This window comes from Acinonyx jubatus, chromosome D2 (genome assembly GCF_027475565.1).
Source record: "Acinonyx jubatus isolate Ajub_Pintada_27869175 chromosome D2, VMU_Ajub_asm_v1.0, whole genome shotgun sequence".
NCBI lineage: Eukaryota > Metazoa > Chordata > Mammalia > Carnivora > Felidae > Acinonyx > Acinonyx jubatus.
Genome location: NC_069393.1, coordinates 10510478 through 10654656, shown reverse-complemented (window position 1 = coordinate 10654656; position 144179 = coordinate 10510478). Strand labels below are relative to the sequence as shown.

General features: G+C 44.6%; 2 protein-coding genes and 1 long non-coding RNA gene across 3 annotated transcripts; all 3 read right to left on the bottom strand.

Moving 5' to 3' along the window:
• Nucleotides 1–71169: 71169 nt before the first annotated feature.
• CH25H (cholesterol 25-hydroxylase) lies at nucleotides 71170–72672 on the bottom strand. Its single transcript, XM_027049871.2, has one exon. It carries the CDS (start codon nucleotides 72524–72526, stop codon nucleotides 71711–71713), a length of 816 nt encoding a protein of 271 aa, XP_026905672.1. The 5' UTR covers nucleotides 72527–72672; the 3' UTR covers nucleotides 71170–71710.
• Nucleotides 72673–80989: 8317 nt separating this feature from the next.
• LIPA (lipase A, lysosomal acid type) lies at nucleotides 80990–116608 on the bottom strand. Its single transcript, XM_027049949.2, has 10 exons — nucleotides 116451–116608; nucleotides 113235–113346; nucleotides 111383–111500; nucleotides 97441–97639; nucleotides 96216–96325; nucleotides 94397–94533; nucleotides 88950–89096; nucleotides 88058–88129; nucleotides 84040–84111; nucleotides 80990–83320 (listed from the first exon to the last, which is right to left on the bottom strand). The coding sequence occupies exons 2-10, from the start codon at nucleotides 113343–113345 to the stop codon at nucleotides 83087–83089; spliced, it is 1200 nt and encodes a 399-aa protein (XP_026905750.1). The 5' UTR covers nucleotide 113346; nucleotides 116451–116608; the 3' UTR covers nucleotides 80990–83086.
• A 4731-nt stretch (nucleotides 116609–121339) lies between these two features.
• Nucleotides 121340–143542, bottom strand: LOC128312728 (uncharacterized). Its single transcript, XR_008292412.1, has 3 exons — nucleotides 142180–143542; nucleotides 141361–141483; nucleotides 121340–122984 (listed from the first exon to the last, which is right to left on the bottom strand). It is a non-coding gene; the product is annotated as an uncharacterized LOC128312728 (long non-coding RNA).
• Between the last annotated feature and the right edge of the window lie 637 nt (nucleotides 143543–144179).

Here is a 144179-nt window from a genome sequence, read left to right as displayed (position 1 = left end):
CAACTTTGCTCACTGTCACATCCCCATCACTTACAAAATACTGACACATAGCAGGAATCCAATGAGGATACATGAATGAATAGATAAATGCACTTTTTGACAGTATGCCTGTGTGGGTAAAAAGATTTGGGCCAGCACCCCGAATATATGCATATTCACGTATCTAGTTATTATATCTGTATACTATTTTATTAATGTATATTATGTACACCAGAAAACATATGCCCAAACAGAAACTAAAAAGCATGAGATTAAAAAGTAAGTGAGACTAAAAGTTCTAGTTGCTGTCTCATGTTCCAACAGTTCTTTCCTGGGACTTTGGAGGGAGAAGAGGCCGGGTTAGGAGAAGTAGAGTCAGTGACCCCAAACCGCCATTCAGCTCCTCATCTGGAAGCTCAGGCTTCCAGTCCTTTCCCTCTCTTCCCACCTGCCCCCAGTAAGGACCCCAGAAGCCTTTGCAGAAGGAGCGGACCCTGAACTCCACGGAAGCATGCAGTATTTCTTCTTTGGGAAATCAGGAAGGAGGAAAATCATGTACACGTAGAATTCTATGTTATTGTTTGTTTCCTCCACAGTGCCAAGAAAATGGTCAAAAGTATATTGCGCACGCGTTATCGTCAAGTAGTAAAAGCTGAGAAATCACTAGAGCTTCACACACCTCAGGTCCGTCTCCTGCCAACACAGTGGCTTCCGGGGGAAAGAGGATCCACCCTTCTCTCTGCTCCCTACAGGTAGGGACAGGCCGATCTTCCCGTCTTCCTGAGAATCTTCCAAATCGGGGTTTCTTGCCTTACAAGTCTGAGATCATCATGTAACAGGAGATGGAGGGCACCGTTTAGGGGGAAAAAATACATGAAATAGAGAGATGATGGACAAGAGAGTCAAGAACCAGGCAGAGCGGGGTTCAGAGGAAGTTTGTACTGAGGCGAAATTGAGACGTGAAGAAAGAATCATCGCGGCAGCGATGGGTTGAGAGAGATCTGGGGAACAAGAGAAGTGAGAAACAAGAAATTTGTAAAGGGATGGGAAATGAGAGCTTGACCATGGACTACAGGTTGGGTCCTCACAGACATTTCACAGGCGATTCTAATAAACATTTGAAATGCTTCAAGTTGCTTTCATTTAACAGACCGTTTCTTAGGATGAGACTGTGTTAGACTATGGGAAGCCCTGGCTTTTATTGACTATAATGAGTAGTACAGAGGCCCAAAGCTCTCTTCAATGTCTCAAAGAGCCTGATGAAATGACACACGAGCCTTCAAAAACGGCCTAAGGTGGACTCAAATGTTACATTTCCTCACTCTGAGCTGGACTCGTAGTAACTCAGTGAACCACAAGCTCGTGAGAATGATTGACATACTTCTCTGTCTGTGATAAATACTTGTCAAGTCAAATGTATTGATTAATGAGTGCCATTTGGTAGCCAAAAAAGAAATCCTTCAAATTCTGAGGTGTTTACAGTAAGGACAAATAAGGGGAGGGAAGGGGAGGCGATCCTGGTGATAGGAAAGTTTGGAGTCGTGCCGTTCAGTCATTTATACTCCGTGGCACAATGGGACAGATTAGGAAATGACGACACACAGAATCCGGCTGTTGGGGTTTTGTCTCTGTGTCTACTATAAAAAGGACAGCCACCCACAACCTCAAGGAGAACTTTCTAAAGACCAGATAGCAAAGGAGACACACAGAAGGGGAAGACCCTCAAAGCCAGCCCCCCAAAAATGTCGAACTCAGGTAAGACACCTTTAGGCAAAGAGAATTAGAAAGTGTCACTCGCTTTACCACTACCTCAAGCTTCCATTTCACATCCAGTTGGAAAAACAAAGGAGTGGACCCCAAATTAACCACTCTCAGCCCATGCTATGGGTCAGTTCTGTGGGTAATAAGAACCAATGTATTTCTAATGTGTCTCTTTACAGAAGCCTTTGCTTTAGAACATAAATGTTTAATATTCTCATGGAAACAAAGAGACATGTACATATACTGTAGAATTTGTAATAACAGTGAGAGAGAGAGAGGAGAGAGAGAGAGAGAGAGAGAGGGAGAGGGAGAATCCCAAGCAGGCTCCACACTGTCAGCATGAGCCCGCTGAGGGGCTCGAACTTACATACCGTGAGATCATGACCTCATGAGCCAAAATCAAGAGTCAGATGCTTAACCGATTGAGCCACCCAGGCACCCATTTGTGTTTTTTTAAATCCACAAAATGGCACTCTACACTTCTATGTATGTGTGTTTGTGTATATATATATATATATATATCTGTATATCTACATATATCTCTGTGTGTGTATAGAGATAGTAGGTTAAGTCAGGTGACATTGCTGATTTTGATCATTTGTGACCTACAAAACCACCAATTTTTTTAGTGTTTATTTCTTTATTTTGAGAGAGAGGGAAAGAGAGAGAATCCAAAGCAGGCTCTGCACTGTCGGTGCAGAGCCCGACGTGGGGCTCCAACTCATTAACTGTGAGATCATGACCTAAGCCAACATCAAGAGTCGAAGGCTTAACCAACTGAGCCACCCAGGTGCCCCCCAAAAGCAACAATTTTATATGTTCCAATCTACTAATTGTAGAGGAAAAGATGTGGAAAGATATATATTAATTAATAACAGTGGTTGTCTCTTGGAATGCAAATGGGACCAGGGGTCAGTTTTCCGGGGGCCATTTTGATTATCTGAATCATTTGAATTTTTAATCGTGTGAACTATGTATGCATTAATCACATAATAAAAAGGAAAGTGAAACTGATGTTTTGTAGTGAAGGAGGGAAAGAAGACAGGCCAGGAGACAGACTGACATGTGCACTGAAGATCTGGAAAGATTAGGGAGCAACGGGAAAAAGGAAATAGGGAGTTGTGAAGACAGATACCCAGGGTGGGAGAGGTGGTTCAAGAAAACATTAAGGAAACATCACTGGGATCACATGTGTGTTCCAAACACACCTCAGATATTTTCTTGCAAGTCTAAGCAAGGATTTCAATTGGGTGCGTTCAACTGGTTGGTGGGGGGGGGGGGGTGGTGGCAGAAAAAAAGAAACAAAGAAAACAGATGCATCTGATTGCATTAGGCAAGAGGGAGCTAGAAATGAATGAAGCTGCTGTAAGATGAGTCCTTTGGGTGAGTTTCAAACACTTTGCCACATGAGTCACCAAAAAAAATGCTAATAACCCCCCCGGGGAGAATTAATTCTCATGGCAAGACTGAGAGAAGAACCAAGCACACACTTTATTAAAAAGTGATTCGAAAGTATGAGGGAAACTCTATGAGGCAAGACTGTTAACCCCAAACGTCCTCGTCGGCAGCTGGTCGCCAAGTGGACACCACAGCCATCCTCTCCCGGCCACGCTCTGGAGCCCACTACGTGTAGGATACATGCAAGGTGTTCCATAAGCAATGGTTAATTTGATTTTGTTTATGAGCACTTAGCTTTAGAGTTTAATGGCTTCTTTTGGGGTAAAATGACTTTGAAGTTCTGAAAGGTGACAGAGCTAATAATTGTATCTCTTTTATTAAGTGTGCCCTGTGGGCCCCAAACCCTGGAATTGGCACATTACATGTATCCTCTCATCCAAGTCGCCCAGGGATGCTGCCAGAAAGAGCTTAGGTGGTTCTAGATGGTGAGAATGAGACTTAGCAATATCAAGTAATCTGCCAATGCCACGCAGCCAATAAGCAGGGTGAGTGGGAATTGAACACAGATCTGTCTAATCCAAAGCCTGGGTTCTACGTCAGAAGGAATTCAAGTTCACAACTGCTGTTTTTCTCCCTCCAGTCCATGGACCACCAAGGGAATTTCTGTGCCCTGCGCAAGGCTCTGCCCCTGACTCACACACACCTCTGACGCTCTGTATCTGTGGTGGAGAATTCAGGGAGCCTTCCGACCTGTGTGTGATTTAGAGAAGGAAACACTAGTGTGAGGATAGATACTTACAATGTAATGAATATATACATTTATACATATGCGCTTGTGTGTTCAGATATCCATAAAAACTATTATGTGGGATACCTTTATAAGTTTATAAAAGGAACTAAAGAGAATTATGTACATAAACAAATTTATCCATTCAGAAGTGTCTACGCTACACATACTAACCTTCCAGACTCTGATTCCATAGCCCCATGTACCTCATCTAGGAATGGTACAACTCAGACCAATGACCTTGCTTTGCATATCTGTGTGTTTCAGGAAATCCTGAAATAGAGAAGGTTGTGGGTTGATGATGCATTAATCTGTTAACACTTTTAAATCTAATCCTGTTGGGTTCTCAGACTGGGTTAGCTGAGTGATATCTATCTGTAAAGCCCAAGAGAGGGAAAGGACTGGATAAGTCATTCTTCCCAGGTAGGTCAGTGTTAGGCCTATTCTCTGGGGCTCACTGATTTAACTTAGGTTTGGTGTTGTAGCACAGAGGGTCCTGGGCTAAGTGTCCATTCTCCCCGCCTCATCTCTATTTAGCCAAGTGAATTGAATCAACTCGCTTTCTTTTTTGGATCTCATTTTCCTCAAATATAAAATGAGGACGGATCTCGGCTGGATCCATGGCTTTCAAATTATTTTCATTTCAACCCCACCTAGCAAATAAAATAAATGCTAGTCTTTTCTTGTTTCTTTTGAACTTGATTTATTCATTTTGAGAGAAACAGAGACAGCACGAGTGGGGCAGAGGTAGAGAGAGAGAGGGAGATGGAGAGAGAATCCTAAGCAGGCGACACGCTGCCAGATGCAGAGCCAGATGCGGAGCTCAAACTCACGAACGGTGAGCTCACGACCTGAGCCGAAACCAAGAATGGGACGCTCAACCGACTGAGTCACCCAGGTTCCCTTTTCTTGTTTCTTTGTACCATGTAGCCCAATTGATTATCTTTTCTCTTCCTTTTTGCAAACCTTAGGATAAAATTCCTCCCACTATCTTAGTCAATATATTTGTACTTCTTGTAAATGTCATTGTTAGGAAAGTAGCTTTATGGTGTTTCAAGAGTTCAGGCTGATGCCTATCTGTTCATGTAAAATTACTAGCCGAGAATAATAGTACGTGATCTCTCCCAGCACTTACCTATTTGCCAAATGGCTCTGGTTCATCTGCTTGTCTCATCGTATCACACAGGATTATGTAATTTTAAAAAGGGAGGTCCAGATACATTAACCCATAATAATATATTCTCCATAGGGCTTATCACACGTTTTAGTTGATCACCTGACATTTATAATAAATGATACAATCACTTGTGAGTTGTTGGTGATTCATTCGATTGCATCCCCTAGATTTCCTGTCACTCCTGGCTCAAAGTGCTGACATGTTAGGAGGGAGGTGCTATTTTTATCACCGTTTCACGGGCAAGGAAATTGAAACACAAAGAGTTTAAATTATCGCCAAGACTCCACCTGATAGGTGGTTCAGTGAAGCCCCCACCATTATATCTTCCCCATTCTAGGGGAAAAGACCATCTGGTCCCTGGGCGCCCTAAGAGGGACAAGAGTTGCCAAAGAAGGAGGAATGAGGGACTGAAGAGACTCTTTCACCTCCTTTTCCACTTCGTCTATGATGACATAAGGGAAAGAATTGGGAGGGAGAAGAGGAAGGCGGAGATGGGTGAGGTGTGGACCTGGTTGTCCCTGGCACAGAGACTAGAATAAGAGTAAACTGGAACTTCCCGGGACGGTGTGAGAAGACCTGGGAACCTGGGGGTAGACAGCCCTTAAAAATACAAAGAAAGAAGAGGAAGGGAAAGTCATAAACCAACTCTCTTTTGCCTGGTCATTTTTCAGGGGGCTAACACTGTGTACAATAATCTCTTAATATTGAACACATTATCACCCATCAATGGATTCCAGAAACTTTGTAATAGAGGGCTGGGGCTGTAAACAACAAGAACAAAAAATTAAGAAGTTATATTTAACAAGCATTTACTAACACAAGGCTCTAAGAAGACATAAGTAGATATTTTTCCAAAGAAGACCTACAGATGGCCGACAGACACATGAAAAAATGCTCAACATCTCTCATCATCAGGAAAATACAAATCAAAACCACAGTGAGATACCACCTCACACCTGTCAGAATGGCTAAGATTAACAACTCAGGAAACAACAGATGTTGGTGAGGATGTGGAGAAAGGGAAACCTTTCTTGCATTGTTCGTGGGAATGCAAACTGGTGAGGCCAATCTGGAAATCTGTATGAAGGTCCCTCAAAAATTTTTAAATGGAACTACCCTATGATCCAGCAATTGCACTACTAGGTACTTACCCAAAGGATAAAAAAAATACAGATTCAAAGGGGTTTATGCACCCAGATATTTACAGCAACAGTATCGGCAATAGCCAAAGTATGGAAATAAAATAGCCCAAGTGTCCATCGACTGGTGAATGGATAAAGAAGTGGTATAGATAGACAGACAGACAGATAGATAGATAGATACATACATACATACATACATGCAATGGAATATTATTCAGCCATAAAAAAGAACTAAATCTTGCCATTTGCAATGACGTAGATGGAGCCAGAAAGCATTATGCCAAGTGAAATAATTCGGTCAGAGAAAGACAAATACCATATGATTTCACTCAAGTGGAATTTAAGAGACAAAAAAAAAATCATAGGGGAAAAAAGAGAGAGAGAAACCAAGAAACAGACTTTTAAATATAGAGAACATACTGATGATCACCAGAAGGGAGGTGGGTGGGGGCATGGGTGAAACAGGTAATGGGGATTAAGGAGGGCACTTGTGATGAGCACTGGGTGATGTATGGAAGTGTGGAGTCACTGTATTGTACACCTGAGACTAATATTTCACTGTATGTTAACTAATTAGAATTTAAATAAAAATGTAAAAAAAACCCCACAAAGCTCTAGACAAGGCTTAGGGAATAAATACACAGTCCATACCTCCTAGATTCTTTGTCAGTTTTTTTTTAAAATAAAATTGCATTCTTATCAATAAAAGTAATTGGTTTCATGTAAACAATTTTTAAATTGTTGCAGCTATTCCGTAAAACAAATTCCTGAATTTGTACTCTGTTTTACTGGGATGCAATCATTAAAATCCCAACCTTGATATGTATCAGTTCTGAGACTCTAGGTAAATATCTTAGCCTTCTGAGCCACAATTTTCTCACTGTTGAGACAAGGATAGTAATATATTTCCTGCCTCTTGCATGGAGTTCACCTAAGGATGCAAGTAAAAATAAGGTGATGTGTGTGAAAATGTGTTCTAATGGATGGTCGATACAAAGAAGTCCAGGTAAAGCACAGGCTTTACAGCCTAACAGATCCCATTCACGACCTGGGTACCTTTCCTAATCTTCCTAAACCTCAGTTTCTTCAACTATAATTTGGGAATGACAACAGGAATTTGTCAGAAGGATTAAATGAGATAACATATAGTATAGCATCTGTAATATAGCATGCACTCAAGAACTGGTAGCTGTGATTCACTTACTCAGTACAGTATTGATTTACTGAGTATCTATTATAGGACTAAGGATATAGCATTCCACACAATATAATCTCTAAACTCATGGAATTTATATCATAATGGGAGAAGACAGGCAATAAACAGAGAAACAAATATATACTCTGTCGAGACATAATAAGTATAGTGAAGATGGTGGTCTGGCTGGCTCAGTTGACGGAGCATGCAACTCTTGATCTCAGGTTGTGAGTTCGAGTCCCATGTTGGGTGGAGAGATTACTTAAAAATAAAATCTTAAAAAAAATAAGTATAATGAAGAATATCAAAGAAGGAAAGAGGGTGATAGGGAGTACAGAGGTGCCAGGATGTAGCAGGTAATCAGGGAAGATACCAACTGATGAGGCACCATCTGAGCAGAGACATGAAGGAAATTAGAGAAAGACCCATGAGAACATCCAGAGGATGAAAGGCTTTGAGGCAGGAGTGTGACTTTCGGCCTTTTCTCGGAACAGCAACAACGCAGGCATGGCTGTAGGACAGTGTAAAGAGGACCCGTAGAAAATGGTTCCGAGAGGAACACGTGGCAGGGGAATGTAGAGCCTGTGTGGTGTGGAAAGGACTAGAATCTACCTGTGAATGAAATGAGAGGGTTTTGAGGTATTTTCATTTCAGGCAGAGTGGGGAAAAAAGGGGACGAGTTAGGAGACACTTGCTAAGAGCCCACATGGAAGATAATATCAAGCTAGACTAAGGTAGTGTCAGGGGAGGAGCCAGATTCTGGATAGGTGTGGAAGGAAGAGCTGATAGAATTTCCTGATGGATTAGATCTGGTATGAAGGAAAGAGAAGAGTCAATGATTTGTTTTCTAAACCGAGTGAGTGGAAAAATAGACGTGCCATTCACTGAAATGAGAGTGTCCATGGAGAGCAATGGACTTGAGTGGGAAAAGGTAGGGAGGAGTCCAGTCTGGGATGCGTCATGGTGGGAAATAACTATTGGACATCAATGCAAAGATGCCGACTGGGCACGTAAGCACACAAGCGTAAGTCAGATGGGAAGTCCACGTTGGAGATACAAATTTGGGACTTATCTGCCATGGGATTAGATGCATTTACCTCAAGAGTCAAGAGTTGAGGGAGAAGTGAAGAGATTTGAGCCTGGGACTCTGAGGCGCTTCAGCATTTAGAGTCCAGGGGGATGAGGAGCACAAAGGAGGGGAAAGAGAGACCTATAAGAGAGCATGTTGTAGAAGCCAAAGGATGGATGTGTTTCTGGAAAAAGGAAATGACTTGGTACTTCCAAGTACGTAGGGTAAGATGGAGCCTGAGAACTGATGGTTGAATGTGGTCATGTAGAGATTTTCAGTGGCCTTGAAAAGCACTGTTTTGGCAAAGGTGTAGGGATAAAAGCTCTGTTGAGTGGACTCGAGGGAGAAGGGAGGAAAAGAATTGGAGACAGTGAGTTGAGACAACACAGTCAAGGAATTGTGCTGCCAGATACAGAAATGAGGGAACTGAACTCTGGGCAGGAGGTGGAGGGAGGGAATCAAGGAACCATTTTGTTTTTATGAAGATGGGTTCTATCAAAGCATGTTTGGAAGCTGCTTGGAATGATCCAGTAAGAAGAGGGTAAAAAAGAGTGATACTGAACAAAGGGGACACAACGGCAAGAGCCATATCTTCAAGCGGGAGAAAAAAGATGGGACCCAGGAGAGAAGCGAGGTCAGCCTTAAATGGAGATGTGCACAGGTCACCTTCACAAGGAGGGAAAGCGAAATCTAAGGCAGGCGGGTGGAGCCACGGGGCGGTGGAGGTGCAGGAAAACTCCGTTCCTGTTGCTTCTTTCCCCTGGGTGAAACCAGTGAAAAGGTCATCAGATGAGAAGCAGAGAAGGTGTCACAGAAGGAAGATAGAGGAGGGTGAGGACTGGGCTGGCAGGAGAAGAGGTTACTGGTCAGTCATGACTATCCTTTTGGAGTTAGAGGGCCATCCCTGGTCAAAGGAAAAACGTTGGCCAGTGACACTAACATTTTGGTGCAAAGCGAGTGACGTCATTTCATGGAATTAATTTAAAGCTCACTCTTAAGGAACTTTTCTCAAACAGTATTTAGTTCTGTATTTGTTACCAGGCGTAGAAGTTGATAATTCTTGAGACTGTGACAGTAATATGTTGAAACATATGTCTTTGTTTCGTGGATCTTTGGCAAACTTTAGGGGTGGGTGACGTCAATACAAACATTGTACATGTACAGTGTAAGCTCAGATCCTCTCAGATTATCTCTCTGTGAATCTCTGTCTCTCTGTCTCTGTCTCTGTTTTTCTGTCTCTCTCTCTCTGATAACTAGTCCTATAAGATAAACAGACTTCAAAGATTATTTCTATGTCCTGTGAAAGTAACACCTCTCAAGAGTCTTGATTGGTCGCCCTATTTAGTGATACTATGTCCTGATAATAATATTTAAATTAGTATCTCCGTTCCTTGAAAAGAACAAGTACTTTGAGTTTCCTTTGTTAAGTGAGACCCTTATTTAGAAATCCCCTTCCTTCTCACACTGCTAGAAGTTAAAAATCAAATCAAATCTAGGACTATTGTATTTCTTCTTTAAACAAAGGGTTTAAAAGTGTTATTTAGTTAAAGTAACAATGATCACCTCAATGATAATAAAGGAATATTTGGATAGCAAAAGACCTATGTTTAAAAATTGTTTTTTCCTAAGGTGTCCAGCTGGCTGTCAGTAGAGCGTGTGACTCTTGATCTAGGGTCATGAGTTCAAGCCCCACATTGGGTGTGGAGCCTACTTTTAAAAAAAATTGTTTTTTCCTCACACAGATTAGGATTAAGCAATGCCAGAATCCAAATCATTTTATTGTCTTATTTTTTAAGATTTGAGTCTAAGAATTAGTCTAATAGCTAGTAAGGCTCCATGTTTCTAATCTTAGGGAAAATCCTGTTGATAATAGTTTAATGAAGACATTAATAAGGAAAGGAAAGTTGAAGATACATTTACTCACTCTAGGAAAAAGGATTTTTACTTTTATATATTTTAATATTTTACTCATTTTTGCTTCAAAATTAAAATAGATACTAACCTGACTACATTCATTTCCCCCTTTAATATTTCCCACATCTTACTGGCTGCATCAACATTGAACCTTTTTGCCATACTCTTAGGGACATGGGTCTATTTACTGGAAACAGGTTGATCTTATGTGGGATGAAAAACAGAAGAAAGTGGAAAGGCTGATTCTTGAGCCTGCAAAGCAAGGAAACCAAACACGTAAAGCACGTGGTTTTCATTGCTTTTCCCCAAACCACACATGTTTAATAGGGAAATGAACCAGACGGAGAGCATCCTACTCTGGCATCTCGGCAAGTCGGACTTTTCTAATTTGAGCAGGAATGGGACCAATGGCACACAGATTTTGGAGTCACGTGGCTTCAGGGAAAACCAATCATTAGGACTGTGGGCACCCCTGCGATGAGAAAGACCCAGTTCTACTGATCAGTCAGAAGATATTAACCCTGCTAAGAACATTTTTAGAAGATCTGAACAAGGGGATTTCAGGTAAGTGTGGAGAGGATTTTAAAATGACATGGCCCCACCTGAACAGGTCTGAATACGTTATTATATAGTTACGGCCATTTTCCACATATGCACTAAGATGCCAATGTTCACGCGAGTTGTTTCGTGGAGGACAAAAGGAAGGCAGGGAGGGATAAAAGAAAGGAAAAAAGGAAGGCCAGCTAGAAATGAGACAGATGAAAGATGGTTTAGGAATAGGTAGGAATGAACTCTATGGTGATCTCAACTTGTCGTGGCCTATAACCCACTGATCATGCCATCAAAGTGATTCAATCCAGAGATAATCAGAAGTATTAATAAAAATTAAAATTTTCAGTGTACCGCGTACTTTCTACACATTACACATTTTTTATTTTTTGATGTTCATTTTATTTTTGAGAGAGAGCAAGCACAGACAGGGGAGGAGCAGAGAGAGGGGGGGACAGAGGATCCGAAATGGACTCTATACTCTCTCGAACAGCGAGATCATGACCTGAGCCGAAGTCAGGCACCCGGGCGCTCCTATACATTATATTATTTAATCATCGCTATTCCGTGAGTAGATTTTAGAACTAGATTCATCTTTTTTTTTTTTTAATTTGTAAGTGTTTATTTTTGAGAGAGAAAGAGACAGAGCATGAGTGGGGGAGGAGCAGAAAGAGGGAGACACAGAATCTGAAGCAGGCTCCAGGCTCTGAGCTGTTAGCACAGAGCCCCACACGGGCTCGAACTCACAAACTGTGAGATCATGACCTGAGCCAAAGTTGGAGCCTTAACTGACTGAGCCACCCAGGTGCCCCAGAATTAAATTAATCATAAAGTTGAAGATAAAGCCCAAGAGAGGATAAACAAGTCCCAGAGTCACACGGCCAATAAGTTGCAAAATTGAGATTTGAACTAAGCTGCATGATGCCAGTGTCTCTCTTTCCTACTTCTTACTGGAATGGAACAACAGGCTACTTCTGGGAATCTGGGAGTCTGCCTCCCTCGGCTTGTGGGTCTCCTCAGCACGATGTAAGTGCTTTAATAATTACTAAACGATCCCCGCATTCTTCCTGGATGACCTGTTTTCACTAAATTGTAGATAACAGTAGTTAAGACCCAAAGTACCAAAGGCTGCTACAGTTCCACCAACTTTGTTTTTGAGAAGAAAAGGAACAACCTGCAAATATCAATATGTTTTTCCTTCTAATAAAGACAATTGAATTACTTTGTAAAATTACAGAACTCCTAAGAAGTCCCACGCCCAGGCTCTACCCAGACCAATTTAATCAGACTTTGGTGAAAGCTTCTAAGTGGTTCAAATGTGTGTCTAAGTTGAAAACATACACATCTATATTTGTCTCCATGCAGCCCACAACAGCATCAACTATCTTGGTAGCCACATCGTACTTTTGAAGACTATCAATCATAATGCTTTGTCCCAGATACTGTTTTTAAATCACACATGCCTGCACTCTGAATTCACACATACGCCTTTTTGGATTCCAGAGCACATTCTATTTGGAGCTTAGTTGCCTTTTCCATCGTGTCAGACAATTAAGAGGTTTTTCAGTATTGTTTCCACCAAGGGGCTTGACATTCTTCTGAGTTTCATGTCATGCATGAGCTTGATCGTCATAATTCATACGGGCTTTTCTAAATTGTTGACTAAAAGAGGGTTGAACCACAAATAGAACCTGGTGGCTTAGCATGTATTAGAGACCTCACTCCAATTTGGCACTGATCTCTGTATCAATCGTCTCCCTTCTCCATTCATGCCATCTTCTTCCTGTTTCTATTTTTAACACCTTGACCAGAATGATGAGATATTTTTAAGTGACTTCCGTTTAGGAATTTTCCTGCACGCTCCTACGGCCAGTGTGGATGACAGCGCCTCTAGGATCAGAATCTCATGTCCCAGCTGACAAACATCCAGGGCAAAGTTGATCAAATTCCGTCGCCTTCGAATGCGCAACATCATCTACTTCATTTTTTTTCAAAAGGTGATTTTATTAAAGCACAGGGACAGGACCCGTGGGCAGAAAGAGCTGCCAACACTATCCACTTCAAAAAGCACAACTCTTCTGTCGCAGGCTTGGCAATTAAAGGTTGAGAGCTGCTAACAAGAACTAGAATATTCTTTGGGAGGTAATGAAGATGAAGACGAATTAGAGACGCCGTCATTTGTGCAAACAGCAGCCTCAGCACTGAGGGTGGCTAGTTGTGTTTGCAGTGTGAGCAAGGCTCTTAGTTACAGACACAACTCTCTGGGCCAATAGATGGGTCCACATCGCCAGATGGAATGTGGTCTTCCCTTTTTTTTTTTTTTTTTTTTTAGGGAAAAAAATCCAGATAGAACTTTTGAAACCTTCAGAAAGAATAAGAGAGCCATCTGGAGAGATTCCCAGAGTAGTTACAGCAGAATGAACAGGAACATCCAATCATCCATAGCATCAAAGCAGATTTTGGTCAATTGGATCTTAAATAAATAACCTTGTTTAATCTTATGAAATAATGCAATGTTTTATTGCTGACTTGCCTCTAAAACTTAGGGAGAAATACATCCGTGTGTGTGTGTGTGTGTGTGTGTCTGTGTATGTGTTGAAAATTTAAACAATACGAAAGTAAATATTGAAGTCCCCTCTAGTCTTTCCGTTCCCTAGAAGTAAACTATTACTAACGTTGATTTTTCTTTTTACTATTACTAATATTGAAGTACTTATGTTTCAAGACTTTTTGTCTGTGTATACAGAAGTATGGTTTTAGGGGCACCTGGGTGGCTCAATCTGTTAGGTGTCCAACTTCGGCTCAGGTCATGATCTCACAGTCCATGAGTTCGAACCCCATATTGGGCTCTGTGCTGACAGCTCAGAGCCTGCAGCCTGCTTCTGATTCTGTGTCTCCCTCTCTCTCTGGCCCTCCCAACTTGTGCTCTGTCTCTCTCAAAAATAAATAAACATTAAAAAAAATTTTTTTAAAGAAGTATGGTTTTAGACTCCAAATAAAATAGTTCTGTTCAACAATGTGCTTTTTTACTTTAAAACAAACCGTACCCTTATTATCAGAACATAGAAGTCAACCCCCTTTTTTTAATAACTGCAATGTCTATCAGATGATAATACCTGCCTTCTTCCTGGAGAACCTCTTTCTGCTAAATTATATGAAAAGTAGTGAGTTTTTTCTATTTTTCACTATTTCACAAAATATAATATTGAATCCTTCATACATGAATTTTTGCACAGGTGTGAAAATACTTGTTAGGAGACATTCCAGAAATAGAAGGGACCAACAAATGAGACATTTAAAATTATAATTGCTGCTTTAACATTTGATAATTTATGAGTATTCATGTGTGTTTGACATTTGACATTAAGGTTTTCTAAATTGGAAAATCTACTTCAGAAATAAGGATTATGGTTTTGATTTGTCATTTAATTGTCAATAAGATGAATCTTACCATGACAGTTATATTCATATTATTCATCTATTTCTCCATTTGTTTATTTGTTTTCCTTATTGCTTCATTGGTTTCTTTACATATTATAGATCTTGGCTCTTTGTTTCCTCGATTTCAAATTTTTTCTGTTTCCATTTCCCTTTTATTTCATCTGTGGTTTCCTTTGCCCTAAGGACTTTCTAGATTATTCCTATCAGTCATCACTTTCTTTTATAATTTATGGGCTGTGTGTCACATGTAGGAAGGGCTTCTCCACCCTTAATGATATAAAAATATTTCTCTGGCATTGTATCTTTTCATGTAGTTTCACATTTGCTATTTCGAGATTTGACGCACCTGGAATCTATTCATGGATGGTCTGGGAATGTAATTCTTTCTAAAATTGGTTCATAAATAATCTAATTTTGAGATAAATGCTTTACGGTATGGTGGTTGACAGCACAGGGGCATTCAGTCCCAGAGATCTTTCCCCGAAGCCCAACTCTGTCCTTTTGTGTCTAGTGACTCTTGGCAGGTTATCACATCTGTAAAATGTAGATATTATGCTGCATGTGCAGAAGACCTGTGGAGAACAAATGGAGACCTCCAGGGAAGCACTTAGCAGAGGACTGGGACCTGAAGAGAACATAATACACATTGGCTAATCTCGTTATTTGATTTTGAAATAAGTGTCACTGCCATCATGTCTCTTTCTGCTTAATCATTTTATGTTTGGATGGTGGCTGATTTGCTCTGGAATTAGTGGGCTTGCTTTGTTTGGCTTGCATAAGACTGATTTCCATTTTCTTTTTTGAGAAGATTAAGGCAAAACAAATTGTTCCCCGCTAGACAACTCTTTCCACTTTTCTATGGAGATCGTAAAACCCATTATGTAAGGGCTCCGATTTTCTGCCAAGAAATGAACGCCAAAAGGTTTTGTTACTTGCTTCCCATTACAGTACTTGGAATTTCCAATATGATGCCATCATGCCTGGAGTTAAGTGGTGGCAGGAACTCACATAGCGCCCTGTTTACTTTCTTAAGTTTCATTCTAAGTTTAAGATTACCTGTAAAATCTTTGTATCCTCCCCAGATAAACCATAAGTAGGAGCAGAGACTCTGTCCCTAGCACAGTGTCGGGCTCACTATAGATGCTCAATAAATATTCCATGAATAATGAGCAGAACGGCTGTTGTACATCTCATGTGTGCCTTGAAATGATTTCGTTTGCAGAACACTCTTGCAAAATGGACAGTATCATCCCCATTTTACAGATGAACAAATTGAGCCCAAATGTAACGGACTGAAGATCGAAGATGCATGACCCAAATCAGAGGCTTGGTATCCTTATTGCTGGCGGTGGAGGCATGACCGGCCCTGGGTGGGGTGTAGTACGTGAGTCTCAGCCTGGCATTTCTCAAGAACAACTGCTCCCATGCTTTCTAACGAGTATGATCTCAGTGAAAGTAGAACAGGGTCGTGTACCAGGGTACTAAGCAAGACAAACTTTGTACACGTCCCTGGGAAGCTAAAATAGAGACTCATCATCCCTGGAGCAAGTGATCAAGACCTACTCTTTGCAAATGGGTCAAATTCCAACCGGGCTGGTGGTCAACTTTCCAGTGACAAATAGATTATAACGCAGATTCGGCAGGGAAACGGTGAGTGGGTGTCCCAAAGAACATCACCTGCGAGATGAGTTCCTTTTTCCTGTATTTGCAGGCTTTCTGCCTCTGCCCTGGCTCCCCGATGTACCTTTTTACCAGATGAGCTACACAACAAGACCCATCAGGAAACTGAAACTTGCAACCCAACAGAAGAGGCTACTTGCCAGATACCATGTCTCAGTATGGCTCTGTGAAGAGTCACCGCTTACGCAATTGCCCTTTCACGAGACAGGCTCGAATTGGAATTGGTAGCAACGTTAAGTTTTGACCTCAGGTCATCTAGCAGCGCGTTCTTGATTGCAATTTCTATACGTGGTTCTTCCAGTAACTGTGGTATCAGGAGCCTTCTAACTTCTCTGGGAATGATACAGTCTGCAGAGCCTGCCTTATAGAGAGTTTTAAGGAAAAGGAAAAAAGTCAATCTTGTCTAGGCTGGAGAGGAGGCAGCATGGTTACTCATGGAGACCAGACGGGACAAGCAGCTGCCGGTGGCTCTCGGGGAGGCATCTCAGGTGGTGCGGGAGGCCAAGGGCAGGGCGCCTACGCCAGCCAGGTGGCATGTGTGGAGATTGACGCGGTGGCCGGTGGTTAGATGGCCATTGGGCCAGAGTCTCTGAAATGACTTTACATGAACGGCATCAGGAGATGCCGGGAGGACCAAGAGCAGACCGTCACCGCGTGACCAGCGCACGTGTTCCATCGAGGAATGGGTTTGGCCACAAATACAAAAAATGAACAAACAGAGGTTCTAACGACAGAGGATTTTGTAGGTCTGCCAGATTCTTCCTCTTCTTCCGTTTCTCTGTACTTGACAAAATGACCATTGCAACTGGAGCCCTCGTGCGCATTTCAGATAGGAAGACACAGAGTGGTGATGGGCAGAGAGCCAAGTTTGCTTTCTGTTTGATTCAAAAAGGGCCTCCCTGCCCCAAGGACATCTGCTGCCTCCAGGGAACAGAGCATCGTCACAGACCACCCCCTCACCGCCAGAGAAATCGAACCGTTCAGCTGCTCTCCCCTCTGCTCTGAAACAACATTAGTTTGTTCGGAAAGGAGAAGAAGGGTACTGGGCAGACAAACTTAGTGTCACCACAGGAATTAATTTTTGTTTTAATTCTGTAATTACCGAAATTTCAATTTGATTACTAGGTAATTTTCTGTATATGAAAAACCATATTTCAAAAATCATAATCAGTTAAAATATATCATGGTTTTTAGTGCCATATTTTGGATTTTTACCCTATTTGTTTTTTTAAGTTTGTTTATTTTGAGAGAAAGCCCACGTGCCTGGGCGGGGGAGAGGCAGAGAGCAAGGGAGAGAGAGAATCCCAAGCAGGCTCCCCACTGACAGCGTGGGGCTCAGTCCCACAAACTGTGGGACAAAGACCTGAGCTGAAATCAAGAGTCAGATGCTCAACTGACTGAACCACCCAGGTGCCCCAGAGTTTTACCCTTTTTAAACAATCCTCGGACCTCCAAATTTTTGAGATGGCTGGGGCCTCTCTCAACCTCTGAAAGATGGTGACACTGATATTAAGATAGATTATAAATGTTTGTATACATAAAGAAAATTCATAGATCTAAGGGTGGGGGATTTAACAAAAATGGGAAAAGTATAAAAATAGTGATAAGGGAGTAAATTCTACAATTCTCACTCTGACAAAGATTGATAGACTGGAACAGAGTGAAATATAGTGGCCATAGCAAAACCCTCTTTCTGTACTTCTGGTTAAATTAGCTAGAAGTAGAGGACTGAAGACATTTGTGACCTTAGTTTTGAGAAAGGTGGCTGTAAAGAAAGTGTAAGCAAAAAGAAGGGAAACTCTCCCCAGGTCAAATCATCATCCGCAAAGAACAAAACAGGCCCACATCAATAACGTCAACGAATCTTCGACAAAGTAGCAAAGGCAATACGATGAAGAAAAGGTCATGTTTTCAACAGTTGGTGCTGGAGCAGTTGGACATCCACATAGCAAAAAGTAATGAATCTAGATGCAGACTTTATACCCTTCACGAACATTCATCCAAAATTGTTCATAGATCTAAAGACGTAAATGTGAAAGGCAACACTATAAAACTCCTAGATTTCAGGGTGGAAAATCTATATACCTTTGGGCGTGGAATGCCATTTTAGTAGGACACCAAAGGCACAATCCGTGCAAGAAATCTTGGTTAGCTGGACTTCATTAAAATTTAAGGACTTGTTCGGGGCGCCTGGGTGGCTCCGTCGGTTGAGCGTCCGACTTCGGCTCAGGTCGTGATCTCGCGGTCCGTGAGTTCGGGCCCCGCGTCGGGCCCTGGGCTGACCGCTCGGAGCCTGGAGCCTGTTTCGGATTCTGTGTCTCCCTCTCCCTCTGCCCCTCCCCCGCTCATGCTCTGTCTCTCTCTGTCTCAAAAATAAACATAAAAAAAAAAAAGAATAAGCAAAAGATCTGAATGGACACCTTGCAAAGAATTTATACAGATGGCAAGGAAACATACGAAAAGATGTTGAATGTCAGATGTCACTAGGGAAGTGCAAATGGAACAACACTGAGGTACCACTGTACACTGACTGCAGGGGTCAAAATCCAAGACCCTGACGCTATCCATTGCTGACAAGGATGTGGGGCAACAGAAGCTAGTTGCTGGTGGGAACACAAAAGGGTGCAGCCGCCTCGGAAGATCCTAAACTAAAGATACTGTCACCATACAGTTCAGCAACCACGCTCCTTTGTGCTTCCCCAAGTAGTTGAAAACTGTCCACACAGATATCTGCACACGGATGTCTACAGCAGCTTTGTTCATAATTGCCCAAACTCGGAAGCGCTAAGATCTCCTTGAGGAGGCGAACGGATAAGTGAACTATGGTCTATCCAGACAATAGAATGTTATTCAGCGCTAAAAAGAAATAAGCCACGAAAAGACTGGGAGGACACTTAATTTCATATTCCTCATATTAATTTCATATTTCAGCAGGAGAAGCCAATCTGAAGGGCTCCATACCGTATGAGTCAAACTCTATTACATTGTGAAAGAGCCAAAACTATGGAGGCCACAAAAGGATCAGTGATTAGTGGGGATTATGGGGGAAGGAGGAATAAATAGGCAGATCAGAGAGGATTTTCAGAGCAGTGGAACTATTTCATATGATGTTATGATGGTGGATACATGTCATACATGGGCCAAAACCCATAGGATGTACAACACCAACAGTGAACCGTAAACTATGGAATTTGGGTGACATTCACGTCATGTCATGTCATGTGTCAGTGTAGATTCGTTGATTATAACAAATGTACCCTCCAATAAGAATGTTGACAGAGGGGGAACCTAGGAGAGGGACCAGGAGATGTGTGCATTGTCTATACTTTTCTCTCAACTTCATTGTGAACCAAATAAACCTATGCTAAAAAAAATAAAGACTGTAAAAAAAAAATTAAAAAGTGGTAAGAAAAGATAGGGAGATTTCGTGATCTGAGAACCTAAAATGTAAAACAGTCTAGGAAGATAAAACATTCCTAAAGGAATTTAGACAACAAAGTCACGTGAGAAAGAGAGAAAAGATAGCTAAAGAAACATCTGGGATCATATAAGGAGCTCTTTACTGTGTTGTGATTTTTAGAGGGCAGGTAGAAAATAGGAAAGGACGGGTGCCGGCGTGGCTCAGTCAGTTCAGTGTCCGACTCTTGATTTTCGTTCAGGTCATGATCTCTGGTTCATGAGATCTAGCCCCACAGTGGACTCTGTGGTTCCTTGAGAAACAAGAGCTACCTCAAAATATTTCAAATGCTGTCAAATAGAAGGATTAAATCAGTTTCGATCTCCCTAACTTCTGTCTCCCCTTTATCTGCTTCGTTTTTTTTTTCTTAGCCCTTAATACTATTTAATATATTATGCATTTTACTCATTCTTCTTATGTATTATCTGGATCCTCCACTCAAAAATAAACACGAGGACAGGGATTTTTTTTTTCTTTTTAATGTACGGCTTTCATCCCAGGGCCTAAAATACTGTCTGGGAACATAGTAGATACTCAGGAAATATCTGTTGACAGACTGACCAAACGAATGAACGTTTCTATGTAGTTTCAAGAGGCTAAAATCGGTACCACACTGAGTGACCAACCGTCGAGGAGTGGCCTCATGAAATGCCAAGTCCTTGTCATCAGAAGAGGCTAGATGGCTAGAACACTGGATAAAGGTTGGATTCAAAGTCTCCTAAAAGATTTTTCAGCTCAAGGATTTTATGCTTTTTGACAATGACTTCCATGGTAAGCAGAGGATGATAAGAGTTCCTACGTTTTGAGCGATGTAGTACATGTGAGTAGATTTATGCTGAATGATGGATGCATTATCATCATCAACCCTTTCCTGTTCAATATCTTCAGCCCTTGTCTTGAATGTCAACACAGAGACTTGCTACCCACATCTGAGGCTCGCGTTGGGCTAGGAAAGATGGCAAAAATGTAAAAGAGAGAATAATTCTAAAATTTGACCACTTGAAACAAAGCAGGTGGTAAGAGGCCAGGGGAGAAGTCGGAACTAGCTGTTGGCAACCCTGCAAGCTGGGTGTTGTGTTCAAGGAAATGGTGAAGTGGACAGAGGAATGCTTCTCTGAACTTTGCCTCATTGGAGAGGATGAAGTCCTGGCTGCATTAGAGGAAATCCAGTAAGACATCAAGAGTCTGAGAAGGTTGAAGCTATCAAACCTGAGACAAGAGCGTGAGAGAGAAGAGGAAAAGCCACATGCTCAGAGCTGACGGTGAGCATGAGGTTCTCCACGCGTGGAGGATATGCCTACACTACTTCCAGGTCTCAGCACAAGCACCAGCTGATCTGGGAAGACTTTGTGTGCTGGTGTGCCTCCCTCTCACCCCCGTCACCCTTGCCACATGATACGGAAGCATCGGCCTTCTTGTCCCTCTTCCCACAACCGTGAAAAATTGATCAGGGTGGGGCTGAGCCCTCCTCACTGCCACACTCCTGGCACCGAGCTCGAGGCCTGGTGCACACTGAGCACCTCAGAAATACGAGCTGGATAAACCAAGAAGCAATGATGACACCGCTGGAAACATCAAAGCCAAGGATACAAGGGCAAGTAAAAAAAAATGTGAAGAAGAGCCAGAAGGAAGAATGGGAGAGGTTGGCAGGGGAAGGGGCGACGAGGAGAAGGGTAGAGAGAGAAGAAAGAGGAGGCAACCCTGCCTCACAGAGCACCATGACAGACACGAGGCTTGTCCCTCAAAAAAAGAAGTACCGAGCGGTGAGGAGGCTCTCAAGCACTTCCGGGTTCTGCTCAGCAGAACCCGCATCAGGAGCGGTGGCAACCACATGGAGGCCTGATGGGGCCACTTGGGAAGTCTTCCCGGAGTCTGTCCATGTGAGCTACCTGATCCTTAGGCCTCCGCTCTCCCCTGCCGAGTCCAGGCAGCGCTCCACACCCTGAGAAGAATCTGAGAACGAGAGCTTGAGAATTGGAAGGGAAGAAACTAAAGGATCTAGAGAGAGAATAAAGAGGACCAGCGTGGCACCTGGTCGCCTGAGTTTGAATCCTAGGTCCCTCGCTTACCCGCCAAGTGCCTTTTGGAAAATTATTTGCATTTCCTGGAGCCTCAGTTTCCCTACGTGGCAAGGAGCCATAATAACACCTTTCTCGTTGGGGTGTAATGAAGATTAAACAAGATAACATACAATTAACATAAAGCATCCGGGCCAGTTGGCTTCTAGAATGTAGCAGGCACTCAATAAATATTCGTTCCTTCTCTCCCTCTCGGTTGCACGGAGGGTTTATTTTCCTTATTTCTCCCTACAGGTATTTGGGATTTAAGAACAAGCCGGGAAAGGAACAGCTGTTCTGCCAATGGTAAGAGAACTGGGAGGTGGGTCCTCAATGCTGTCCTGTTCTCTACTTTTTCCTCCAATGACTCAAATGCAGCCAGAAAGAACCTGCATTTCAAAATGTGCAGGAGACAAAAGGTAAATGGAATAGAATCCAAAGAGACCCTTGTGAGTTGGAGGAAAAGGTCACGTCTAAGGGATGCGATACAAGAGTCAGTGAAAGCTCCCACACCCGATTCAGGCAACCCACGTGTGTAGAGATAAACATCACACCTAGACTGACACGCTTCCTGGTCCTCCATTTACATGCATACTTTGGAACATACAGAAGAAGCTTTACATTTCTATTTGCTTAATTTGAATCGAAAATTGTATTTCTGTGGGAATGCAAGCTGGTGCAGCCACTGTGGAAACCAGTGTGGAGGCTCCTCAAAAAACGGAAAATAGAACTACCCTATGACCCCGAAACTGCACTACTAGGTATTTATCCAAGGGATACAGGTGTGCTGTTTTGAAGGGACACGTGCACCCCCATGTTTATAGCAGCACTATCGACAATAGCCAAAGTATGGAAAGAGCCCAAATGTCCATCGATGGATGACCGGATAAAGATGTGGTGTGCACATATACAATGGAGCATTACTCGGCAATCAAAAAGAATGAAATCTTGCCATTTGCAACTACGTGGATGGAACTGGAGGGTATTATGCAAAGTGAAATTAGTCAGTCAGAGAAAGACAAAAATCATATGACTCCACTCATATGAGGACTTTAGAGACAAAACAGATGAACATAAGGGAAGGGAAATAAAAATAATATAAAAACAGGGAGGGGGACCAAACATAAGAGACTCACAGATATGGAGAACAAACAGAGGGTTACTGGAGGGGGTGTGGGAGGGGGGATGGGCTAAATGGGTAAGGGGCACCAAGGAATCTCCTCCTGAAATCATTGTTGCACTCTATGCTAACTAATTTAGATGTAAATTTAAAAAAAATAAAAAATATAACAAGTTTAAAATAAATAAATAAATAAAACACTAAAAATAAAAGTAGTGAAAATTGTGTTTTTGATGTTTTACACTAATTTGTATGTATCATGAACCCTTAGCCAAGCATAACTCAATGGTGTTGGGTAACTGAGCTCGAGTTCGAATTAATAGGACAACTAAGATGAAGTCAGTGCCTGAATGCCTCAAATAGATTAAATGGCCTCTTTCATTTTCCCCAAGTATCTTCAGGCTGTTCCAACACAACATGGTCAAGATGACTCAGAAGAAAAAGCAACAGGCCCCATCCTCATTCGTGAGTCTCATAGACTGAGGAATGCTTTCTGATAAGCATGAAGGACACTCAGAATCTAGACCTCAAATCCTGGGGGGGGGGGGGGGGGAACATTCTGAGAACAATTACAGTAATGAATAACCAAAGGTCACCACCATTATGAACCCAAGAAACAAACTGTGTAAGAAAAGACTCTTACTTCGCCAAAAATGAGGAATCTCGGTAGTTTCTTCAGGGTGATTTTGGAGATACGTGGACGCAACAGTCCAGTTTTCTCCGGGGGCGTAGAAAAGAAAGGAATGAAAGTGCCCTTTGGGGATGAACTTCATTTCCAGGATGAGGAGGAAGAAAATGTGCTAAGCCCACAGAATAAGTGCATCAGAAGGAATGGCTGTCTAGGTGGACGAGGGGTGACAATTCCAGTAGAGCCCGGATGCAGCCGCTGATGTGGGGACTCAGAGAAGTGCAGGTGGGAGAACAGGTGAGGCCAGGATGACTCATTAGGAGCAGGTGGCTAAGGTGGCTCAGTATTCATCGAGCAGCCAGCTGGCGCCTAGCTCAGCTTCCTAGGTACTAAATACTAGAAATCACGCATCCTGGACGAGGGATGTCCCTCTTTGGTAAGTAGGGGGCTCCAGGTATCCAGCATCCTGCCAGATTCTGAGAGCCGAGGGATGAGCTAGACAAAGACCGTGTGGTCAAGCGAGCTTGTGATCCAGTTCTGTGCTGTAGGATTTCCTCACGAGCAGTCCGTCTTCCCTCCCCTTACAATACCAGCCCCTTTTTCCAGACCCCGAACGATGGTCCACGTGGCTGAACTTTCCAGGGCACTGATGATCCATCAGAAGGCAGTCATGAGAAGCCAGACTGCTGTGTCCTACCTCAGAGAGCCCTTTTACAGGTCAGGTAATAAATGTGGAGCCCCAAACTGTGGCACAGGAGAAAAAGTAAGTTGGTTCAAGAAGAGATTGGAGGAAATATGTTAGACAAGGCCCTGCGTGATGAGGCAATGAGAGGCTCGTGCGGTGGGTGAGATGGGGGGTGGAGGGGGAAGAGTGTTCATTTAAAGAACCTCAGTGTCCCCTGTCTTCAAACATCTCTTCATTCAGGTGTCAGGGATGGAATAGAGCAGTGGATTCACCAGGGATTCCCGGAAGGCACTTGCTCTCCCTGGAACAAACATGAGAGCGTGAAAGCATGGCTTCAGCCTTTATTTTGCATAACGAAGGTAGTCAAATGAAAATAAAAAGTCGCTGCTGGGTACGTGTCAGACACAGCAAAACCGTGGAGGCATGCAAAAGAGTTTGCGGAGTAAAAACAGACCGTGAGTCTGACTGGTGAAGGGATGCTTAAGTTTCAGGAAACTAGCAGAGCGTAGCATAAAGGAAAATAAACTTTGGCATTGAAAGTCCTGGCTCAAGGCCCAGCTCTGCCGTTACTAACTATGGCATTATAGCTCTGGTTGAGGATTTCTTCATCTGGAAGTACCTCATACCTCACTTGAAGTAGCCATCTGACTTACACAGGAACACCAGTAAGGCTTCTTCTCCGTTAGGACAATTCGCTGTGAGAATGAGCCCAGACAGTTGCATGGGGTTGAGGGAGGGAGCCGGACTACCACGGCCGGAGACCCACGAAAACGCGTCTCAGCCCAGGGGCCTCCCTCACCCAGCCCTCAAATTAAGCACAGGTGTCCAAATGTGTACGGCTATCTAGACAATCTTGGAAGGAAAGACCTGGCAGGTTGCCGTCACTGAAAGAAAGGACGCGTTATCATTGACCTTGAGGGATGAGCCTCTGACGACTTCGGACTGGACCAGAACCAGAGCCTCAGAACTCAGCTAGGGGAACTGAGGCTAGCGCCTGCACATGGAGAAAGGCGGACAATCTGTTCGATGCCTGGCGTGGCATGACTCCCCTCCAGTGTGGAACCATAGCCGGATCAAGGGCAGGGAGGTCTGGGAGCAGAAATAAATCAAAAACCGGTGTCGGAATATTATTTGCCAAGGGATGTTAATGGATCCCTTATGCAAGGAGCGTTCTCTGGTCCAGCAGACTTGGGAAACACTGCAAACACATTTCACAAGCGTACATTAATCAAGGGCTGGACTTGACCCAGGACAAAACTCTTTCAGCCCTGCAGCCATACCAACATGTCTTGGGATTTTGAATGAGCCACTCCCTCTGCCTGGAATCCCGTTCCTCCTAATCATCACGTGACCGCCACCTTCTTGTTACGAGGTTCTGAGCTCAAATGCACCTTTTCAGAGAAACTTTTCCAATCACAGGAGTTAAACCAGCCATCAGCCCTCTCTGTCATCTTTTAGTGGCCAATTTTCATTTTCTGCACACTCCGTGAGCTCCATGCAAGCATGAATTTTTCTTCCTGTTCATCACTGAATTCCAGATACATTTATGTCTGGCACAAACTGAACACTCAGTAAGTGTTTGTAAATAAATCGTTGGAGAGACATCTGCTGTTTGCTATGATACAGTTTGGAATATCATATCCAGCTTCAACCTTGTTTTGTATAGGTGGGAAAACATTTGCCCCAGGAGGCAAACCAGCTTGCCCAGGTGGTAGCATTCACTGTAAGCACAAGGAAAAGTCAGACAGACCGGAGTCCCAGAAGGAGGAAGAAGGAGTCAACATGTGTAGAGAGGCCCCTGGGTGCTTTTCAGGATCAAAGTTTACATCATCCCTTTGTACTTAGGTGCATTTCTTCAGATGAGGAAACCGTGACGATAAAAGGCGTGATTTAAATGTGAACACAGGTCTAAGGGAAGCCACAGCCTGTGACCATCATACTGCACCATACTGCCTTCTTGGAGTGGAAGAATCTTCCATTGCCTTAATCATCAGTGGCAAGAAGTAACCAGGTGAAAGGTGAGTGCCCGCTCACAGACCACAAAGTCCAAGGGCAGAGCATGCCTGAGAACAAGTGTGGAGTTAAAGCTTTTTAAATTCCACCCTTCAAGAACAGCGCTGGTCCCAAACCTGGAGTCAGGATTGGTTTGCAGATAGGACGTGAGTGCCTTGCATTTGCAGGTTTCTCATGTGGGAGCAAGGAACGAGGCAAAGCATCATAACTACCTACACCAGAAGGTAACGTTGGAGTAAGCCAAGGAGATGAAAACTCTCTGCAGATATTCTAGCTTACTCTTTTATTCAACTGATGCATAAAGAGGCAATTGAAGACGTATATCTTTGGGGCAGCCTGGGTGGTTCGGTCAGTTAAGCATCCGACTTCGGCTCAGGTCATGATCTCGCGGTTCGTGAGTTCGAGCCCCGCGTCAGGCTCTGTCCAGACAGCTCGGAGCCTGGAGCCTGCTTCGGATCCTGTGCCTCCCTCTCTCTCTTGCACTCCATCTCTTTCTTTCTCAATAAATAAATATTTAAAAAATAAATAATATTTTTAAAAAGACCTATATCCTTCATTCAACAAATACTCAGTGAGCATTTGCACTGCGTTATACGCTGGTGGTCGTGGTGACCAGGACAGAGAGAGTCCTTGTCCTCTTTGATAAATGTTGGCTGAATGAATGCATGAATGTAGGAATTAGCGAATACAGCTACGGAGGGGCGGGGCATCAAGAGCTGCCGGCTACGCTTCAAGAGGTGTGCACTTAGCTTTGACAAGAACTATACTTATCATTCTAGGGGAAAAGCACCTGATTACCTCTTAGCTCACTATTTCTCACCCAAGTGTCAGTTTACCTTGGGGAAACTTGGTTTTGAGTTCTCTGGAAGAAGCTAGTCTGTTGTGCCTCTGTTTGATGAAGCAGGTCTGATCAAGCACCAGCCACACCTGCTTCTTCTCTGTCCTGGTAAACTGACCCCGAGAGTCTCCTCTAAACAACTTTGATTTAAAAAGTCTTTTTCACTTTCAAGAGAAGATGTGGTACAAAATAGCCTCTCTATCCATCAGGGCTCTCCAAAGAAACAGACCCGATATAGGATACGTATATATTTAGAGAGAGAGAGATTTATTGTAGGAAACTGGGTCATGTGACTGTGGATGTGTCCCATCTTTAATCTATAAGGCAGGCTGGCTATGGAAACTCAGGAAGGAGTTCTATGTTACAGTCTTGAGACAGAATTCTTTCTCTGAAAGACTCCATTTTTGCTCTTGAAGCCTTCAACTGCTTGGATGAGGCCCGCTCCCATTATCAACGGACATCTCCTTTACTCCAAGTCAACTCATCATAATAATCACACCTACAAAACACCTTGACAGCAATGTCTATTCCAGTTGTGTTTGACCAAACGATGGGGCACCACAGCCTAACCAAGTTGACATATAAAATTAATCATCACTGCCTCTTTTTTTATTTTTTTGTTTATTTTTGAGAGAGAGAGAGAGAGAGTGAGCAGTGGAGGGCAGAGAGAGAGGGAGACACGGAATCCGAAGCAGGCTCCAGGCTTGAGCTGTCAGCACAGAGCCCGACGCGGGGCTCGAACTCACGAGCCGTGAGATCATGACCTGAGCCGAAGTTGGTCGCTCAACCGACTGAGCCATCCAGGCACCCCAATTATTACTGCCTCTTAAAGAAACCCAAGTGTTTTGTGTGACTTAACTAAAGCATGTGGTTAAGTTATTGTTTTATATTTCTCAGCAACAGTTCCAAACGAAGCCAATGATACTTCAGAAACTCAGTCAGAAAAATGAAAGTAAACCAGAAACACAGAACAAAAGTTGTGTTTTCACTGTTTAAGGGGATACTGACTGAAACTCTACTGATCTTTGAGAAACTGATTGTTAAAATAAACAACACTGCAAAATAGCCAGACTAATCGCTGGGGTCACCACAATAGCCAGGATGCCGGCCAAGATGGTGGATCATCACAGGATGTTGGCTCCCTCCGTGGAATCAGACCCAAGGAGACTATAAAAGGATAGATAGACTTCAGGGATTACAGAGGATGAAGAGGAGAAGGAGAAGAAGGCAAGGAAGAGAGAGGAGAGTGGAGGAGAAAGAAAAGGAACCAGCAGAGGAGAAGGAGTTGGAGGGGAAGGAGGAGGAGTGGGTAGGGAAGGGGAAGAGGAAGAAGATGAAGGGGAGGAGGAGGAGGGGGAGGAAGGGGGAAGGAAGGGAAAGAGGGGGGAGGGAGAAGGGGGGAGGAGGGAGAAGGGGGGAGGAGGGAGAAGGGGGGAAGGAGGGAGGGGGGAGAAGGAAGAGAGGGGGAGGAGGGAGGAGGGAGAAGGGGGGAAGGAGGGAGGGGGGAGAAGGAAGAGAGGGAGAGGAGGAAGAGGGGGGAGGAGGGAGAAGGGGGAAGGAGGGAGGGGGGAGAGGAGGGAGAAGGGGCAGAGGAGGGAGAAGGGGGGGATGCCTCCTCTAGACACGGCCACATGTCCCCCAGGGTGTGACACCATCCCTGGATGAGAAGCATGGGACTCAGGCCCCGCCCCAGCCAGCTACCCACATAGTTGACCTGGGCTCAGGTGCACAGGAGAGAGCGCCAGGCAGGGGGTCCCTCAAAAGGAAGCACGCAACTGGCCAAGCTATGTTAGTGAAAACAAAAGTACTCGCACTGGAAAAAAAAACCACCCAGTAATTTAAAATGAGAATTAGAGGGTCGCCTGGATGGCACAGACAGTTAAGCTTCCAACTTGGGCTCAGGTCATGATCTCACAGTTCTTGAGTTCGAGCCCCGTGTGGGGCTCTGTGCTGACAGCTCAGAGCCTGGAGCCTGCTTCGGATTCTGGGTCTCCCTCTCTCTCTGCCCCTACCCCACTCACGCTCTGCTTCTGTCTCAAAAATAAATAAACATTTCAAAAAATGAGAATTAGAAATACCTAAGGCGGGCAGGTGTACTGCAAAATAAGGCTAAGGATTGTGTCTGGGGAGGGCACAGAGGGGCAGGAGGCCGGGGTAAGAGGGAGGGAAATGTTTTCATTTTACATGTATTTTACACACTCAGCATGTAGGTGGGAAAGAATGTAAAAAAACGAATAAACAACTGCTTTAAAGCTAAAAGTGAACCCACATAGAACCATCAATCAGGCCCTAGAAATTGAAAACGTTAAGTTTCGAAAACCTTACTTTAGGCCAGACGAGCTTCCTTTTCCCTAGAAGGAGACATTACCCTGATTTTTATTCTCCTTTCTTTGTTTTTAATGTCTTTGCCAGTATGCATGCCTCCCTATATAATATAGTTGTTTCGCCTGTTTTTGAAATTTATATAAATGGAGTTTATATTTACTCTTCTGCTCACCGTTGTGAGACCCACACGTGTTTTCGCATGAAGCTATTGCCTGTTCGTTTTTTTTGCTGTACAATAATACATTGCGTGAATATGCCACAACTTACATACTAGTTTTATTCTTTTTTTGAGGGGGGGGGCGCAAGTGGGGGAGGGGCAGAGAGAGGAGGTCAGAGGATCTGAAGCGGGCTCTGGGCTGACAAGCTGACGGTAGTGAACCCAATGTGGAGCTCGAACTCACAAACTCCAAGATCATGACCTGAGCCGAAGTCGGACGCTCAACCGACTGAGCCACCCAGGTGCCCCCATACTCATTTTATTCTGCATGGACATTTGGTTATCGCTGCTGTGTTTTTTGTTTTTTTTTTTTACTTTATTTTTATAAAGAGAGAGAGAGAGTAGGCAGAAGGGGAGAGAGAGAGAGATTAAGCAGGCTCCACACTCACTGGGATGTCGATCCCACAACCCTGGGATCATGATCTGGGCCAAAATCAAGAGTCGGATTCTCAACCAGCTGAGCCACCCACGTGCCCCTGTGTCCGTTTTAATAAGGCTGTAATGAAAAATACCGCTGCAAACATCCCTCTATTCTGTCCTGGATGCCTCAGTGTGACTTTCTCCAGGGCATGTACCTAGAAGTGCGGGTGCTGAGTCATAAGATTGTCATAATTTCAAGTCTCCTAATTAATCCAAAATTTTCCCTACGTAATTTTGCCAGTGCATACTCCTAGAAATGGTAGATGGACGTATCTTTGCTCCACATCGCAGTCCATACCTTTGTCAGAGCATTTTTGCTAACGTGATGCAGACGTGGTGGTATCTCATTGCTGCTGAGCAGACGTTTCCATGATTCTTACTTAGGCTGAGTACTTTGCACGTTAATTGGCTATTTGTATAGCCTCATTAGTGAACTTCATGTTGGATTACTTGTCTTTTGGGGGCCAGGCTACATATTTACCATTTTCTTTTTTTTCTTTCTTTCTTACATATCAAAACTTCTGTATGACATAAATGCCTTTTGCATGAAATACATCCTTCATTTCAAGTACATCCTTGAATGTGTCTTAGTTAGGATCTGCTGGTTACTAAATTTCTCACATTTACTTTTCCCTGAATATTCCTTCATTTTGCCTTCTCTCTTAAATGATATTCTAATTGGGCTAAAAATGTCAGGGTGGTAGTTGTTCGTCAGATCACTAAAGATATCATTCCACTGGGTTCTGCCTGCCTCTGATGTTTTTTATTATTAGGTCGGCAGTCATTCCCACTGTCATTTCTTTGAAAACAAAATGTCTGCACTGAAGAGGGCATTTGTTGGGACGAGCACTGGGTGTTGTACGTAAGTGATGAATCACGGGAATCTACTCCCAAAGCCAAGAATATACTGTATACACTGTATGCTAGGTAATTTGACAAAAAATTATATAGAAGTTTTAAAAAGGAAGGGAAGGGAAGGGAAGGGAAGGGAAGGGAAGGGAAGGGAAGGGAAGGGGGGAAGGAAGGGAACGAAAGGGAAGGGAACAAAAGGGAAGGGAAGGGAAGGGAAGGGAAGGGAAGGGAAGGGAAGAAAAGGAAAGGAAAAGAAAAGAAAAGGTTTCTTTTAGGATTTTTCCTCCTGACTTTTGGATGCCCACGGCATCATTATGCAATCCAAATTGTAGATTTTTAAAAAATTTTCCCTTGCTAGCATAGGTCTTTGTACCTATGAATGGCTGTACATCACCTGCCTTGGAAAATTCTCAACCATGATCTTCTAAAAATTTGCCTTTGCTTTATTTTCTCTCTAATCAGAGATGTATTGGCCCTCCTCAAAGTATTCTTCCTATCTCTTACCTCTTACATTTTTCAACATTGTGTCTCTTTGCACCATACTCCAGATCATCTCTTCTCTATCTTCTGCTTCTCCGATTCTATACCATTCTATGTCCAATCTGTCCCCTACCCTGAGTTTTAATTTTAGATATTTTATTTGCCATATCTGTGACTTCTAAGTTTTCCCACATCTGCTCTGTGGTTTTTATAGTGGCCTGTTCCCTGCTGCAGATATTTTCTTTCTTTTTTCAAACCACTGCAGATATTTTCAAGCCCAGTACGTTATTTCAGCCTGGTAAGCAGAGTTGTTTTATCTGTCTCTAGACTTAATATTCCAATCTCAAGTTGTCTATTTCTTTTTTTTTTTTGATGTTTATTCATTTTTGAGAGAGAGACAGAGAGGCAGAATGTGAGTGGGGGAGGGACAGAGAGAGAGAGAGGGAGACACAGAATCCGAAGCAGGCTTCAGGCTCTGAGATGTTGGCACAGAGCCCAATGCTCCAGGTTGTGGGTTTCATTCAGGTCAGTATCATGTGCGTTTACTCTGTGGCGCCAACCAAGGGGCTGCAGTGACCTGGGGCATGTTCTTCACAGAAGGATCATGAAATCACAAGAACTATACACCCATCATGTGTCCAAATCTATATGACAGAGCACAGGATAACCTGTTCCTCTGTGAGCTATCTTTCTACCACCCCATCCCCATCTTCGTATTGAAAAAGCACTGAGTGTTCTGGAACCCTGATCCAGAATTTGTTTGGATGTGAAGACATAGCCTAATCAAGTTAAGTCAGAAAAATGGAAAGCAAATATATGGACAAAGTTATGCCAAGAAAATGTAAACAAAAAGAAATAAGGGTCACAATCTTAATATCAGACCAGATGAAATTCAGGTGGAAAAAAAATTAAATGAAGAATTTAAAAAAAAAGACAATTTATAGTGCTGAAAAGTGTGATTGGGTGTTAGCATACAGTAATTATAAATATTTGGAAAAAAGAATATTGTAAGAACATTTATGTCAAAAATACAGGAAATATGAGAAATAGGAATATGATAAATGTGAAATCTATGAAAAAGTTAGTGGATAAAAACGTAAGAGAGACTATCTGAGATCTAAGTAACAATCAACAATGTTGATTTTACATATATTCTAAAATTAGAGAAACAGTCCTTGGAATAGTTATAAAATTGACCACATATATTAGGCAAAAATCCTAAAATTTTCCAAACATAAAAATAGTAAAGAATAAAATAAAAATAAGCTTCTGTCTCAAAAGTTTAGAAAAATGGCAACATAATAAATCAAAGGAAAGCAGAGGAAGAAAAAAAATTAAGATAAAACAAGAAATTTATGAATTAGGAAACCAGAAAAAGAGTAGACATAATAAATACATAACTTATTGACTTTAAGAAGATTAAAAAAATAAAAAGAGTAAAATAAATAAACCAAAAGCTAATCTAACCATTTTTAAGTTTTATTTTTTATATTTGAGAGAGAGACAGAGAGCGAGCAGAGGAGGGGAAGAGAGAGACGGAGACAGAATCTGAAGCGGGCTCCAGCCTCTGAGCTGTCAGCACTGAGCCGGACACGGGGCTCAAACTCATAAGCAGTGAGATCATGACCTGAGCCGAAGTCAGACACCCAACCAACTGAGCCACCCAGGCACCCCCTGTAAACCGGAAGCTAATCTAATCAACAAAAGTGAGGGTGGCCAGGGGTGTTCAATACACAAAATAAGAAAGAATAAGAGGAAAATAAACACAGAAACAATAAAACAATCAGAAGAGACTATCTTGCTGAACCGAATTCAAATAAATTTGCAAACATGGCTGAAATGAGTAATCTTCTAAGAAAACATAAAATGCGTAAATTTTGTACCTGGGTGGCTCAGTCGGTTAACCATCTGATTCTTAATTTCAGGGCAGGTCATGATCTCACGGTTGTGGGATTGAACCCTGCATTGGACTCTGAGTTGGGCATGGGGCCTGCCTGGGATTCTCTCTCTCTCCCCCTCTGCCCCTCCCCCACTCGCATTTGTTTGCTCGCTCTCTCTCAAATATATATAGAGATTAAAAAATGAATTTAAAAAATGGGTAATTTTCTGGGAAAAGTATAATTTAAATACAAATTAAAATATAATTTAGGAAGCTAATAGGTATGCATAAAACAAGCAGAGAATTAAAAATGCTCCACATCACTCATCATCAGGGAACTACAAATCAAAACCACAATGAGATACCACCTGGCACCTGTCAGAATGGCTCACATGAACAACTCAGGCAACAACGGATGTTGGCGAGGATGCGGAGAAAGAGGATCTCTTTTGCACTGCTGGTGGAAATGCAAGCTGGTGCAGCCACTCTGGAAAACAGTATGGAGGGTCCTCAAAAAACTAAAAATAGAACTACCCTACGACCCAGCAATTGTGCTACTAGGCATTTATCCAAGGGATACAGGTGTGCTGTTTCGAAGGGACACGTGCAACCCCATGTTTATAGAAGCACTATCAACAATAGCCAAAGTATGGAAAGAGCCCAAACGTCCATTGATGGATGAATGGATAAAGAAGAAGTGGTATATATATATATATATATATATATATATATATATATATATATATATATATATATATATATATAATGGAGTATTACTCGGCAATCAAAAAGAACGAAACCTTGCCATTTGCAACTACGTGGATGGAACTGGAGGCTATCATGCTAAGTGAAATTAGTCAGAGAAAGACAAGTATCATATGACTTCACTCATATGAGGAATTTAAGATACTAAACAGATGAATACAAGGGAAGGGAAACAAAAATAATATAAAAACAGGGAGGGGGACAAAACAGAAGAGACTCATAAATATAGACAACAAACAGAGGGTTACCGGAGGGGTTGTTGGAAGGGGGATGGGCTAAATGGGTAAGGGGCATTAAGGAATCTCCTCCTGAAATCATTGGTGCACTATATGCTAACTAATTTGGATGTGATTTAAAAAAAAATAAAAAACAAGCAGAGAATTGGCACACCTTCTGTCACAAGATACGCCAGGGTCAACGATTGTAAGGGACAGACGCTCCCACTGTAATGTGTTTCAGAGCAAAGAGAAAGAAGGAAATCTCTCATCTTCTTTTAATGACATGAACCTAAATAACATCAATAGCAAAACTTAACCTCTCTCTCTCTCTCTTATACTTTCTCCCCACCACCACCCCCCCCCCATTCTTACACACACACACCAAACTCGGTGATAACTATTGAGGGAAAATCCTAAACACAATACTGGCAAACCAAATTCCATCAGCCTGTGGAAAGAATAATACTTTATACCAAACACTCTTAATTCCAGCCACATAAGAATAGTTCAATATCATGAAATCTAGTAATTTAATCTATTAGCTCAAGAGATCACAGTAATGAAAGGTTTTAAATAGATTACATTAACAGGTTGTATCATCTCTGTAGACACCAAAAGACTTTTGGTAAACTCAATAACCATTCTTTTTTTTTTTTTTAAGTTTATTTGTTTTGAGAGAGAGGGAAAGAGCACACACAAACAGAGGAGGGGAAGAGAGAGAAGGGGAGAGAGAATCCCAAGCAGGCTCCACAGGGTCAGCACAGAGCCCAACTCAGGCCCTGAACCCATGACCTGAGCTGAAATCAAGAGTTGGATGCTCAACTGACTGAGCCACCCAGGTGCCCAATAATCATTCTTTATTAAAAATAATAATAGTAAGGGCACCTGGGTGGCTCAGTTAAGTTTTCCCTTTGGCTCAAGTCATGATCTCACAGTTGGTGGGTTCAAGCCCCACATCAGGCTCTCTGCTGTCTGCACAGAGCCTGCTATGGATCCTGTCTCCCTCTCTCTCTGCCCCTCCCCTGCTTGCACTCTCTATCAAAAAAAATATATAAACATGAAAAAAGGTAAAAAAAATAATAATAATAATAGTAAAATGGAAAAAGATGAATCATTCTTCAATATGATAAAAAAAAACAAAACAAAACCTCAGCCCCCAAACAAGTATCATAAGGGAAACACTGGAGAGGGTGCTACCAAAGCCAGGGAGTGGACAAGAATGGCTCCTCTCATCTCTATTATTTAACATGGTCTCAGAGGTCCTAGCAAATCTATTATACAAGGAATAAATTACAAGCAAAATTGGAACAAAGGAGGTAAAACTATTATTATTTGCAAATAATACTATTGTAAATATAAAAACTGAAGAGAATAAATTGAAAAAGCATGTATGCAATAAGAGAATTTGGCACAATAGTGTGTCTGTATTTATTTACAAATAAGTATCTTCCATCAGTCCAAATAAGACCACATAAAAAGATATACAAAGAGTGGGGAAAATACTAACAAAAGCAACAGAAAAGGTGAAATAGTTAGGAATAAGATTACCAAAAATTGTGTATGTTTTTATAGAAAGAAAGATGTAAAACGCAGGCAAGACACAATGACGTGAGGAACTGGAAAAATAGGCCATGTTCTTGGACAGAAAGATTCAACATAGTAAAGATATCTCTTCTAATTAGGTTAAATTGTAAATTTATTGTGGTAGCAATAAATGTCAACAGGGTTTTGGGGAGGTTACAGGGACCCAGAACAGATGATTTGAAGGTTCTGAGAGAGAAATAAACAAGAATGGTTAAATGATTTTTTGAGGAAAAAGTAGCAATGAGAGGTGACCAGCTCTCCCAGATATTAAAACACTACAGAGTTACAAAAACCAGCAGGTACTAAACAGGCTGACAGGCAAATAAAAGAAATAGTGAAAAATGACTTCAACAAATAAGAACAATGACTTCAACAAATATGAACAATGACCTCAAACGGACTCAGGACAACTGCATTGCTATCTGGAAAAACATAAAGTTGTCTTCATACTTCATACTATTATATAAATATATATATGTGTGTATATATATATATATATATATACACACACACACACACACACACACACACACACATATATATATATATGATATTATACCAGTTTCTATAATAGTATACCAGAAACAAACTCAAGAAACAAGAATTCTTTCCAATCCTACAATAGTGGGGGAAAGCCTTTATTGCTCGACTCAAAATGAAGAAACCATTAAAAAAAATTGAGACGTTTATTTTTGAGAGGGAGGGGGAAGGGCAGAGAGAAGGAGACACAGAATCCGAAGCAGGCTCCAGGCTCTGAGCTGTCAGCACGGAGCCCGCCAGGGGGCTCGGACCCACGAACTGTGAGATCATCATGACCTGAGCTGAAGCCCGATGCTCAAATGACTGAGCCACCCAGGTGCCCCTCCATAAAAAATATTTTAAAAATAACTCGGCTCAGGTAAAATTCACTATGAACAAAGCTGGGACAAACTGGGAAAACCATTGGCAATCCATCACAGCAAAAGACTAAACTCTCTAACGTTTATAGAACTCACAGAAATTGTTAAGGAATAGAACAACACATGAGAAACGTGGATAAAGAATACCAACAGATTATGAAAAAAGAAATATAAATGGAAGAATGCATCAGCTTCTTCATGGCAAGACAATACGTGAAAACCATACCGAAATGCCAGCTTTTACCCCTCGGGCTGGAAAAATATAATAGGGTTATAAAGGCCATAGGGGACACTAATATTTCCATATATCACTCGTGGAAGTTCCAGTTGGTCCAGCCACTGTGAGAAGCAGTTGGGCACAATTTATCAAAAGTGCAAATGCAGAGATAGACACTTAGCACCGGGAGGACGCTGGACCTTGACTTCTGATCAAAGCCCATAGAACAAACATGATGCTAATAACACTGAGAAAGTGGTTGTTTAGGCACGTAGGGAAAAAATGAATTTGTATCTTTATCTAACTTTTGCTGAGATAAATTTAAGGGGCTACATGAAAATCCTAAGTGGAAAGTGCTTGATCCTTAAGGAAGACTTACAAGGGAAAGGAGTAGGTATTGGGTGACATGTACCCCAACAGTGTCTTCCAGGCCTGAGATTCCATAAAAACAAAAATATTCCTAGGTCCAAGTGTTGACCTAAGAAAAATCTCTCCTGGCCTACTCACTACCCTCCAGTCACAGTTTATCTTAAGGGAGTTTGTGTTAAAAATCCCATTCCTAGTAAGAAAGAGAAAGAAAATACACTGAAGAATTAAAATCGGTTATTATTAGAATGGTGAGTTTAAGAAATGTTTTTTCTTTTTTCCCATATCCTAAGATTACTTTCAGTGTGTTTCTATTAAATGTATTGCATTTTGTTTTTTAATTCAATTTCTGAATCAATATTACATTTGTATGGTTCAAAACTATTTAACACTGACTACAATAAGGTCCCCCTCCTGCTTCCTTTATACACACACACACACACACACACACACACACGAATAAAGATGTACACACAGATAGATAGATATCTATCTTTATACACACGGAGATAGATAGATAGATAGATAGATAGATAGATAGATAGATATAAAGGAAGAGAATAAAGATGCATATATGTTTTGAACAAGGAAAGCTGGTCCAGATGGTGAGAGTACCATCCAGGAAACGAGAAGGGATCTAATGTTTATTGGGCAGCTGCTGAGTTTCTGCATAGAGGTATCTGCAGATGAGCGTATGTGCTGATTCCTCTGCCAGTCACTTCGAGGATCAGGAATCCCTGAAAGACAGGATCCCGACTGGCTGAACCTGTTGGGAAATCAACGCAGCATGAAGCTTCATGCCCGCCTTACAGACTTACCCATGTGGATGGGCGGATGAGACGTAACCAAACTAATATATGATGAGCCACCACATCTCCAAAGATTGCCAAAGCTGGGGTCGACCCAAACTGATGCCAACCAAAAAGCCTGTGATGCTCTAGATGCTCTTGTGTCAGAGCACAAACTTCCCACGTCAGAAAACAGGAGATACTTAAGACAAAAGGGAAAAATGAGGCGGTCATTGTCCACCTGCCAGGATACATAGTGAAGAACAAGCAAATCTGAAAGTCCAGAGGCTGACACAGAAGGCAGAGGAGCCAAGGATGCAGAAATTGGCAGGCAGCTCCCAACTTGGCAGGAAGGAATTGTGTGATGGATTATTCGCGTCTGGGGTGGGGTGCGGGGCGAAGGTCCATTTCCCATGCACGGTCTGTCATCCAGCCCTATGCACAATCGAGCTTACCACCCTCACAATTCAGGATCACCTACCACCGAATACCCGCCAAATGAGTCAAATGGGGCCACAGAGGTCACTTCACGGGCGCTTTACCAGCAGAAGTGACATCAGACTTCTCTCTGATCAGGCACACAAGCGAAAGATAATTTTCACCCCAGAACATTCCTTCTAAGCTAAGATTTCCTTGGAATCTATGTGACTCTTTGCTTTCTCTGAAAAGCTGGTTAAGTTTTAGTCACATGTGTTTCCTTAAATTTTTTTGTGATGACAGTTTCCTTGAAGACACTTCCAGCTTTCTCTGTTCCTGATGACACATGTCCTGTTAAAAATGGAAGTCTAGTCTGCAGGCGGAGAAGAAGGTAAGGGCCAAGGTTATTCAGTAGGATAGCTGCACACCGCTACCCGCAGCATGGTCTCCAATGTGCAAGGTCACATGAGTGTGCCCATATGCCCGAGCACACACTTGCACACCCACACAACATGCACGCACTACACACGGGCACGGAAACATGCGTACATGTGCCAAACACACTCAAACACAACCTCATAACCACCTCCTGACACACCACACACAGACCCCGCACCACACCTACCTCTCACACACACACACACACACACACACACACACACACCACATCATACACATACGAAAGGGAAACAATGACCTTTTATGGTTTACCTGTCCTCCACTCACACATGATCATAAACACAAAACCCGGCTACAGAGTAGTTTTTCCTCAGTAAAGGAAATCAGGCAGATGTCACTTTTAAAGCCAGAGGTGAGGGGCGCCTGGGTGGCTCAGTCGGTTAAGCGTCCAACTTCGGCCCAGGTCATGATCGCACGGCTCGTGAGTTCAAGCCCCATGCCAGGCACTGTGTTGACAGCTCAGAGCCTGGATCCTGCTTCGGATTCTGTGCCTCCTTCTCTCTCTACTCCTCCCCTGCTCATGCTCTGTCTCTCTGTCTGTCTCTCTCTCTTTCAAAAATAAATAAACATTAAGAAAAAAAGAAAGTTAAAGGTGAGATTTCTTTTTCTACGTATGACCTGATAGGAAGGAATATTTCCTCTGGCGTATGGCTGTTTTGTCTCCCAAATCCACCCATCTCGGGCTATGTTAAAGGTAACCGCAGACAAAAACAGCAAACTACACAGCAGCAATAGGGACTACAGGTGAGCGGGCTGGAATGTGGTATATGTGGATTTCAACCACAGTCCTTGCCCCTTAAAGCCACGTGGCCCTGAGGGAGCAAAGTAACATTCACAAGGTTAGTTTTCTCCACTTGCAAATCGAGGATGATATTAGCAGTAACTTCCCTAACACTTGAGAGGATTAAATAGTATAACACACTCCACAAAGTGCTTGGCATCTTGCCTTGTGTTCAGTGGGTGCTGAATTAACGTTAGCTATTTTTATTAGTTCTCAAAAGATATCAGGAGCTTTTGGAAGCCAGATAATCCAACCCCTGACCTTCATGCAGAATCCAGCTGGAACGATTTCCGGAAGAATAAAAACCACAGTAACTTCATTAACGAAACGTAATGCAGACTTTGCCTTTGTGCATTCTCCCGAAGAATGCGTGCCAAGTGTGTTAGCATTGTACATCTGGGGTCTGTGCCTTGTTTGTGATAACTGCGTTCTGGGGGTGTACCTGGCAGAACAGTAATCAACCAGAAAAGCAGATTCATGAAAGGGGCAGCGGAATGAAAGTTTCATGCAGGATCCATGAAAACACCCAGTCAAATTTTTCAACAAGAGTCAAAGAAGACTTGGAGGCAAGAAATTCTCTCTTATATTTCTATGTATTGGGAACTATTTTCTGTACATGCTTTCCTTTAAAATGGGGCTAAAGGAAAGCAAATCGGTTTTGGTGATTCTGCCACATTCATTGTCATGCTTCCTGTATTCTGCAAGAGAAGCGTGGCTTCTGATTCTATTCATGGGGAAGTACTGGGAAGAGAAGAATCTTGGTCTCCAACTCAGGATGGGCTATCTTGAGTAAACCTACGATGCCTTTCACTATTTCTTCCACTAACACCTGGAGTTGCCAGGATAAATTTCCTGCCTTGAAGAACAATCACCCCTGAGAAGTCACACAAAATGAGTGAGCTACTGCCCCCATCGTGACACTCCAAGCTCATTTTTTTCACGTCCCTAAGAAGACTTGCTCCCCTGGGGCAAAGGATGCAGAGGAAGAGTAGCTAGCCTCTGGACCACAGCCTCAGCTCTACTCCAAGGACAAACATTATCATTCCAGAAAACTTCAGATCAAATGCTGCCTGCTGAGGTCTGAATGTTTGCGCACCCCCAAAATTTATAAGTTGAAACCCTAACTCACTGCAGATGATGGTACTAGGAGGTAGAGTCTTTGAGAGGTTCTTGGGTCATAAGCCCTCATGAATGGGATTCGTGTTCTCTCTTTTTTTCATTTTCTTCAACTACTTTATTTATTTTCTTATTTTTTATTTTTCTTATTTTTTTTATTTTTTCACATTAAAAAATTTTTAAATCCAAGTTAGTTAACATATAATATAATAATGGTTTCAGGAATAGAATTTAGTCGTTCATCACTTACATAGAACACCAGTGCTCATCCCAACAAGTGTCCTCCTTAATGCCCATCATGCATTTAGCCCATCCCCTGACCCAACTCCCCGGCCAGCAACCCTCAGCTTGTTCTCTGTATTTATGAGTCTCTTGTGGTTTGTCTCTCTCTCTGTTTCTGTCTTATTTTTGCTTCCCTTCCCCTATGTTCTTCTGTTGCCTAAATTCCATGTATGAGTGAAATCATATGCACCCCAATGTTTATAGCAGCACAAACGACAAAGCATGAAAAGAGTCCAAATGTCCATCACCTGCTGCATGGATAAAGGTGTGGTGTATATACACAATGGAGTATTACTCACCAATGAAAAAGAATGAAATCGCCATTTGCGACAATGTGGGGGGCACTAGTGTATTATGCTAAGGGAAATAAATCAGTCAAGGATTTGTGTTCTCTTAAAAGAGACCTTACAGAGACTTCTAGCCCCTTCCACCACGACCAGACACAGTGAAAAGGCACAGACTACAAATTGGTCTCCCATCCAACCATGTTGGTGCCCTGCTCTTGGCCTTGTCAGCCTCCAGAACTGTGAGAATAAGTTTCTGCTGTCTGTAAGCCACCCAGTCTGTGGGATTTAGTTACCGTAGCGTGAAGGGACCGAGATACTGCCATTCGAAGGGAGGAATTGTGGGTCCTGGTTTGGGCTCATTTATGGATTTGGTCCATTTGTTTCTTCCATTGGGGAAGAACATGAAGAGGCCATGGGGTAAATTTCAGCACTTTGCCCCCAACCTTCGGGCTAGATAGAGCACATACACACGCACACACGCACACACCCCAAGATCGGCTGGAGGGGAAGGGAGCAGAGGAGCCATGGAAGCAAGAGGGTGAATCTGAACAGTCAGAAGAAGTAACCTCAAATCTCAGAGAGGAGACCTCAGATGAGAGCACAAGCAAGTGTGCTGAGGGCATTTGGAAGCAGACCTAATGTGAGAGCTGCATGACACCTTCTCCAAGTTGCCCTGGCCGAGGACATATTTAAATTCCTCAACAGAGGGCGCTCTTGGTGGGGGCGGAGAGCCCCGCTCATGTAACCAGGTCCAACTAAGTTGTTCTGGGAGCGAGGCTCACCGAACGAGACACCCACGGAGTGGGCACCTACAGGGTGATGGAAAGACCCAAACCTAAACGCTACTCGCGCCTTCTCAAGGCCCTTGGCCACACAGGGAGAAGGGAAGGAGCTGTCTGCAATCCATTGTCACAATCTAGCCTATGCTCTTGGGGAAACCTTTTAAAAGCATTTCACAACAAAGAGCAGAAGGTTTAGAGACAGGCCAGTCTTATCTGGCATTTCTATGACTCTGACACCACTTGGTTAGAAAACCATTTTTCTTTAGCTGCTTTGTAACCCATGATTCACTTTGTGGACGAGCGACATTTTCCAGAAATTTTCGGAGTCTCATCATTATCTTATATGTAATTTTTACAAGAAAATTGTGACAAGTGAGGTTTGCATTTGGCACACATATGCAACGCCTACCAATTCCTTTCTTCTCCTGCTCATTAGAGAACCCCTGGTTCTTGAATCCCTCATGCTGTTTCTGATGGCTACATTATTCATGCGGAGAATGAGGTTCTAGTTTTGTGTACTAAATGGGGAGCAGGAGTCTTTGAATCAAACAGGACCAAATGGCTCTGTTGCAAGAAGGAGAATTTAAGGGATGATCCAAAAAGAGGCAAGATATTCAGCTTCAGGGTGCTGTGCTCTAAATTTTACCACCTTGGGGTACCTGGGTGGCTCAGTTGGTTGAGCGTCCAACGTCGGCTCAGGTCGCGATCTCACAGTTCATGAGTTTGAGCTCTGCGTCGGGCTCTGTGCCAACAGCTCGGAGCCTTGAGCCTGCTTCAGAATCTGTCTCTCTCTCTTTCTCTCTCTCTCTCTGCCCCTTCCCCGCTCACGCTCTTTCTCTCTCAAAAATAAATAAACATTGGGGCGCGTGGGTGGCTCGGTCGGTTAAGCGTCCGACTTCGGCTCAGGTCATGATCTCACAGTCCGTGAGTTCGAGCCCGGCGTCGGGCTCTGTGCTGACATCTCAGAGCCTGGAGCCTGTTTCGGATTCCGTGTCCCCCTCTCTCTCTGCCCCTCCCCTGTTCATGTTCTGTCTCTCTCTGTCTCAAAAATAAACGTTAAAAGAAAAATTTAAAAAAAATAATAAACAAATAAAGAAACATTAAAAAAAATTTAAATTTTACCACCAATTTTTGCCCCGTCTCCTACCCTTCCCCATTCCCTACAAACTGAAATAAAATCAGCCCTTGGACTTATTATTCATTGTCAGCAAAGTCTCCTTTATCCACATCCTTTCTTTGTGAGGATTCCATTCACCTCCATGTCCTAACTGAAACCTGGCTGTCTCCTGAGACTACTGCTTCTCCCACAGCCCTCTTAAAGGCCACCCTCCCAACCCCATAGGCTGGATCTGAAGATGGGTGACCAGATGCCTTTCTTGCCCTTTAATACAAATTGCAGCCATTCTCCCTCGCTCCCCTCAAAATCCCCTAGCTTTGAGTCCTACGTCACCAGATTACACCGTACCATCCTCTATCCACTCTGTCTCACTCCACCTGGAGTCTTCTCAAGATCCCAGGGACACTCCTTCTCATTCCTTAAAGATTTAACTCCTGGATCACTGTCATTCTTTCCAAATCTCTACCAAAAAACTCACCTTTCCAATTCCCTGCTTTCTGGATTTCATGACCTCCCGTTCTATAGTGATCTTGCCCACAACACTACCTTAGTCACTCATTTCCAGAGTCATGACCTAGATGTTGTTATTACCAATAGCTGCTTTCCCACCGGAATCTAATGTCAACCATTCCTTTCAAGCACCCCACCGCCTATCTTTGCACCTGACTCTCCCTAAAAGCCCACATCTATGAGTCCTTTGACGCCCACCAAGACCCATAATCCATAAGCTCTTCTCGCTTTTCAGGAGCCCCACTCGGTCATGTCTTCACTCTCCTTCCCCAGGCTAAATGCCATGGTCAATTATTATAACCTTTCCCTTGCTTTCTCCTCATCTTCTTTACCTTCTACTGTTTGACATAGTTGCTTGGCAAAACCCCAAGCTTTCTTCTATCGGAATCTCCAGCTACTTTATAACTGCTCCCACGCAGCTATTTGGACTTGAGGAAAATCATGTGGATGGCCACATTAAATTCATAGCCACTAACTCCAAACAGGAACTTAATGTTTCTCGGCAATCGCGGTATTTTCCCCTAATCACTTTTCCACTCTCTTGGATAGTTGTTTTATTCCCCCTCCTCTTCCCTCAAACCTCCAGCCTGTCTTCCCACATCTTCTCTCTCCGATGACACTCTTGACTTGTACTTCACTGAGAAAATAGAAGCAGTCATAAGGAAAGCTCCACAAGCTGCCACCAGTGTCTACCTACATGTCAGCATGAATGCCCGCATGACCGCCTTCTCCCCATTGGTGTGGAAAAGAACTTCTTGTGCTTCCAACGAAGGCCAGAACCTCCCTGAAGGCTCTGGATCCCATCCCCTCTGACATCCTCAGGGATACCACTCCAGATCTTCTCTGCTTTCTTCCATCGCTAATCCCGACGGCCATTTAATCTGCTGTCACTTCACTTAACTTTTAAAAATTCTTGACCCTACTTTCCTCATTCTCTCTTTTCTTTAAGTTCTATGAGAGATGTCCCTAAACTCACTGCCCCTCATTTCTCTCTTCCTTTTTTCTGTTGGACGCACTCCCATCAGACTTCCTCTCTGACCACTCAACCAAAATGTCTCTTGCCAAGATCCCCAATCTTTGTACATTGCAAAATCTAGTGGCCAGTGCTCCCCTGTCTCCTGGCTTGAACCATCAGCTGTATTTGATGCAGTACCTCCTTCCTCTTTCTAGCTAGTATCCCTTCCCTTGGCTGTGGAGACACTACATTTGCCTGCTCTTATTTCTCTATCGTCTCCTGTTCACTCTACCTTGTTCGTGCCTCATGCTAAATATGGGAGATATGTCTTCTCTTTTCTGTCTACACCCTTCTCTTTGTGAATATCATTGAGTTTCAAAGATTTTAGTGCTTTCTAGATGCTGATCACTTTCAAATTTTTATTTCTAGCCCACATTTCTTCCTTGAGCCCTAGATTCATGTACAGTCTGTTGAAATGGCGTCTCCATCTAGATTTCTATGGACATTTATTTAACTTTTGAAGTGTTTCATTTTAATTCCAGTATATTTAACATACAGTGTTACATTAGTTTCGGGTGTACAATCTAGTGATTCAGCAATTTCATACATTACTCAGTGCTCATCGAGATGAGCGTCCTCTTAATCCCCTTCACCTACTTCACCCATCCCCCCACCCACCTCCCCTCTGGTAGCCATCAGCTTGTTCTCTATCGTTAAGAGTCTTTCTTGGTTTGCCTCTCTCTCTTCTTTTTCCTGTTTGTTTGTTTTATTTCTTAAATTCCACATATGAGTGAAATCATATTTGTCTTTCTCTGACTTACTTTGTTTAGGGTTATACTGTCTAGATCCATTCATGTTGTGGCAAATGGCAATATTTCATTCTTTTTTATGGCTGAGTAATATTCCATTGCACGTATATACCCACATTTTCTTTATCCATTCATCTATTGAGGACAGCTGGGCTGCCTTCAAAATTTGGCTATTGTAGATAATGCTGCAGTAAACTTAAGGGTGCACGTATCTTTCCAAGTTAGTGTTTTTGTTTCCTTTGGGTAAATACCCAGTAGTGGAATTACTGGATCATACGGCAATTCTATTTTTAATTTTTTAAGAAACCTCTACACTCTTTTCTGTGGAGGCCACACCAGTTTGCATTCCCACCATCAGTGCACAAGGGTTCCTTTTTCCCCATATCATCACCAATGCGTGTTGTTCTATGGACATTTTAAACTTAATACGTCCAACAATGAGTGTCTACCTCTCCCTTATCCCAAATCCTGCTGCTTCCATAAATGTACCCATCTTAGCAAAATCCTGCCTCCTCCACCCTCAAAACTCCACCAGAATCCAGTGCTCTTTGCCATCTCACTGCTCCACTCTGGTCAAAGCCACCGCCTTCTCCCAACTCTCCACTCAATTTCAGATTTGCTTCTGTCACCTGTTCTTCACGTGGCAGCCAGAGCGAGCACGTTGAACAGTCAGAACACAACACTCCTTTGTGCAAACCTCTCCCGTGGCTTCCCGTGGAGCCCAGGGTCCTCATGGTAGCCTACCAGGATCTCCATGATCTCTCTGACTCCCTCCTGTACATCCTCCTAGTCACTCACTCCACTGGAGCCTTTCTGTTCCTCACAAACTCTAGGCACGTGTCCTCCTCAAGCCATTACCCCTGGGAGTCCCTCGAACTGGGATTCCCCTCAGCTAGGTCCACGGCTCCCTCACTTCCCTCGGCTGTTACGCAAATGTCACCTTCTTAGCGAAGCCTCCCCTGGCTACTCTACATAAAATTGTGACAACTCCTGCCACCTTCCCAGCCAGCGTGTCCTCTGGTCTTTCCCGGCTTGAATCTTCCCCCCAGCACTCAGAAATCTCCAACACACCGTGCGCTTTCCCTGTTCACCCTGGTTATTGTCTGTCTCCCCACTGTGATGTAAGGTCCGTGCGGGCTGGGATGTTTGCTTCCTCACAGCTCGATCCCGTGCTTCCAACAGTCTCTGACACAAGGTAGGTGTTCATTTGGTGAATGAATTAATAAACCGATGAACGTATACTCACATATTTGCTAGGTACTGAGGGCTAGAGTGGGAAGCAAAAGTCCCCTGAAACACAATCCCTGCCTTTGAGGTGTTCATGGTTCTGAAGAGGTGATAAATGCACTCTAATCACTGTGACACAAGACAACGTGTGACAGGTACCATGACAGAGGGCAGAGAAGGGGAAGGGGACAGTCCAAAGCAGGTTGAGAAGGCTAAGAATATGTGGTGAACGGCCACTTTGTGCCAAGGAAAGCAGGCTTGGATTTGATTAATGAGGGTTGAGCTGATCTGAGATACAAGAACTCCCGCGTCCACCACAACATTATTCACAATGGCCAAGGCGTGAGAACCATCCAAGTCCCCATCACTGGATGAGTGGATTAAAAGTGTGGTACATGTATACAATGGAATACTATTGGGCCATGAGAAAGGAGGACGGCTTTCCATTTGTGACAACACGGATGGAGCTTGACACGTTATGCTAAGCAAGGTAAGCCAGACAGAGGAAAACAAGCACTGTATGATGTCATTTATATGTGGACTCTAATAAGTCAAAGCTGTAAAAAACAGAGTAAAACGGTGGTTACCAGGTGACGTTGGGAGGCAGGGGTGAGAGTGATGGTGTTTAATGGTACAAACTCACAATGAGTAATAAATAAGCCACAGAGAACTATGCTCAATATAATGAATGGAGACAATAATATTGCACAATAATTGTGTAACGTGATAAAGATCGCTGCATTGACAATCGTATTATGCTCTATAAACATATCAAAATTACATGCTATGTACCTAAAGTTATGCAATGTTACATGTTAGATTTATTCTATAAAAAAGCAAAGAAGAAAATGAGTAAATAAAACTGCAGCACCGAACAGCTTCAAAATTCCAATCTTGAGGTAGCTGCGCAGTCTATAGTGACGCTGAATTGAGGATCTGTTAGGAACAGGACTTAAGGGTCAAAAGCTTAAGCTAGGTCAAGTAAATGACATTTTAATCCACGTGTATAACTTTTCATCCAGTGGTTCTCTAAGAGCTTTTGCGTTCCATGACTGGACGAAAATCAAGTTCATTAAACTCTGTGAAAGCAAGTCTAAGAGGAGGATGGGAAGGAGAGACCTGCAGGGGACAGACCACAGTCCCCAAGGGGCCACTCCGTTGAGTAACCCTGAGGCGGCCGTAGAAGAAAGAGCCCCAGAGGCCCCTGGGTGGCTCAGCCGGTTAAGCGTCCGACTTCAGCTCAGGTCATGATCTCACGGCTCGTGAGCTCGAGCCCCACATCGGGCTCTGGGCGGACGGCTCGGAGCCTGGCGCCCGCTTCGGATTCTGTGTCTCCCCTCTCTCTGCCCCTCCCCCGCTTGCCCTCTGTCTCTCTCCCTCTCAAAAGTAACTAAACATTAAAAAACTTGTAGAAGAAAGAGCCCTAGTGTTAAGAAGCAAGCGATCATCAATAACTGATATTTATCGACAGGGGGTGGAATGGAGACGCTAATACTGCCCAAGTTATCAGGGTGATCTTATGGAAGAGGTTGAATATTTGACAGGCTTATAGGAATGGAAAAGTCCTGCAGAAAATGGTAAAATTGGGAAAAGGAAGTGGTAATTTGCCAAAACCGAAGAAGTAGCCAGGGCAGAGGCACGGAAGCGAAGTATGGAGGTCAGCCTCAGAGGTCAAGGTCACGTTGCCCCAGGCCATGGGATCATGCACCACTGCCACGGTTCAGCTCCATGCACGAGTATGGCCTCACCAGACATAAAAATATTGCAATACAATCGGTCCCCATTATTCACAGATTCTGTATTTGCAAATTTGCCTCCTTGCCAAAATTTACTTTTAACCCCCAAATCGATTCTCCTGGCCTTTTAAGAGTTATTTGTGGGCACGTGCAGAGCAGAAAATATTTTTCAGTTAACTGACACGCACGTCCCCGGCTGAGGTTGACCAAGGTGACGTGTGGCCTTCCTGTCTCGGCGCGCACGCTGCACACAAGTGTCCCTTTCGAGGTCTATGCAGTGCTACACTGTTTCCATTTTTGTGGGTTTTGTGGGTGGTTTCAGCCAGTCATAGGGCTCGAGTGCTGGCGATCCTGAGCTCAGAAAGGCTGTGATGTGCCTCATGGAGCAAGCAAGCTTCGTTCAGGGCTGAGCCACCGTGCAGCTGGCCACGAGCGGTGTGAATGAATCAATAACGCATATTAAATAAGGTATCTTCGAGCAGGAACACGCATAAACCAAGGTTATCTACGGATCGGCTGACAAAAATGTTTTGACCAGAGGCTCCTGGGACCTAACTTTGTATTTCCCCGAGGCGCCATGGTTCAGTATCGGCTAATTCAGAGTTCACGGCAACCTTACGGCCCACGACTGCCCCAAATAAGGACAATCAACAGTGTTTCCATGTCCTCTAGTAAACAGCTAGTAGCCCTGCAGGCTGAGTGTCCTCCAGAACCTTGGCTGCTCTGTTCTCCCCTCACTCATCCTTCTAGACTTATCTTCTAGACTTATTTATTAGCTGAGAGCCAAGCAGGAGCCTCCAGAGCACGGAAGTCTACCAAAATGACTGGTTGGTGTCTGGGCTTCCCTCCAGGAAAAAAATAAGTCCTCCCTTAACCACAACTCACCCAACAAACTTCGATGCAATCAAAATTGTGAGCAGTCTCCTTTAAAAAAAAAGGCAGGGGTGGGGGGGAGGGAGGGAGAGAGAGACAGAGACAGAGACAGAGACAACTCACAACAAAAATTAAGATTTTATTAAAGTAACTAATATCCTGACATCTGTGAATTTTCAGCCAATGTCCCAGGTCATCTAGAATCCTAACAAACAAGACTGAGTTTCAGAATTATGTCTCTTGTGATTTGCTCAAAATGCTAAGTCCCTCCTGGGGTTCCAGGTTAAAAATGACAGAGAGAGAGAGAGAGAGAGAGAGAAGGTAAAGTGGTAAAAACTGAAGAAAAAATCTGATTGTTGAGCTGAAACTCCAGGATTTGCCGTGTTAGGATTGTTTTAGTGATTAGATACCATTGAGAGCTTTAGGGTTTGGTAGCAATGGAAAAACAAAGAAGTGTCCTGATTTTATTAATGAGTTTAGTCCTAAGATCCCAGTCTCAAAACACCTGGGTACAAATCCTGGCTTTGCATGTACTTACCACGAGCGACCTTGGATAAGCACCTTGATAAGGCTGCTTCTACGTGGGTTAAATGTGAATAATGCAAGTTCCACTCTCAAAGGTAATTAAAACAGACGATGCACGCAAAGTTTAGAGCCCAGAACCCTGCACAGAAAAAGGTCTCCAAAATTGTTAAGAAGTATCATTATATTGTTTTTGAGTAACATTTACATTTCTCTTAATCTGGAAATAATATATGCTTATGTTTTGAAAAATTGGAAGTAAAAGAGTATTTTGGAACTCCCTCCTGACCCTTCTGGGTCTCCAGCTGGCCCACTTGTCATAGTCACATGAGGCAATTCCTTAAAATAAATCTCTCTCTCTCTCTCTCTCTCTCTCTCTCTCTCTCTGTATATATATGAAGGGTGCCGGGGGTGGCTCAGTTGGTTGAGCATCCGACCCTTGATTTTGGCTCAGGTCATAATTCCAGAGTCATAGGATCAAGCCTGTTTGGCTCCAGGCTCAGCCTGGATTCTCTTTCTCCCGATAGATGATAGATAGATGATAGATATCCCTCTGCCCCTCTCCCCAACTCGCACTCTCTCTCTCTCTCTCAAATTAAAAAAAAAAAATTGTAAAGCATAGGAAAAAAAAGCAATTGTAATCTTGTCCTCCAGATTTCCTCTTTAAAAACTTAGGTGTATATTTTTTCTACTTGACATACTACAAACTACATTTTTTTAAGTATCTACAAATGTCACAGACGCTTGTATATAATTTTAGTGGTAAACACATGTGTTGTGATTCTTTGGTGAGGAAAATAATTGGTTTCCCAGTGATGTCCTAGTGTAAAGATTTTAAGTGTTGTTTTACCTGTAGGGCATTTAAGAATCGGAAGGCAGGTATCCGTCAAGGCCAAATTTCATACAAATGCCAACACTTGTCTAGAAGGAACTTCCAGCCCTGTGACTCTTGTCGCCATTTTGCAGCCTCCACGGAGCCCTCAGTTTATACTCTCCTCGCTTGATTCTAGTTTAGCACATCAGCCAGCTACAGGAGAGCAGGCCAGCCGGCAATCTAGAGGGCAAGAGGTACTCGATGCTTGTCAGAACGCAGCGCGTGTGTTTTCTGCCCAGGGTACGGCCACAAACTGCCTCAACCTACGTGCCAAGGAGAGAAAATGCTTCCAGACCCTTCCCTTTACAGTAGATCTTCTGTCATGGATGAAGTTATTCACGGCAGTAATCTGAGCAGAGCTCAGGCTTCTGGGGAGGGGAATAGTGGTTTCCCCCTTGGACTAATGTGGCTCTATCTCTATCTAGATATAGACGCTGGCATCCACGTTTCTGGGCTAGACCTTTTCTGCATAATAGACTAGCACTGATCTGACTCTTGATACATTTTCCCCCTCGTTCCCATACAGTGTTCTTGCTCTCCAGAGTCCCACCAGAGAAAATGATCCGACTGGGAAAGAAGCCAGCTACTTTACATTTCCCATCAGTCGTGATAACAATTTATAACTGTTGTATTTCTCATGGTGAAACATAATATGTCAGAGCCGGAAGGAAATAAGAGATTGTGGTTCTTAAATGAAAAATGTCAGCACACACACCAGAGATTAAAGAGGGAGGGAGGTTGTACAAGGCTGTATATGATGGGGTAAGGGTCATGGGGTGAATAAAACTCAACATTTTTTGTAAACTTCTACTCTAGAGGCCTTCATCACCCAGCTTTATTCTATTCCCCACTTGCAGAAGATTATTTCTAAGAACCCCTGTTCAAAGAAGATTTCAACCATGAAATTTAGTGATTCTCAAAGGAAGAAACCAGGGAGGCATCAAAGATAGAATTTGAGATTTTTAGTGTTATTAAAAGGGAGATAAATGTTCCCAAAAGATGGAAAAACAGTGTTTCAGTAAAAGAACTCTAAGTGTCAGGGCACCTGGGTGGCCAGTCAGTTAAGCGTCCAACTTCGGCTCAGGTCACGATCTCACGGTTTGTGAGTTCGAGAGCCCCTCATCAGGCTCTGTGCTGTCAGCTCAGATTCTGGAGCCTGCTTCGGATTCTGTGTCTCCCTCGCTCTCTGCCCCTCCCCCACTCACTCTCTGACTCTTTCAAAATACATAGATACATTTTCTAAAAATTCCTTTTAAAAAAAGACTGGTTGTTCAGTATCTTGTGGAAACAAGAGATACCACAAGTGATCCATTCCAACGAGACATGGTGTGACTGATTCACACCTCCCGTAAAGATGCCACCATTGCTCAGAACATTCTGGAGGTGGTGGGGGGAGGGGAATTCCCTTTCTAACCTGCCTTCAGAGACTTTTGCCTGCTACGTATTATTTCAACCATCCTCTAAGGTATTAGAAAGAAATTTTGACATTGGGACCAATGTCATTTAAGATGATGTTTCTTTGTTTCGAAAATTAGCTAATATTCTAGAGTTCACTCATATGTGGAATTTAAGAAACAAAATTAAAAAAAAAAAAACCAAAGGAAGAAGGAAACAAACCAAGAAACAGACTCTTAACTATAGAGAACAAACTGATGGTTACCAGAGGGGAGGGGGTTGGGGGGATGGGTAAAACAGGTGACGGGGATTGCCTACACATATCATCATGAGCACTAAGAAATGTATAGAATGTTGGATCACTCTATTGTACACCTGCAACTAATATAACGCAGCATATTAGCTACACTGGAATTAAAATAAAAGAAAATGACCTGATATCCAAAGAATCAAATCTGCTATACCTGCCTCTCAAGGTTTCTTTGTGGACTAATCGATTAGAAGAGCCCTTTGTAAATGCTTATTATACAAATCTCAGTTTTCATGACCATCTAAAGGTCATGCCTATATAGTCATAATATTTAGCTAGTAGGAAAATATCATAATCACAAAGGAATTTGCTTTTTCCATTCCGTCCCGCTGGTAGATTTCAACGGACTGCTAATAAAATGGCTTTCTTTGAAAGAGTGTGGTTACAGAGATTTGCACTGCAGCCTCTGTCACTGTCTCTTTTGAACACATTCCAACTACTACTTTTGGGGCTACCCAGGGTCAATCAAGATGTGTCAAGAAAGCAAATCCAGGCGACGGTCGCAATTGGGGTCAACTTCCCAAGGCCTCTGCCCAGCAAGCCCCACAGCAGGGCATGAGTCGGAAGCCTGAAGGCCGGATCCCATTCTGAGATCCTCTGGAGGAACAGGGGTGCTTTGGGGTCTGCCTTCAAAGTTGGTGCAAAGATTCTTGGTTTGCCCAGAATTCACAGAATCTAGAAGTATAGTTGTCACCCTCAAGAACACACGGTTACCGCTGATCTCCTGTACCTTTCGCCCATGGCAATCAGGCTTTGTCAATTTATGGCCTGTGAATCATTTGAACAAGGACTCCCAGTTCCTACCTTAGACCAGCTGAATCAGAACCTTCAGGGTACAACCCAAAATGTATGCTGTTTACCACTTCCTGGAGTGATTCTTAATGCACTCTACAATTTGAAAACTGGAGTTTTACAGGTTCTTACAGCCAACCTCAAGGGTATATATGAACGAAACCTGACAATATATCAAGGTAGAGCTTCATTAACTGGAAAATTCAGTAATGTTAACCTATTTCATTCCTCATATGGATCAAATTCACAGGGAAATGACCTCATTTTCTTCAGGTAGGCAATTATGAGGACATCAAGTCACATAAGGCCCACTAGTCATTCTCCTTAATATACTTACTTGCCTGTGGTCCCCTGGTTTTAAGTATTTTTGTCCTTCAGATGCAGGTTTTAAATTTTTTTTTTCAACGTTTTTTTATTTATTTTTGGGACAGAGAGAGACAGAGCATGAACGGGGGAGGGGCAGAGAGAGAGGGAGACACAGAATCGGAAACAGGCTCCAGGCTCCGAGCCATCAGCCCAGAGCCTGACGCGGGGCTCGAACTCACGGACCGTGAGATCGTGACCTGGCTGAAGTCGGAAGCTTAACCGACTGTGCCACCCAGGCGCCCCAGATGCAGGTTTTAAAAACACAGGCATTTATTTAACAAATTGCTGAATTAGTTAGCACCTGCCAAGAACCAGGTCTTGTGCTCGTCACCAACTACACAGAAATAAATAAGTTAGAACCCTTCCCGTCAAGAGTTCACACTCCAATCCTCTCTTCCTCTGACAATTGTTAAAGAATAAACACCTCATTCTCTAGAACGAAATTCTAGAAATTCCCTAGTCCACTGGGTTTTCACTGCGTCCCTTCCAGCTCTTCAAGTGCCTCAAGTGTTCCCCAGAGGATGTATGGGTGACAAATCAAGGCTCTGTGTCGGCACCTCCTGGTCAACCAACAACAGCTCCAGCTGTCGATTTATTTTTTTTACACCATGTCTGCAGGAAATTTCAATTAAGACAAGAAAGAAAGGCTGTAAAACATCGCCCTAGAACAGATATATTTTCAAGTATTTTTCTCCAACAAAGAGTTTCCAATGTTATCTCCCACTGTCCCCTTCATGTCTTTTGATGTTTCTGGTTAACCCAAGGGAGGGAACACATCAAATTGGCACCTACATGTTGTAAACTCTTTTCCCACTAGCTAAGATTTTATTAAAGGCGTGTATCCTCAAGGGAGCTGGAGGCAGCTAGAAACACTGATTTCAGTGGAATTACTGCATTTGTATTTCACTTGGAAGAAGTTTTGGGAACCATGTCAAGCCATATGAGGAACTTGGAAACCTCAAACCTTAACTCTACATTTCCTGAATTCTCTCTTTTATCCCAACCTGCCCTCGTCTGCTCTGTGCTCAACTACTCCTTGAGCTGTGGGTCAACACCAGCCTCCACTGAATTAAAAGACATATCTATTTTCCCGGACAGAAGGGAAATAAAATCAACAATGAACTATTGGGACCTCACCAAGATAAAAACTTCCGCACAGCAAAGGAAACAATCAACAAAACTAAAAGGCAACCGACAGAATGGGAGAAGATATTTGCAAATGACATATCAGATAAAGGGCTAGTATCCAAAATCTATAAAGAACTTATCGAACTCAACATTCAAAAAACAAATAATCCAGTGAAGAAATGGGCAAAAGGCATGAACAGAAATTTTTCTAAAGAAGACATCCAGATGGCTAACAGACACATGAAAAGATGCTCAACATCGCTCATCACCAGGGAAATACAAGTCAAAACCACAATGAGATACCACCTCACACCTGTCAGAACGGCTAAAATTAACAACTCAGAAAACAACAGATGTTGGCGAGGATGTGGAGAAAGGGGAATCCTTTTGCACTGCTGGGGCAGCAAACTCTGGAAAACAGTAGGGAGGTTCCTCAAAATATTAAAACTAGAGCTACCCTATTTGCTAATAGGTATTTAGCCAAAGGATACAACAATACAGATTCAAATGGGCACATGCACCCCCAATGCAGCACTATCAACAATAACCGAACCATGGAAAGAGCCCAAATGTCCATTGATTGACCACACACACACACACACACACACACACACAATGGAATGGTACTTGGCGATCAAAAAGAACAAAATCTTGCCTTTTGCAACAATATGGATGGAACTAGAATGTATTATGCTAAGCAAAATAAGTCAGAGAGAGACAAATATCATATGATTTCACCCACATGTGGAATTTAAGAAACACAACAGATGAAGCGGGGGGAGGGAAGAAAAACATAAGATAAAAACAGAGAGGGAGGCATACAATAAGAGACTCTTAGATACAGTGAAGAAACTGAGGGTTGCTGGAGGGGTGTTGGGTGGGGGATGGGCTAAGTGGGGGACGGGCATGAAGGAGGGCACTTGTTGGGAGGAGCACTGGGTGTCATACGTAAGTGATGAATCACCGGGTTCGACTCCTGAAACCATTATTACACTATATGTTAACTAACTTGGGTTTAAGTAAAATTTTAAAAACAACATACCTATTTTCGAAAATAATATTTGCTTTTCACATCAAGAGCCTACCCTTAAGTTTGTTCAGCTGCTCACAAGAACTCAGATGTCGAAAGAGAACAAGAAGGGTCCCTTTGTCATCAGTTAACAATGTGCGTCAATGCATATGGTTCTCTCAACATACACATCTGGATACAAAGGACTGGTGCCCCGCCCCCCCGGAGACCACATTTTAAGACAGAATTACAAGAGGGGACACTCGGCAGGGGGTAAGCACAGGTTTCTGAAAGGATAAAGTTATTGCCAAGTCTCTGAGAATGAACAGACCAGCACAATCTGGCTGAGTGACAATCGACGGGCTGGGCTGGTTTTGCTCTACCTCCCTGTGGGTCACAGGAGCCACAAACTCACATCAGGTTACAAACACCTGCCTGGTCTTGGGGTAGTTCTTGTTAAAGCAGTTCTTAAGAGACGACAGCTGGAGTTCTGCCCCTTAGTGTTGATGTTGACTCATGTAGATGAGATAGGGAATCACAGCAAGGGCTGGTTCTGGATGAGGTGGCTTACAAAGACATGTGTTTATCCTTCTGGGATACGCACTGGACTTAGCTTAACATCACTGTAATCATTTGGGGAGGTTTTGAATGTTCTGCACATTGTCGTGGTGAATCTTTTCACTTAGGAATGGAAACAAAGCAAAGGATTGGGGCGCCTGGGTGGCTCAGTTGGTTGAGCTTCCGACTTTGGCTCAGTCATGATCTCGAGGTTCATGAGTTCAAGCTTCTGAGTCGGGCTCTGTGCTGACAGCTCAGAGCCTGGAGCCTGCTTCAGATTCTCTGCTTCGGATTCTGTGTCTCCCTCTCTCTCTGCCCCTCCCCTACTTGTGCTCGCACACTCTCTCTCTCAAAAATTTTTTTAAAATTAAAAAAAGAAAAGAAACAAAGGATTTAAATCTCCATGACTTCCAAATAGATGCAGTGATTGCCATGGGAATCCTGGGAAGGAAAGCTGAAGCATGGTCCAAATTCTTATTTGCTTTGTGAATTTGGACATCATGCTGGACATCTCTAGCCTCATATTCCAGATTTCTCTTTTGCAAGACATAGAATTATCTATCCGTCCAACTTCACAAGGTCATAATACAGATCGAAGCTCTTGACCATGAAAGCGTTCCATAAAACCCTATATACCTGTAAGGGAAGTGGAGTAATCTTTTTGTAGCGATTACTGAGGTAATTAAATAAAATTGTGAAATATTCCCAGCCCAGACCACAGGCCTTGCTCAGATCCGCTGAAAATTAGTGTTTCTACTACCTCCTCTGCAGGCAAATGGCATTATCAAAGCTTGGTTGCCAGAGCATCTAGGAAGTTGGGTTAGAGAAAAAGGAAACACACCCAAATGAAAGCTATTCATGTCCTCTAACTTACCCCTAAACTCACATTTCCTCTCAAGTATGAATAAAGGCACTTCTCACAGCCAAGGGCTTAGCAGCACTAAGCCACATTTTCTAGAATGAGACATGAGGGAGTTTATTCCACAGAAGTCTGCCTCTAAGACTTTTAGTGGTTTGAGTAAAACAAGTGCCTGAAGGAATCTTCCAAGATGATCTCAAAGAAAAGAGGGTCACTTTTGCCCATGTTCTGGCATCACACGCCAAATCCAGGGAGGCAATTCTTTCCCAGCAACTTTTTGGATGGTGGCAGGCGTGTAGAGACAGGTGGAAGGTATGTACCCAAAGAATACTATGAACACAGGCGTGTCAATCACGATCACCTTGAGAAAGTCACACCACATGGTAAGATGTAGTGTGGTCAGGCCCCTTCAGGTCATTTCTCTGAATTTAAAAAGCATAGAAAGTTCCCTCCAAGAACAATTGCAAGGAGCACGGGGTTGAAGATGGTGTGGCAAAGTCTTCTCTGCTCTCTGAACAAGACCCATTAACTGCTCCAGACCTTCCTCATGCGTGTCTGCGACTGTGCACTGCACACCTCCAGGGGGCGCCGTTTGAGGGATACCTCTGAAAATGACACTCCCTGGAGTTGTTCGATGTGCAACCTGCATGGCTGGGCACGGCATGCCCAGGAGAGCCTCTCCATCATGCAGGGATGGAGTAGAGGGGAAGTGTGTAGAAGAAAGAGACTTGGCTCACAATTGACTTTGTATCCTGGTTTCCATACACACTTTGGGCATGCTTATGGGCAAGTCATGTAACCTCTCAGAGTCTCAATCTCCCCCTCTGTAAAAAGGTGGCAATGAAAAAGATCCTACAAGGTTGATGGGTTAAATGAGGGCCATGTGAGAACTTGTAGATAAAAGTGCCTGATCCACGGAAGGACCTAGAAATGACAATTACCACTATTGACTCCCACTGCCAAGCAGACACTGAAGGAAGCAGTTTTCTTTTATTTATAGAGATAATTAGAATAATACCTCATATTGAAGTAGTATTTTACATATTACTATCAAATAATCCAGTAAAGAAATGGGCAAAAGACATGAACAGACACTTTTCCAAAGCAGACATCCAGATGGCTAACAGACACATGAAAAGATGCTCAACACCACTCATCATCAGGGAAATGCAAATCAAAACTGCAATGAGATACCACCTCACACCTGTCAGAATGGCTAAAAATAGCAACTCAGGAAACAACAGATGTTGGCAAAAATGTGGAGAAAGGGGAACCTTTTGCAATGCTGGTGGGAATGCAAACTGGTGCAGCCACTCTGGAAAACAGTATGGAGGTTCCTCAAAAAATTCAAAATGGAACTACCCTAGAACCCAGCAATTGCACTACTAGGTATTTATCCAAAGGATACAAGAGTGCTGATTCCAAGGGGCACATGCACCCCAAAGTTTATAGCGGCATTATCAACAATAGCCAAATCATAGAAAGAGCCCAAATGTCCATCGACTGACAAATGGATAAAGAAGATGTGATACACACACACACACACACACACACAATGGATTATTACTCAGCAATCAAAAAGAATGAAATCTTGTCATTTGCAACAATGTGGATGGAAGTAAAGTGTATTATGCTAAGCGAAATAAGTCAGAGAAAGACAAATATCATATGATTTAATTCATATGTGGAATTTAAGAAATACAACAGGTGAACTTAAGGGAAGGGAAGAAAAAAATAAGATAAAAACAGAAAGAGAGGCACACAATAAGAGACTCTTAAATACAGAGAACAAACTGAAGGTTGCTAGAAGGGTGTTGGGTGGGGGGTATGGGCATTAAGAAAGGCACTTGTTGGTATGAGCACTGGGTGTTCCATGTAAGTGTGGAATCACTGAATTCTACTCCTGAAGCAATTACTACACTATATGTTAACCAACTTAGACTTAAATAAAATTTTTTTAAAAAATTTTAAAAGAATAGAAAAAAAAAGAAAAACAACAAAATAAATACTCAAAAAAATATAAAAGGAGATAATAAACAATGGTAACAATAATAAATAATATACTTAGAACCAATAATGAATTAGAACTCAAATATTTAAAAAGTAGCCTTTTTTGTTAGGCACTATTAGTAGACCCATTTTATAGATGATTTAAGTCACTTTCCCAATGAAACAAAGTCAAGAAGTGAAAAGCCAAAACTCAAATCCCTGCTTTTGATTAAAAGGTCGACGCCCTACCTCTGAGTGATTCCTCAAGAGACAAACAGGCTTAGGCGAAGCACTTGAAGGAAGGTGAACTGGCAAAGTACGGTTAGCCGCTGAGCTGCTTTGGCAGAGGGTTTTATGAACTCACTAACATCTATTTAAGATGCTTCCTTTTCTTCTCATCAGCCACCTTGGGATTGCTTTCGTGCAACCCAGGGGCAAGAAGAGAGAGACCAGTTCTCAGGCCACACACATTACTAGAAGAGAAAAACAGAAATGTGGAATTTAAAAATTGGCTCCAACCTTAAGTACTTCTATTTTGCCGGGAAGTGTGTGTTGTCTTTGCATCTGATAATAGGCGTGTGTGATGTGCCAAAATTGGAACCAGTTCAACCACAACAAAAGGCCGAATTTTCAAGGGACCTTCCAATTCCTTCCCCTGGCCTTGCCCAAAGCTGGACTCCCTCCTCCACACCTAAATTAACACACCAGTGGAAACTGAGGACTTTGGCCTCCAAGTGCTTGGGGCTTTTTTTCTCCTGCTGGCTACAACTTTGGGCAAGGTTCCTCATCACTTTGTGCATGAGCTTTCTTTCTCTCTCTAAAACTGAGATCGCGGCTCAGTGGGTGCCCAGTAAATTAGGAGTGCGTAACAATCCTAGACGTTTCTATGCCTCATGTAACAGAGTTCAAGATACACAAGGCAAAAACTGGTAGAGCTAAAAGAAGAAACAGATGTACCTGCAATTATAAAGTAGAGACCTCAAAACCAATTTTTAATGATTAATAGAGCAAGCAGAAGGAAAATAAAGATATAGGGGTCTTGGATAGCACTTTAATCAACTTGCTGTCGTTGATCATTACAGACACTCCACCCAATAGAACATAGACTGAATGTTGGCGCCGCCCCCCCAAACACAGCCCCCAATTTTTATGTTGAAGCCCTAACCCCCAAAGTGTTGGTCTTTGGAGGTAGGACCTTTGCAAGTTAATTGGGTTTAAATGAGGTCATGAGGGTGGGTTCCCGTGATGAGATTAATGCCCCTAAGAAGAGGAAGAGAGACCAGAGCTTCTTCTCTCTCTACCATGTGAAGACATAAGAAGAAGGTGGCCATCTGCAAGCCAGAAAGGGGGCCCTCATCAGGAGCTGAATCCACCAGGCCCTTGATCTTGGACTGCTTGGCCTCCAGAAACAAATGTCTGTCATTGAAGCCACAAAGTCTATGGTATTTTGTTAGAGTAGCCCAAGCTACCTAATATGAGCACACACGAAACATTTGCCAAGATGGACCCCATCCTGGGCCAGAGAGGAATTCAAAACATACAAAGTGGATGTCATTGATGAAAATGTATCCATCCATCCGTAAGGCATGGGAAAAACCATCAGAAACTATTTTTTTGAAACTTTGGGAACTAACCAAAAGCTTGCAAGAAGCAGAAAAATGCTTAACCAAGAAAAAAAAATGACTGAATCTTGATAAGAACAGAGAGTTTATATCATTTTAACTTACTTTAGTCTCAACTCCTCCTCCGGAGCTCAGCAGTGGCCTTGAAGAAACAGCCCACGTCCCCAGAACAGATCAAGGTCCAAGCCAGAAGAAGAATGGACTTGACTCACAGAGAACCACGGTTGTTTGTTTTGACCAGTCTTGTGTATCCCTTGAGGAGAGGCCCCAAATACTTGCATTTATCAAGTCAAATTTGGAGCTCCCCCAGTGCTGAGCCAACTTCCCAGTGGGTGGAATTTGTCCATAACATTTACAGGGAAACGTATCAGTCACAGCCGCTCAGGACAATGGCCGGCAGTTCAACAGGTGATCAACTAAGCAAAAGCTTGGTAGGAAAAGAAAGATGCTTTGGGGAATCAAGACTCTGAAAAGTTCCAAAATATTCCTGGGACTCTAAAGGTCATACATCAGCCCACGCCTTGCGAATGCTCAAGAATGACTTGAGCATTAATTTAATAAATTAATTTAATAAAGGTGAAGACTTAGAGCTGTAAACTGCCAGGCTGAAAGTCGGAAGTGCTCCAAACACACATAGAGAGTCCACTTGGCAATGACTGGGGTATTTTTTTGGTTCCAGGCATGCAGGCTCTAGAAAAGTCACTTACCACCCAAACTCAACAAGCACAATCGGCAGAAACAATGAAACCTGCGGAGAGCAAAAGCACCGTTTATACAGTTGCCACGGCATACTATGTGAAATGTCTGCTTTTCACAAAAACTACAAGCCATGAAAGAAACAGCCAAGTATGGCTTGTTCACAGGAGGGAAAAGCAACTAAGAGACACTGTCCCAAAGGAAGCACACGTTGTGGACTTAGTGGACAAAGACTTTAAAAAAACCATTTTTTTAATGTTTATTTATTTTTGCAAGGCAGAGCATAAGCAGGAAAGGGATAGAGAAAGAGGGAGACACAGGATCCGAAGCAGGCTCCGGGCTCCGAGCTGCCAGCACAGAGCTCGATGCGGGCCTCGAACCCACGAACTGTGGAATCATAACCCAAGCTGAAATCGGACGCTCAACCAACTGAGCCACTCAGGCTCCCAGTAGACAAAGACTTTAAATCAACTGTCTCAAATATGCTCTGAAAGCTAAAAACAAACAAACAAAAACAAAACAAAACAAAAAAAAATAAAAAACACAGACCAAGAATCAAAGGAGATCATGAGAACACTACCATTATATTTCTAAGAGAAAGAAATTGTAAACAGAACCAAATAGAAATTCTGGCTTTAATTTTTTTTTTTCAACGTTTACTTATTTTTGGGACAGGGAGAGACAGAGCATGAACGGGGGAGGGGCAGACAGAGAGGGAGACACAGAATCGGAAACAGGCTCCAGGCTCTGAGCCATCAGCCCAGAGCCTGATGCCGGGCTCGAACTCACCGACCGCGAGATCGTGACCTGGCTGAAGTCAGGTGCTTAACCGACTGCGCCACCCAGGCGCCCCGAAATTCTGGCTTTAAAGAGCACAAATACTAAACTACTAAAATAAAAAAAAATTCACTAGAGCAGCTCAAACTTGAAGAGGAAAAAGAAAGACAATCTACAAAATGGAAGAAAATATTTATATACCACATATCTGATAAGGGTCTAGTATGCAGAATATATGAAGAACTCTTACAACTCAATAACAAAAGACCAAAAATAATATTAAAAAAAAATTTTTAACGTTTATTTTATTTATTTTTGAGACAGAGAGAGACAGAGCATGAACGGGGGAGGGGCAGAGAGAGAGGGAGACACAGAATCGGAAACAGGCTCCAGGCTCTGAGCCATCAGCCCAGGGCCCGACGCGGGGCTCAAACTCACGGACCGCGAGATCATGACCTGAGCTGAAGTCGGATGCTTAACCGACTGAGCCACCCAGGCGCCCCAAAAATAATATTTTTAAAGGAGCAAATGACTTTAGTAAGCATTTCTTCAAGGAAGGCATACAAATAACCAGTAAGCACAAGAGCAGATGCTTGACATCATCAGTCGTTAAGGAAACACAAATCAAACCACAGTGAAAGACCACCTTACACCCATGAGAATGGCTATAATTTTTTTAATGAGGGGCGCCTGGGTCACTCAGTCAGTTAAGCATCTGACTCTTGATTTCGGCTCAGGTTCTGATCTTGCACTTCACAAGATCAAGCCCTGCATCAGGCTCTGTGCTGACAGCATGGAGGCTGCTTGGGATTCTCCTCTCTCTCTCTCTCTCTCTCTCTCTCTCTCTCTCTCTCTCTCTGCCTCTCCCTCGCTTGTGCACTCTCTCTCTCTCAAAAATAAATAAACGTTTAAAAAATGAAAACAACACATATGGGGAGGATGCGAAGAAACTGGACACTCATGCATCATCTCTCTGGTGGGAATGAGAAATGATGCATTTATTTTGAAAACAGTGTAATGGTTTCTCAATAGTGTTAAACATAGTTACCATATGGCCCAGCAGTGCCACTCCTGGTTATACCCAACAGCAATGAAAATATATGTCCCCACAAAAAAAAATTAATGAATGTTCAGAGCAGCACTGTTCCCAATAGCAGCCAAACGGTGGAAACAGCCCAAATGCCCATCAACTGATGAATGGATAGATAAAATGTAGTATATTCATACAATGAAATATTATTTGACAATAAAAAGGAAGAGGTACCATTGTAGCATGCTACAACATGAATGAACCTTGAACACATTATTTTACTTGAAAGAAGCCAGACTAAAAAAGGCCACACATTGTGTGATTCCATCCATACAGCCTCTGGCCATCGCTTGGGATGTACCAATTTGCGTCCATTGGTGACAACCACCCACGACTCCTAGACTGGTTTGCACCAAAGGGATTTCCTCCTTCCACCTAAAGGCACAAGAACATCACAGAACCCTTGTGTTTTAACCAAGGTGCTCTTTGCATACAAGAACCAGAATGGCATCTAAACATCCAAGCAGAGAAATCTGATGGAAAGTCACAGAATACAAAGGCAGTAACTACGGCGGACTTAATACCCGGAGCCCAGCCTGTAGATCCCTCAGGAACGAGAGCAGCTGCCTTCTCCCTTTACTCTCCTTGTTTTCACACTCTTTCCAGGGATGTGTGGCTCATCCCTCCTCCCTGAAAATCTGCCCATCCTTCCTTTGATCTGCAGACGAGTTTCTGTTGTATCGACGTTCACATGGCACAAGACGGTAGCCTCCACGTGGTCGTGTCCACTCCCTTGTTTACAGAACCTGAATTCCTGGGAGATGGGCTATTTATTCCTCTGTGGAACAGATTTCCAACCCAGGTCCACAAAGCTGTGGCCACAACAGTGGGATCGTATAGCACAACGTGGCTGCAGGAGCCTACCCTGTCTGTGTGTATGTGGGGGTGGGGAGGAGGTCCTCAGAGAAAGGGGTCTGGATTTTGTAGGCTCTCAAATGGGTCTTTTTCCTTCTGATAGGTCAGGAGTACAGATGGGCAAAGGATAGATCTTAGACTCTGTGTGTATGTGTGTGTGTGTTTACGATGTTATCATGAAGACCCCCACCATATTTTTTTCATGGCAAATTGGCTTCAAAGCTAAAATTCATAAATGATTAACCATCATTGTCATCATCCTCATCATTATTCAGTATAATTGATCTACAATCAACTAAACATGTTTAAATCACACAGTCTGATAAATTTTGACATATGAAAACTACAATCAAGATAGAACTACAATCAAGACAGTGAACGTGTCCCTACCTTCTGTCACAGTGGACTCATGACTCACTTGCATTTCCTGGAGCTTTATGTCAGCAGAATGATTTAGTGGACACACTATTTCACATAAATCGAACCACAGCGCACACACTTTTTTTGTCTGGCTTCCCTTACTTATCATAATTATTTTCAGACCCTTCCTTGTTGTTGCATGTATGAAGCGTTCCCTTCCCCGTCAATTGCTGAGTTGATTGTATTCTGTTATATGGATGCTTTCTTAATCACTCTGTAAACAGAGATTTTCCGAGTTCATGGGAATACAATGAAAGTTTCCATCAATTAATTACCCACAACAGTATGTGGCAGGATCAATCTTAACCAAGTGTGGAATAAGCACTTCACTCAAGTTGCTAAAAATCAGCAGAGCTGTTAAGGTTGTGTTTATGCAAATGATTAACAAAGAATATGGATTGCAACAATTTCAAGGCAGTCTTATAACCACATTTCTGGGAGTGCTCAGTTGGCTGAGCATCTGACTCTTGAGTTTTGGCTCAGGTCATGACCCCACGGTCATGGGCTCAAGCCCAGCGTTGGGCTCCATGCTGAGCATAGAGCCTGCTTAAGCAGGCTCTCTCTCTCCCTCTGCCCCTCCTCTCTCTCTCTCTCTATATATATATATGTATATGTATATATGTGTGTGTGTGTGTGTGTATATATATATATAATAAAACTTAGGGGCCCCTGGGTGGCTCAGTTGGTTAAACCTCTGACTTCGGTTCAGGTCATGATCTCTCAGTTCGTGAGTTCGAGCCCCACATCAGGCCCTGTGCCCACAGCTCAGAGCCTAGATCCTGCTTCAGATTCCGTGTCTCCCTCTGTGCTCACAGCTCAGGGCCTGGAGCCTGCTTCTGATTCTGTCTGTCTGTCTGTCTCTCTCTCTTGCTCTCTCTCTCTCTTTCAAAAATAATAAACATGAAAAAAATTAAAATTAAATTAAAAAAATTTTAAATGACCATGTTTCTGCAACCAGGCACGAGGCAGTCTGCAATGGCTCTGAGGCCCCAGGGGGTGGAAGGGAATCAGCAGGGAGGCAGGGGGAGTCCGGATCCTCAGTTCTAGCCCAGCCATGTGACCCAGGAAAAATCACTTCCCATCTCTGAGCCTCAGTTTTCTTCTTCCTAAAATAGGGAAACTGAATAGTGGTGTCTCAGCCTTAGCATTCGGAGAACCTAGCTCGACAGTGTCAGCTCGACAGCCGTCTTGCCTCGGCTCTTGGGTCTCAGGCAGATCAAACCCACGGCCACGATGAGCCGCTCTTATCCATTTAGCTGGAACTCAAAGAGCCGAGGAGGGGGTGGCTTTTCTCCACTTAGTGTCCGACCCGCCCCAAGTTTCTTCTTTCAATAGCCCTGCCCTGCCTCATGCTACTTATGTGGCTGGCTGCAGCTCGTGGCTGGGGGTCGTCCTCGGCACGGAAAGCAGGCAGGGCCCTCTCCTGGAGCATCTGAGAGCGACACCACTTCTGGCGGCACCTGCGTTCGGCTCCTTCTGCAAACTCCGCTTCCGATCTCCTCTCTCTCCCTCTCTCTCTCTCTCCCTCTCTCTCTGGTGTCTCTGGAGCTCCCTCCCCTCCTGTGCTCTCCTGACACTTAGCAGACAGGCAGGGACCAGGGCGCGCGGAGGAGACAATTCAAGGAAGGGACGCTGGCACGGGCCCTGGAGGCAGGACTGTTGGGGGCATCTGTGAGGCAGTATCGCCATGGCGGAGAGGAGGGGGACAGGAGCCTTAGCGCCTCAGTGCCTTCCTAACACACCCACGATCCTGTGTCACACTCGGCGCACACAGCACTCACTCCTACCTCAGCATCGTACCCCGGGCTACCTCCCCAGTCGGAAGCCACCTCCTTCCCATCCACCCCGACCTCCACCCATTTCACAGAGAGGGAAACTGATGTCCACGGGGACTCGAGTGAGCTCCCACGGATGGGAAAGGGGTGTGGGCATGAGAGACAGGGGACAGGGAGACTCCCAGCCGCAGGGAGCAGGAGAAGCTCGCTCTTCCTGTGACCTGCCCTTTCTGCCGCGCCCCAGGCACGGCTTCCACGGACGGCGGGGAAGGCAGACAAGTTCAGTTTCTCTTCTTGTTGTAAGTCGTGATCAAACAGTACAGAAAAAGGAAATAAGCAAAAGATATTTAGAGGGAGGAAAGGCCCGTGGGCTTTTATCTAAAAATTTCTGTTCACATTAACTTTTTTTTTTCTTTTTTTAACTTTTGATGCATTTAATGCAATCCTAGCTGCAAAGGAGAGGGAGAGGAGAGAAACGCTGAATGACTGGCTTTCTGGTCTGGTACCCAAAAAAGGGTTGACGTTGGTTGTATCTGCAGCGGGAATCAGTTCATCGAATGGGGGCGGAAGGTACTCTTTACTTCACACTGTTCTCTAGCGGTCGAAATTTTTCCGTGAGCCTGTGTTGCTGTTATGACGACAGAGAGACCCATTTCTTCCTTTCCACCTTATCCCCACTTGTTCGGGAGCAAGCTGATTCTATCTTGCCTGCAATCCTGAGGCTTTTGTAACTTGTCACAGGAGAGCGACTATTACTCACAGAGCGTTGGCTGTATGGGAGGCAGAGTGCTGAATTCTCTAAACATCTTCCTTACTGCTCCCCATAATTCTTTTTTTAATTAATTAATTTATTTTGAGAGAGAGAGACAGTGCGTGTGGGAAGGGCGCCGAGGGAGGGAGGGAGAGAGAGAATCCCAAGCAGGCTCCACACCACCAGCACGGAGCCCAACGGGGGACTCGAACTCACGAACTGTGGGATCAGGACCTGAGCCAAAACCAAGAGTCGGACGCTTCACCGGCCGTGCCCCCCAGGTGCCCCTGCTCACCATAATTCTAAAGGCAGGTACTACCACCCTCTTCTTACAGGCGAGGAAACTGAGTCTTCGATGGAGGAACTTGTTGAAGCTCACAGAGTTCCTCCTAAGCCAGAGAGCCAGGATTGGAACCCAGCGGCCCCCTAGGTGGAACCCCCACACCCTTCTCTGCCGCCAGTTACCTCCTTCCACCAGGTCTGATCACATCACTCCTTTGCTTAAGATCTGGGGAGCCCTCCCCTCACCCTGAGGGATAGGTGCCTGGAGAACACAACCTAAGCTTCTCAGAATGTCATTTCCAAGCCCAGTGTTGAGTGCATTCATCCACGCACTCATCACAAACCAACAAATAACAGCAAGCCCTAACACGGGCTTTGAAGCCATTTTGCACACGTCTCCCCAAACCCCTGCGCACAGGCAGGGGAGCTAACAGGTCCTCCGGCCTGTCAAGGGGCAGGACATTCCTTCCTCGTTCTCACGGTGCTCTGAGCCTCCCTCCTCGTTTCAAGCACGCCAAGTATCTCCACTCCTCTCTGCTCTGCACGGCTGTCGCTTCTGACAGGTATGCCCTTCGCCCTGCCTGGCAAACGCCTACAAATCCTTCGTGGTTTCTGTTGCTCCAATGAGCCCCCCTTCCCTTGGGTTCTCTTGACGCCCCGATCCATTGTCCCACCATCGGGGCACGGACTGCATCACACTGGATGCATTTCCTGGCCCGATTGTCTCTCTCAGCAGACTGTGACCTGTCGTAGGACAGAGATTATGAGTGGTGAGCATGACCTTAGTGAGGAAGCCGGAACGGACTAGTGAGGGATGGAATGGAGGAAGGAAGACAGGGCTAACGGCAAAGCTGTGTCCACTGCTTCCAGGATTCATGCAACACCGAACCGGTACATATCAAGGAGGAGAATAGTACTAGGGGCAAAAATAAATGGTAAGCAAGACAGAAATGGGAACATGTATAGTGTGTGTGTGTGTGTGTGTGTGTGTGTGTGTGTGGAGGGAGAGAGAAAGGAGGGAGTACATACCTCTATTGTGTGTGTGTGTGTGTGTATAATGTGCATATGTAATGCACATGTCCGTGCATACATGTATATGAGTCTGTGTGTGTATGTGTATATTCATATGGGGTGTGTTGTATGTGTGCAAATGCATGCCTGTGGACATATAATAGTGGGCAGACCTACGGTCTGTGTATGGCCATACACATAGTGTGTATATGCACATGCAGTTATTAGATGTTGTGTGTGTGTTTCAGAATGCAATGAGAGCAGAGATTTGGAGAGTGCGGTAGAAGCTGGCACAAAGGACATTCGTCGCAGGCAGAACAGATACTTTCCAACAAGAAGAGCATCACCTGGGGGCTTGCCTCCCAGCTGAGAAAAGTGTGGGCCCCCTGAAGGAAGCTAGAGAATTAGGAAGGAAAGCAGTTTGGAGAAACCTCACTAAAATCATTCTAAGAAGAGGCGGGTTAGCAAAAACAAATAAATACCCTTTGAAAAGAAAAAAAATGCTGGAAAGGTGAAAACCCAAGAGGAAGAAGTCACTAGATTTGATCATTGGGAAGGGAGCAGGGAGCCGGGTGTGGACGCTTCTGGAAGAGGTGGGGGCTGCATGACTCAGAGGTAAGGAAGTAGAACCAGACAAACACAGACTTCTGTCTCTTTCCAAGTCTTTTAGCCTTCAAAGGAGGACAAGAGAATCAGCTTCCAGGGAAAGGCGGGATCAAAACCTAGGCTTGCTTGATTTGGTCCCTTGTGCGGTGGGAGAGCTCAGGTGTGTGGACGGGAGATCCCTGTCCCCGCCCGGCCATCTCAGCGCTCACATCGTGAAGCATCCCCGGCAGCAAACCAACGGTCCGTGACCTCCAGCCCTCCTACCCCTGCACACGCAGGGACAACCCGGAAGCCCCGTGAGGCAGGCTCTGTGATGATCCACATTTCACGGATGAGGAAGCCAAGGCAAAGACAGGTCAAGTGATCTGTCCACCATCACTCAGCTAGTGAGTCCCGGAGTCAAGCCTCCCCTCAGGGTAGTCTTGCTGCCCTGTGTGTGCTCTTGCTGATACATGGTGGGGGGTACAGAAAACAGAGCCCTTGACTCAGGTCCGGTTTAGGCTGGCCTCGCCCACTCTCCCTGGCTTTGAATCCAGGGATGTCCAAGCAAAGCAGGGGGCCAGGCGGGGGAATTTTGCTCGAGAGGCGGTGGCCGAGGAGGAATAGCAGAGAGAGACCATCTGGTGGTGTTGCAGGGTTTCTGTCTCCCCGGGAGCCGTGGAGAGCACCACAGGCATAAGAGCAGAGTTCAAGGACTGGCTCTAGCTCCTCGTGCTTTATAATCGGGCGTACGTTGCTTCCCCTGTGGGGAACCAGTTCTCCATCCCCGATACGGGGTGGGAGTAATCACGATAATCAGAGCAACCGTCCTATCTCCCGCGGAGTGTAAGGAACCAGTGGGGAGATGCGCGAAAAAGCCATGCAGATGTGAACGACTTCACTAGGATTATTATCATTAGGCTCTCAAACTATCTGAAAACCTGCTCATCCTCTCCGCTCCCCTACTTCACCTTCCAATGCATTAAAACATCAATTTAGGGAAAGTGTTTCTAAACCCAAATAACTTCCGTGGGTACAAGTTTCCCCAAGATGCAACATTCCCTTATACGGTGAGGCGACACAAGACGTTTAAAAAATCCTCTGCGTGAGCTGTGATACACTGTCCTGATCCAAGATGCGCAGGCAGTTCGGGGGCAACCCCACTTTCATATATCAATATAATCTTTGAGACCCGGCATGGACCTTCTGCTGCGGACAGAGGAGGAGGTAGGTTTGGTGAAGAAACCAAAAGAGCGCACGTATTGGGAGTGGGGTGGAAATCAGCAGAACATCCGGGCATTCTGATTCCATCTTGCCAAAGATTGGGAGAGCCTGAACCTACTTCTCAGGAGGTCTCATCCGGCAGGCTATGGATACCAGGTCTTGAGAAGAACGTTTCACTTTTAAAGGAGACAGCTTGGTTCATACATAATGAGCCTAGAACTACATACAAAGTTGCCACTCTTTAGACCTTTCTGTCTAAATTGCCTTGGTGTTTTATTTTACCCTATTTAACTCTGCTCCAAAGATAACATGAAACCAATTCGGGTACGTGATGGGTAACAGGTGTGTGGCCAGTAACAGGGACATTTACTGTCACTGTGATCTCACGGTCATCTGTGAGAACATCTGGAACGCCATCTCCCTTTACAGATGAGGAACCAGGGACCTGGGGCCAAATTTCCCTTTTTCTCTCTTTGAGAAAGGGATATGCAATCTGCATGCAGGTCTTTACTTAAGGAAAGGGAGTATGCAAAAATCCCCAATTTCAGACGCTATGTGTGTGATGGCCATTTACACCAGATGGCTTCCTGAAGAGGAGGGCTTCTCAGAATCTCTTTCTGTATCTTTGCACCCTTCTAACGCACACACCTCACTCACTAGTTTTGCAAAGCAAGGCACACCCGCCCAGCACCACTCTCCTCCAAATAATCAAATGGTCAACAGTGTTAATCTCTCTAAAACTTTAGAAGGTAATTCTTTGATTTGCTTGTTATGTAGAAATCAGCTGAAAAACTGAAAAGCATCCAGAACAATAGTGCCCCCCACCCTGCGCTGTGAAGTTACTAGAGCAAAACAGACTAACTGACCCCTTCTCCCCACTGTCTCTCCTACAATCCCCCCAAAATACCCCCCACCAGATTCCTCTCGTTCTATGGCTGATGCAGACTCTGAAGGACACCTCCTGCCCCAGCCCCCTCTTCCAATTTTAGTGTTTATCAGTCAAAATGCCAGAAAAACAACATCCAGTATTTGTTTGATTTAGGTTGGGGTTTTTTTTTTCACTTTTAAAGCACAAATAACATTTCATTCAATATAAATATACAGTTATATGAAAAAGTTGGGGTTAAGTACAATAACTGTGATCACTGTCCAGCAGGAATGTTTCACTGTTCACATTTTCCATAAAAATATGTTCTTTTAGCCTATTTCTGTGACACTTTGAAAAATAAGAAAGTCCTTGTCCTACAAACAAACGTTTTAGAGATGATTTAAATACACCAGTGATATACGTATATCATATATACATATCCAGGAATCAACGCTACTGAAGTGAGCTAGAATTAGACTCCGAGTACAATCCTCAATACGCAAAAACGATATAAATTACTTGGTCAGGCTGTGAAAATACATCAGATTTTACCCACAAATCTCCATCAGGTAATAAATTACTTACAAAAACAGAACAACACAAAGGCTCGGGTGTGTCTGTCCTGATTCGAGTGCGAAGCGCCCAGCAGTCCCGGGTGCGAGGGGCACCCGCCCCGCCGCGCCCGCCGGGGGGCGCGCGCCTCACTTGGCGTGCGGGGACCGGAAGGTCCCCAGCAGCTTGTCCCAGTGCGTGAAGTAGGGGGCGAAGTTGCAGTTGAACTGCGAGTGGTGCAGGTCGTGGTGCTCCACGCCGCCGTAGCAGCCGAAGGGCACGAGTCTGTGCGTGGACCAGGGGAAGTCGTAGCCCGAGTGGTCCTCCACCGACAGCCAGATATTGAGCACGTGGAAAACCAGCACGGTGAGCGGGTGGCACTTGAGCAGCGTGACGTTCAGCAGGTGGAAGAAGCCCAGGGAAAACAGCTCCCAGACGCTCATGTACTGCGTGGCCAGCGCGAACGACGCCGCGTTCTGGTGGTGCACCTTGTGGAACGTGCGGTACAGCCAGGGCACCCGGTGGTGCAGCACGTGCCACGCGAAGAACTCGGCGTCGAAGAGCAGCAGGCAGCAGCCGACGTGGCGCGCCAGCTGCAGCAGCTCGGGCGCTTTGGGGGGCACGGGGGCCGGGCCGCGGGCCCAGTCCAGCAGCGTCACGGGGAACACGAACACGGCGTGCTGGTAGAGGGTCTGCGCCAGGCAGGGCAGCAGCTGCCGCGCCGACGGCGCGAAGTCCGGGTGGATCTTGTAGCGCCGCAGCGCGGGCACCCAGGGGCACAGCGCGTCCAGCAGCACGAACGGCAGGCAGCAGCCCAGGTAGGTGCCGATGGAGAAGATGGCCGGGAAGAAGGGCGACTGCAGGAGCGCCTCCCGGGCCCGCAGGCCGTCCCAGAGCGGCTGCAGGAACAGCGGGCCGGGGCTACACAGGACGCGGAGCTCGTCGGACGCGTTGCGGCCGCTCATGGCGAGGCCGTGCCCGGCAGCTGCGACGGCTCGCGCCGCCCGCCGCCTTTTCTCGGCGGCCGCGGCCCCGCCCCCGGTGACGTCAGCCGCCCTCGCGCCCGCCCTCGCGCCTGCTCTCCCCGCCGCGCCGGGCCCTCCGCAGAAAGAGCTGCGCCGAGCCGCGCTTTAGCGGCCCGGACGCGCGTCTCCCGCCGCTCGGCCCCCTTACGTGCGCGGTGCGCAGTGCTCCTGAATAACTTTTCGCATGCGTGCACGTTTATGTGCCGATTTTTTTTTTTCCAACTGATCAACAATTTACACACCATACCACCTAATTCCTCCGTGTCGTCGTGACCCCCGGACGAGATAAGGACTATTTCCGTCACCACGATAAAGAGCGCCTTTGCAATCAGTGCAGAATTATCTGCATTTTTTAAATGCATACGTAGAATTGCGTCTGCGTGCTTTCATCAAGAGGCGAAGTATCATTGTATCTTTAAAAAAAAAAAAACGTTTTAAAGCGACGTAGCTTCTGTATGTCGGGTCCTTTCCGTCTGCACGCCTCCCGTCGGTCTAACGCGCCGCGAAGCAGCAGAGTAACCTGTCGCTGGGAACCGCGGAGTCCCCGGGCGCGCGCAGCGGCCACCAGCGCAAGAAGTCAGGGCGCCCTGCGGGCGGGACCAGAACCTCCCCGGTCCCAGAGTCTCCGAGAGAGGGGCTCTCCCCCACGCTGGCCGCAAGCTCCCGACCCCACTGCGCGCGGACTCCCGGCGGCGGGTCGTTTCTCCGCGGCGCGCGCAGGGCTCAGACCCGCGACCCGGGCGGGGAGGCGCGGCGACAGCGCAGGGGACGCGTGCCCAGATCTGGCTAAAAAGCCGCTAGGTCTCGCCGCGGGATGGAGGTGGGAAAGCAGCGAACCACCCGCGTAGCTGACTCTTGCGCGCACCTGACTCCGCGGGAGGCTGTGGGGGCAGCAGATGAGGCCGCACCTGCCCTGTCCTCTCCGCGGCCTCCGCGCCTCCAACCCGCCGCTCGACCTCAACCCGCGCTCCGCGGACCGGCCCGGGCGCCCAGAGGCCGGCCCCACCCCCGCGGCTGTCGGCGGGCCACAGGGTGGGCAGGCCGGGGACGGAGCGGGAGGGGGTCGGCACCCGGAGAGCCCTGGGGCCACCCCGGGACCTACGTAGGAGACCACCTCCGCCTTGCCCCGGGTGGCCGGCGCGCGACACAAGAGACCCCTAGAGGACAGAAGTTCGGAACCAACACTTTGAAGGCGGGACCACTCCTAACTAATGCTAGCTTTGCCTCTTCTAGGGTCCATGAGGTTGGGACCGGCGCTTCCCTCCCCAAGTTTTACATTTCTTTCTTTTTCTTTCTTTCTTCCTTCCTCCTCTCTTCTCCCTCTCCTCTCCCTCTCCTCTCCCTCTCCTCTCCCTCTCCTCTCCTCTCCCTCGCCTCGCCTTCTGTCTCTCTCTCTCCTCGCCTTCTGTCTCTCCCTCTCCTCGCCCTCTGTCTCTCTCTCTCCTCGCCTTCTGTCTCTCCCTCGCCTCGCCTTCTGTCTCTCCCTCGCCTTCTGTCTCTCCCTCGCCTTCTGTCTCTCTCTCGCCTCGTCTTCTGTCTCTCCCTCGCCTCGCCTTCTGTCTCTCTCTCCTCTCCTCTCCTTCTGTCTCTCTCTCTCCTTCTTTCTCTCTTTCTTCTTTTTCTTCTTTTTCTTTCTTTCCTTTCTCTTCTTTCTCTTTTCTTTCTTTCTCCTTCTTTTCTCTCTCTCTTCTTTCTCTTTCTTTCTTTCTTCTTTCTTTTTCTTTCTTTCCTTTCTCTTTCTCTTTTCTTTCTCTTTTCTCTCTTTCTCTTTCTCTTTCTTTCTCTCCCTCTCTCTCTCTTTCTCTCTCTCTTTCTCTCTCTTTTCTTTCTCTCTCTCTCTGTACCTCTTTCTCTCTCTCTCGTTCTTTCTCTCTCTTTCTCTCTCTCTCTCTTCCTCCCTTCCTTTCTTCCTTCCTTCCTTCCTTTCTTTCTTCCTTTCTTTCTCTCTTTCATTTACTTATTTAGAGGGAGAGAAAGAAAAAAATCCCAAACAGTGTGAATCCACGGGAAAACAGGAAAAATCCACACCACCAGTGTAGAGCCCCATGCGGGACTCAAACTCACAAAGTGGGAGATCCTGACCGTAGCAGAATGAAGAGTCAGACACTTAACCCACTGAGCCACCCCAGAGCCCCCAAAGCTTTGCATTTTTTTTTCCAATGTATGAAATTTGTTGTCAAATTGGTTTCCATACAACACCCAGTGCTCATCCCAAAAGGTGCCCTCCTCAATGCCCATCACCCACCCTCCCCATCAACCCTCAGTTTGTTCTCAGTTTTTAAGAGTCTCTTATGCTTTGGCTCTCTCCCTCTCTAACCTCTTTTTTTTTTTTCCTTCCCCTCCCCCATGGGTTTCTGTTAAGTTTCTCAGGATCCACATAAGAGTGAAACCATATGGTATCTGTCTTTCTCTGAATGGCTTATTTCACTTAGCATCACACTCTCCAGTTCCATCCACGTTGCTACAAAGGGCCATATTTCATTCTTTCTCATTGCCACGTAGTACTCCACTGTGTATATAAACCACAATTTCTTTATCCATTCATCAGTTGGTGGACATTTCGGCTCTTTCCCTAATTTGGCTGTTGTTGAGAGTGCTGCTATAAACATTAAAGCTTTGCATTTTCTAATCCACACCCCCCACCCATCCCTATGCACCCCACTCCCCACCCCCGCCCCGCCAAAGGAAAATAATAGTAGCCATCTCCTGAGGTTATTTGAAGCATTAAAATGTGAAAACAACCATAATATAATGTCTGCCAGGCATTAGCTAAGTGTTTCACTTGAAGTGACTTCATCCAGTCCTTAGAAGGGCTGGGCTCCCCATGCCGCCAGGAAGAATCATGCTACAACCATCCCAGCCTTACAGAAGCAAAAGCAAGAGTGCCCGCCACACCGCGAACAAAGTAAGACACTTGATATTTTAAATTTGTACTCCACACTTCACCTAAAGAGGAACTGAGGAAGCTTACAATTAAGTTCACAAAAAAACACACAAACAGAAATGAGAGACAGAAAGCCATATATTAGGAGGAGAGAATCAGCACAACAGAAACACAGATAAATATATCGACCTAGAAATACAGCAATATGTAGGATGTGTGCATATATACATATGATACAGAATAAGCCAATTCGTAATATATATGTTGATATCTAATCACGTATTGGATGTTATGCACACACCCTATAATGAGCTAATTCATAATCCACGACCTCCAAAGTGGTGTATGTCCCTGCACTGTCACAGACGGAACACATATTCCCTAGACGGCCCGTTCTCTGCGGCATCCAGCCATACTGCATGCAGCTTTTATTTTTTTTAACGTTGACTTATTTTTGAGAGAGAGCGCTAGTGGGGAAGGGCCAGAAAGAAGGAGAGAAGAGATCCGAAGCAGGCTCCACACAGTGAGCAGAGCCGGACATGGGACTCGAACTCAGGAACCATGAGATCATGACCTGAGCTGCAATCAGGAGTGTGCCACTCAACCCACTGAGCCACCCAGGCCCCCTGCAGCCTTTTTTCATTAAAACTTCTATGTGCCACAAGAATATTATGATATTCTGCTTGTGTGTTGATGAGACAAAGGTTCAGAAACAGCTCTGAGCTTCATGATCGCCAGTGCACAATGAAAGAGGCGGCTTTTCTAATTGCTTGGAGAGCTAGATGGTATCAGAGACAGGTACAATGCAGGCCCCCGGCCCCTGCTGGGAGTTCCTTGCACATTAACAACCTGTGGGTTCTATCCAGGCTTCTCTTCAAACTTCCCCTCCTCCAATGCTATTTCTAATTCACCTTGAGGGCAACCCAGGACTTCCTTCTTTCCCATTCCTGGTAGATGTGGCCTGCCCTTGAACTTTGTATGGCTCAAGCAGCACATGGGGGGAGGGAGGGGGGCTGGGGAGAGGAAGGGCTTGATCTCCTTCCCTCTTGGACCCCTCAGTGCTCCAAAGGTACCATCAGGGCTCACTCTCTCAGAGTTATGAACGAATTGTGTTCAGAGGTAAAGTATCACTCAGATTTGCCTTCGAAAGAAATTAAGTCAACCTTCAAATTTCCATCCAGAACATGCTGTCCTCTGCTTGTGATTTTGGCTATCATGCTTGGATGCTTTGGGTGCTCTCGTGGATTTTTTTGAAGTGGGTGGCATTGACAGATTTGGACTTAGCTATTTTAATTTGGATTTAGCTATTAGATTGCCGTCAGGACTGCCTCCTTGGAGCCCCCAGGACCAACCAGCCCATTCTTTGCCTTCTTTGGTTTTTCTGTCCTCTATTACTAAGCCTGTTAGAATAGTCTCCAAGGGCTGGTTGCATAAAGCCCTGTGCAGCAAGACCCAGAGGCCGCGGCTTCCCCCTGCTTGGCCCAGACTCTCCCCTTCTTGCTCACAGCACTTTGAAAAATAGCCACTGTCTTGTCTGCCTTTCCGGCCCATCAGCTGCCCAGGACAAAAGTTTTTGTCCCATATACAAATGCAACCATCTCAGGAAAAGGAGTCAGTTAAAATCTCATCACTGTTCACTCCATGTCATACGGAGGGTGCTGGAAAAAAGTTAGCACAATATGGGCGACCAAACCCAGCACCACTTACTGGACCCAAATAGAATCAAACACTAATTAGTTTGGACTAAAGCAGCATCATTTCTCACACTGGCAAACGTGTGCCTTTGAACACTTCATCTGCACAAAATACACTGAACGGCTTGCTAGGTGAATAGATCTTTTTAGGGCACAGATTCTATCTTTTAGGATTTTTTCCCACAATGCCAAGCATTGTACCTCACACATAGTGTTCTAGACGTATTTGTGGATTCAGTGCTCATTTTTAAAGCTCTAAATCAAGGCTTAAAAATAGATTTTTTTTTTTTCTAGAGCGCTGGTTGGTGTGGTTTAGGGTAACCTATGTACTGAGAGAGGTTTAACTGATTTCTGGCGGTTTTAGGACTTCGGCCATACTATTTCTTGTGCTTCTCCAGTTGATTTTGAGTTCCTGTATATCATTTTTATGTTGGCAACATCTTTCTGACAGCGTTAGAGGATAGGATTCCTTTCTTCTCCAGCTACCCCAGAGATCAGATCACTTTCACCGGACTGCAACAATCAAGTCTGTGCATATTTAAGCACAGTCTCGAAGTTATTCAGCACCAAGAGACTTTGGATACTGCCCCCACTCCCCACAAATAGAACACGTAGTTGGCAAAATTTATTACCAATGACATCATCTTTTTCTCTGTGACCTTTATGATTTTTTTCTTTCCCAAATTAGGTAAGGTGTTCTTTGCTCTAGCTAACCAAACCAAATATCGCTGAATATCAGAGATAAGAACTGTGTTACAACAGCCGTAACATGTAAGACTCATAGAGAGTAGAGTAATCCCAAAGATTAAAATGTAATTTACTCGTTGTAAAAATGAAGGCTTGGGGCACCCGGGTGGCTCATTCGGCTAAGCATCTGACTTCAGCTCAGGTCATGATCTCATGGTTCATGGTTCGAGCCCCCACATCGGGCTCTGTGCTGATGGCTCGGATCCTAGAGCCTGCTTTGGATTCTGTGTCTCCCTCTCTCTCTGCCCTTCCCCAATGCATGCTGTTTCTCTCTCAAAAAAGGAGTAAACATTTTAAAAAATTCTTAAATGAAGGCTTCTTCTCAGAAAAGTCAGGACTACTTAGAGTTGAATAGAAAGTCACAGCCAGGGGCACCTGGGTGGCTCCGTTGGTTAAGCGTCCGATTTCATTTCATGTCGTGATCTCACGGTTTGTGGATTCGAGCCCCGTGTCGGGCTCTGTGATGACAGCTCAGAGCCTGGAGCCTGCTTCGAATTCTGTGCCTCCCTCTCTCTCTGCCCCTCCCCGACTCATGCTGTCTCTTTCAAAAATGAATGAACATTAGAAAAAAAAATTTTAATAAAAAAATTAAAAAAAAGAAAGTCCTAGCCAAAGTGAGAGCAGAACCGTGGGTCAGTTTCAAGGTCGTCCTACAGAAGGACTTTGGTGTTGGGGCCGCATTTATAGCGAAGTTTACAAAAACTGCAGAGAACATTACTTACCCACCCCAAAACAGTAGAGGATGCTGCTGAAGAATATGGGAGATGTTAGATCCCCCAAGAGACTCCCTGACACCCTATTTCACACCGAGGCTGCTGCATATTTAGTTTTAAACACTTTATGTTTTGTTTTTATCCATCCACATAAGTGTGTGCTTCTACTGAGATTTTCAGAATGCTCATCAACCCCTTTACATACATAAAGCATAGGGGCGCCTGGGTGGCTCAGTCAGTTAAGCGTCCGACTTCAGTTCAGGTCATGATCTCACAGCTCATGAGTTCGAGCCCCACGTCAGGCTCTATGCTGACAGCTCAGAGCCTGGAGCCTGTTTCAGATTCTGTGTTTCCCTCTCTCTGACCCTCCCCCGTTCATGCTCTGTCTCTCTCTGTCTCCAAAATAAATAAATGTTAAAAAAAAAAATTAATAAATAAACATTAAAAAAAAAGAATTAAGCCCTGTGAGAAGGTTTTAAAAATTGGAAGGCATGATGTCAAATGCAAAGTATTTTTCAGTGCTACTAAAACAAATTGGCAGAAAGAGTGTTAGTTGCTTAGTTTGGTATTGAACTCGAAATCTGTACCTAGCACGATATGATACTCAATAAATACCCTTGAATGAATTAGTGACATGCTTTTTCAAAATCAGAATAATTATTGGGGCCCCTGGGTGGCTCAATCAGTTAAGCGTCCGACTCTTGGTTTCAGTTTGGGTCATGATCTCATGGTTTCATGAGTCTGAGCCCCACATCGGGCTCTGCGCTGACAGTGTGGGGCCTGCTTGGGATTCTCTTTCTCCCTCTCTCTCTACCCCTGCCCCACTCATGCTGTCTTTGTCACTCTCAAAATTATAAATCAATAAATCAGAATAATTATAATAATTATTGTCACCTAATGTTGCCTTTCAGGGAGGTCACATTTTGAAAATATCTCCCTCTCTAAAACACAAAATGAAAAAGGTTACAAATACAGTATATTTTAAATGTTCACATTTAACACATGAACATCTGTAATACAAACACAAAATAACCGTCATTATTTGGAGATAATGTCAATAGTCTAAACTGTGGTCCTTCATAAACGTGAGATCTAGGTTAAAGCCTTCCCCACCTCCTCCTCCACGTCTGAAGTCCTGACCACTCTTTTACCCATTGGGCAAAATTTTATCTTCGGGTCGCATTGGGGCACAGCTATTCTTTGACAACATTTTTCAGTTATTATGAATTAGGCAAGAATTGATCATAATCCTGGATGGAAATGACCCGAGATATGGTTGATCTCACCAGTCCTCAGATTACCAACTGGCCCATGAATCAACAAAATTCTCTGCCTTTCCCAGGGGAAGAGACCGGAGAGAACGCCTGCTTATGGAACGAGAAGGTTTGGAAGCAAAGCCAAGAGTGCCCTCTTGTGGCGAATGAAAAAAATGGCTTTGTTCTCCATTGTAGCTTCATTTGGTGGTGGCTTTCCCCGGGGTGACCACAGCATCGCCGAGTTCCAAGCTGGCAGAATATTAACTAGTCTTCTTGCCCTAGAGATCTGTGGACATCCTTGTGTCCTTCTCAAAAGAATATATTTGTCAAACCGGCTTGAAAAGGAGAGTCAGAACTCCTACCAACTTGTTACAGGACGTCTTGAGACACAAGCTCGTACCTTGCATTGCACTCAGCCAAAGATAAAGCAAGACTGTTTCGTGCAACAGTAGAATAAAACAATGATGAAACATTAATCCAGCCAGGGCTATAAGGACATAAAGGGCCTAGGCGCCAGTGTCAGGAACAAGAGGCCAGTAACAAAGGCAAATGTGCAAGGTGACAGGACTGTGTCGGGAACAGCTGGGCAACACCTCCACCTCTGGACTGTCCCACACACCCAAGAAAAGTCCCACAGAGAAAAGTCTGGAAAGAGGGGAAGAGAAACACATGCCAGTAAGAGGTGGACTCTGTGCAATGCACCAACCCCCCTTCCCACACCTCGTCACCCCAACCCCCCCCTGCTCATCTGTATCACCTGGTGTGTGAAAGCCTTACTTATCTCAAGGGACTCTAACTGGAACCCCCAGGGCAGAGCCAGGTCACCTATGGCACTGAAGCCATTCCTGCTCCAGTAAGCTCTCTCCCACTGGAAAACAACAAACAAAACACTTATTCACTGTCCCTTTCTTTCCAGCCCTACCCAAGAATCTTGGTTGGCCAAACCAGTTTGCCTTGGTCAAAGGACAGAGAAGGGGTTTAGTGGAGGGGGGGGGGGGGGGGGACATAAAGCCAGCCAGCCAGCCAGCCGAGTGCTATCCTCCTGTGCATGTATAGCCTTTGCACCCAGTACAATCTCTTTTCTTTTCTGTTTTAAAGTGAGAGAGAGAGAGAGAGAGAGAGAGAGAGAGAGAGAGTGAGCTAGCATGGGGGAGGGGCAGAAAGAGAGAATCCCAAGCAGGCACGGGGCTTGAACGCACGAACCATGAGATCACAGCCTGAGCCGAAGCTGGACGTCTGGCGCCCCAAATCTGACTCTTTTCTGTGGGTGCCATGGGAAAACACAGATTCCACTCCAGTCCTTCGACCCTCTCAGACGTTACTTGTGCATCTAAATTCATTTGACTGATTGGCAAAGTATCGTTTTTCACACAATAAATCCACGTGGATTTATTGACTCACCATATTCCAGGGTTTGTGTTCGATTCTGGATACATAGAAACAAGTAAGACAGATCTGCCCTCAAGCTCACAGAGTAGTGGGAGAACGCGCCTTAGGACCCCCCCCCCCCCGACAAATCTATGTTTTAGGGACCCTATAGCATGACTTGTCTCTGCCAGCTTCAGCTGCTTCATTTGCTCGAGGAGGGTGCTGGATAGACAGTCCTTGAACCCCTGGTCCCACCGCAGCCGGCGCCCAGGTCTCTCCTTAGTTTCCACTCAGTTTCACTCAGTGAACCCTGTGAGATCAGGTTGACAGCCAGCGTTTCCAAACTATGCCCCACCCTCCCTTAGGTTTGAGACCGCTCCCTCCTCACCACGGTGAGGGATCAAAGGTTGAAGGGCAGGGTCAGTGAAGCTTACTCAGAGTAAGGAGGAGGGGAGAAGATGAGGAAGAAAAGTGTCAGTCCCTCCAGAAGAGAAAGGGAAGTACAGGATGGCCATTAAGTAAAGGAGAAAACACACATATACACACACAATCCCTCAGGCCTACAAGGCTACTCAGTTTTATTGAAAAGTTCAAGGCTTTTTAAGTGTTACAAAGTAGTAGGATGCTGTCTGCATCTATCAGTGCAAAATAAGTAAATATCAGTAAAATATCCTTTATTACTGCAGCTGAAGAAGCTGTGTCAGAAGAACACGTCAACTGTCATTCCATCCATCTGTCAGTGTTGCAACGGCGCAATGCGGAAAGCGGGTGAATACGGGTGTCCTGAAGCAGGCACGCAAATCAGAATTAAAACTATGGATGCACAGAAAACTAGAAAACAGAGACTCCCTGAGCTCTGATCTCAAAACATTCACGCTCATGTTTCTCTTGTGGGAAAATGAGTTAGGATGCTCCCCCCGGGCAGCCTCTGGGCTCCTGCGTCTGGTCATCGACGCTGATACGACAGCTGGCCAAGAGAATACAGTAATTTCACGGAAGAGAGCGGTATTGCCTCTACACAGCACTCTTGCTCTCAAACGAGTGGAGGGATCGCCTGCCACACAATTACAAACTCGGGAAGACAGATGGTTACAGGTATGAGTCTTCAAGCTATTTAAAATACAGGAATCAGTCTTTTTTTAATGAGTGCCATCTATTGTCTGCAGACCCCGGCAAACAATGCTGCTTGGTCTGAGCAATTTAAACATTTTTAGATTCGATAACATTCACCATGGAATCTTCACACCTGGCACCACAGGGTGATCACGGGATTTGACTTTGCACCTGCTGCATGAGGACATAAGAATATGGCATTCGGCTCCCTAATGACCACAAAGCCACCGGACTGAAGAGCCCTTTAAGGCAAAGAGACGAGAACCGGATACTTCACACACTGAGCTTTTTCAAATCAGCGTCAGGTTATCTGCCAACAAACCACCTGGCTTCGAAACTCCGACACACCCTCGGTGTGTCCTGTATGAAGGCAAAAAAGGCAGTATTTGTATTTTCAAATTGTAAGGCTCTACACAACGGTTAGGATCTTTCATGATCAGTGGGATTTTGAAAAAAACTTAAGAAGGCTAAGGTAGGTTAGAGGCACTAGCCTCAAATACACCATGATTGGACAAAAAAAGCAAAAAAAAGCAAAAAAAAACCAAAAAACAAAAAACGGGAAAATAATACACCATGATTGGACCCGAACACCTTCAATGGCATAATCTGATTGCACACAAAAATATAAAAAGCCTGGGAAAGACAACTATTTTAGAGAAATTAAGCGAACGCGTTTTAACCTGCCTGATCCCCGGCACCGTGACGGTGAACTTGGCCGGCGCGGCTCACAGGTGTTTCGACATCAGCTTCACCATGTCGTCATACAGCCGCCAGGGGGCGTCCAAGCCCCAGATGAAGTCCAGATGCTCCCATCCGGGGATGAGCTTGTTGTACACCAAGTTGGTGATCTGGGGCAACAATATGCTGACGTCGTTGACGTCCGCCAGCAAGTCCTGACCCCCGCTCCAGACGGCGGTGGGCACAAGCATGTCTCTCACGTTGTAAAGTGGAGGGTAAGTCTAGGATAAAAGCAACCGGAGGCGTCGTTTCAATTTACAAAACACACACAGTCGACGTGATCCTCTTTAAATCCCGGTGAGATTTACCAGCGAGGATCACGTGGTGAAAAGCGGTCTCCGTTTGCTCTTCAAGTCACCGTGACCACAATGAGAAGAAACCTGAGCCACAGTGACAGAATCCTAACTATGGTACCTGCAGGCGGTCGGGCTGTTACCGCGCGCCGGGTACCCTAACAAGTGTTAAGTTCCCTCGCGAAGGCGCTGAGCTCCCGGGGAGTGGATGTGAAAAGCGCGGGAGTCAGGTGGTGGGGCACTGGCTTTGGGGTCGTACCCCCACGCATGGAACATGTGCCACGGGGCCTCCGTAGGCCCGTTTCCTCGCCTTCCATAATAACAACCGGCACACCCGTCACACGGATGTTGTAGGAAACAACAAAGCAAGACAAGCATGGGCAAAGTGCCTCAGGCTGCAGAGCATGTAGCACTCAAACCGCAGTCCGTTTCTCTGTGTATCTTGGCCATGTAATGTGGCTGAGGCCCGCCAGCGACCAGGTGACAGGCCGAGGCTAGTCTGACTCTGAAGTCTATGTTCCTGGTCACTGTGACTGATGTGCGAGGGTGATGGGGACGGAGCCCACCAGAGCCCTGTGACTCAGGTGGCTTCCCGGTGAGCTTTCAGAGCCCAGTTCATTAATTCTAAAGACTTTTGAAGGCTTTACCTGATTGTAATGGAAATAATTCTTGGCGTGGCTTCCCCAGTCAAAGGCTTGAAACTTATGGTATTTAACAACCTAAAAAAGAAGATAAAAGGGGGGAAAAATTGAGTGACACAGAAGTTCAAGAAAGGCTCCCAGGCTGCAGGAGTTAACTACATCCTCAGAAGTCCATTTTACATCGTGTGCAGTTTGACTCTTGATTTCCAAACTGTGATTTCAAACAAAATGGCATCAGGGGCGCCTGGGTGGCTTCAGCCAGTTGAGCGTCCAACTTCAACTCAGGTCATGATCTCGCAGTTCATGAGTTTGAGCCCCGCGTCGGGCTCTGGGCTGACAGCTCGGAGTCTGGAGCCTGCTTCGGATTCTGTGTCTCCCTCTCTCTCTGCCCCTCCCCCATTTGCACTCTGTCTCTCTCTCAAAAATAAACACAAAAAAAATTTTGAAAAAACAAAATGGCATTCGTAGTGTAACGGAGTTGTGTGGCGACTGATGGCGGCCACGTGGGCAGAAAGCACAGCACAACGTGACTTGTCAAATCACTGTGTCGTGCACCTGAAACCAGTGCAACACTGTGTGTCATCTGTACTCCGATAATCTAAATGATAAAGTTACGTTATTCTGATCGGAATAGAGTTACCATCCGACCCAATAAAGCAGCTTCGCACACATGCCGTGAAGGACACTGGGCTGACAACTGTACTTGTTAGATAAGCTTCATGATGGCTTTTTACTGAGATTTGAAGCCTAAACTTTTTCAAAGAGTTAACACTCTTATTTGGGAAAGAAATGCGTATTACGTACAATATATGGATTAATGCTAATAGGTGGATTCATATGTATGTGGAATAATATATTCAGATTAGTATGTAAAAATATTGATTATGTACGAACATACCTCTGTGGGATAATATAAACACTATATTATACTTGTATTTAAAAAAAATTTAATGTTTATTTTAGAGAGAGACAGAGACACAGAGCATGAGCAGAGGAGGGTCAAGGAGAGAGGGAGACACAGAATCTGAAGCAGGCTCAAGGCTCTGAGCTATGAGAACAGAGCCCCACACGGGGCTCAAACTCAAGAGCCGTGAGATCGTGACCTGAGCTGAAGTCAGTTGCCCAATCATCTGAGCCACCCAGGTGCCCCTGTATTATCCTTATATTAATCTATGAGTTAATATATTTATTTATAATCCCCATGTTTTCTAGCTATCCACTCCACTCAATGATTCAATATTTTATTTTATTTTTTATTTTAGAGAGAGAGCACGTGAGCAGGGAGGAAGGACAGGGGGAGGGAGACAGAATCCAAGGCAGGGTCCATGCTCAGTGCGGAGCCTGATGCGGGGCTCAATCTCACGACCCTGGGATCATGACCTGAGCTGAAATCAAGAATAGGATGCTTAACCGACTGAGCCACCCGGGCGCCCCTTGTTTTTATTGTTTTTTCAATACTTTAATGATTTTATGTAACACTTATTCTTGAGTATAGCCAGTATAATCACCAAATCGTACCACACACCAACACAATTCTACCTACAACCATGGAATAATACTGTATGTGAAACTGTAATGGATGCATATTTAGAATAGTGACATTAAAACATTTAAAAAGTCACTTTTTCGAAAATTTTGAAATGACACCAATCCGTACCTCCTCTATATCCCCAGATTAAAAACTGCCAAGAATCAAATCCAAAATTGACCAGCTGAATGAATCGGAAACTGTTCAGCTCGGGCCAGTCGGTGGTGCCCAGTAAAGAGAAAAACCTAGACTTGCTTCATCTCGACTGCTTTCAATTTGTGCGAAGCTTCAGTTGTTAGCAATGGCATAAAATGCTACTTCTACAGGAGAAATGTTCAGCGTCTGCCTTTGCCCTTGCAAAGGACAGACACCGGTACCTGAAGCAAATTTAACAAGCAGAATAAAATTTGGACTCACCGCACCCATCAGGGCACCTGTTCTCAGCTCAAATTATCAGTGAAAATCCACCACTGTAGACAGACATCAGTTTCTCACTCTCTCACATGTGTCTTTTAACATTTGTATAAAGCACCGGGAGACGGTATGGGGTACAAAGGAAAAATCTGCCTGGAACTCAGACTGAACTCCAAAGTTGACTTTTGTGCTCAAGAGGCATAGGACTTCACGCCACGCACTGGAAAGGGCATTTCAGCAGGAGGACGATGTGAAGGACACCGCACTAACAACCCGGAAATCAGCTGAAGTCCAGGGATAGGGATCTGGTTAAATACATTATGCTACATCCATATGCACAACAGCGTGGCCCCGTCACAAATAAACATAATACAACAGAAAGAGAAAACTGTTCATAAATACTATTAAGTGGAAAGCAGGCAGAAAATGAAATGGAACATGCACTGTGGTTACACTCCCGTGATAATGGTATATGGATAATGAGGCAGAGGAGAAGGTTAAAGTATTAGGATGGATGGTTTTTTAAGTGACAGAAGGTTATTCTTAGGTCTTGAATGGTAATGAAAACGTACAGTTTCAATCTCGCTAAAGTACAATATGTACTGCAAGTCTTCAAGTTATGCCAATCTCTCTGACCATGAAGTCTACTCCCACAACTGTATCCTAAGAAAGTAATGTGCCTTGAGTATAAGGATACACTTCTAATTCAAGAACATCTGTCCCAGGATGTTTTACTATGGAAAAGAAAAGGCAAAAAATAGTAATTTAAAATTTTAGGTAACGGAGGAGCGCCTGGGTGGCTCAGTCGGTTAAGTGTCCGACTTCAGCTCAGGTCACGATCTCGTAGTGTGAGTTTGAGCCCCGTTTCAGGCTCTGTGCAGACAGCTTGGAGCCTGGAGCCTGCTTCAGGTTCTGTGTCTCCCTCTCTCTCTGTCCCTCCCCCACTTGTGCTCTGCCCCTCTCTCTCCCTCCCTCTCTCTCCCTCTCTCTCTCTCTCAAAAATAAATACATAAAACATTAAAAAAAATATTTTAGAAGCCAGATTGTAGCCAATCCAATAGCTCTACTATGAATCCAACTCCCCTCATTTTTTAAAACAATATTTTATTAAAAGGTGGAATGTTAAAGGCAGCTCATGTGATTCTGCTGCAGGCAGTGACTGCCCAGTGCCTGGCAACTGCTATCCAAGACCACAGCATCTTGGTTTGGAGCTTAAATGGTGAGTTATTTCATGTTCAAAAAGAAGTTAGGAAGGAAATTTCTACAGAAATATGTCCTGAGGTAGATCTAAGCCCCCGATATATTGTTAGGCGGGGGGGGGGGGGGGGGGAGGGAAACAAGTTGTAAAAGAGTAAGTAGAAGAAAACAAATTAAGTCACCTGATTAATTTAATTAATCTATTTTTGCAACTATATTTCTATCTGCATCCTTAACCACTTCCTTCTGGAATGATCTGCAGTAAAAGGTATACAGTAGGCGGCAAAGACATTTCCTATCTCCTGGTACACATCTTCTATCTCTGCGGACAATTGCAGAGCTTTGTTTTTTATCCCTAAGACAATTTTTATTATCCTTTTCCTATAGTACATGATCTCTAAATGTTCTAGAATGGGCATGCATTGCTTTTGTGGTATGTGCTAAAACAATGAGAGCTGCATTTTAAAAGTGACTGGCTCCCATTTACACCCCTGACTGGTTTGCTCTGGTTTATGCACTGGTGTCTTCAGTCCTACAGTGCTCACGGGTTAACGCTGACATTAGCTTGCATCTTAAAGCTGCTCAAAAATCTGGCTTGATGAAGCATCACAGAAATAAAATAAATCTAGGACTTGGTGAGAAACTGATGGGGTGGGGCAGGAGGGGAGAGAAAAAAGTCAAGCCCAACAGCCTGTTTGGTGAACGCACACAGGGTACAACGACACAATGACAGGAACCCAGGACTCAGGGGAAGGAAACCAGCTCTGATGTGTAAGCGACCGTCCTGGTCTGCGACAAGAAGGGAAGGGCTTGCAGACAAGTGCTTCATGGAAGGCACAGGTCCCTCTGACGTACAAACCCCAGCAGCCCCTCCAGAATGCCTACCTGGCTCCAGTGTAATATGTTTTGCACAGAAGTTCCAGCAGGAGAGTGTGTTATATACACCGACACTCTAGACTGCGAAAGAGATAAATTGACATAAATGATGGATACAAGCGTTAAGGAAGCATTGATAATAAATCAGTTCTGCACTTCAAAGCCATAAGCTCATATATAGGAGATTAAGAACAAGAAAAAAAATTCTCTGACTACAGATATGTTCTAGAAAAACTGCACAGCCACACACACACAGAATACATATGGAGGAAACAGAGCAACATGGCAGCTGTAGGGCTGCATGGATTGAGGTTACTAGCCATTTTTATTTTCTGCTACAAGCCTTTCTGAATTTCCAAAATTTCATAGACTAATCAGACCTTTTTCCATCATCAGGAACGAGAAACTAGAGCCTTCATTCGAGAATCTCAAAATCCGTTTTCACATGACGCAACATTACAAACTACAAATATACATAGAAACACCAGCATTTGGCTGGCCAAGGGTTTACATTTTACGAAATAAAAATAGGTAAATAAATGTGTACATACACACAAACACACACACACGGAAATTGCTGTTCCAAATTTAAACACACACTCGGTAGTTTTTTAAAAGAAATAGATCACTAGAATAAATATAAATATTGGGACATAAATTATGACAGATGTCCTCATTCAGTAGTTCCTCACGGGCACCCTGTGGGAAGCTGCTAGCCTCAGGAAAGCAGCAGAGAACATTCCAGGCACTTGCCCACATTGAACCTCTTCAATGTCAGACCCGTTAGCACTCGGATGAGGTCGTTCCTGCTTTTCTCACATCCTTCAGCACAAATAAGCATATTCACAGATAAAATAAACTCGCTAAAAGTTAAAGCAAGTTTTATTATGAACATACATACCATGTTTAAGTTTCTCTCATTAAATCCACATAGAACAAAAAGAGCATTTCCACAGAGTTCCTTCAGAATGACACGATTGCAAACATTTGTGCTCAGCCACTTCAAAACCGCATTTTGGGGAAGAAATTGTTTGACTCCAAATAAGTCCTATAAAAAAAAAAAGAAGAAGAAGAAAACCAAGAATATCTCGGCATTTATTCTGGAATATGAGACTCCATGACCCGCGTCAGAAGAAGAGACACATGCCCAGTGTCTCCACATACGACTCAAAAGAAATGGGAACCAGTGGACGTTCACGTGAGGATATTTATACGATGTGTTTACTAAGGCAAAAGCGGATGTTACAGATGTGTACTTAGTCTCCAGGGAAGGGCAATTGAGGCAATAAGAGAAGATATTTGCAAAAGACATATTGGATAAAGGGTTACTATCCAAAATCTATAAAGAACTTATCAAACCCAACACCCGAAAAACAAAAAACCCAGTAAAGAAATGGGCAAAAGACATAAATAGACACTTCTCCAAAGAAGACATCCAGATGGCCAACCGACACATGAAAAATGCTCAACATCACTCATCATCAGGGAAATGCAAATCAAAACCATAATGAGAAACCACCGGACACCTGTCAGAATGTCAAACATTAACAACTGAGGCAACAACAGATGTCGGCGAGGATGTGGAGAGAGAGGATCTCTTTTGCATTGTTGGTGGGAATGCAAGCTGGTGCAGCCACTCTGGAAAACAGTATGGAGGGTCCTCAAAAAATTAAAAATAGAACTACTCTATGACCCAGCAATAGCACTACTAGGAATTTATCCAAAGGATACAAGAGTGCTGATTCGAAGGGACACATGCACCCCCATGTTTATAGCAGCACGATCAACAATAGCCAAAGTATGGAAAGAGCCCAGATGTCCACCAACTGATGAATGGATAAAGATGTGGTATATATATGCAATGGAATACTACTCAGCAATCAAAAAGAATGAAATCTTGCCATTTGCAACAACATTGATGGAACTAAAATGTATTATGCTAAGCAAAATTGTCAGGCAGAGAAAGATATCATGTGACTTCACTTATATGTGGAATTTAAGAAACACAACAAATGAACATAGGGGAGGGGAAGGAAGAATAAGATAAAAACAGAGAGGGAGGCAAACCATAAGAGACTCTTAAACACAGAGAACAAACTGAGAGCTGCTGGAGGGGTGTTGGCTGGGGGATGGGCTAAATGGGTGATGGTCATTGAGGACGGCACTTGTTGGGATGAGCATTGGGCGTCCTGTGTAAGAGATGAATCACTGGGTTCTACTCCTGAAACCAATACTACACTGTACATTAACTAAATTGAATTTAAATAAAAAAAAATTTGTTAAGTCTCCAGTGAAGAAAAGGGCAGAAAACCAAGTAAGTTCACAGCAGACTTTTCACAGCAAGAAGGGGCAATTAATGATCACTCGCCCCAGGACCATCCCCAAAGAGTTTCATTGGCTGGAAGATTGGTAGTGACTTCCAAGAAAGAGTCTAAACCAAGACTGGTCAACAATGCATCTACGTAGGGCACATACATCCAATCCAATTCTACTGTCAGTGAGCCAGTTCCAGCCCATTGTCTTTTTCTTCTAATACTTTTTTACTGTGATAGATCACACATAACACAAAACTTACCATTTTAACCATTTTTAAGTATTCAGCTCAGTGGCATTAGTACACTCACATTATTGTGCAACCCACACCATTATCCATCTGCAGAGCGGTTACAACATCTCAAGCTGAAACTCTCCCCCTTAAATGGTAACTCCTCATTCCTTCCACCAGCACTACCTATGCTTATAAATAGTTTTATTGGAACACGGGCATGCTCATTTTTCTATGCTGTCTCTCAGACTGTTTTCACACTACAACGGCAGGGTTCAGCAGTTGCAACAGAGACCATATGATCCGCAAAGACAATGAGATTTACCATACGGACCTTTAGAGAAAACTTGCCGACTCCTGATCTACACAAGTCCTGACCAATGGCCACTGAAGCCGTGCGCACGTGTTTCCAGGGCTGTCACTACACCCTCAAAGATATTCACACACCTGTGCAATGGGAAATAGAAAAACAACCTTCCTTATATTGAACCCAAATTTGTCCGCTGATAATTTACACTTTTGCTGATGCCTACCCTCTGGAGGGACAAGCAGGAGTGAAAAAATTCAAATGCCTACCAACACCTCGGGGGTGGGTCTTAATTCCCAGTTATCTCAGCAGGTGACCTTATTTGGGGACAGGGTCTTCTCAGAGGCAATCAAGTGAGGATGTGGTGGGCAGGGTGGGCGCTCTGCAGGACCGGCGTCCTTCTAGAAAGGGGGAAACGTGAGCAGAGACAGACACACACAGGGAGAACGCACACGTGTGGAGGTGAAGGCCGAAACAGGAGGGATGCTCCTGTAAGCCCAGGAATGGCAGGCAAGCCCCCAGAAGCCAGGCAGGGCAGGGGGCAGCCTCCTCCTCACAGGAGGAGCAAACTAATATAGGAGCAAACTAACATAGGCAGCACGAAAATGCAAATGTGTAAAGTGGCAAACGCTTTCAGGGTTTTTTAAAGGGAGGGAGGGAAATAAAATAAAATAAAATAAAATAAAAAATAAATAATAAAAAATAAAATAAAATAAATAAAATAAAATAAAATAAATAGATAAAATAAAATAAATAAATAAAATAAATTTAAAAAAAAATAAAATAAAATAAAATAAAATAAAGGGAGGGAGGGGCAGAGAAAGGGGGGGTGGAGGGGGGGGGAGAGAGGATCCCAGGCAGGCTCCACACTGTCGGCACAGAGCCCGACTCGGGACGCGGACTCACCAACCGTGAGATCATGACCTGAGCCGAAACCAAGAGTCAAACATTCAACCGACTGAGCCCCCAGGCACGCCCTAAAGTGGCAAGTGTTAAATGCCACCCTGCCCACAGGGATGTTTAGGGACCGTTAAGAACCGTGATGAACTGGAAAGCTTACGCTCAGCCTACGGGTGCGACTGCTTTGTGGTGCACGGCGCCCTTCTCACTCCCTTCCCACCCCCTCCCCACCCCCTCCAAACAACCAGTGATCAAGATCCCAACATTACATATGCTGCTTAAAGGCTGCAACTAATTTGAAGTCATAAACTGTATGGGCCATACTCGGCACTTCTTCAGGCAAATACTGTCCACTTACACACAGCCTGTGACCTCTATCAAATCTGCCTACCACAAGACAGCCAACCAATATTTATGGACAGATACCGGGTCTCCTCGAATGCCCCTCTTCTGCAGACGAAGCACATTAAGATTAGCTGGGGAGAATCAAGAAGTATCACGTGCAGACAAGGTCGCAGGGCAGGAAGAGGCTCCTGGCTTTGAGTCTACATAATGGTCACATGTGATAGATAGATAAATGCATATACTTCTGAGGTTCTCTACTAAAAACAAGAGGACAATGTATCACTGACTTGTAGCATGAGAAGCCAAGCTTTCCTTCTGGCCGACAAAGAACGTGAAGTTGACCTTGTCCCTCAGAGCTGCGTGCTCACCGAGAGCATGTAAAAGCAGGAGAGCGCGTAGGGAGAAAGAAAAACTCACCTTACACATTTACAGGCCTGCCCAGATCAATCTTGATGACTTTAGAATTTATATCTTTGCAGGCTGAGAGGGTACTAAACTTTCGTGGCAGCAGCACTGATTTCCCAGGGCAGCTAATCCAAAGGCTTTATGGACATTTATTTTTTCACTTTGTCATTCTCCCAGGATATTAGGAAACACCGCTGTCTGGGACAATGGTTCTCAACTACCGGTCTGTTTAGTTACTTTAGAATCCCACAGGGTGCTCTGTGAAACGCAGCTCCGGGCCCCACTCCAGATTTAAAGGACACCATCTCCAAGGTGGGGAGTGGGAGTTGGTATCCTTACAAAGCTACCAGATCACAGTCTCCAAGGGTTAAGTTAAATCCAAAACATCCCTATGATGGCCATTTCAGTTCTTTATGAAAAAGGACACAAGGAGGGGTGCCTGGGTGACTCGGTCGGTTAAGCATCGGACTTTGGCTCAGGTCCAAACAGACTCGCGGTTTGTGGGTTCGAGCCCTTCATTGGGCTCTGTGCTCGCAGCTTGGAGCCTGGAGCCCGGAGCCTGCTTCAGATTCTGGGTCTCCCTCTCTCTCTGCCCGTCCCCCGCTCACGCTCTGTCTCTCTCTGTCTCAAAAATAAATAAACATTAAAAAAAATGTTTTTTAAGGACACAGTGAGGCAGCAATGGCAAATTAGCAACAACCTTAAACGTCTACCAGGCAGTAGCTCCTGATAACAGAATACTTACTACACAGCAGTTTAGAAGAGGGAGTTGTATGTATTAACGTGACAGCTCACCAAGAGTGAAACGTGTCATCTGGAGAACAAGATACATAGCGGGCTACTGTCTACGTTAACACGAAACACTAAATTTCTCTCAGGACGTTTGTACGTATTTAAATTCACACACAAGGTGTATAGGAAAACCTCACACTGAGCACTGTTTTAATTCTGAGGAAGGAGTAAGAGAGGCCTTGGTAACTGAAGGATACTTTGTTTGGAATCTCTGAACTGTTTATGAGTGAGAACGGAGGCTTCTATGACCCAAGGCATTAGAGCTAAAATTGCTTAGAGGGGGCCACGTCTTGTCTGCATGTCTGGTCACTGGTACCGAGAATCCATCTGAGGTGTGGGTCGGGATTCTGAGATGCACCGTCTGTACCTCCTGTGCACGTCTCTGAGGTGGCTGATATGTTACACCTCATTTTAAGTACACGTCCTGTGTGGAAACGTGTGTGGGTATACACGTATCACACATGGAACGCATACAGAGCGCACATAATGGGCCATCCGGCCTCAGCTGGCTCTCAACTCCTCCTCATGAAAACTGCTTCCTCTGTGAACAGAGCCAGGGCCGCGGGGGTCACACAGTTCTAGGGTTGAGCCTCAGGGAGGTTACTGGCTTGTAACCGTATTACTGGCCACATTATGAAATGTCATAGGAACGGTGTCTTTCGGTGGCCCTCGGTATGGCCACGGTCAGGCGAGTGGGAGCGACGCACTTCCCGCGTCCCGTCTCCTGCCCACGCCCAAGCACAGGCTACCGCGTGGGCTACAGGGCAACGCTGGACCGCCTGTGCTCCCTCTGTGTGGTGTGGGGGTAGCTGCACTGACATGCCGACCATCAGAAGTTGGTGTTCCTGGGTAGAATTAGTGATTCACCTTCCCTGACTCCCCAGGATCTGGAAGGAGGGGGGAAGGGGGAAGGAAACGCTGCGGGGAGAAGACCCACTGTTCCCCTGAGAGCGCAACACAGAGCAGGAAGGCACGGATGCTCCTCCGAAGGCCAGTTCTTCAGGTCTGAAATGTGGTGGTGGGGCTCGAGGGGGGTTGGGGAGAGTTCAAGTACCTTGAAGAGAAAATCTGGAAAGCCTCCTAATTTATTTAGAGGGCTAGTAGAGAACTTGAGTGAAGCCACAGGAGCCAGGGCAAGAAACATTTTAATCTTTCTGGCCAGCTCGGGAATCCGTGAAAACGCTATAAAACCTGGAGAAACACAAAGATGATTAACAGGAGTTTCCATCTTCTAGGACTTTCTCCGAAAGACCAAAGGCGGTCGCACATCACACCCTCTAGTGGCGATCTGAGAGCCATGCAGGCAATGCCACCACCAGGAGGCAACCACACGGGGGGGGGGGGGGGGGGGGGGGGGGGGGGGGGGCCTCTGAGCTTCTCCAAGCGGAGACTCCAAAGGGAGTCTGATTAAACTCGTCAGTCAAGTACTTGTTAAGTGCTTGACTCAGTTTTTAACCTACAGAAATCAGAAGATGCCCCTGTTCCTCTTATCCTGGAAGCCGAGCAAAGGAAGGACTCTCCCTCACAGCCCCACATTAGCACCCAGCCCCAGCGCCCGTCCACCGGCCCCTGGGAGCAGTTTACAGGGGCATTCAGATCAGTCGCCAAGGGCTCCAGAGGAACGTGCACATGCAGAATGTTCTAGCTTTAAAATACCTTTTAGCTTTCTCTCGGGTCACTTCTTGCTTTCAACTTGGCCCCCAAGTGTCACATTAGAAGGCACTGGGGCAAAGGACACAAGCAGGCAAGCCATGGGAGAAGGACCAAAAACGAAGGAAAACACTTCTCTTGACACATGAGAATGGCACACGCATGTGTGTCACATGTTACTTTCTGTGCGTCGTCTCTCAAACTGGCTAAGAGTGTTTGGCAGTAGGCAGAGCGCAGACATTTAACTATAGTACATCCAGACACTTAAGAATCGCTCAGGAGTGATTCTCCTCCTTAGGAATGTATTCTAAGGAGACCGTGTGACTTAAACACACAGCTACTGATGAGAGCACACACAAAAAGGAGGAACTGCATAAATTATGGGACAGGTCCCTAGTTCCTCATCGGAGGAACTCTTGTTCGCTACAATTACAGGCAATTTTTATTTTCCTTCAACTCTGCCAAATTTTCTACTTTTGTATACAATGAACACACGTTCTTTTTATAATCGGCATAAATAAAAAAATGCATAGAGGTTTTAGAAACTATTCAGAAATGAAGCATAACATGCCATCTTTGTAGTTACTTTTATTCCACTTAACTTTTAAGACTCACTGTATTTTTGGGGTTCCTGGAGGGCTCAGTCGATTGAGCATCTGGCTCTTGATTTCAGCTCAGGTCATGATCTCACAGTCTTGAGTTTGAGCCCTGCATCGAGCGTCCCTGCTTGGGATTCCCTCTCTCTCTCTCTCTCTCTCTCTCTCTCTCTCTCTCTCCCTCCCTCCCTCCCTCCCACTCTCTCTCAAAAATAAATAAATTTTTTTAAAAAAGAAAAAAAACTTAAAAAAAAAGTGTATTTTCTTGTTTTCTGTTTAAAAGTCTCTGCCCTTATAATACCTCTTGTTTTCTACCTTCTCACATCCCCATACTGCTGTAACCAGGAAAATATGCACCAGGCTGAGGCTTACTTTAATTCCTTCTGGGTCAAGGGAACCATAGACCATGTGTATCCATTTACATGAAAGTCTGAATTTTCAGAGAACGTGAAATATTACCCCAAATTTCCTGCCCTTCCCCTATTCATCACTTCTGCTTGGCATTAAAGCAAAAAACCAACACCTCTGTTTGCACTAACATGATTTGTTACTATTTCCCTTTTAAGAACAGGCACAAACTCTGTAAGAAGACACTGTATCCACCACCAGGCTTTATGACATACGTACCTATTGTGGTGCCTTGAGAATGACCCACGTAATACACTTGTTCTTGGCCAGTTTTATTCAGGATGAAGTTAATGGAAGCTGATAGGTCATAATTTGCCATCTCATCATAACTGTAATCCAGAAAAGGAACCCTTTCATTAAGACGCTGCACGCAAACATAACCGCACGCTAACAAGAAGGGTGCGGGGGGATGAATAACCGTAAGCTGAGCGCAGCTGCGTAGAGCAGCACAGAGCTGAGCGCAGAAAACATCAACAGGATTGTGCGGGCCCCCTTCTAATTCTGCCTCCCTCCCAAAGGTCCTGTCCCCATTTTTTATGCCATAAGTTATGTTATACCCATTTCTGAACCTTTCTATAAATGAGATCAAATAGTATGTGTTCTTCCGGCTACATTCACGCTGTCACAGAGCCGTGGGATGTTCACTGTGTAGACACACGGCACTTCACCTGTCCATTCGCGGCTGATGGGCATTTGGTAGTTTCTGGCTTTTCACTATTACCAGTGGCGGCCCAACAAGTGTATTCCTTTGGCAAAATTTGTCATTCTTGCACTTCACGCATGTAGGTAAGCTGTGGTTTCACAAACGGGACACAAGCCTGAAGGGGTCCAGAGCTCTGGCCTTCCCTCATGCCAGGTAGCAGGACACAGCCCTGGACACGTTACATGTGTGTGTGCCATTCATCATCAGGAGATGGGTAAGCGGACTGTCACCACTGCCTGCAGCGTGCCAGGCTCTCTCCTCGTATCCTCTCCTTTGATCCCCCAATGGCCTCGGGAGATAGGCGGTTATTACCCCATTTTACAACAAGGAAACTGAGACACAGAAGGCTTATGCAGCATGCCCAGTGTCACGCGGGGATCAATAGGTACAGCCAGGATTGACAGAAAAAGGACAATTTCTGGAAACGGAAAAGCAGACATTCGGTGCGCATGTTTATGGGGGAAAGAAGTTTCCAGGACGCAATTTGCCCACCACCTCCCACAGGACCCGGAATGCCCAAGTAACCAAAAGTCCATAGTTGAATCTAATTCTTAAATGTAATCATTACTTATAATGTACTTCACTGTGATTTACCAAATTCCTCATAAGGTTTAAAACCTTTCCCCAGGCATCCGTCTCCCCTCTCTGATAACCTTGAGCTACCCATCCACCTGCCTCCCCGAGTGTCTGTGGTAAGGGTACTAAGGAAGTAGGCCCCCGTCACCATCAATTCCAATCTACCTGAAAGCCCAGAATTCGTCCTGAGAAGGGGATAAAGTCTTGTGTCTCCGAGACCAGGTGTTTCCCCTGCTGTTCCCCATCCACACGTCAAAACCCGTGTCCGCCAGGAAGAAGCCCAGGCTGTTGTTGGGAAGGTTTGTGACCCAGTTACTGGAATCGGCCAGCAGGCCATGCTGCAGGAACACAACTGGCTTAGGACCTGAAAAACATCCATGTTTAAGACTCAGCAGCACCCAGCCATAAGGCAGATGCAAGAACAGCAAGGCAGCAATGCCCTCCAACAGAACATCAGTGAAAAGTATCTTTTTAAACAGTGCTGGCAAAGTAGCAGCAAAAATAGGCTCTCTCGTGTATCTAATAACAAGACGTGTAGATTTGACCATAAAAAACTTTTTACCGTATTCTTAAGACTGTATGAAATGTTTCTATACTGTATTTGCTCCCATAATCAAATTTCTTACAATGTATCCTAACAAAATAAACCAAAAGACAGGAAAAGATTACATGTACGCAAATTTATAAATATATATACACATATTCCTTTATTTACATATATATTTCTACTTTTATGTATACACATGCAAATAAATTTTCTACTCACCTATACCTGGGACAGTGATGCTGTGGAAAAACAAAGACTCGGGAGACAAAGAAACATAACCTCTGGCTGCTTGCATCATGTTAAGACCATTTAGTCATTCATTAAACAAGCATTTATTGAACACTGACTGTGTGCTGGCATTCTCGGCACTGGTGACACAGCATAGAACAGAACCAGGAGGAAGACGGTTCACCCTCATGGAGCTGATGTCAGACTGACCGCGAGTGTCAAGAGACAGACGCACTTGGGCTCGAGTCTGTCCTCTCCAACCTCGAATGTGCCACTGGGTGCAAAAATATTTCAACATCCCTCCAACATCCCTTCAACCTGAATCATCACCTGCAGCAGGGAAATGTAACAGGCACTTTATAAAGAGCAATGACTGGGAGACAGTGTGTGAAAAGTTCTTCACAAAGTGCTTCCCACCACAGTGAGAGTTCAATAAACATTAACCCAGTCTGGGCCTCTGCTCCATCAATAAGTGTTAATAGAAATAAATGAGGCAATTAAGTGTCTGGCATAGTGACAGACACATAGATCACAACAAACAAGTAAGAGCTCCTTTGGCCTTCTGCTCGTTCGTTATGAGAGTGAAACGTGGGGGTGCCTGAGTGGGTTAAACATCTGACTTTGGCTCAGGTTATGATCTCACAGTACGTGAGTTCGAGCCCTGCTTCAGGCTCCACACTCTCTCTCCCTCTCTCTCTGCCCTTCACTCACTCGCACTCTCCCACAAAAAAAAAAAAAAATTTTAATTGAGTAAAAAAAAAGAAAGAAAGTGAGGTGCTAAGGGAAAGAGCTAACTGTTGAGACGTCAAATAATTGATTGCAATAATTAAACCATCACCAATGACAAGGACTGTGGCATCCCAGAAAAATTTATAACCCAGCCTTGAAGGGTGGAAAGAAAGCAAAGTACGAGACAATAACCTACGCTAGACCCATAGCTAGGCAGCAATGATGCAGGCAAATGAGAAGGAGTGTAAAACATCAAGGAAAAATGGGAAGTAAGATTCGTCCAAACAGATGGGAAGTGAACTGACAGATTTTTCTTCTGTTTATGTCCTAATGCGGATTTGGTAACTAATTGCTTTTCAGATGGCTGTCCCAGAGCTCCTGGGTGGCTCAGACAGTAAAGCATCCCACTTCAGCACAGGTCATGACCTCACGACTCGTGGGTTGGAGCCCCGCGTCAGGCTCTGCGATGACAGCTCGGAGCCCGGAGCCTGCTGCAGATACTGTGTCTCCCTCTCCCTCTGCCCCTCCCCCACTCACGCTCAGTCTCTGTCTCTCTCTGTCTCAAAGATAAACATTAAAAATTTTTTCTTTAATTGAAGTGGCTGTCCGTCTGATGATGCAAGGTGGACTGTATAGAGAACTCCAGGAGACACCGTCCAAATTCTCTACAGCATGAACAGTACCCCCGGAGCCATGCCAGGTGGGTGCTGCTCCCCTTATTTGTAAAGACAGTGGGACAGCCATCAAGTGAAGGTCCGAAATGACTCCTATGACTTTCTAATCACACACAGTAGCCCTCTGAACGGCCAGGGCCACATCGGTGACCTTCTACCAGCGGGGAGACAAAAGAGCGAAACAGATCAGGATTGGGGCAGCCTTATGAGTACTTCCTTGCCTGCGAATGTTCATTTTAGTGCTACGTGACCAACGCTAACTGACTGTGAAAGTGCTTCGGACAAGGCAGTGTGGTACGTACAGAATCTGCGGAACTGGCTCCCCGCCTCTGGTGAAGGAGATCAGAATCCAGTTGTGGAAATAAGAGTCGTCGTAAAAATAAGAAGTTCACATAAACCTCAGGGATGTGATAAGGATTACTGAGATCAACTCATCATTAAGTTGTAGCTGATGAAATGTGTTTTAAATGACACCCGCTCCTAAGCAGGCTGCCTTGCGGAGACAGTGACAAGAGGCGTCATCGCTCCGCGGTGACTGTGAGTCTCTGTGTGAGGGACCCCCAGGAGCCACACCAGGGTGCTGACGAGTCCCTTCCGCACGTTAGGTCACTTCTCTCCCATCGAAGGTGCTTTGGGGCTGGGCTGTGAGGAGTAAGACTTTTTGGCCTTAAGTGAAGTCAGCAAGTCAGGCTGACGGAGGCAAGAGTCTGACCGCACACGGGCATGAGCCGGGCAGGACCACTGTGCTCCGAGAGGCAATTACACATAACCATGGTCTGCCACTGGAGCGGTCTCCCCTGGGAACAGAGGGTCCGGCGGGGCCAGAAGCATGGCAGGTGGCCAAACTCCTGCTGTTTCCTCCAACCTGTGCCTCTTCAGACACCTGGTGGAAAACCTGTGTCTGCTTAGCTGACTCCTCAGGCCCCAGCACTGAGAAAGGCAGGAATGATCTAGATGGGAAGGCAGAGCTGGGGGGCGGGGGGGGGGGGGGGGGCCAGCAGGGGCAGCCAGGACTGAGGCTGGAAGGGGTGGCAGGGGTCAGCCTGTGGGGACCAGGCAGGTTTTCTACACTGGGGAACATTTTTTTAATATTTTTATTTATTTTTGAGAGAGACATAGCTAACAGGGGAGGGGCAGAGAGAGGGGGAGAGAGAATCCCATGCAGGCTCTGAGCTGTCAGCACAGAGCCGGATGCAGGGCTCAGACCCACAAACTGTGAGCTTATATGACCTGAGCTTATATCAAGAGCCATACGTTTAACTGACTGAGCCAGCCAGGCACCCCTGGGGAACGTTTAAGTGGGGAGCGTTTAAAATCCCCCTGAAGTCTCTGTGCATTGTATTTCCCTCCCTAACCTATAGGACCCTTGGAGGAGAAATGTGGGAATGGCAGACTGAAGGCATACCAGAAAACTCTTTAAACACCACCGGTAAATAACTCCTGGATTCCCAGGGGCAATGAGAAGCCGCTAGCACTCTCTCAGGAGGTGAGCTCGAAGCCAGAAAGGCCGACGGCCCGCTGAAGCGTGTGCTCAGGCCCCACGTCTTGTATAAACCCTTCCTGGCACCTGTGATATTTCAGCCACTGCGCCAGCTGTGGGGGACACAAAGGAGGGTAAGCCCCGCTCCCTGCCCCCAAGGGGCTCCAGTCCAGCCCAGGAGACAGTCCCACAGTTACCTTCCAGGCCAGCGTGAAAAAGCCCAATCAGCACCCAGGGAAGCCCACAGGAAAGAGAGTGACGTGGCCAGGGGCAGGAACGTGTCTGCCAGCTCCCGAGTGAGACACAGACCACCCCACAGAGGGTTCTGGAGAAGAAAAGGGACCCTGGATTTGTAGAAGTGACACTGCCCCAGGCCGCAGCCAGACAGGACCACGGGGCACACACAGGTGGCTCCCTCAGGAGGCAGACACAAAGCAGGTGAAGGTCAATGCCCTGTCTGACCCAGACGTGAAGGGCTTTGTAGGGGGCACATCCCTCCAGGTTGGGCGGCCTTCCTGGTCTCATTCCAAAGCCCCTGCTTTTAACCACTACTCCAAAAAAATCCTTCATTAATAACTAAAGAGGTAGGGGAGAAGAGATGTGCTTGAAAGTATTCCCTTTCAGGGCGCCTGGGTGGCCCAGTCAGTTAAGCATCCAACTTCGGCTCAGGTCCTGATCTCCCAGTTCGTGAGTTCAAGCCCCACATCAGGCTCTGTGCTGACAGCTCAGAGCCTGGAACCTGCTTCAAATTCTGTGTCTCCCTGTCTCTCTGCCCCTGCCCTGCTCACATTCTGTCTCTGTCTCTCAAAAATAAATAAATTTTTTTTTAATTTTTTTTCAGTATTCCCTTTGTACCCAGCCCCTTCCAAGCAAGCCACGCACTATTTCCCCAAACTGAATGCATGCACATCAAAACTACCTGGAACATTTAAAAAACACACATATTTGTGGCCCAACTTCTGAGGTAGGGGATCCAGAACTCCAGAGACACAGCCTGGAAGTACTTATTTTCCACAAGCTCCCTCAGCTCTTCTCAGGAGCCCAACCACAGCTGGGTTCAAGGAGGAGTCATCCAAAGGGGAACGTGCCGCCCATCGCTCTACCAGGCCGGCCCAGCCTGGAGACAGGCCAGGTGTGCAGAGCCCTGCTTGACATCTGACGGGCTCCTGGAGGGAGTTCTAGGGCCTCCTTCCCAAGAATCATTAAGAGCAGACCTCCACTGATCCAAAGCAAGGGCTCCTGAGTGAATTTCTGTAGTCTAATTCTGGTTGGAAGAGTTGGCCTCAAAACACGGCCAAAAGCAAGATGAGCAAATAACATCCGTGGGAAGCCGGAGTCACGACACTTATGGCCCCTGGAGAGAATAAGAAGGAGGCACCTATCTCCAGGCCTTTATTGCCAGGATCTTAAACGACAGAAGCTGGTGCACAGCTTACCTAAACAGGGCACTCTCCCCAGTGTGGCTTTATCGGGGACATGGCCGCAGTGGGTAGAAACTCAGCCCTAAGCCACGTCAATCCTGTCTTTGCCACAGGCAAATTCATCGAGCGCTATAACCCCTGGTTTCCTCATGTGTAACAGGGGTTAAGCATTGCAGGAGATCTCTTCGCTTGAGAATCCACAGGAGAACCTGGCCCGTCCCCAAGACGCACTCGGAAGGGTGCACACCCCTTGCCACGGTCCAGGTCACCGTGCTCACATTTCAGGCACCCTGCTGAAGAGGAGTGGCCTCTGCAGGAGGGAACACAACAGCCCTCAGATCACAGACAGGAAAGAGAACCATCTCCCCCCCCCCCCCCCCCCCCGCCACACACACACACCGGCCACAGCCACTCTGGTCCCCGAGCAACATGAAGCCAGAGACCTGGTGGTCCTGCCCACCACCCCGTCCCCAGCACCCAACGTGGAGTCTGGCTTGTGGTCCTCACTCGTGACAAATCTGATGAATAGATACAATAACGAAGGAATAAACGAGGCAAAGAAAGAAAACCCACTACGTGCCCGCACGCACACCACGCACGCCATGTGCACCTTCCAGGCACCGCCTTGATTAGTTTTCTACATGCCCAGGGTGCCACTGGGCCATTCACGTCACTCTTCTCACCTTACGGATGGGGGCTCTGGGGCCTAGAGAGAAGGAATGAGTGCCCCAGGACAGGACACACGATTAGTACGCGGTGGAACCAGGAACCAACCTCAGGTCATGTGAGGGCAAAGTGTGCCTCACCTCCACGCAAACTGCCTTCTGCCCTCCCTGCCTCTGCTACCCTGGCTGCCCTTTGAAAGGCTTCGCACGGTGGCATCTCCACGCTCCAGTTCATGGAGCCTTACAGTTGGCCTGACGCTGGGCAAGTACGTAGCTGTAGTCCAAAATGCTCAACTAACAGAAGGAACAGAGGGGCCCGGAGAGACAAGTGCACAACAGAGGGCACCTGGCCAGAGACGCTGACTCTGACCCCCAGATACGCTTCTATCGTGCTCTCCCTTAAGGACCTCCTGCACACAGCAGACACATCCTGAAATACACATCCTTCTCCTGTCCTTGTTCTCCGGAATGCATTGTGCATGCGTCCATTCAGGCTGCTGTATCAATACCACAGACTGGATGGCTTTGTGAACACAGGAAACTCTAGCTCACGCTTCTGGAGGCTGCGAGGTCCGAGATCAAGGTGTTGGCAGACCTGGTGCCTTGTGAGGCACCTCCTGGTTCACAGATGGCTGTCTGTTCACTGTGTCCTGGCAGAAGGCAGACAAGGGAGCTCTGGGGTCTCCTTCTGATAAGGGCACTAATTCCATTCTGGAAGCCTCTGTCCTCAGGCCCGAGTCACCTCCCGAAGGCCCCACCTGCAGACGCCACTACACGGGGGTTAGGACTCAACACCTGCATTCTGGGGGGACATAAACATTTGGGCTATAGCACCTTCCCCATCAGGGAGGACTGGATACAGAGGAAGCAGTCATCAGAGACTACCGTCGAATCCAGAAGGATTTTTTTTTTTTTCATTGAAAACAGAAGCCACAGCTCCACTGGTTCTGCCCAAGATGCCCCTAATTCTACCCACCACTGGAAGGCCTACACTTGTGTCTGTGGCTGTCTGCGCTCAGGAGTACGGAATCCCTCACCAGTGTGGCCCCGACTGTTGATGCTCTGCTCAACCCCATCCCAGGAGGGCCCAGGCCCAGAGGAGCTCCTGGAGAGACTTGGCTGGAGTGATGATCGAATAACCAAGAGGAGCTTCAGCCTTACCGTCCAAAGTGCTAGGAAGGAAACACCCAGAGAGCAAAGAGAACATGCAGCAGGAGCTGGCCCAGGGTGAACGGCCGGGGATGCTCCCTGAAGAACTGACACTGAGGATGACGACGGACAGCGGGTAAGATGGGTTAGCCGGGAGGACAACGGGGAGCACCGAAGGAGACACAGGTTCTGGCAGCACACCCTAGTCCTTTCCACCCTGACTCTTGGCTCCAGCCCCACCCTGCACACAGGAGTCAGCATGCAGCTGACACTGGCTTGTGCTTCTCCATTAGGTCAAGGGTCCGAACACAGCCCTGCACCTGATGCACCATCAGAGCCAAATGAACCTGGCCATGAGTTCAGCCAGCCAGTGCCATCAAGTCGAGCACCCAGGAATGACCCTGCGCCTGCTCCATGCCACCAGGAGGCAAGGAGCTGCATCTCGGCCCGACGGGACCTCTGGGGACATGTCAGAGCACAGCATTTATGCAAAAAGACAACTCCTCTAGGAACTGCAGAGAAGGAAAGAATGGAAAATCCAGAAATGATCAGAATCCTAAAATAAGCAAAGGAAAACACAGGCCAGCGGCCTTTCTGTCCAAAGACCTAATTCCCAAGCCAGGTTGTGAATTTTCAATTATGACTTAAAAAGCTTAAGGGGCAAGCCCTGGAGTCTTTGCCAAGGTGAAGTTCAAAATGCCTGAAGACCATTACTCAGATCCCAGAACACCACTGCCCTCATTAGGCCAACAGATACCTATATATCATATACATGTATGTGTATGTGTGTATTTACGGATATACATGCATGTATATTGGACACAAATAACCCACTATTGTTGCTTTATTTGACGATTTATTTACTGAACAATTTATTTCCCAATTTGGCAAGAAGTCTGCCTTGTAGCCGTTGCTGTTTGATGTATTTTAGGCAAGACAATATGTATTTCCTTGTTTTAGTCAAATAAAATCAGCATCATGGGAACAACTTGCTCAATGCTTATTACATAAGACTGCATCTTCTAGTTCAAATCGCACAGACTCTGGAGTCAGACTGGCTAGGCCACTAGTTTTTGCCTTAAAGCCAACTTCTTTCCCTTTCTCTCTCAAGCTGGCTGTCTCACCCAGTAAAATGAGGGTGCTCATCTAGACACAGGTTCCAGAACTCAAGGACTTTACTTTGGAATCCACCAGGGAGTATGTTACACATGCAAACTCTCCAAATCTCCGGCTCAGAAAGGACTCTGAGATCCTTCTAGTGCTAACATCCCATGACTGTCGGAGATATGGCTGAGCACACGAAAACAGAATCACTTCCCTATTCAGGATGACTTTCAATTCCTTTTTGGAGTTAGCGCAAAGCAGGGGAAGTGCAACACTTGATGGAGAAGTTTGCTCAACACTGGGAAGCATCACACACATGCTCACCAGGCCACTAAGAGCTTTCTTCCATTTTGTTTTTGTTTTGGATTGTATGAGAGTTTTATTTTTTTATATACATAATTTATTATCAACTTAGCTCACATACAGTGCGTATAGTGTGCTCTTGGCTTCGGGAGTAGATTCCTGTGATTCATCACTACATAGAACACCCAGTGTTCATCCCAACAGGTGCCCTCCTCAGTGCCCATCACCCATTTTCCCCACCCCACCACCCGACCTCCCACACCCGTCAACCCTCAGTTTGTTCAAAACCCTCAGTCTGTTTCTAAATGTGTGTTCCAAGCTGACTAGTTAGTAGGAGTTTGACGACACAGGTAAATGTGTAAACAGGGTCATCTTAGTGGGTCCATCAACTCTCTACAAATGTATGTAGTATCTGTGTGTACACAGGGCTCTATTTTATGTCACTACACAGAAGGTGCATTGTCTTAGTCCAGTTAAGAACCCCAATTCTGAAGACTGCCCTCATATAACCCTCACTCAGGCTGACCATGCAGGGAACACGGTGCCACCCACCATGCTGAGGGATACAAAGATGACAGAGACACAGCCCCTGCCTTCAAGGAGCGGCTGCAGGGAGCAAAGGGGCATGGGGGGTGGGGGGGGGGGGAGGAAGAAGTACACAAATAAGTCAGTCCCAAAGCAGAACAAGAAAGGCACCTCAAGAAGGGTGTTAAAAAGGTGTCTGGGAGCTCAGAGGAAGTACGTCTCCTTCCTGCTCATGTAATCAAGGACACCCGCCACTTAGGCTGGGCCTGGAGCTGGGGGAAAGAATTATTTTTAAAAATAATTGGGACACCTGGGTGGCTCAGTTGGTTGGACGACTGACTTCAGCTCAGGTCATGATCTCACAGTTGGTGAGTTCAAGCCCCGCGTCAGGCTCTGTGCTGACAGCTCAGAGCCTGGAGCTGCTTCGCATCCTGTGTCTCCCCCTCTCTCTACCCCTCCCCTGCTCACGCTCTGTGTCTGTCTGTCTCTCAATAATAAATAAACATTTAAAAAAATTAAATTAAATTAAATTAAATTAAAATATATAGAAATGAAGATGGCAGGCAGGTTGAGAACTATTCTAGAGGCTGTTTTCACCAGCTGAAGTCCAGGGTGAGCTCAGCAGAAAGGAAAATTATTCCCTTGGATGTCAGAGGGTCAGAAAGTAGTCTTAATTAATTAATACCACAGAGACATGACTTCAGTGACTCATAATTTGGCTAAGGTGCCAAGTTAAACCTGGGCAGCTAATAAGTGATAAATGTCCCTGATGCACCTGGGTGACCCAGTCAGTTAAGCCTCTGGCTCCTGACTTTGGCTCAGGTCATGATCTCACGGTTCATGAGACTGAGTTCCATGTAGGGCTCTGTGCTGACAGTGCACAGCCTGCTTGGCATTCTCTCCTTCCCTCTCTCTCTCTGCCCCTCCTCCGCACATGTGCATACACTCTCTCTCTCTCTCTCTTAAAATAAGTAAATCAACTTAAAAAAAATGATGGATGTTTTTCTTAGATAACGAATGAACCCAGATGGTGCTTAAGCACTCCTCATAAACGTCCTGAAAGAGGTGTGCCACCCCATTCTAAGTAGACACTGACACCACAGACACCACAGTTCAGAACTGTAATCACTGATGTGCCAAATCACGAAGGTCTCTGCACATACCCGTGGGAAGCTTCCAATTTCCTCTGCTGTATGAGCGGTACAGACAACAGAGAGACAGAATATCAAGGAAAGGTACATAGCTTCATTTATTAGGTCCCTGAAGACTGCTGAATGGCCGGTACCATACAACAACCCCTGGGTTCTTACCCTGCAAAACTACACAAGATGGACAAGCACAGCTAGCAGGAAGAGGAGCGGTGTGGCCAGGCCACGTGATCACACAGCCCCCCCCCCCCGCCCCCAACAAATCTGCAAGTGGGCCACTCCAACAGGACCCGAACACGCTGCCCATACAGCTCTCACTCAACTTGTGCAGCACCTCCGGACAGCACAAGAACGGAGAAAAACCACACTGAAAAGGGTAAGAGGGACGGTCTCACTTCATCCCCAATAAATGAAGAGATGTTTTAATGTATCTTGCAACGCCCTGTAATTGGTACAGATGCCCTGCGTTATTTTTGTACGTATTAAAAGTATTAATTTCTTAAAAGATCAGCAGTTTCCATAGACCGGTTTTGAAATTCTTCCTTCCTCTACTACACGGGAAGCCTCAAAAATGAAAGCAAAGCCTCCCTCGGGTTCTGAGCTTCTCTCAGGCACCCAGCTGAATGGTCACGAGAGCATACAGAGCGTGGTGGCCTGGCCAAGAGAAGACAGGGATGGACTGAAGCCAGGTAACATGGGCTCGGCCACTGGAGCACCGGACTCGAGAAGGATTCTGCATTTCCAGGGCAGGAGGACGATGGTCTTATGAATAGGGGAGGAGGCCAGGAGGGGGGTGGCCTGAATAAGAGGATAAGTTCCACGCTGGGTGGGAAGGGCTCTTAGGAATTCTTTTGTTGTCTATTTGGCTTAAATGAGCCGAAGTAACACCACTGACAAGACTGCTCCTGAGGATGCTGAGGGGACAATGAGGAGTCCCTGCTCTGGACCACGGGTGTGCACACCGTCAGAGAAGGGTCTACGCAGCCCTCACTGATGCCTACAGAGGAAGAGGGTGCGGACCTAGTGGTGTGGCCACACTGAGAATGCTTTCCCTCTGTGTTCCCCATTCCAAAGTCCACGAGTACCCACCCACTGCTGCACACCATGCACCCCAGCCAAAAAAAAAAAAAGAGTGTGGACTATAACCCACGGAACCAGAGTGACAAAGAGGAACACTGGGACCATCACAGTCAATCAACTGTTCCTGCAGACGGAGATTCCAAGGCACACGGAGGCGGACGCCCACACGGACCTCGCCGCTGACGGAGATCTCACGCTCAGCTGCCCTGACTCCTTCCTGCCACCGGGGAGCACATCTAGGCTCCTGTTCGCTTCCTCACCTGGCAGGGCACAGCCCCGCACCACAGTGCTGCTGCTCGCACACGCGGGTGGGGGCACCATCTGTTCTAACTGTGGCGTGAATTCCAGGGGTGGGCAACGGAGAAAAGACGAGAAGCATTCCCCAAGCATGTTTTCACTGAGGTTCCCTGCATCTTTTAACGATGATTCACATTTTTTTTTAATGCTTATTTATTTTTGAGAGACAGACAGACTGAGAGTTGGGGAGGGGCAGAGAGAGAGGGAGACACAGTATCCGAAACAGGATCCAGGCTCTGAGCTGTCAGCACAGAGCCCCATGCAGGGCTCGAACCCGTGAACCACAAGATGATGGCCTGAGCTGAAGTCAAGACACTCAACAAACTGGGCCACCCAGGTGCTCTAACAATGATTCACATTATTAATTATACTAGTTACCCAATCACTTTTAAGAGAGTAATGATCAGTACATATTCTTCTTTATATGGGATCTGAAATCAAAGGGTTTACCAAAAAAGAAAAAAACCAAAAAAACAAAAAAAAAACAGGGGAACTAAGATCATATGTTTGTTCCGGAATAAAATATACATTTTGCGTGTTTTGAGCAGAAAAAGAAATGTAAGCCCTCACTTCAGCTCACTACTCATTTTTGTAACGTACTTATAAGAAGGAAGCTTAATAGTATGAACATGAATCTATAAATCATAAAAACCTCAAGAATGAGAAAGGAGGGGCACCTAGGTGGCTCAGGTAATTAAGCATCTTGACGTCATCTTGATTTATTGACTCTTGATTTCGGCTCAGGTCATGATCTCACAGTTCATGGAACTGAGCCCCGTGTCAGGATCTGCCCTGGCAACACAGAGTCTGCTTGAGATTCTCCCTCTTTCTCTCTCTCTCTCTGCCCCTCCCAGACTCTCTCTCAAAATAAATAAACATTTAAAAAAAAATGAGAAATGAAATTTCAAAAACAGCACTGGCTGTCTCAGCCACTTAAGTGTTATAAAATCCCTTATTATAGTTACAATCTGGGGGGGAAGGGGGAAATAGACCAGATTATATTAAGAAAAAAAACAAACAATGATACAAAGGTCATGTAACACAGGTTTTTAAGTTTGCTTTGAATAATTTGGGAAGGAATTGAGGCAAAAAGGCCCTTCTGCTCATATAAAATTGTAATTGAAGAACACTGAGTCATCAAATTACCTTAATCTCAACCTTAGTTGTCCAAGGAAAATCTTTTTTTTTTAATTTTTTTTTTTTTTAGCATTTATTTATTTTTGAGACAGAGAGAGACAGAGCATGAACAGGGGAGAAGCAGAGAGAGAGGGAGACACAGAATCTGAAACAGGCTCCAGGCGCTGAGCTGTCAGCACAGAGCCCGACGTGGGGCTCGAACTCACGGACCGTGAGATCATGACCTGAGCCGAAGTCGGACGCTTAACCGACCGAGCCGCCCAGGCGCCCCCAAGGAAAATCTTTAGAAACAAAATGTTAAAGGATAAGGTACATCTGGAGGGATGATTGCATTGGGATCGATCTTCATTCTGACATATGTTTCACAATTTCAAATAGCCTGCCTAGAAAGAAATTCATTCATCTCCTGGAAGCGGCACTTTCGCTATGGGAAGATATAGACATACGTATCTCCAAAACTATAAGAACTTTCACATCTTGCTAGTGAGAGTAATTACCGGAACAAGATTGCCTGAAAAGAGATTTAACAGTATCTATCAAAATCATAAATATACATATCCTCTGACTCAAAAATTCTATCTCTGGAAATGTATCTTATAAACAAACTTGCACACGTACAAGGTTGTGTTAAGCAGCAGTATCTTCCTTCTCCCAGAAGGACTAGAAATACCCCAAATGCCCATTACTAAGACACCTGTAAAATAAATCATGGAACAACTCTGCGGAACACCAAGTGTCTGTGAAGTATTCTCTTTTTCTAAGTTTATTTATTTATTTGGGGGTGGGGGGAGGGAGAGCACGAGCAAGGGAGGGCAGAGAGAGAGGGAAAGACAGAATTCCAAGCAGACTCCACACTGTCAGTGCAGAGCCAGACGCAGGGCTCAGACTCACGAACCATGGGATCATGACCTGAGCCGAAACCAAGAGTTGGACGTTTAACCGACTGAGCCCCCCAGGTGCCCTGAGTGGTGAAGTATTCTATGTATTGTATGGAACTATCTGCATGATATTAAGTAAAAAATTCAAGTAACAAAAGAATTGACACTATATAGTACCTTTTGTATTAAATTGGAAGCAGGGAAAAATAATCACCTATGTCTGTATCCATTTCTAAAGAAATTTTTTTTTAGAGCTAAAGAAATTAAAGAGATTTTGGAAGAATACACACAAAACTAGGGAAGTGAAGGATGAGAAAGGAGGGAGGTATTTCACTATATGTCTTTTTACTCTAAGTTTTGAACTATGTGAATATATTGCCCATTCAAAAAAATCAATATTCAAACAGCAAAAGCGATTTACTTAATGCTCAAGACATTTCACTAATAAGATGCCTCCTTAAAACAAGGAAAGCAAAGATTTCACATATCATCAAACAAAACTGACCTTCAAATCGTTAAGCAAAATGTGAAATTACATAACCTGTCTTTACTTCTTCAAAAACAGTATTTTCATATGCCTTGCAAAAATGTGACATGGTTAGTACTTTAACCTAAAAATAACCCCATTTCAATGTTTTCAGGTTAAATCTCCAATTTGATTACTGACACAAAAACCAGCCAAATTCCAGCAGTGTAGGTACTTTCCAGAGCTTTCCTGCCTCACCACAGGAGACACCCATACCTTTGTCAGCACAATTCTTCCTCCCATGAGGGATTCGGTGAAGGCAGAGAATATAGCCGTCTTTTGTCTCAACGTAGTGTTCCTCACTAGGGAATCCCCAGTAAGAGATAATTTCAGTCTACAGAGAAAAAGAATAATGGAATTTCTGTGCACAGAATCTGACAAGATCTCCCACATTAACAGGCAAAGAAGACAAAATGCCAGCAGGCATTCTCCAGGCTTTAAGAAATCAGTTGTTAGTGACATTTTAGTGTGCTCAACCTAGTAGCACCCCCCACGCAAGAGTAAATCCTCCACTGGTTTCATCCGGATCTTCTACTCACAGGTGTTGGATTAACCTTGGTTTCAACATTCTAACATGTTCTACACCACGCGTGTCTAATTTCACCACCATGTTGGGCCTCTTTGTTTCCATCCTGGCTCCCAGGTACAAATAAACATTCTTCTTTATTTGTTTTCTAAATATGGCAGCTAATATTGTGATCACGCATAAAATATCCTTATTTTCAGAGGTCCCTTCCTGGGAAACAAAGCGTAGCACTAATCTGTTTTTATCAATGAACTAATGAAATTACACTAGTAAAATACAGAATGGCAAGGTGGAGTTGGAGGACAAGAAAAGATGAAAAGCAGGAAATTGTGATCAAATTCACTTCTCCATAAGGAGCAGTCCATGGAGAAACTCTTAACCAGGAGCTCAGTAGAATATGGATAATTCAATTATCTAGATTTAATGTAAGTAAATGCTCACTATCCTTTCCTCTGCAAGTATCTGAAAGAATTTAATTCTTTCATTTTTACAGAAAAAAAAATTAAAGGAGGGGAGGAATAAGAAAAAATTGGGGACAAGAACTAAAACTTGACCCTAAGACCCTGATCAAGTTACATTCTCTTGACTCACTTTGGATTTATCAGCTTCAAACCATGGTGTCTTGATTCTTCAGCTGGGTCACTGCTTCATCTATTTTAAAGTAGCTACTGTCTCTAGTCATTTGTATTTTCCCATGTTTTAGGCCTAAATGAGATAGTTCCAGGTTTTATTGTTTCCTTAAGATTAATAACCTTGAAACGTTAATTTCAAATTTGAAATATTAATTACTCCACAAATTGTTTTTGCCTATTTGTTCTAACAAAACTTTTTTTTCAGATATTTTGATTTTTATATCGAACTGTGCTCCCTGGACATTGCTAATCACACTTCTTGTTCACTGTGTTGTAACAGCAGCACTCGGGAGTAGCATTCTTGCAAAGTTTTGATACGTTTTTATCCTTCAAAGAGGTGAGTTGGTGGCTTCATGTGGCCCACTTAACCGAATCTCAGAAAATAACTGACCTTTGTCACATGCATTTTTTTTTTAATTTTTTTTTTAATGTTTATTTTTATTTTTGAGACAGACAGAGACAGAGCATGAACGGGGGAGGGGCAGAGAGAGAGGGAGACACAGAATCGGAAGCAGGCTCCAGGCTCTGAGCCATCAGCCCAGAGCCCGACGCGGGGCTCAAACTCACGGACCGCGAGATCGTGACCTGAGCTGAAGTCGGACGCTTAACCGACTGAGCCACCCAGGCGCCACCCGTCACATGCATTTTAAAAGCATCTTTCAGGGGCGCGTGGGTGGCTCAGTCAGTTAAGTGTCGGACTCTTGGTTTCCTCACAGGTCACGATCTCACAGTTTCCTGAGTTTGAGCCCTGCGTCGGGCTCTGCGCTGACAGTGTGGAGCCTGCCCACGATTCTCTCTCCCCGTCTCTCTCTGCCCCTCTCCTACTCATGCTGTCTCTGTCTCTCTCAAAATAAATAAATAAAACTTTTTAAAAAATGTTGAAGCATCTTTGAGATTTTGAGAAACTTACCACATTCATACTTGTTTCGGGATCCACAGCTGCCAGCTTCCCTTTGAACGCCTCGCACTGCAAGGTCCCAAGGACCAAACAGAACACCAACCCCAGGAGCTGCATTTTCATTCTGTATAAAGTAGTCTATTGTTACTTGTCTGAATTTCACTGCACAAATTATGCCGGTAGATTAATGCTCCCATAAAAAGTTCTGAACCAGGCTTAGGGGCAAGTCAAAGTCAGGTTCAGGGGCAAACATGAGACAAAGGACTCCGGCCCTATCTGGAAACAGAAAAAAGTGAGGAATTATTATTTTTTTTACTAAGAAACCTCTCTACCTGCCATCCTCCACAAGGTTACCATGTGACCTTTGGAGCCCAGCACACCCACTCACCCTCTCACCACAAGGTTCAACAAATTTTTCCAGAGAAATAACAGAGAAGAGGACTTAGAGGATAATAGGCTGGAAAAAAAGGGAAGATCCACGAAATTTCAGAACTGGTTAACCTCCCACCTTTTCCCTTCTAATAATGATTTAACATTTTTAAGTTCTCATTTTTAAGTGCAGTATTAGTGCTTGCCTCCCACTGTCTACTTATTTCCATTCTTGCCCAAAATTACACATCAGGATTCGAATTTGTCACCCAAATGTTCTGCTAAGTGAAATAAGCCAGATTGAGAAAGACAAAAACCACATGATTCCACGTATAAGTGCAATCTAAAAAACAAATGAATAAACAAACAAAAAGCAGAAACAAACCCATAAATACAGAGACCTACATAAATACAGAGTGGCTGTCAGGTGGGAGGTCGGCAAAACGGGTGAAGCGGAGAGGGAGATACGGGCTTCCAGTTATGGAATGAATACATTACAGGGATGAAACGTACAGGGTAGGGAATGTCCTCAAGGGTACTGGAATAGAGTTACATGGTGACAGACGGTAGCTACATTTACGGTGAGCATAGCATAACACACAAAGATGTTGAAACACTATGTTGTATACCTGAAATGAATGGCCCATTGTGTCAACCATACTTCAGTTAAAAAATAATAATAAATTTAAAAAAAATAAATAAAACAAATAGGTCATCCAAGGAAAAAGCTGAAATGAAAGGAAGCCTGCAAGAGAAACAGGATAGAAGAACATCCCTTTCTCCTTCTGAGACCCTCCAGACCACCAACAAAGATGATCTAGCTTCTGCCAGGGATGGTACAAAATCACAGCACAGCAAAGACCTCGGGGATGGATGTTAAAGGCAAAGTAAAGTGAGTCTCCCCAAGGAACCTGGATGATTAGAAGCAAAGCAGGAACTACAGCCTAGGCATCCTACATTTTAAAAAATATAATCACTTAAAAAAAAAAAAGATGCATGCATGTATACCTATTCAAAGACTTGTATAAAAATGTTTAAAACAGCTTTGTGTGTAATAAACAAAAACTGGAAAAGCACAAATGTCCAAAATGGGTGAATGGTTGTGGATAGGACATGAACATGATATATACATACTACTCAGCAATAAAAAGGAATAAACACACAGTAACACGGATGAATCTGAAACTAATTACGGTGAATGAAAGCAAGACCAAAACACAAGAATAAATACATCTGAGTCTATTTATAGAAAACTCTACAAGCAGATCTAGGGCTGGCTGCCTGAGAAGAAAAGGGAAAGGACGAAAAGACTGCAAAGGGGTATGCACGAGAAGGGTGATGGACAGGTTCACTATACTGAATTTACCGATGGTTTCGCAGGTGTATGCATATGTCAAAATTCCTAAATTGTTCACTTAAAAAAGTCTTGTTATTGTATGTCAATAATACGGCTGTTTTTGAGACCTGTGCTTAACTGAGTAATCCACAAATCTTAGGGCATTGGTTCTCAGGAGATTACAAATAGTGAATTCTGCCAAAGCAAGCACTGCACTTAGTATCCAACCAGCAGTGAACCCTGAACACCTACAAAGGAAGTCATGTTACCTTGAATCTGCACCGCCAAAGCAAACTCACTGGCCTTTACTCACAAGTGTAGACTTCTTTGTGGTGGTTGGGAAGGGCTGCCTCGACCCGAGCCATAAATTCAACCTCCCCAAAGTCCATTTTTACTAGGGAATGGGGTGTAGATTGAAAAGGAAATGGAAAAGTTGTGCCCACAATTTAAAACAAAGAATCATCTGGCAGCAGACTGTTTGCACTCAGTCCTGCCCTACAGAACCTGGGCCAGCTGTCCACGGAGAGGCTCCAGGAGGGCGACAGGATCTATCACCCAGGTAATTTTTCCTTCCGACACAACATTTAGCAAGCTTCTCAACCTAGGAGGAGTCAAGGGATTCCCGGAAGGCTGATGATTGAGAAGCTTAAATGGAGAAAAAGCCCCCATCCAGGCTGGATTCTGTGTGCTTTCCTGGGTTTTCTTAGCAACTTTTATCTCGGGTCTTTCTACATTGTAACAATCCAAGTATGTGCTCGGCTGGCCCTCATTTCACCCCAGCCCATGTGCAAAGCGGGCGTCTGACTCAACTTTGAACCCCTAGGGCCTGAAGAGATGCCAGGCAAATATTGGATGCACAGTTCAGATTGGAATACGGGATAGGGAGTGGTCCAAAAGTTCAGTGGCTGGAGAAAAGAAAAACCGCAAAGCAGCCTTCCATTTTGCTTTCTAATAATGACACCACCACCACCACCAATAATTTCGGTTCCCATTTAAACTTGCGCTAGGCACCAGACACCGCCGGCAGCGCTGCTGAGCTGTGTGAACTACTCTGCGCAAATCTGGGGGGTACCGTTAAATCTTCTTTCGAGAGAGGCTGAGATTGCACCTAGGTTACGTACCGGAAGCAAAGTGGCAACGGGTTTAGAAGGAAGCTTGACCAGGGGAAAGGGGGTAGCTGGGAATCAGGAGTCCCGATTGTCACCGCAGTCCGCGGGTTCCGGACGGCTTCGCTGATCGGCGGCCACTCCCGTCCTGGAAATCGAAGGGCTCCCGGAGAAGGGCGGGCAACTTCAGGGGGACCCCCCACCCTGAAACCTGGACCGCGCCGCCCGTAGAAGGGGCGCCGGCAGATGCTCCAGACAAGATGCTCCAGGTGGGATGCTCCAGGCGCCAAGCACAGGGGGTCCCGCCAGCCTGCAAAGGCTCACGGCGAGAAGGGGGGGGGGGGGGGGGGGCGGCGGCGCACATGGAGACAGGGGCTGCCGCACCTCACCTGGCGGCGCAGCCAGAGCCCCACTCACCTGCACTGATCCTCCCCTGCAGCTGTCCAGACCCGCAGTGCCCGCACGCGGAGCCGGGCACCTGGAGGGCCAGACGCGAGGGCAGGCGCTCCCTCCTCTCCCCAGCTTAAGCTTTGTGCACAGCCAATCGGAGCCGCGGGCCTTCGGGAAGTGCGGCAGAGACCCCGCCCTGCCCTGTGCTTCCGAGCGTCCCGGCCCCGCAGAGCATGCGCCGTGGGCGGGCCCCAGCGGGGCGGAGGCTCCGCCTCCCAGACCCAGCAGTAGCCCAGGGACATCATCAGGCAGCGGAGGCTGCCTGCGCCCTGCCAAAGGAGCTCCTGCAGGGTTGGCACCCTCTGCACCTGCCATAAGGCTATGGGCTCTCTACGTGAAAAGAAATAATATGTTCAGTATAAAGCGCTAAGCAATGTGTCTGATGCAAAGCAATCTTGCTGTACATTTTATTTTTATTTCTAAACTGCCAACCATTAAGACACTGCAGTGTAGCAGCCAACCAAATAAGGTCCCTGTTCTCCTGCTTACATTCCAACGGAAAAAGACACACCATAAATAAATATATAATATAAAGTACTAGAAAGTTCTACAAAGAACAATAAAACAGTAAAGAGACAATAAAGGAAGATGCTATGTTATATGTAAGGTAATCAGAAAAGGACTCTGATGAAGTGACCACTGAACACAAACAGGAAGGTGACTAAGAACCATGTGGATATTGGAGAAAGACCATTCAGGGGTGAGAGAATAGCACGTGCAAAGGCCCTGAGGCAGAATATCCTGATGGGTTCTAGGAAGAACAAATGTGGTAGTAGAGAGAGGTAGAACACGAAGTCTTGGAAGTAGCTGGGTGCCCTGCAGGACAATTTTAGAGAAGAAGCCAGTGGAAGGTTTTCCAAAGAAAGGCAACATACTCTGGTTTGTAGTTTAGAAAGACCACTCTGTCGGCTATGGTCAACTATGGAAACAGGGAGACAAATTGGAAGGCTACTGCAATAGTCCAAGCGAGAGTTAATGATGGCTTGGACTGGGGCAGTGAGAGCAGTGGAGGTAGAGAAAAATACTCAGATTCAAATGGAGAAAGTACCATGAGTTCAAATGGAGTGAGCACCGAGAAGAGCAGCTTGGGAGGAAAATCAAGTGTTTGTTCTAGATGTGTTGATTTTGAGACACTCATTAGAGAATTCTCTCCGCCAAGGCTCTGCCGACAACCTGAACTCACTCTAAGGATCCCAAACAGAAGAAATGGTTACACAGGTGGCGGAATTTCCAAGAAGCCAAACAGGGTTTGCACAAGCCCCGCAGAGACGAGCGACAGCAGGCAAGGCTGAGGCATTATCGGGGGAAGACAGTGTCGCCAGAGACCGGAGGTTCCTGCGTGGAGCAGTAGTCTCTGCCAGAGACACTTCCAAGGCCGAGAGAGGAGAACCACACATCCTGTGGCTTTCCCTGGCTCCCGCCCTCCGGTCTCCCACCAGTCCCTCCTTAGGCTCAAATGCAACCTGACGCTGGCTGCCCGAGGACCCTAAGAAATGCAGGCTGCAGGGATCAGACCTCTCACCCTCCAAGACACAGAGCAGAGGACGGACAGAGAACGGTTCCAGAGACAAACTGGCAAAGATCAGCACTGGCATGTACACATCCAGTGTTCAAAGTCAAGTTCCAGGCTGGAGATTTAACGTGGGAATAATCTGCTTATAATGGTGTTTAAAGCCCCGAGGCTGTATGAGGTCTCCCAGAGAGGAAGCATAAATAACAAAAAATAACATAGAGACTCAGAAGATACGAAAGCTGAGAAGAGGGCACCTGGGTGGCTCAGTCGGGTAAGCGTCTCATTTCACCTCAGGTCATGGTCTCACGGTTCACGAGGTCGAGACCCGTATCGTGCTCTATGCTGTCAACATAGAGCCTGCTCCAGATCCTCTCTCCCTCCTCTGCTCCCCCTCCTCCGCTTGCACTCTGTCTCTCTCAAAATAAATAAATAAACTTTTTTAGAAAAAACTGAGAAGACAGTGAGGTTGGAGAATCGTGTTGGATGTGAAACCGAGTCGAGAGAGAGATGACTGGCCCACACTTGAGCACTGAAGAATGAGCATCACATTTAGCAATATTTCTGTGTGTCAGACGTTGTGCTAAGCCCTTTACGCAGAGTATCTCCTTCAACCGTCAAAACTACCTCCATAACCCCATTTTACAAGTGGGTAAATGGAGGGTTAGAAAGGTTCAATATATTGTCTCAAGTCACAAGGTAGAGGGTAAAGCGGTCCAAGACGCAGCCCAGGCAAATTAAGTCCAGGTTTTTCATCCATAAACAAACAAACAAAGAAACAAACAAATAACCAACCACGAAGCCCCTTCATCCAAGTAAGGGAGGATTTTCCCCACTTTCTGCTTTGGGCCATTGTAAGCCACAGTGACTGGCAGATGACCCATACATTTAGTATAAAGAGAAAGCTTTACAGAAGACAGCAGGTGCAAGGTGGTGTGTGTGTGTGTGTGTGTGTGTGTGTGTGTGTGTGTGTGTGTGTGAGAGAGAGAGAGAGAGAGAGAGAGAGAGAGAGAGAGAGAGAGAGAGAGAGCGCGCGAGCGCTCCAGTAATCTACCAAGGGTTCCTCTCAAGTCCTGGGCTGAGTATTACCCAGAGTCTGTATGTGAAGAAACTACACTAGACCAGGGAAAAAGACACCTGAGAGGAACAAATGGGAAAATCCCCCAAGTTTACAAAGGATTGAGACTAGTTCAGGTGATACCGGACCAGAAGGGAAAAACCTCATAATATAAAAGACACTTGGCAGTAGACTCAGAAGGATATTATTGCCTCAGCATGGGGCAAAATTATCCCTAAGTAAGCCTGCTTAAAAGTAAGAGTCCTGAAAGAGACCCTCGGTTGATTTTCACAAGACAGTACGGTGGGGAAGGAATCATCTTTTTGACAAATGATGTGGGAACAACTGGATGGCTCCACACACAGCAGTTAACCTCCACCCTTACCTCACAGCGTACACAAAAATTAAGTGGGGGCACCTGGGTGGCTCCGTTGGTTAAACATCTGACTTTTGGTTTTGGCTCAGGTCACGATATGACAGTTCGTGAGTTTGAGCCCCACTTGGGCTATGCTGGCAGTGCAGAGCCTGCTTGGGATTCTCTCTCTCTCCCTCTCTCTGCCCCTCCTGCTCATGCTCTCTCTCTCTTTCTCAACATAAATAAACTTTTAAAAAATTAACTCAAAATGAACCATCGCCATAAATTTGAAATTTATGGGGAGATCAGAGAAAATATTGGGTTTGCCAAAAGGATTTCTTAAACAGAACATAAAAAGCACAACCCATGAAGGAAAAAAAAATTAACAAATTGGACTTGTTCAAAATAAAAAACTTTTTCTATTTCAAAAAATACTTTATAACTGCAGTGAGATTCTGCTTCATATCCACTAGGATGACTATAATAAAAAAGACAGAGGGGTACCTGGGTGGCTCAGTTGGTTAAGTGACCACCTCTGGATTTCAACTCAGGTCATGATCTCGCGATTCGTGGGATCGAGCCCCACATCAGACTTCTTGCTGACAGTGTGGAGCTGCTTGGGATTCTCTCTCCCCCTCTCTCTCAGGCCCTCTCCCGCTCATGCTCACTCTCTCTCTCAAGATCAATACAAATAACCTTAAAAGAAACTTAAAGAAAGAAAGAAAGATAATAATACACGTGGAAGAGGATGTGAAGAACACAAAGCAGGCTGGGATATAAGATGGACGGCTGCCTCAGAAAACAGCCTGTAGTTCTTCAAAAGGCCCAATAAACGTCCGGTTGCCATATGACCTAGCAATTCCCATCCCGTGTATACACCCGAGGGAAATGCAAACTCGTGCTCACGTAAAAACCGTCCGCAAATGTTCATAGAAGTATCCCTCAGAGCGGCCAAAAGGTAGAGACAGCGCAATGCCTACCAGCTGATGAATGGGTAAATGTGATCTATCGCTACGCTGGAATATTATTGCATGATAAAAAAAATGAATGTCTAATGCGTGCTATGACATGGATGAACCCTGTACACATGCTGAGGGATAAAAGCCAGTCACACGCACCAAAAAGGGAAAATAACTCCGTTTACATGAAATGTCCAGAATCGGCAAGTCTATCCCAACAGGAAGCAGATTAGTGGTTGCCTCGGGCTGGTGGGGGCAGGGATTGGGAGAATGTGGGTTGAAGGCTAAAGGTTGTGGCTTTCTTTTTGCTGTGAAGAAAGGGTTCTAAAATTAATTGTGGTGTTCGTTGCACAACTCTGTGGATAAACTGAAAGTCATTTAATTGTACATTTCAAAGAGTGACTTGTGTGGTACATGAATTACACCTCAATACACTGTTTTTAAGACTTTATAAAAATGATAAGGTATACTTGTTACAATTTAGTAACAGGACTAAAAACCCAGTCAAAAATGGGCAAAAGGTTTGGACGTGCCACCAAAGTAGATACGTAGATGGCAAATAAACACGTGAAAATATGCTCACCATCATTAGTCATCAGGGAAATGCAAATTATAGTCATGATGAGACACCACTATTCTACCCACCAGAATGGCTAAAATTAAAAAGTGTAGATATGGATGAGAAGTAGCATCCAACTCTTGGTTTTGGCTCAGGTCATGATCTCACATATCATGAGTTCAAGCACGAGTCAGGCTCTGTGCTAACAGCTCGGGGCCTGCTTGGGATTCTCTCTCTCTCCGTCTCTCTCTGCCCCTCCCCTGCTCATTCTCTCTCTCTCCCTCCCTCCCTCCCTCCCTCTCTCTCTCTCTCTCTCTCTCAAAATAAATAAACATTAAAAAATAATGAAATATTGATACACATAGCAACGTGTATGGCTCTTAAAATAATTATGTTGAGGGAAAGAAGACAAACACAGTACACACTGTATGATTTCCTTTGTAGAAAATTCTAGAAAATGTGAATTAATCCACAGTGACAGAAAGACTATTACTGGTTGCTTGACTGGGGAGTATCTTTTGGAGAAGAGAAGAGGTTGGATTCCAAAAGGGCACAAGCAAACTTTTAGAGGGAATGTATTTATTATTTTGATTGTGGTGAGGGTTTCACAGCCATGCACATATGTCAAAACTCATCAAAATGTACGCTTTAAATGTGTGCAGCCTAACCTTCATCAGTTGTACCTCAACTGGACCTGTTTAAAAAGCTGAATAGCGTCGATTCACTGAGCTCTTGCTATGTGCCAGACACTGAACAGTTTACAGAAACTAACTTCTTGAATCATTAACCACTTAGCACTTAACAGTAACCCGTTCTCGTTGTCTTTCTGAAGGCCAGGTGCCCTCCTGGGCGTCCAGGATTCAGAAGTAGACAACACCTGCCCCTTCCCTCAGAGTAGAGTGCAGGAGGCGAGGAGGCGGGGAACTGGAACCTCAGAGCAGGAAGGCCCAGCTCTCCTAGCCTGTGGTCAGAGTTTAGGTACCATATGGAGAAAGATAGGCTGAGTCTTCGGCCCTTAGAACTCAGAATGGTGTCTCTCCCTTCATGGACAATAGGTGGCAGAAGTTCCCCCAGAAAACTGGTTCTACATTTGGGACTCACACAGGGAGGTCCTGTCCCATCCGGTGCTTAGGGCCTTAGGGTCTCACAGGCCTTTGGCCCTGTTTTCTCCACCTTTTATCCCTACACAAGTTTCAGGGCTGAAGGCTCCAGGGGCCTCCACTTCTCTGTGCTCAATAAATTCTAGTGACTGTCCCACATCCCAAAAGGAGGGCATTGAAACATATCTTGTTTTGTTCTGTCTCTGAGAAGATGCTTCTTGGTAGGCAATGGTTACTACCAAATGAAGTAGGTTTGGGGGCGAGGGGAAGGAGCTGTCACGGAGAATCAATGGAGTTTAGGAATCTGGGACACCCCAGGCTTTGACCTGAGAGGGCAGAATCGAGCTCTGCTCTTTCCTTTTCCTCCTTTGGGCTTTCCAGTTAGTTCCAGCACAAAAAGCAAATGGTGGCTGGCAGTGGCACATTCCAGCACCAGAAGAATTTCTGGAAACGAATGTACAAGGAGCCATTGATTCCCAGCACACAACTGCCTTTGATTCCAATTAGTGACATTTGTAGATGCCTACTAAAGACCATCCCCAGCTGAGGGCACTAAAATGAATGAGTCCAAGCCTTCGGTGCCTCAGTAACTTGGCATGATGCCTAGTCCAGAGGTCAGATCCAAAAGCCTGCAGATATGTTTCATCTGCCAACATAGCTGGTATAGAACATAGAATGTTCTAGAAATTTGAATTAGTGGATGCCAATGAAAAATCAAAAGAGCTTGCATAAAAATCTATCACTCTGGCTTCTCTTAAAAAATGTAAAAAACCTTATATCTTCTATATCTCATCTATGATATGCCTTCGCCGGTCCCATATCCTGTACCCCCAGCCTGCCAACTTGGTGAGCATCTAGCCATCTTCGAAGATTTGGTTCAAGCAATCCCTTCTCAAAAAAATCTGTTTCTCCACCTCACATGCTCCTTATCTCACCCCAGATACACCAGTTCCAGATGAGTCTGTCAACAACAAATTGTTAAAATAAAACACTGGTCAAAATCAATATTTTGAGTAACTGATATTTTTCTCATGCTTTAGTAACTTGGTGGACACCGTGCATCTTTTAGTAATTTTTGTTCACTTTTCAGCTGTTTCTGGGGCCTTTCCTTGCCTCAATTTCTTCGGCTGTAAAATGGGGGATTATCAGAGTCCTCATCTACTAGGGCTCTTAAGAATTTTTAAAGGAGTTATACATTCCCATGTCTTATATTTTAAAATACATAGGAAGTGTTTAAACTTTGTCTGGAAAATAGTAAGTAATCATTCATTATCAGTTGTTATTTCTGTCTTTCTATTACATAAGTACTATTCTTGTAATTCCACAAGTAACCCAAGTTAATTGAAGCAAAAAACAGAAAATGAGAATAAGTAAAACAAACAAAAGTCTACAATAATCTCACTAAGAGAAAAACATTGGTAACATTTACTATCTATCTCTCCAGATCTATTTCCTGCATACATGATTATATTTTCCCAGAATGAAATACTTTATATATAACATTTTATACCCTAACTTTTGGGGATTGTGTGTGTGTGAGAGTGTGTGTTAGTTCTAATTTATTTTGACTTAATCAGGTCATCTGATTTTTCTGGACATATCTCTGAGATTTAAGTACGATTTATTTCTAGTGTCCTGTCTAAAAGTAAACTTAGGGAAAATACAAGTTTACAGTGTTGCCTCTGGCCAGAGTCATGCAGCCTTAGTTACAGTTAAAGAACCGTGTAAAATTGCCTCAGGAAATAATATAAAGTTGCCTCCCCAAGAATCTGTGGACTGCTGTTCCGCCTGAAGTTAACACAATGTGCAGTTTGCAAGAAAAGCATAATAGCAGTCTGCAGGTTAGTAAGAGTCACAGGATGTAGCACTTCGGCCCTTGTGCCCACAGATGACGTCACTGGTGCAGTCGGCCAAGAATGTTTTGCAGGTCCAGGGCCCTGAAGCAGGACGACCCCCTCACTACAATCACACCCTAAGGAACAAGATGACCAGAGAAATAAAATATTACAGCTGACCTAACCTCTCATCAGTCAGCATGATCCAAGACCGAGACCCTTACCCTGAACTTTCACCCTTTAAAATCACCTGTTTGTTAGCCTTCCGGGAGTTCAGAGCTTCGAGCATTAGCTCCCCGTTCTCCTCGCTGGAGCCACACCAGGAGCCTATCTTGCTTCACCATCGAAGCGCTGTGTTAGTTTTTCCATTAGCTAGCTGCTCATCAGCTGGACAGCTCTCGCTTGGTTTAGTTACAAGAGTAGCCAAAAAGTAGCAATGACCTAAATGTCCTTCAACGGACGAATGGGTAGATAAAAATGGGATGTATCCATACAATAGACAGATATCGAGTAATATATCCATCTACAGTGTGGACAAACCTTGAAAACATGCTACGTGGAAGAAGCCGTTCACAGTTACACATATTGTCTAATTCCATTCATAGAAAGAGAAAGTAGATTCCCAGCTGGCAGGCGCAAAGGCAAGGAGGATATGGGCACTGAGGGCTCATGGGTACGGGATTTCTTTGGGGGATGACGAAACTGCTCTGGAATTCAACAAATCAGATAGTGGGACTGTTTTACCCCATACCATTTAGTGACTCTATGCCAAACCACTGACTGTGCACTTGAAAGGGGTGAATGTTACGGTCTGTGAATTACATCTCAATAAAGCTGCTAAAAACCATGTGTGAGTTGAAGCAAACTGGTGTCAGAAAAATTTGAGCTGTGACACACATCAGGGTGTAGCCTGGCGGTTTATCACTTTTACGAATCTGGGGACTCTAAGTTTGTGGTTTCTATTACAATTTTCCATTCCTTCTTAGTAGTTTAGCCACCAGCAGGTCTTTTTATTTTTTAATATAATTTATTGTCGAGTTGGCTAATATACAGTGTGTATAGTGTGCTCTTGGTTTTGGGGGTAGATTCCCTTGATTCATCACTTACATACAACACCCAGTGCTCATCCCAACAAGCGCCCTCCTCAAGGCCCATCCCCCATTTCCCCCTCTCCCCCACCCCCCATCAACTCTCAGTTTGTTCTCGTATTTAAGAGTCTCTTATTGTTTGCCTCCCTCTCTGTTTGAAACTTTTTTTTTGTTTACTTCATCACAGAGAAGGGACAATAGAGCCAAGCCCTAAAGGAAATGGGTGAGCTAGCCCTGTAGACATTGGGGTGGGGGTGGGGGCATTCCAGGCGGAGACCTGGCAGGTGCAGAGGCCTGACTGCCCCAAGCATGTTCCATCCAGGGGGCCAATGAGGCGGAGGAGGAAGTAAGGACATGGGGAGGCCACCGTGCATGACCTCATAAATCCTTGTGAGAACTTAGGCTTTAACTGATTTGAAAATGTTTTCAGGGGAGGAGCCAAGATGGTGGAACAACATGGAAGTTTTTTGTGCGTCTCGCATCCATGAAACACAGGCAGACCAACACTAACCCATCCTACACACCTAGAAAACTGATTGGAGGAGTCACACAACAATCTGCACAACCTGAACCACAGAATTCAGCAGGTATGCGGTGCGGAGAAGTGAACTTGGGGAGCGAGAAGGCACAGGAAGGGAGGTGCTTTCGCAAGCAGAGAGAGGACAGAGACGGGGGGGGGGGGGGGTGAAAATACGGGAAAAGCACCCCTCCTCAAAAGCAGCTGGAGAGAAAGTGGAAAATTGGAAACAGCCGCAGGGACTAAACTAAAAAGGGAAAAAGGAGAAAGGAGAGAGTTTCAATTCCATTAAGACTGTAAACAAGGGGAACGCAAAGGCTGCAACTCCGCAGCTCCCTACCTGGTGGTGCTCTGATGGGAACGGCGAATCCCCAGGCGCAGGGTGGGGTCCGGGAGGTTCTCAGGCCACACGGGGAAAAGCGGTTACACTGCTGGAAGGACACTTGGTGGAGACGGTTGAAGCCACCTGGTCCCAGCAGACCCCAGAAAACGGCCACATTCGCTGGGGCTGGAACAAGGTCCTTAAGGCTGAAGCCTGGTGCCAGATGTGTGTTGTGATTTTCCATCATCCCTGAAAAGCACCTGCTACACCATCTCGCAAACTTTTTCTGGGGGGGGCCGGCACCCGGCCGCAGTCTCCGGCACCGGCAGCAGCAGGGTCCAGCAAGCGTTCCTGGGTGCGGCCGACACTCGGCCATTGCTCATTCGGCCATTGCTGGGTGAGACCCTCCCGCAGAGGGCGGAACGGGTCAAAGCCGCGGTCCTTCAGAAGTAAGGGGCCGGGAAAACAGCCACGTCTGAGACACAACTCGGGAGAGAAGTGCTGCCCCTGGCCTGGTCACGGACAGTGAGAAAGCGGGTCGTGGCCGAGGGCTGAAGAGGGAGAACAGACTGGGTAGCTGGCTGACGCCATTTGCACTTCTGCCGCGCATGCGCATACGCACCCAAGAGCGCCGCAACACTCCACCCCAGAAGGCGAGCAGCGCCATCTAGTGGAGGGCGGAGTGGTTACACTGAGCCCTGCCCAACTGGGCCAACCTCCCTCCTTGAACACAAGTCTCACCACCGGCTTAGTTTATGGACTATAAAGCCCTTCAGAGTCTGACTTCTAGGGGAAAACAAAATAATTTCAGTCCTACTTCAATCTCTTAGCAGGTCCATGTATTCAATTTTCTTTCTTTTTTTTTCTCTTTTACACTTCTTTTTCTTGAATACAGAAAGAGAAAATTTCATTTTTATTTTTAATTTTTATTAAAAATATTTTTCTTTAATTTTTATTACTATATTTTTTAATTTTGTGTAAATTTTTCGAATTCTATTTTACTTACATCATTTTATTTTAGTCTCCTTCAGTGTATTCACCTTCTCAAATTTTCAAACGATTTCCTTTTTTTTCTTTTTCTTTTTTGTTTCTTTTCTTTTTCTTGATTGCAGAAAGAAAAATTTAATTTTTACTTTCAAATTCTATTAAAAATATTTTTCTTTAATTTTTTTACTATACTTTTTGCTTTTATGTAAATTTTTTCAAATCCTGTTTTACTTCCATCAGTTTATTTTAGTCAACTACAGTGTATTCACATTTTCATATTTTCAAATGATTTCCTTTTTTCTTTTTTCTCTTTTTCATTTCTTTTTTTCTTGAATATAGAAAAAAATCATTTTTATTTTTAATTTTTATTAAAAATATTTTTCTTTAATGTTTTGCTACTATATTCTTTACTTTTGTGTATATTTTTTCAAATTCTATTTTACTTCCATCATCTCATTGTAGTCTACTTCAGTGTATTCATTTTTTCAAATTCTCTAATGATTTTCTTTTTTTTCTTTTCCACCACTTTTTTTCTCTAATCTGTCAAACCACTTTCAACACCCAGACCAAACACACCTAAGATCTAGCATCATTTATTCGATTGCTATGTGTGTTTAATTTTTTAATTTCAATATTTTTTTAATTTTAATTTTTTATTTAAATTTTTCTACCTCATTAATTCCTTTTCTCCCTTCAAAATGGCAAAATGAAGGAATTCACCCCAAAAGAAAAAGCATGAAGAAACGACATCCAGGGATTTAACCAACACAGATAAAAGCAACATGTCTGAACCAGAATTTAGAATCACGAGAATAAGAATACTAGCTGGAGTCGAAAATAGATTAGTCCCTTTCCGCAGAGATAAAAGAAGTAAAAAATAGCCAGAATGAAATGAAAAATGCTATAACTGAGCCGCAATCATGGATGGATGCAGCGGCGGCAAGGATGGACGAGGCAGAACAGAGAATCAGCGATAGAGAGGACAAACTTATGATTTAAGATTTAGATTTAAGAATTCTTAATTTAAGAATTAGAATTAATTTAAGAATTAATTTAGAATTAACTTAGAATTAATTTAAGAATTCATGATTTAAGAATTAGAGAAATCAGTGACTCATTAAAAGGAAACAACATCAGAATCATAGGGGTCCTGGAAGAGGAAGAGAGAGAAATAGGGGTAGAAGGGTTATGTGAGCAAATCATAGCAGAAAACTTTCCTAACCTGTGGAAAGACACAGACATCAAAATCCAGGAAGCACAGAGGACCCCCATTAGATTCAACAAAAACCGACCATCAACAAGGCATATCATAGTCAAATTCACAAAATACTCAGGCAAGGAGAGAATCATGAAAGCACAAGGGAAAAAAAGTCCTTAACCTACAAGGGAAGACCGATCAGGCTTGCAGCAGACCTCTCCACAGAAACTTGGCAGGCCGGAAAGGAGTGGCAGGTATATTCAATGTGCTGAATCAGAAAAATATGCAGCCAAGAATTCTTTATCCAGCAAGGCTGTCATTCAAAATAGAAGGAGAGATAAAAGGTTTCCCAGACAAACAAAAATGAAAGGAGTTTGTGACCACTAACCCAGCCCTGCAAGAAATTTTAAAGGGGACTATCTGAGGAGAGACAAGATGAAAAAAAAAAAAATATATATATATATATGTGTGTGTGTGTGTGTGTGTGTGTGTGTAGAAATAAATAAATAAACACCAAAAGCAACAAAGATTGGAAAGGACCAGAGAACACCACCAGAAACTCCAACTCTACACGCAACATAATGGCAATAAATTCATATCTTTCAGTGCCCACTCTAAACATCAATGGACTCAATGCTCCAATCAAAAGACATAGGGTAACAGAACGCGTAAGGAAACAAGATCTATCTATATGCTGTTTACAAGAGACCCACTTTAGACCTAAAGCCACCTTCAGATTGAAAGTAAGGGGATGGAGAACCATCTATCATGATAATGGTCGCCAAAGAAAGCCAGAGTAGCCTTACTTATATCAGACAATCTAGACTTTAAAATAAAGACTGTATCAAAAGATGCAGAAGGGCATTATATCATAATCAAGGGGTCTATCCACCAAGAAGACCTAAAAATTGTAAACATTTATGCACCAAATGTGAGAACACCCACATATATAAATCAATTAATCACAAACATAAATTCACTGATAGTAATACCATAACAGTAGGAGACTTCAACACCCCACTCACAACAATGGACAGATCATCTAATAAAAAAATCAACAAGGAAACAATGGCTTTGAATGATACACTGGACCACATGGACTTAACAGATATATTCAGAACATTTCATCCTAAAGCAGCAGAATATACATTCTTCTCCAGGGCACATGGAACGTTCTCCAGAATAGATCATATACTGGGACACAAATCAGCCCTAAGTAAGTACAAAAAGATCGAGATCATACCGTGCATATTTTCAGACCACAACAATGTGAGACTCGAAATCAACCACAAGAAAAAATTTGGAAAGGTAACAAATACTTGGAGACTGAAGAACATCCTACTAAAGAATGAATGGGCTAACCAAGAAGTTAAAGAGGAAATTAAAAAGTATATGGAAGTCAGGGTGCCTGGGTGGCTCAGTTGGTTAAGCGTCCGACTTTGGCTCAGGCCATGATCTCACGGTTTGTGAGTTCGAGCCCCACGTCAGTCTCTATGCTGACAGCTCAGAGCCTGGAGCCTGCTTCGGATTCTGTGTCTCCCTCTGTCTCTGCCCCTCCCCTGCTCACACTCTGTCTGTCTGTCTCTCTCTCACTCACTAATAAATAAACATTAAAAAAAATATTTTTTAAAGAAAAGAAAAAGTATATGGAAGTCAATGAAAAGGATAACACCACAACCCAAAACCTCTGGGATGCAGAAAAGGCAGTCATAAGAGGAAAGTATATAGCAATCCAGGCCTTCCTAAAGAAGGAAGAAAGATCTCAGATACACAACCTAACCTTACGCCTTAAGGAGCTGGAAAAAGAACAGCAAATAAAACCCAAAAATAGCAGAAGACAGGAAATAATAAAGATTAGAGCAGAAATTAATGCTATTGAAACAAAAATAAAAACCAGAACAGATCAATGAAACCAGAAGTTGGTTCTTTGACAGAATTAACAAAATTGATAAACCACTAACCAGTTTGATCAAAAAGAAAAAGGAAAGGACCCAAATAAATAAAATCAAGAATGAAAGAGGAGAGATCACAACCAACACAGCACAAATAAAAACAATAAGAGACTATTATGAGCAATTATATGCCAATAAAGTGGGCAATCTGGAAGAAATAGACAAATTCCTAGAAACATATACACTACCAAAACTGAAACAGGAAGAAATAGAAAATTTTAACAGACCCATAACCAGTAAGGAACTCGAATTAGTAATCAAAAATCTGCCAAAAAACAAGAGTCCAGGGCCAGATGGCTTTCAAGGGAATTCTACCAAACATTTAAGGAAGAGTTAGCACCTATTCTCTTCAAGGTGTTCCAAAAAATAGAAATGGAAGGAAAACTTCCAAACTCTTTCTATGAAGTCAGCATTACCTTGATTCCAAAACCAGACAGAGACCCCACTAAAAAGGAGAACTATAGACCAATTTCCCTGAGGAACATGGATGCAAAAATCCTCAACAAGATATTAGCCAACCGGATCCAACGATACATTAAAAAAAAATTATTCACCACGACCAAGTGGGATTTATACCTGGGATGCAGGGCTGGTTCAATATTCGCAAAACAATTAACATGATTCATCACACCAATAAAAGAAAGGACAAGAACCATATGATCCTCTCAATAGATGCAGAGAAAGCATTTGACAAAATACAGCATCCTTTCTTGATAAAAAAAAACCCTCAAGAAAGTAGGGATAGAAGGAGCATACCTCGAGATCATAAAAGCCATATAAGAAAGACCCAACGGTAATATCATCCTCAATGGGGAAAAACTGAGAGCTTTCCCCCTAAGGTCAGGAACAAGACAGGGATGTCCACTCTCACCACTGTTATTCAACATAGTATTGGAAGTCTTAGCCTCTGCAATCAGACAACACAAAGAAATAAAAGGCATCCAAATCGCCCAGGAGGAAGTCAAACTTTCCCTCTTCATAGATGATATGATACTCTATATGGAAAACCCAAAAGATTCCACCAAAAAACTGCTAGAGTTGATTCATGAATTCAGCAAAGTTTCAGGATATAAAATCAACACACGGAAATCAGTTGCATTCCTATACACCAACAAAGCAACACAAAGAGAAATCAAGGAATCGATCCCATTTACAGTTGCACAAAAAACCATAAAATACCTAGGAATAAATCTAACCAAAGAGGTGAAAAATCTATACACTGAAAACTATAGAAAACTTATGAAAGAAATTGAAGACACAAAAAAATGGAAAAAGATCCCACGCTCCTGGATAGGAAGAACAAATATTGTTAAAATGTCGATACTACCCAAAGCAATCTACATATTCAATGCAATCCCTATCAAAATAACACCAGCATTCTTCACAGAACTAGAACAAATAATCCTAAAATCTGTATGGAACCAGAAAAGACCCCAAATAGTCAAAGTGATCTTGAAAAAGAAAACCAAAGCAGGAGGCATCACAATCCCAGACTTCAAGCTATACTACAAAGCTGTAGTCATCAAGACACTGTGGTAGTGGCACAAGAACAGACACTCAGATCAATGAAACAGAAAAGAGAACCCAGAAATGGACCCACAAACGTATGGCCAACTCATCTTTGACACAGCAGGAAAGCATACCCAATGAAATAAAGACAGTCTCTTCAGCAAGTGGTGCTGGGAAAACTGAACAGCGACATGCAGAAGAATGAACCTGGACCACTTTCTTACACCACACACAAAAATAAACTCAAAATGGATGAAAGAGCTAAATGTAAGACAGGAAGCCATCAAAATCCTCGCAGAGAAAGCAGGCAAAAACCTCTTTGATCTTGGCCACAGCAACTTCTTACTCAACACGTCTCTGGAGGCAAGGGAAACAAAAGCAAAAATGAACAACTGGGACCTCATCAAAATAAAAAGCTTCTGCACAGCGAAGGAAACAATCAGCAAAACTAAAAGGCAACTGACAGAATGGGAGAAGATATTTGCAAATGACATCAGATAAAGGGTTAGTTTCCAACGTCTATAAAGAACTTATCAAACTCAACACCCAAAAAACAAATAATCCAGTGAAGACATGGGCAAAAGATATGAATAGACATTTCTCCAAAGAAGACATCCAGATGGCCAATCGACACATGAAAAATGCTCAATATCACTCATCATCAGGGAAATGCAAATCAAAACCACAATGAGATACCACCTTACTCCTGTAAGAATGGCTCACATTAACAACTCAGGCAACAACGGATGTTAGCGAGGATGCAGAGAAAGAGGATCTGTTTTTCATTGTTGGTGGGAATGCAAGCTGGTGCAGCCACTCTGGAAAACGGTATGGAGGTTCCTCAAAAAACTAAAAATGGAACTACCCTACAGCCCAGCAATTGCACAACTAGGCATTTCTCCATGGGATACAGGTGTGCTGTTTCGAAGGGACACATGCACCCCCATGTTTATAGCACCACTATCAACAATAGCCAAAGTATGGAAAGAGCCCAAATATCCATCGATGGATGAATGGATAAAGAAGATGTGGTATGTGTATAGATAGATAGATAGATAGATAGATAGATAGATAGATACACACACACACACACACACACACACACACACACACACACAATGGAGTATTACTCGGCAATCAAAAAGAATGAAATCTTGCCATTTGCAACTACGTGGATGGAACTGGAGGGTATTGTACTAAGTGAATTAGTCAGAAAAAGACAAAAATCATATAACTTCACTCATATGAGGAATTTAAGACACAAAACAGATGAACATAAGGGAAGGGAAACAAAAATAATATAAAAACAGGGAGGGGGACAGCACATAAATATGGAGGACAAACTGAAGGTTACGAGAGGGGTTGTGGGAGGGGGGATGGGCTAAATGGGTAAAGGGCACTAAGGAATCTACTCCTGAAATCATTGTTGCACTATATGCTAACTAATTTGGATGTAAATTTTAAAAAACAAAAAAGAAAATTAAAAAAGAAAAACAGAAAAAAATCTTAAAAGAAAATGTTTTTATTGTCTTATTTTAATATTGGTTATGATTGAGGAGTTGGTGGTCATTCTATTATACACTCACACAGTATTTTGAAACAACAAAATTGTGCTTATGTCTTTCACCTATTTGTCTAAGGGTCTTCTATCCCATCACGTTATAATCCACAAATTTCTGTTGGAGCTCTATAATGTAATTTAGGGGTGCCTGGATGGCTCACTTGGTTGGGTGTCTGACTTTTGATTTTGGCTCAGGTCATGATCCCAGGGTTGTGAGATCAAACCCCACGTGGGGTTCCATGCTGAGTGCGGAGTCTGCTTGAGATATTCTCTCTCTCTCTCTCTCTCTCTCTCTCTCTCTCTCTCTCTCTCTGATTCTCCCCTGCTTGCACGCTCACTTGCTCTCTCTCTCAAAAATATTAAAAAATAAACAAAAAATATATTATCATTTAAAAAGTGATTTGTGGTTATAAAACAAGGCAAATTAAAAAAAAAAAAAACACCTCAGGAGAGCTATTAGAGAAAGAGTAAGCATTAGGCTTTTAGTCTGTACCATTCATTTCAATACAGAGAAGGAATCTTCTAGAGAAGGCAAGGACTAGGCCAAATCCCTGGGACCTTCAGGAGAAGAGAAAGGGGCAGGCTGAGCCCCAGGAAAGGCCACAGTGGGCCCAGTGGCCAGTCGTGCCAGGTTCTCCCACAGGATCCTGGTTACATTACGAACCCTGGCAGCATGGAAGGCAGAGCCAATTCGAAATTCCAGCCAGTTCTTGGATCCAGGGCCAAACTCACAATGATACTGCACAAGATCATGTCTTTGCAGGTGTTGCAGAATTCATGTGCACTTTTCTAGAGAGCACAGATCTACACACAGTTCAGGAAGCAACTACAGATGGAACCAGCAGACGCAACATTAGCTTTAAAAGATGTTCTGCACCTTTACATCTGCTGGCTTGCTCCTTATTTGTGTTCTAGAATCTCTCCTTACCCTCCACCCCTTCCTGCTACCCATCCCTTCCTGTGTGAGTCAGAACTTAACGCTTCCAGAAAATTAAAGCCCTCGGGACTTTAAGGCTTCAGTGAGTGCAGGGAGAAAGCTGGCTCTCCACTGCAAAGGAATAAATCCGTTGGAGCTGCAGGGTCGGGTTCAAGTTCAGCCACCCTGCAGTGCAGAGAAAAGGCCTCTGCCTTCCCCACCCTTCACCTTTTCCAGTCTGTTCTTAGTTGTCCTTGTTCAAACCTGTGCATTGGTACTAGTTCGTGTCTGATGGGCCGAGCCTGGGAGGGGACAGGGGGAGCCACATTACTGCGCTCCAAGGGGCTGTGTTTGAAATCCGCCTCCCCGTCCCTCAAAGGTCCGCTGGGCTGACCCTTGCCACGACCGACCAGTCCAATTCCAATGTCAACCCCCTGCTCCTTCATCTCGACCTGCCTGGAGATGGAACCCAGCCTCAGGAAGGGGGCGGTGCTCTGCTCTTTCCCCTTCTCCTGCTCCTCCTATCGCTTACCCCCATCCCTGCTGCGGCCCCCCCAAGCTAGAATCAGGTGAAACCACGGAAAGAAGAGATTGGTTTTTCTCACACAACTGTGCCGAGGACTTGTAGGCCCTCGGTATCCTCCACGGGCAGGCGTTCCGTCATGAGCTCTCATTTAGCACACACCACTGGAGGAGCTCTTCAAAACAAAAATCCACGCATACCACCATGCAGGCCACAAGGTGTGCATTAAATGGGACTGGGTCTCTGGTGGCCCTTTCCCCGGTGGCCTCGGTCTGGGTCTGCACGCTGTTCACAGCAGCTCTCGGTCCCTCCACTCCCCGTTCAGCGTCCGCTACGGGCTCTCTGTCCTGGGCCCCGCCTGCAGGAGTCTAAGGCCCCCACCTGGCACCATGGTGATGGAAGCGTGGCAGCATCTCAGTTGCTTTCTTCCCGTCTGAGTCCCACCTTTTCCAAGTGCACCTGGATTTTCTCCTATCTCCATTTTGCTGGTATTACCAGCCTGTCCCAACCTTTATGACATTGTGGCATACAAAGTGCAGTCCCAAGGGCAGAACGTTGACATCCCCTGGGAGTGTTGGAAATGCAGAATCTGAGACTCCGCCCCAGACCTACTGATTCATCTGTATACCCACAAGATTCTCAGGTGACTCATACGATGAGTGTTTGAGAAGCACACTTTGTAAGATTCCAATTCAGAAATCCACTTGTATGCCAAAAATATTTTCCATATTACTCTGGTAAATTTCATGAAAACAATTCCAAAGCCTTGACTCACACTTCACTACAAATTCTAGGGGGCTCTTGTCCAGTGTGTCTTCTCTTCCCAATGACCATCTCTTTTGGGGGGACAGCGACAAGTCCAAGAACATTTGCACTTTACAGAAGAAGGCTGACCCGTCACCGTTGGCAGCTAAGGCAAGAGACTCCTACAGGTCTTTACAAATTCTTGTCTCATTTCTTGCTGGAACTGTTCTTCCCAAGCGAGATCACTGTCAGGATATCGGGACCAATCTGGCTTTCACTTTCCCTTCTCCTCCACCTAATTGCCCTCTGCCGCCTCTAAGACCCCCTTGCCCAAGTGTCCAGAGTGAAAAGCAAGCCTATTAGATCCAGCAGTAATCCATGGATATGTGATGGTGTAGCCTGGGCCCCAGTGCTAGATGGCACAGACTTAGACTCGCCACAAGGTTGGTGATCTTGTTCCAATTTTCTGCCTTGACACAAGCCGTGAACAGCTTGAAAATCCACCATTCCAGGAGTTCTCCCTCACACAATTGAAGGAAGGGACAAGTAATAGGCCCTATTCTGGCCCATGATGCTATTGTTTGGACAAGCCCCAAAGAAACTTTCCTGATCAGGTCGTCAGAAACAATTCATACCATAAGAGGGAGGTCCAATTCAGCTTGTTTTCTCTCAGAATCAAAGGTGGGAAAGGTCGCTGATGGGTAGATGGAAGCTGATCTAAAGTTTGAAGCTCCAGGGGCTCCTGGGTGGCTCAGTCGGTTGAGCGTCCGACTTCGGATCAGGTCATGATCTCGTGGTTTGTGGATTCGAGCCCCACGTCAGGCTCTGAGCTGTCAGCACAGTTGTGAGCCTGCTTTGGATTCTGTGTACTCACCTCTCTCTCTGCCCCTCCCCCACTCATACTCTGTCTCGCTCTGTCTCTCAAAAATAAGTAAATGTTAAAAATATTTTCTAATAAATAAAAAAATAAAGTTTGAAGCTCTGAATCTAAGTCCTGTCTGCTAGCAAGAGTGAGGGTACTGAAACTGAGACCAGCTGTGGCATTTCTTTAAATTCATGGACATGGTCACCAATGGTCACCTTCTTCCTACAAGTTTATTCAGGGGCACTGAATTAGGAGTAATTCTTCTGTCTGAGACTCCAGTTTCATAATCTGCTTTCCTCCACTTCTCCATACTTGTCCCAGGTGTGACTTTTCCTCTAAACTCTCAAACCTTGACAAAAACTTATTAAGCTTTTTACATGCAAGGATCATTGTTTTTGTTCCAACCTGACATGTGTCCAAATATTCTTCCAACTTTAGAAAGAAAGACCATAAAAGCAATAGGAGGTTGTGATCTCGGTGTTGGACTTTACCCGTGCACTGTTCTATTTTGTGAGAGACTGTATAAGAGATCTTTGAATGGATTGCTACCAAATAACTAGAGATATCAAGTTTAATATTCTCGGATCCTTGGTTAGTTTTATGTTCGGGAAAACAACCCAATCTCTGAGATTCTTTCTGTTCACCATGGTAGGAGTTATTTCTGTCCTTCAACCCTCCAAAGGAAATAAACAAACATGGAAAGAAAGTTATGATTCACCACAAATCACTTGATGAGCACAGATTTATTTTAATTTTTTTAAATGTTTATTTGTTTTTGAGAGAGACAGAGCACAAACGGGAGGGGGAAGAGGGAGAGAGAGAGGGAGACAGAATAGGAAGTAGGCTCTAGGCTCTGAGGTGTCAGCACAGAGCCCGACATGGGGCTTGAACTCACGAACCACAAGATCATGACCTGAGCCAAAGTCAGACACTTAACTGACTGAGCCACCCAGGTGCCTCTGTGAAAAAGCATTTTTAATAAGGTGTAAGTAACCTTAAACTTTATAACCAAGAGCTACAGAAAGAATACTTTTGTTGCTGAGGATTTGCACTTGAATTATTTTAATTTCTCTTGCATTTTAAAAAGTGTTCACTGAGTCAATTAGCACATATTGAGCATTCATTATATGCAAGGGCTAGTGTTAAACATTAGGAAAGTCTGCCAACTCAAAAGATGGTGCCTACAGGTCTAGGTAAATACAACAAGCTGTCACAACTTAAAAATGTTCACCATGGATTGGAATAATAGGTATTGTTAAAACATCTATACTACCCAAAGCAATCTATACATTTAATGCAGTCCCTATCAAAATACCACCAGCATTTTTCACAGAGCTAGAGCGAACAATCCTAAAATTTGTACGGAACCACAAAAGACCTCAAATAGCCAAAGCAATCTTCCAAAAGGAAAGCAAAACTGGAGGGGTGCCTGGGTGGCTCAGTTGGTTAAGCGTCCAACTTCAGCTCAAGTCATGATCTCACGATTTGTGGGTTTGAGCCCTGCATCAGGCTCTGTGCTGACAGCTTGGAGCCTGGAGCCTGCTTTGGAATCTGTGTCCACCCACCCCCCCCGGCTCTGTTCCTCCCCCACTCGCACTGTGTCTCTGTCTCTGTCTCTCTCTCTCTCTCTCAAAAATAAATAAATATTAAAAAAATTTTTTACAGAAAAAGAAAACTGGAGGCATCACAATTCTGGACCTCAAGTTATATCACAAAGCTGTAGTAATCAAAACTGTATGGTACTGGCACAAAAATAGACACATAGACAATAGAACAGAATAGAAAACTCAGAAATGAACCCACAACTATATGGCCAATTAATCTTGGACAAAGCAGGAAATAATTTCCAATGGGAAAAAGAACATCTCTTCAACAAATGGTGCTGGGAAAACTGGACAGCAACATGTAAAAGAAAGAAACTGAACCACTTTCTTGCACCAAAAACACACAAAAATGAATTCAAAATGGATTAAAGACCTAAATGTAAGACCTGAAACAATAAAAATCCTAGAAAAGAACAGAGGCAGGAACTTCTTTGACATTGGCCATGGCAAATTTTTTCCTAGATACGTCTCCTGAGGCAAGGGAAACAAAAGCAAAAATAAACTACTGGGACTCCATCAAAATAAAAAGTTTCTGCATAGTGAAGGAAACAATGACAAAACTAAATGGAAACCTACAGAATGGGAGAAGATATTTGCAAATGATATATCCGATAAAGATTTAGTATCCAAAATATATAAAGAACTTATAAAACTCAACACCCAAAAAACAAATAATCCAATTAATAAATGGGCAGAAGACATGAACAGACATTTCTCCAAAGAAAATACCCAGATGGCCAACAGATACATGAAAAGATGCTCAACATCACTCATCATTAGGGAAATGCAAATCAAAATCACAATGAGATATCACCTCACACCTGTCAGAATGGCTACAACAACACAAGAAACAAGAGATGCTGAAGAGGATGTGGAGAGAAAGGGAAAGGAAAGAGAAAGGGAAAGAGAAAGAGAAAAGGGAACCCTTGTGCACTGTTGGTGGGAATGCAAACTGGTGCAGCCACTGTGGAAAACAATATGGAGGGTCCTTAGAAAGTTAAAAATAGAACTACCCTATGATTCAGCAATTGCACTACTGGGTATTTACCCAAAGAATACAAGAACACCAATTCAATGGGATACAGGCACCCCTATGTTTATAGCAGCATGATTTACAATAGCCAAATTATGAAGGCAGCCTAAACGTCCATAGACTGATGAATGGATAAAGAAGATGAGAGAGAGTGTGTGTGTGTGTGTGTGTGTGTGTGTGTGTGTGTTACACAATGGAATATTATTCAGCCATAAAAAGTTAGGGTCAGCAGGAGGCAAACATAAGACACTCTTAAATACAGAAAACTGAGGGTTGATGGGGAGCAGGGGGGAGGGGAAAATGGATGATGGGCACTGAGGACACCACTTGTTGGGAGAGCACTGGGTGATGTATGTAAGCAGTGAAGCCAAGAGCACACATTACACTCTGTATGTTAGCTAACTTGACAATAAGTTATATTAAAACAAAGACAGTGATCTCTGTTTTGTTTAAGTATGCCTAGTGGGTACTCAACAAATATTTGTTGAATGAAAAAAAAAATTAGGGTTAGGATTCTTTTTTGAAAGAAATCTTGCCATTTGCAATGACCTGGATGGAGCTAGGGAGTATTTTGCTAAGTGAAATAAGTCAGTCAGAGAAAGACAAATAACATCTGATTTCACTCATATGTGGAATTTAAGAAGCACAACAAACAAGCAAAGGGGAAAAAATAAGAGAGGCAAACCAAGAAACAAACTGTTAACTATAGAGAACAAACTGATGGTTACCAGAGGGGAGGTAGCTGGGGGGATGAGTGAAACAGGTGATGAGGATTGAGGAATGCACTTGTCCTGATGAGTACTGGGTGACGTACGGAAGTGTTGAATTACTGTGTTGTACACTTGAAACTAATAGAACACTGTATGTTGACTAACTGTACTTAAAATAAAACTTTAAAAATTAAAAGTAAACAGCAAAAAAGGTCAAAAATTAAAAATATATAAGAATAAAAATAAAAAATAAAAAGTGTTCACCAATGCAAGTTTGCCAGATGTGACCTGACGTTCAGATGGACAACTGCTAGTATTATTGTGGCCAAAATATAGGACTCAGCATTAAGTGGTCAAATAAACGATACCTTATTAGGCACTCTTACTCATTATGGCATATGACTTCAGTGTCCCTCAGAACATACGATAGACAACTGATAATATTTTGCAAAATTGGCTGATTTTTCTCAAAATTGTTACACATATTCTTATTTTGACTCTTTGCTGTGTATGCAGTGTGATCAGAGAAACTGACTGCTATTTCTCCAAATGCTATTAAGGAGAAGGCAAGAGCTGGGATAAAATTAGCTGAACCTTCCAGGCAGTTTCTGGTCCTTATAGCAGAGAGCTTTATATATTTGACCCTTAGATAAAATTAGAAACTCTTTAATGAAAGACCATTTCATGATTAGCACTGGATTGATAGCATAAAACAAATCACATTACTGCAGTGGCTTGTTCCCTCAAGATGCTCTTAATGAGCACGAAAAATGCAGGTCCAGGGAGCCTCAGTTTCTACTGTGTATAAATCTCAGAGGATTCTTATGGCTTCTCCCCTTCATGAGATGCTGCTAGAGTCATTGTGTTGGGTATACCTGCACAATCCTGTAGAAGCCAATAAGGTACTTCCTCTGCCATGTAAAGTGTTACTGGGGCACCTGGGTGGCTCAGTTGGTTAAGCCTCTGACTTCAGCTCAGGTCATGATCTCATGGTCTGTGGGTTCAAGCCCTGCGTCCGGCTCTGTGCAGACAGCTCAGAGCCTGGAGCCTGCTTTGGATTCTGTGTCTCCTTCTCTATCCCTCCCTCTCCCGCTCATGCTCTGTCTCTCCCTCTCAAGAATAAATAAACATTAAAAAAAAATTTAAGTCTTACCAATGCTTCCTTCATCTGTGAGAGTACCATTTTGTGAGTCATAATTTAAGTAAATATTAACACAATAATAGAACAGGGCAAAGAATTGTCTCTGGTCTTGCATTATGCCATGATAGTTTTTGCATACTTACTACTTTGTAACACTACTTGTAGAGAATAGGGGAGGCATCTCTTCCTGGTCCAAATGGAAGGAAGGAAGGAAGGAAGGAAGGAAGGAAGGAAGGAAGGAAGGAAAGAAAGAAAGAAAGAAAGAAAGAGAGAAAGACGAAAGAAGGAAGGAAAGGAAAGGAAAGGAAAGGAAAGGAAAGGAAAGGAAAGGAAAGGAAAGGAAAGGAAAGGAAAGAAAGAAAGAAAGAAAGAAAGAAAGAAAGAAAGAAAGAAAGAAAGAAAGAAAGAAAAGATGACTTTTGTCCATCATCAGCATAAATCATGTTGGTACAAAGTAAGAAAGTAGGTGTCCCAAGGGAGTGGGCCAGTGACTGGGTCATGTACCTGGGTGCTTGACTATAGACAAACCTTTTCTGCTGGCTTCTCCTAAGTTGCCAGTTCTCAAATGTCTGTTGTGCTCAGACTTGTAAAATAGTTCAGCTGTTAATGGGGAAGGGACTGAGAAATCAGGGAAGATACTATGTCATTATTACTGTATGTTATGTATGTCCCTCTGGGGGAAATTTAAAGTGCTGTATTGGCAAGAGCAATTCAACTCTAGCTTTTGAAAATATGGATTTCCTTTCCCAACGTTAACGTCGGGTAAATGAACTTATCTATTATGTCAATGTACTCAACACAGGAAGAGCATAAACTCAGGTACTTCCTTCACCTTAGACGTTTCCCAGATCCCAGTGTCCTCCAGGAAAATCCAGTCACCTAGACAGACCCTTCATGCTCCAGCTTTCAGTAGAAATACCCTTTATGTCCAACCAGAAGAAAGAGAACATTCTTCCTAAGGGAAGGCAGAGAGGGAAATAAACTTTTGTAAGCATTTTCTATGAGCTTCTTCCCAGGTTCTTCACATCCAATAGCTCAATAACCTTATGAAAATATGCCTAAAATTCTCCAGACTGTTCCCTTCTTTATTGAAAAAAAAAAAGAGCTACGTCTTCCTAATTCGTTTTACGTAACACCTGGCACAACGGAGTCTTTCACTGGAAGAAATGTAATAAAGACTATGACAAAGGCGAGAATAAGGCAAACAGCAGTCACCTGCTTTCATTTGGCTCAAAGAAAAAAAAGAAAGTGCTCTACTATAAGCGGTACTCTGAGCAACCCATTACATGGTACCAAAGCTCAACACAGTGCAGGGTGCCTGAGTGGCTCAGTCGGTTAAGGCCATGATGTCCCAATCGGAGGGTTGGAGCCCGTGTGGGGCTCTGTGCTGACAGCTCGGAGCCTGGAGCCTGCTTCGGATTCTGTGTCTTCCTCGCTCTCTGGCCCTCCCCCGCTCATGCCCCCGCCCTCTCTCTAAGATAAATAAACGTTTAAAAAAATTTTAAGTTCAATACGGTATGATTAAACACAATATTCGAACATTACACTTTTCAAACACCTGAAAGTCATCTTTTGACAGATAACTTTTTTTTTGTAGGTTCCTCGGTGTAACTTCATGAAGTTCCTGCCCTGAACATCATCTGACACTGACCTTAAGGCTGTTACAAAGCCCATAGGATGACCACAGTTCAGTAGGGAGGGAGTCAGAGGAGCCCAATTCCTGTCCTCACAGTACGTGGTAATGCTCTCCATCCCTTCTCTGTCCTGCCCCCTCTGGACCGTAGCTCTTCTGCGTTTGAACTCCGTCTCTGAGCTAATTCTTGTTCTGTGCGTTTGCTTTGCATCTCCTCATGACTGTTTCTGCCGGTCCTGAAGCGCTCTTTCTAGGGAAGGCTGCGTAGGCACACGGGGAATGGGTAGGGCCTGGCTGCTGTGATGTCATCCAGGCATTTCTTACCCCTGCGCCCTCTTTCTCCTGGGGAAACGGGACCCCCTTTCCCCGACGATGAATCATTCTGTTGGGAAGGCCAATGTCTCTGTCTTCAACTGGTACAGTGAGGGCACCGAGTCCCTAGCACTTTCATGGATGAGGCTTCTTCTGCGCGCTGACTTCCAACATGAAGCCAGTCAGGTGACAGGACTTGTATTTTCTTCCGAGTGGTGTTCACCTCGGTTGCAACCGCGTGCCCTTGTAATCCTTTCAAACGATCAGTTAGCAGGTTGTCAGAGCTGGAGTAATGTGCTGGGCTCCAAAGTGGCCGCGGAGGGAGGCGCGCACCGGCCTCGGGTGCGTGCGGAGCGCGCCCGCGCCCCCGCGCGCCGCCCTCACCCCTGGGAAGCCTCTGTTCCCCGGTGAAGGAGTGCACAGTCCTGTTTGGGCTAGGCTGTTCTAGAAGGCCTGCTGTTACCTACGAGGCAAGGCACGTTACGTGTGAGTTTCAGCATTCTGGGCCTCCTCTGTGTGCACACCCCCCGCGCGGTGGCTTCTCGCCCGGGCTGTACCCCAGCACCGTGAACCCCTTCGCTTTTTCCTCCAAGCCCTTCACGGTCTGCGATGGCCGTTTGCAGGTTGGCCACGGAGCCTAAGGTCTTTTTAATCCTTGGTGGGCAGCTTGAAAATGAATTTTTCGTTGTGCAGGGTCTCCGCTGGGGCTTGCGCGCATCCCGCAGCTTTGGCGAACGCTGCCGCCCAGGCCCCGGGGCTGGGCGCGAGAGGAGACGGAGAAGTCACTGGGACGAGGCCGGTGGGTGGTGGACACTTGGCCCCCAAAGGTCCCCACTCCCGCTGCTCGCGCCCAGCGCGGCCGCTGAGGATAAAGGTACCAAACGGCCATCAAGACAGCCAGTTACCATTTGGATGTTCATCAGAAACCATGCAATGTTTGCGGAAGGGTTGGGTCTTATTTGGGGTAACTACTTCGCAGTCTACTTAATATTTGTAAGAAGATGAATCTTTTTTTTTTTAATTTGTTTACCAAAAAATGAGACTATTCCTGGTCATGAATCTTCAGGTGTAGACTGGGGGGGGGGGGGGGGGGGAGGGTGGAATGTGACCAGAAAGCCTCTGAGGTCTAATGTTGGCAGTGGGGGGGGGGGGGGGGGGGGGGCTTAAAGTTTGGAACCAGACAGATGGATTTGAATTCTGGTCGTTTATTGTGCAATCTTTTCTTTATGCTTATTTATTGTTGAGAGAGAGACAGAGTGCAAGGGGGGAGGAGCAGAGAGGAGACCCAGAATCTGAAACAGGTTCCAGGCTCTGAGCTGTTGGCACAGAGCCCAATGCGCGGCTTAGAATCACCAACCATGACACCATGACCTGAGCTGAAGTTATATACTTAACCAACTGAGCCACCCAGGCACCCCTGTTGTGCAATCATAATGCTGATGTCTTCCTTTTGAAAGAATTGCTCAATTGTGTCTGTACAAAAGGCAGGTGAATTTTGGTGACAGTCTGTTATCAGCTGATTCAGGTGGCCACTCCAATGTAGCTGCTGTTCCAGATGTCTTTTTGCTTTTAGAGCAAGTCAACATGCTCTCTGTCGTGTGCTGTGTAGCTGGGTATCTGGTCAATGCTGCATTATCTGTTTGTGTTGGTAAACACCCACAAAAACAGTTTGCTTTGAGCTGGTAGGACCAGAAATCCACCTTCCC

Bases quoted from the DNA above. Each gene is read 5' to 3' on its own strand.
- LIPA (XM_027049949.2), bottom strand. From the start codon at position 113,345: ATGAAAATGCAGCTCCTGGGGTTGGTGTTCTGTTTGGTCCTTGGGACC. The intron at 96,326-97,440 runs GTAGATTGGAAT...TCTGGATTACAG, and splicing joins GACGAATTCTGGGCTTTCAG to TTATGATGAGATGGCAAATT. The intron at 83,321-84,039 runs GTAAAGCCTTCA...CTTTTATCCTAG, and splicing joins ATTATTTCCATTACAATCAG to ACTTACCCTCCACTTTACAA.
- CH25H (XM_027049871.2), bottom strand. From the start codon at position 72,526: ATGAGCGGCCGCAACGCGTCCGACGAGCTCCGCGTCCTGTGTAGCCCC.